Source organism: Cricetulus griseus, chromosome 4 (assembly GCF_003668045.3).
Source record: "Cricetulus griseus strain 17A/GY chromosome 4, alternate assembly CriGri-PICRH-1.0, whole genome shotgun sequence".
Lineage (NCBI taxonomy): Eukaryota > Metazoa > Chordata > Mammalia > Rodentia > Cricetidae > Cricetulus > Cricetulus griseus.
In genome coordinates, this window is record NC_048597.1 from 128,931,897 (window position 1) to 129,053,398 (window position 121,502).

Genomic DNA, 121,502 nt, shown 5'->3' on the forward strand with positions numbered 1-121,502 from the left:
CACCATGAGAATAGCATATAATTCTGACTTTTGGACAGAATTTATAAGGACTTAGATCCACTTTACTTAAATTTTCTGATTTGTAACCTGCCTTTCCTGACTTATTTGCATCAGTATAGAATATAGGGGCTCCAGTTATTGGTGTTTCCCTTACAATGCAAGGAAGTATCCAGTTAGTTCTATTTATAAGTTTAATCCTTTTGCTTTTGGGATAATTATTGACCTCTCCAAAAAAATTACTACAAGTACTTTGTCAGGGTTCACTTTCTACCCATATTTTTTCAATTTCATCATTAGTAAAAGATGCTATAATTTCTGCTGGGTCTATTCCTGTTAATTGATGCAGTATCAATTTTCCTTTTAAAATCAACTTAGATCTTTTCCACATAAATTTTTAATTTCTTACTTGGTTTCTGTGGTAAAAAGATCTATTCTAAGATAATATCTTCCCTGTGCACGAAAACTCCTGTAGGGGATGCTTAGAGGGTAATATGACTAGAATGTACTTAAGCTTTGGATCCACATGATCCACATTTGCAATCTGTAATTCCTTTTCCACCAATGCCAATTCTTTCTCAGCTTCAGCTGTTAATTTCCTGGGACTATTTAAGTCCTTGCCCTCATCTAAGATTTTGTTGAAATGAATGTTAATCAGGTTTTATCCCAATAATGTGCCATAGATGGGAAATGTCTCCTAGAAATCCCTGAAAGTCATTAAGAGTATGCAATGGATCTCTCCTAAGTAGACCTTTTGGGGTCTAATTTTTTGTTTTTTTTTTTTTCAATTTTTTTATTAGTTCAAATTAGGAACAAGATTGTTTCACATGTCAATCCCTTCTCCCTCTCCCTCCCCTCCTCCCACCCCTCTCCTCTGCCCCCGACCTACTCCCCACCCCATCCACCCTCCACTCCCCAAGCAGGGTACGGCCCTCCACAGGGGCTACCCAAAGTCCACCACATTATCCTGGGCTGGGCCTAGGCCCTCCCCCATGTGTCCAGGCCAAGAGTGTATCCCTTCACGTGGGATGGGCTCTCAAAGTCCCTTCTTACACCAGGGAAAAATACTAATCCATTACCAGGGGCCCCCTAGAGTGCGGAGGCCTCCTCATTGACATCCATGTTCAGGGGTCTGGATCAGTCCTGTACCCATGTGCTCCCCCTTGCTTAGGCCAGCTGTTTCTGTGGTTTTCACCAGCCTGTTACCGACCCCTTTGATCTTACTCCCTCTCTGCAACTAAGTGCCAGAGTTCAGTTCAGTGTGTATCTGTGGGTGTCTGCCTCTGCTTCCATCAGCCACTAGTTGAGGGCTCTAGGATGACATAAAAAGTAGTCATCAGTCTCATTATAGGGGAAGGGCATTTAGGTTATCCTCTCCACTATTGCCTAGATTGTCAGTTCGTGTCATCCTTGTAGGTCTCTGGAAATCTCCCTAGTGCCAGGTCTCTTCTCGGACCTGTAATGGCTCCCTCTAATATGGTATCTCTCATCCTGCTCTCTCTCCTCTATTCTTCCCCCAACTCAATATTTCTGCTCCTCCATTTCTTCCTCTCCTCTCCTCTCCTCTCCTCTCCTCTCCTCTCCTCTCCTCTCCTCTCCTCTCCTCTCCTCTCCTCTCCTCTCCTCTCCTCTCTTCTCCTCTTCTCGCCTCTCCTCGCCTCTCCTCGCCTCTCCTTGCCTCTCCTTGCCTCTCCTTGCCTCTCCTTGCCTCTCCTCTTCTCCTCCTCTCATTCTGGCAGCTCCCCTAACCTCATGCTCCCAATTAGCTCAGGAGTTCTTGCCCCTTCCCATTCCTGGGTTCATGCACTTTTCCCTTAGAGGACTTCTTGTTTCCTAGTTTCTTTGGTGAAGAGGATTGTAGGCTGGTAATCCTTTGCTCTATGTCTAAAATTCATATATGAGTGAGTACATACCATGTTTGTCTTTTTGTGACTGGGTTACCTCACTCAGGATGGTTTCTTCTAGTTCCATCCATTTGCCTGTGAATTTCAAGATTTCATTGCTTTTTTCTGCTGAGTAGTACTCCATTGTATAAATGTACCACATTTTCTCTATCCATTCTTCAGTTGAGGGGCATCTAGGTTGCTTCCAGGTTCTGGCTATTACAAACAATGCTGCTATGAACATGGTTGAACATATGTCCTTGTTGTATGGATGTGCATTATTTGGGTATATGCCCAAGAGAGGAATTGCTGGATCTTGAGGTAGACTGATTCCCATTTTTCTGAGCAACCGCCATACTGATTTCCAAAGTGGTCTTACAAGTTTGCACTCCCACCAGCAATGGAGGAGTATTCCTTTTTCTCCACATCCTCTCCAGCATAGATTGTCATTGTGTTTTTGATTTTAGCCATCCTGACAGGTGTGAGGTAGTATCTCAGAGTTATTTTGAGTTGCATTTCTCTGATGGCCAAGGATTTTGAGCACTTTCTTAAGTGTCTTTCAGCCATTTCAGATTCCTCTGTTGAGAATTCTCTATTTAGTTCTGCACCCCACTTTTTAATTTCATTGTTTGGTGTTTTGGTGGCTAGCTTCTTGAGTTCATTTTATATTTTGGAAATCAGCCCTCTGTCAGACGGGTTGGTGAAGATCTTTTCCCATTCTGTGGGCTGTTGTTTTATCTTACTGTGTCCTTTGCCTTACAGAAGCTTCTCAGGGTCTAATTTTTTGTAAACCTGTTTTATAGCCTACATAATTCATAGAATCTCCTCCTTGTATTTTTCTCAGGAGTAACTTGTAATCCCAAACAAAGCAAAATTTTCTTTACTTCCTCAGATATTCTTTCTAACTTATTTATCTTTGAACCAGATAATAAAATGCCATCCATATAAGGGTAAATTATAGATAGAGGAAATTGCTTGCATATTATTTCCAATGGCTGCTTTACAAAATATTGACACAGGGTGAGGCTTTAACATTCCCTGTGGGAGAACCTTCCACTGATATCTTTTAGCAGGTTGAGAATTATTGTAAGTAGGCACCATGAAGTCAATTTTTTCTATATTTTTCTTGTAAATGTATAGTGAAGAAACAATCTTTTAAGTCAATAAGTGTAATAGGCCAATCTTTAGGTAATAAAGAAGCCAAAAGCATTCCAGGCTGTAGATAACCCATTGGCTGAATTACTTTATTAATGGCTCTCAGAACTGTAAGCATTGCCCATTTTCCTGATTTCTTTTTTAATAACAAATACAGGAGAATTCCAAAGGTTGGTGGATTCTTCAATATGTCCTGCATTTAGTTGTTCCTGAAACAGTTGTTCTAGAGACTCTAGCTTCTCTAAAGTCATAAGCCATTGCCCTACCCAGACAGGATTATCAGTTAACCATTTTAAGGGTAGGGATTTTAGTCCCTCTATGAGTTCAGCACTGTTTTATTCTGTTTTTGTACAGCCTGTATGGTCAGTGTCTATTTTATATAGTGCTTTGTAACATTTTTCCCACAAACATGAGTTGATTTGTGGGTCGTTTTTGATACTGGAGGAATCTTTTTTAAAATGAGTATTTGAATAAAACATTTATTAATACAGTGATGCAGATACAGCTTAGTTGATAGAGTGCTTATCTAGCATGTATCAAGCCCTGGGTTTGAGATACTGAAGGAATCTTAATCTGGGTATTCCATTGCTACAACAGATCATAAATTAATAAATAAATTAATTAATAAATAATAAATTAATGCTATATTAACCACATATGTTCTCAGTCTTCCTCTTTGTCCTTCTGGCCCTATACATTAAACCCATCTCATGCTTTGTTTTGTTTTACCTGAGATAGGGTTCCAATCTCTAAGAACTGAACATCTACCTCCTGAAGAGGCCAAGTAGGATGCCAAGATTCTGAAGTGATAATGGTGATGTCCAAACCTGTGTCCAGTAATCCTTCAAGTATAACATTATTGATTTGTACTCTTACTTTTGGTCTTTGGTCATTTATAGAAATCTGCCAAAATATACATTTTCTGTTTCCTGCTTGAATTTTTGATTTATCCTCCAAAGCTATTCTACCATCCAGAACAGTAGATTTTTTTTTTTACAATAGGCACTGGATTTCCTAATTGTTCTGGGGAGGATTGTCCCCCATAATGACTGGGAATTACTGGATCAATTTAGATATGGGGGCCTTCAAGAGGCTCCCCAAGGAGTTTCCCAATGGTAAAGAGTTGCCTTGTTTGTCTCTTGTTGGTCTACATTTGTTGGTCCATTGTTGGCCTTTGCCACATCTTCTATATAATCCAGAAGGTTGGGGCCTTCTACTTGGGTTATTCCCAGAAGAAACATTATTTATAGTAATGCCTTGTCTATAATTTCTTCTCAGATGGTCTATTCTACCACAAGTAAAGCATTTTTGTTGTTGTTGTTGTTGTATGTTTTTTTTTTTCAAGACAGAGTTTCTTTGTGTAGCTTTGCAGACCAGGCTGGCCTCGAAGTCACAGAGATCTCCTGCTGCTGCCTCCTGAGTGCTGGGATTAAAGGCATGTGCCACCACTGCCTGGTTGCATTTGGTATTTTGATGCCAATTCATACCTTTGGAGATCACTTTTCCCGGCCAAGCCTCCATGTTACAGTCAAAGGACTCAACACTGGCTATGTGCAGAATCTATTCATCCATTGGTGCTGATCTGATCTTTAAGGGCCCAAGCAACTTTTTGCATTCTAAATTAGCATTTCAAAAGCTAGAGGTTCAATGAGTACTTGCCTAGCTTCTCAATCTGCTACCCTTATTTGTACAGCTTTAGTCAATCTTTGCAAAAAGTCATTAAAGGGTTCTTTTGGGGCTTGTATAACCTTAGTATATGACTCAATTCTTTTCCCTGGTTTTTGAATCTTGTACCAAGCATTCAAGGCTGTTGTATGGCATAGGGACAAGATGTATTCATTGTATGTAGCTTGAGTATCTATATCAGCATAATGACCCTCACCAAGAATTTTATCTTGGGAAGCCTCATAACCTTTGATTCTGACTTGATGTTCAAGAGCCTTGGCCTCCTCCCTTCAATATGTCTTCCACTGCAGCTGTGGACCAAGTTCTAGAACAGCTGAGACTAATTGAAGCCAGTCATTTGGAGTTATTTTATTTCTTGTAGCCCATGCCTTTTTCTAAGTGCCTCACATATGGTGAATGCCTGCCATATTAAACTACATCTTCCTTAATATCTTTTAAATCTTTTATATGTATAGGCTCCCATTTGCATTCTGTATATCCTCTGGGTGTTCATCATTTGCTTGCTTTTGAGTATTAGTAACAGGATTGACCATAGCAGGGGATGATGATATGATTTTTGGTAAATCATCTCTGACTCTGAAAGGTACTGGTAGTGTTAAATCTTTTTTATTCTCTTTTGTTTGTGCCTTAGCTCCTGTTGTATCAGTTTTAAGGTTTTCTATGGCCTCTAATCTATTCACCATTGTTTCTAGGAGCGTTTGAACTTCTTGGACAGTAAAAACATCCAACAATTTCATAGAATCAGTCAGTTTTTTGTTGTCATCACTTACATATGATTCCAGAGGTTTAATATTCTCATCCTTAGGGATCATTTGTGCGACATGCATATTGCCTTCCAAAAACAATGTTCTATCTGCAAGCTTGTCATTACTCTTAGACATGGAATCAATTTTTTCTGATAAGAGTTCATTACCATGTTCCATTTTGTGAATTCTGTTTGTCAAATTATGATTGTCATTTTCAATTGGATGAATCCTTTTTGCTAAGATCTCATTGCCGATCTGTAAAGTCTGTATTGTTTCCATAAGTTCCTCATTCTTAGCACTAATTTCTGTAAGTTCCTCATTCTTAGCTCTATTATCCAACCATTTCTTTAAGGATATTATATGGATTAATAAGCTAATAGCAACAATGGCTAAGAGTGAATGTGTCCCTGGTAGGTCATATACCTCTTCTAAAATTCCATCCATAGTAGAAGCAAAAAGATTTTTAAATTCCTGGATAGTAATATTTTCTGTCATTGTAGCAATAGTTAACAAATTGTTAAAAAATTAATTAATTTTTTAAATTGTTAAAATCCAAAATATCCAGTAATTTACCTCAAATTAAATCCTCAGAAAGTCTTCTGTGCCTCTTATGATTTTTGCTTTAAGTTGCAATGATGATGTTTGGTCAGAGGTGTTGTAGGTGTACTGTCAAAGCAAGTCCAAGGATATTGAAGCTCCCATCTGACTTGTTCCAATGATCTCCAACCTTTGGATACTAAGCAAAAACTCAAACAAACCAAACCTAAGGGATTTTTGTTAAAGAGAAAGGGAAAAAAGGAGCAACCTGCATGTGCTGGTTTCCAGTCACCATTCAGAACTGGGGTGGGCTGGAACTGTGTCCAGTGGGTGTGCAGCAGCTGCTCCAGCTGGCTGTGCTGGCTCTGGGAGGTCTCCAGGTCTGGGAGTGTGTCCCTTAGTTTAAATAAAATCTGGGTCAAACCACCGAATTCAAAGAAAAAGGTTCTAGTTATGGTGTAAGCTGCTGGCGTTGGTGGAGGGGAGGAGCAGGGAGTCAAGGGCAGCCCCCTTGCCTGAGCAAGTCCATGGCAGCTGGCAGCTTTCTCAGGGCCAGACTGGGACCCTCGTGGGGTGATTTGCCTCTGTCCTGACATTAATGTTCTGTCCACATGTGTGTCAAAATGTAAATGGGGTTCTTAATTGGTCTAGATAATAAAAACCCAGAGTCAGATACAGAGGAAAATGCTGAGATCAGAGAGAAGGAGCAAGTCATAGCACATCTTACCTCTTTAGTGTCCCAGCATAGAAGAGAGAGAGTTCCTGTTTCTCCCTGCTTATATCCTGTTTCCACCCAGCTATTCACTTCCTGTCTGACTATACAGACCTCCAGACCTCTATGGTTAGCTAGTGGCAAGCTCCTTTCCCTAGCCTTCAGACAGGCTTTATTTGTTTTTTTGCATATTTTTTATTTGAATTAGAAACAAGATTGTTTTACATGACAATCCCAGTTCCCTCTTCCTTGCCTCCTCCCCTACCCCCCCAACTAAAACCCTACCTATCACATATCCTTTCTGCTCCCCCTGGAGGGTGAGGCCTTCCATAGGGTGTCATCAGAGTCTATCCTATCCTTTGAGATAGGGCCTAGGTCCACCCCCATGTGTCTTGGCTCAGGGAGTATTCCTCTATGTGGAATGGGTTCCCAAAGTCCACACCTATGCTAGAGATAAGTACTGAACTACTACAGGAGGTCCCATAGATTTCCAAGGTTTCCTCACTGAAACCCATGTTCCTGGGGTCTGGATCAGTCCCATGCTGGTATCCCAGCTATCAGTCTGGGGAGCAAGAGTTCCCCCAATGTTCAGGTCAGCTGTTTCTGTGGGTTTCTCCAGCCTGATCTGGACCCCTTTGCTCTTCATTCGTCCTTCTCTGAATCTGGATTCCAGTTCAGTTCAGTGATTAGTTGTGGATGTCTGCTTCTACTTCCACCAGCTGCTGGATGAGACAGGCTTTATTTGTACAAGCAAGATATCACCACAATAATCCTTAAAAGGACCATTAAAGACAAATCATGTCACTTTGGACTGGAACAGTAGAAAAAAATACACTGAGTGCAAGACTCCAATATTAAAGGCTCTAGGGTGCTGGGCTTTGGTGACCCACAACTTTAATCCCAGCACTTGGGAGGCAGAGGCAGGTGGATCTCTGTGAGTTTGAGGCCAGCCTGGTCTCCAGAGTGAGTGCCAGGATAGGCTCCAAAGCTACACAGAGAAACCCTGTCTTGAAAAAAATAAAGGCTCTAGGGTGTAAAACAAAAGAGCTTTGGGGATTGTGCTCCTATAGGTGTGCCCTGTTTGAACATGGCCACCCAGGGGGTTATTTTTCAGCAATATACACAACCCAGAAGCAACTATATTTGTGGTCCATCTGCACCCAGCTACATCTCAAGTTGCCAGCATTGTTCATGGAGTATTGGTTTGTAGATGCGAAGAATACAAGTCTACCAAGTCATAGAGGCTTATACCATGTTTCCAGAAGAAAATGCCTGTTAGTTCAGATAATCTGTAGCAAAAAGCTTACTGTATGGAGCTCCTGAATTAACTATGCAGGGAGTGGTGAAGTTACAATGAGATCCCAGAATGTTGTATAGAATGGGAACTTGGATGGTCTATAAGGAAAGCTTCAGGAATTGAGTGGAACCAACTAAGAGAGAGGACATGTGTGTGGCAGATGGCATGGTTGTAGGGATGGATTGGGCTGCCCAAGTGCTTCAGATCACAAATGATGTCACCATTTGTTCCAAGGGCTGAACAAAGAGCTATAGGCTGTGGTGTTGGCTCCTCTGAGATTTAGTCTTGCTTTGGTGGAGTATTTCCTTGCTGCCTTAAGCAGTGTTTTATTGATGTGAAAAGATACAATGACTAGGAAAACTCTTATAAGAGAAACTATTTAATTGGGGCTTTCTTACAGTTCAGAGATTTAGTCCATTATCATAAAGGTAGAAAGCATGGTGGCATACAAGAAGACATGGTGCTGGAGACGTGGCTGAGTTCTACATCCAGATCTGCAGGCAGCAGGAAGAGAGAGACTTGGGCTTGGCTTGGGATTATGAAACCTCAAATTCTACCCTCAGTGACACACTTCCTTCAACATGGCCACACCTCCTAAGCCTTCTCAAGTAGTGCCACTCTCTGCTGACTAAGAAGATGGGGGTCATTCTTACTTAAATCACCATACTTGCTAAACCCATTTTGCACATTTAGAATAAGAAGGTGAGAATGTTTGTGGGGTACCATTGTATATTGGAAATACATAACTTTCTCTTTGATTTTTCAGGGACTCACAACTGGGAGTTTACTGTCAGTCTCCGAGAGACTTTGGAGGTTGGTATTTTTCAATGTTGGAACTATTGAATTATGTAAACTCATGTCGTTTTTTCCTGGATGCATTTTGCAGTGCAAGATGACCAAGCAGAAACATGTACTGGTTTAAATATGAAATGCTCCCCACAGGCTGTGTGACTGAGTACTGTTCCCAGAGGTGATGCTGTTACAGGAGGCTGTGAAATCTCTAATGGTGGGTGTGGAAGGGCATATCTGCCTTTGGTTCCAGCCTAGCTCTCTCTGCTTCCTGACTGGCCATGACAAATGAGCTTCTGCCGGTGCTGCTATTGCCATGAAGGATTGAAATATCTGAAACCATGTGAGAGGCAAAAGAAGCCTTTTCTTCTCATTTTTTCTGTCATAGAGATGCAAACCAACTAACACCAACTTGACTGTGGGCATCTTCATGGAACCTAGCATCCTGCTAGCCAGCTTTTCCAGTGAAAGAGAAGTGTGGTATTGGGGGTATCTTCCTGCCTGGAGAGGGTACCTTTACAAGCCGGGTTCAAAAGGGGAAGCTGTAGGACTGCATGACAAGTGAGCCTGGAGCATGGCACAGAAGAGCTCTTGGCTATCCCTGGCTAGGTGGATTTTCCTTGATTATCTCTTGGTAGGTAGAGTTTGGGTATTGAATGACCTGTCTACTGCAAGGGCTCTAACTTCCCACAAGAAGCCTCTGAGGTGTGCTGTATGTTGCTCACTACTGGGGCCAGAGGAAATCTGGCCCAACAGAACAAAGTGATGCTGAAGACAAAATGGCTCAATCAAACAAAAGTGATTCCAGGCCTGCCGCCAGTCTAGTATCACTCACCGGGCTCTCATTATCTGCTTTTGAACCTCAGTAGGACTTGCCTACCTTTGATAGGGTATGCATAGAGCTTCAGCTAGAAGATTAAAGCAGTTTTCTGGATTGTTAGAAAGAAACCACAGCCAGAGATGGTAGCTCAGAAAGAAGCAACTCTGAGACCAGATTATTTCCCTGAACCAGGAATATAAAAATGCAGCTGATTAATTCTTTCCATTAGAACCAACATTTCCTGCACCTCTGGGTTTATGATTGAAACAATATATTCTGATTACCATTGTGTCCTGTGTAATTTAGATGCAAGGGGAAATGCGAAATGTAGCTTGGTTTTTTGCTTTTTTAAAAAATCTTGTCACTGCAGATGAGAATATATTTTAGAAGTAGAATTAAAAACAATGCAACAGTAATTAAAGGCCCATGTCTTTCCTGGCACTAAAACATCTCACGGTGCCAAGGATTTGATTGGCAGTACGCAATTAAAAGGTATTTCAAATGGTTATTAAACAGAACCAGCAAGGAAAACAAAACACAGAGGAACACTTTAAATACAGGGAAAAAATTTTAAAATTTACTCATTGTGAATATGTGTAGAACATTTGATTAAACATTTAAAATTAAATACTGAGGGTACACCTAAAGTGTTTTATGCCAAAGTTGTTTTTTTCCTTTTTGTTTATATTAAGCAGTAATTGAATGTATACTATATTTACAAAAAAGAAATACAGGCAAATGTACAAATCATTAGGAAGAGGGGGACATTTTGAGATCATAAAATATTGGTATTTTAGAGTTTAAATCCCAAATGTGCCTGGATTTGTCCCTCTTGCTATTGTATTCACTTAATACAATTGAAATAGTTTAAAAGCTCTCAGAGTGACAAAGGGGAAAATAGGAGATGGGGAATATAGTCAATGTACAACATACACTTGTATGAATGTGTCTGAAAGTTTTCCATTGTTGGTTTTATTTTGCATAAATTATACTTCATTCATAAATTTTAATGCCTAGCCAATTTGGTATGTGCTCTGTGTGTTGGGGGGTGTCAGTGAGGGAAGGGTGAGAGAGGAGGCCCCTCCTGCTGCAGAAGCAGCTCTCACTAAGACACATGTAAAGAAGTGCCCTCTTACAGTGTCTGTAGGTAGTTACCAAGAGGAAGAGAAAACATGTCTTAAAGGCTGGAAAAATAGTACGTGGACTTTATGCTGTATAGTAGGATGTGGTGGACACGCATCTGTAGTCTTGGCTACTCAGGAAATTGAGGAAGAATTGTTTGAGCCTAATAGTTTGAGGGCAGCCTGGGGAACATAACAAGACCCTGTCTCCTTCTTTTTAAATATGTAAAAATGTATCCATGTTTATGTTTTACAGTAGTTGACAAGTTTATAGTGTGAGTTTTGTTTTTGCTGGAAACACTACCCTCAGTGCTTGATCTAGAGGCTTAAAGATTGTCCGTCTCCTGGAGCTGATGGAAAGAGAGGCCTGTATTGAACTTGTGGTGCCCCACTCCTCATCCCCCACAATGTGGTGTTTGAGGCTTCTCTCACAACTGGGTGTTCAGTGCAGCCCCAGACTTTCTTCTTTGGTTCTTTTAAAACTTAAGGTATGGGGTTTGGCTTACACAAATCAAAGGACTACTGATCAGCATTATTAATTCTTCCCAAAGAGAGGTGCAGCTAGTTCTTTACAATTTCCAGGTTTCGAGCATTTGACAAATCTGAGCGGCCACAGTGAAATGACACAGGGTTTATGACTGGCTCTCCACATCACTCCCCTAGTGTCAACTGCTTCCATCACTAGCAAAAGGAGAGATCTTTTCCCACCCCACCAACATGGGCTCTCCAGAAGGCTTGGTTGCATTCTGACTTCAAGAATAACTATGACAGTTCAGGTTATTGTCCCCAAGGGTCCCACTGTCTCCTTCGGCATTAGCAAGGAGTTGTCTCATTCAGCAACCCATCCACCTTGGAGGAAGGTGCCTAGGGGCAAAAAAGGGGTAAAGCTCTGGGAGTGCTGGGTCCTCCTGGGGAGATTTGATTTAAACACAGAGATTGCCTGTCACAGGAGGAAAGGAGAGACTAGAGGCTTAGATGGAGGAAGGGAAGCAGAGAAGGTCAAAGAAGAATGTGAGGGAGGTGTTTCATCCCAGACCCTCCAGCTGTCTCTTTTGCAGAATTCAGACCATCTCAACCCTGCTACCACCCCTTCAGCTCTCTGTGGACAGTGCTGACAAGGAAGCCTCCATGGCCTCAGAACTCCTCCATTTTGTAGATGCAAGGTCAGCTCTCACCTGACACCCAGGCTCATGACAACCTTGAATTATAACTACTTTTATCTAGTTCCTTCCCAATTTGTGACTATTGGCACATAGCCAAGGTGACACCCCTTCCCCCACCAAAACTTTTAAGAGAAAGAAAGCCCTTTTGTCCTTTGGAGTTGAAGATTCTCTTCCTCTAACATCCCATCATGCTGCAACTCTGGGAACATTCCAGACCTCAGGAGAATTGAAGGCTTTTGCCCTTCAGGAGCCCCACCCTGCTATCCAAGATGGCTCTCTCTGATGTGAAGAGTATGATGAAGCTCTTCTGTTTAATTCCACTAATAAAGTTTGTCTGAGAGACAATTAGTTTCGACAACCTTTCCAAAACCTGCATTCTTATAAGTTACAACAGGAGATAAGGGAGGGAGGGAGGAAAAGAAGAAGGGAGGGAACAAGGGATAATTTTAAAAAACCCTTTAAAAATCATTTTATTTTATGGTTGTTTTGCCTGCATGTATGTCTGCACACCATGTGCATGCCTGGTGACCTAGGAGATTAAAAGAGGTCATTGGATCTGACCCTTGAGTTACAGCTGGTTGTAAAGCTGCCATGTGGCTGCTGGGAACTGAACCTGGGTCCTCTGAAAGAGCAAGTGCTCCTAGCGGCTGACTCATCTCTATAGCTCCCATTGTTTTAAAAATGAATTGATTAAGAATTTATTAGAGGTTCAATGTTATATTTTAAACCATGGAAATAGTAACACTTAAATGATATTTCATAACGGAAGTAACCACCAATGCCATAATACCTAAGTCTGATAATGAAACAAAAATCAGCCAGAAAGTGAAAACTCTGATTTTAATTGGTTTACATCATTTTTTTTTAACCACCATGGAAGTGAAGTAACATCCGAGTTCCAGAGGAGAGAAATGAAAAGGACAGGTTGCCCAAGACCCACAGGGTGGATCAGCAGTTAGCCAAGATGACACTAAGTTCTCAGTGTCCTGGAGGGTCCTCACTCACTTCTTCCCTGTTTTGCCTTTGACCTTTCTCTAGTTTATGGAATGTGAATGGGGCTGGGCTCTTTGCTGAAAAGCAGGAGCCGAGGGCTGTCTTAAACTTGATTAAACTAGAACTCCTTAATATTTCAAAAAAAAAAAAAAAGACTCCCAGGCTCCTTTATTCCCCAACCCTGATTCTCTGATATGGTATTAACATTTGGCCATTTGCCTTTCTTCCTGCTTCGTGGGTATGTACACTGATGAGAATGCACACACCTTTGGAATAAGCTGCAGATATGATGTCCTAAGAACTTTTATCCTGCATAACCACAGCTGTCTTCAGAATTGGAAATGTGGAGCTGAGAAGGTGGCTCAGAGGGTGAATTATTTGCCGCACAAGTGTGAGGACCAGAGCTGAGCTCCCAAGTAAATATTGGGTTGATGTAATTCTTTGTAATCCCAGCACTAGCAAGTTGGCTAGCTAAACTAGTCCAGAAGGTGAGTTCAGGGTTCAATTGTGAGACCCTGTCCCAATGAATGAGGTAGAGAGTGATCAAGGAAGACTCCTGATGTCAGTCTTGGGGCTCTACATGCATGTGCACATACATGCTTATATACTCCCACATACATGTGAGCCCACATACATGCAAACACACATACCACACACAGACTCATGCAAAAAATTTTTTTAAGTTGGAAAAGTAACACTGGTATATCTTATGATTTTGGTGTGTGTGTGTGTGTGTGTGTGTGTGTGTGTGTGTGTGTGTGTGTGTGTGTACAGGTTCAGTTTCCTCTGCAGGTGTGTGTAAATCTTTCTTAAATGATTTTCCACTTTTTTCCCCAAGACAAAGGTCTCTTACTGAATATGTTACTCTCCATTTTGGCTAGATTGGCTGGTCTGGAGTCCCTTGGGATCTACCTGCTTCTGACTCACCCCTGCACTGGGGTTGCAGGCATGCATCACCATTGCTAGCTTTTACATAGAGATCCAATCCCAGGTCCTCGTGTGCAAGCGAGCTCTGTACTTGCTGTCCCAAGGTTTCAGTCCCCTTTGGTTTCCAATACTGTATGTCATCTTCACTGCTCATCCAATATCTCTGATGAGCCCAGCAATGTCATTTATGGTTCAGCATCCAACACAGGTTCCTGGACCACTTGCTGCTGTATTGGCTTGGCTTCCTTCAGCTGGGACCTGCTGCTCCAACATAAGCTGCTACACTGCACAGTAGTGGGGGTGTGTGACTCAGAGGGCACCCCTGGCTTTATGGGGGTAGATATTCACACACTGACTGATTTAATTCATTGATTTTTTACATGTATTCATTCATTCATTCATTCATTCATTCATTCTACATGTAAGTGTATGTGCACAAGAGAGGAGGCCAGAGGATAACTCCTAGGAGTCAGTGCTCTTCCTGTACTGTGTGGGTTCCAGGGACTAAACTCAGGTTGTCAGGCTTGGCTGCAAACACTTTGCCCATTGAGCCATCTCATCAGCTCTCTGGCTGGCTTCTGCTTGCATTTTCATTTTACTGAGCTGCAGATCTGTGAAGCAGAGCACACCACTGATGTCCTTGAGTGAGGCCGCCTCTACCATACCAGGGCTGTCCTTCTGTCTGTCCTTGTATTTCATGGTTGTGGGGAGTAGGGTTGCTTTCGGAATGCCCTCCTGTTTGGGATATCTAATGTCCCCACCTGTTTGGGTTTAGCATGTGCCCTTTGTGTCAGGAATACCACAAAATGATGCTGTGGTTTCCTTGGTGTCTGGTGTAGAAAGGCACAGGCTGCTGATGGCCCTTTCACTGGGGATGGCAAATTTGATTACATGGTAAGATGCTGCCTCATGGAGCTTCCCTCCTGGAAAGGTAGCCACCTGTCTTTTTAAATAGGTAATCATTCTGTGAGGAGACAGTTTGAGGATATTGAGTCCCTCTGCTCTTCCTTGACATCTTATCGACTAGTTGTTGTGTCCAGTGATGATTCACCACAGTTACCAATGCTTTTTTTTTTTTCTGTTGTTGCTAAGTTTCACCAACCCTCTGTAATCATTGGCATCCTAAGATAATTTAGTCACCACCTCCAATTCTGTATGGTAGTGTGGCCTCGCACAGTTTATATAGTGAGCTATAACTCACTGGAACCAGTATTCCTTTATACTCAGATACCCAGAAGTCAGATAGTTGGCTGGATTGGAAAGACCCTCAAGGTGGCTCCAGCTCTGTTGTGTTATTTCTCATCAGGCTTGGATTAGTTCCTCACTTTTAAGCATGAAATCTATCTTCCTTCTCTGTGTGAATGCTGGAATTCCCTTGTTCCCCAGGGCCTTGGCTCCTCTACGTGGAAATCTAAGATCTGACCTCTAGAAATGCTTACTCTCCTGAGGTTTCATTTTTATTGGCCTTTATTGGAACTAGGAAGAGTGTGTGTGGTGTGTGTATGCGTGTGGTGTGTGTGCATGAGTTGTGCATGTATTGTGCATGTGTATGGTGTGTGTGTGTGGTGTGTGTATGGTGTGTGTGCATGTGTGGTGTGTGTGTATGTGTGTGGTGTGTGTGTGTGGTGTGTGTGGGGGGGTATGTGTGGTGTGTGGTGTGTGGTGTGTGTGTGTGGGCATGTGTGGTGTATGGTGTGTGTGTGGTGTGTGTGTGGGCATGTGTGGTGTGTGTTGTGTGGTGTGTGTGTGGGTATGTGTGGTGTGTGGGGTGCGTGTGTGGGCATGTGTGGTGTGTGTGGTGTGGTGTGGTGTGTGCGTGCGTGCATGCGTGTGTGTTGTGTGTATGCGTATGATGTGGTGTGTGTGTGGTGTGTGTGTGTGTGTATGGTATGTGTGTGTGATGCACATGTGTGTGGTGTGTGTTGTGTGGTGTGTGCGTGTGTGCATGTGTGTGTGTGTGTGTGTGTGTGTTGTGGTTGTGTGTGTGCGTATGATGTGGTGTGTATGTGTGTGGTGTATGTGTGGTACGTGTGTGGTGTGTGTGTGTGCGTGTGTGTATGCTTGTGTGTGTTGTGTGTGTTGTGTGCATGTGTGTTGTGTGTGTGTGTTGTGTGTGTGTGTGTGTTTGGTGTGTGTGTGTGCATGTGTGGTGGTGTGTGTGTGTGTGTGTGTGTGTATGTGTGTGTGTGTGAGTGTGTGTGTGTGTGTGTGTGTGTGTGTGTGTGTGTGTGTGTGTGTGTCCAAGTGCACATAAGGCTTGGTCATCATCATCCGGGCTGTGTTAGCTGATCAGGGGGAAGCAGATAGGCGAGTCCATTCATTTTATAGGATAGAGAGCTGTATAAGTTTATATTAAAATATATTTTATTTGATTTGAAAATACATTTTAACAACATATTTTCTCTTTTCCTTTCTTATTGGTGACTAAAGCCTGTTATGAATTAAATCCTGCTCTGTCCCACTTTATCCTGCATCAAAAGAGAAAGCATTCTACAAAGGAATACTCTGGCACATACACCAGACTAGACACACCAGGAAGAGGCTTTGGTTATATTAGAAAGCTCCTCAGGAAAGACTGTGACCATTGTAGCTGAGATAGGTCAGTCTGCAGAAGGGGGGTGTATATGAAGTGGCTTCTCATGGAGGAATTGGTTTTGAGTGACTGAACAGAAGCTGATCAGAGGAGAAAGATGAGTCAGGAGTAAGTACCATGAATGTATTAATTACTTTTCTCACTGCTGTGATGAAACTGACAAAAGCAACCTAACGAAGCAAAAGTTTATTTTGGCTCACAGTCTGAGAATCGAGTACATTATGGTGGAAGTCTGTGTATAGTACTTGGCTCCCATGAATGAAGCCCTAGGTTCGCCTCCAGCACTGCAAATAAAAAAATAACAAAGAATAAAATTCTGAAAGGGCCTGGAATAGGCAGAACCAGAGCTCCAGGGAAGGAGTGGTTAGGCCCAAGTGTTCTCTTCACAGGTATGTTCTGCCTCTGTACCCAGCACAACAGACCCTGATGCAGAAGTCCCGCCCATCATTCTCTGACCACAGACGTCAACATGCAGCAGTACTGCACATCCATTGTGCATTCAGATGCACAAGCCTTTTGCCTTTTTTTTTTTTTTTTAACACGGTCTTTGCTAACTAGCTGTACTAGAGAAATGAAAGAGAACTACCTTACAACTCACTGGCAAAGGCTGAGCCACAGATGCCAGGCAGGGATTTAGTATTTTATTCTTATATTAAATTTTACGAATTGGGGCTTGTTAAGCTGGCTTTTTATTTAGGGATTTGTGGCATTAGCATATTCTGAATGTCTTTGGCAAGACGATTTAGGCAAGAAAGTCTGGATATCTTTCGGCACAGGTGACAACATTCCAGTGAAGTATTTCACAGAGTGCAAGATGCAGCCGTTAACAAGGCAACATACTCAGCAGTCATACGTATTTCCCTTTTATAACAAGCATCTTGTTCGGTGACGGCAGGATGGCAGTGCAGAGAGCCTGTCACACTGAAATTCAAGAAGTACAATCTGTTCTATGAAACATAGGTCTAAAGGCTTTCTCACTCCTCTTCCTACGTCTCGGTGTCTATCCATAGGACTTGGGGATTTAGGAATGACTCACCGGATGCTGATCCTTTAAAATGCTTCTTCCTGCATTATACCCATTATGTTGATTGAACCACGTAAGAACATCTTAAAATACAGCCTGGTTTCTCTACCCACTTATAATTGTGTGAAGGAGACCATGCTTAAAACAGTGTAGGGCAAGGAGTTATGGCTGCACTGGGCATCACCCTGGGTCTTGGCAACTTTGCAGGAGAAGTTGGGAGCACGGGCTGCCAAAATACATTGGGCAAATCAAAAGATTTGAATTCTCCTTTTGTAATATGGAAGGGCGAATGAATGACAGGCTCTCATCCTTGGCATAGCCCTGGTTCAATTCCTTTCTATAAGTTGCTTGTGCCTGACCTTGACTCTTGAGGCTAACTGGGGAGAAAAAAAAAAGTGTCTGAATTATGGAATGTTTTCAAGGAAATGCAATTTAATTCACCTAGAAACAAATGTTTTCTCAGACCAGGTCCAAATGTTGTTGGGTATAAGCTATGTCAGCATGCAGAAGGTCTGTGGTTATTACACTTACTGTGCCTTCTGCTCTGAGTCTCTGAAGGGTCAGGTTCTGAAGCACTGGGAATTTGGGTGTGTGTTCTGTTTTAGATTACCTGATAGGGATGCTCAGCCTATAAAGTCTAGGCATATATCCCAGGATCTCCCAAACACCAAAAATACTTCTTTTCTAAGAAATTTGGGTAAGGGACACTTAGCCTACACTTCTAAATTGCCATCTTTGGCATTTGATTTGTTTTTTTTTTTAACTTTTCAGTCTTCAATGATCTTTTTTTACAGTTTAATTTACCTTAGTAACCATCTAGAGCTAAATTTGAATTGCATCCCATACTAGCCAGTGTTCTCTGGAGGAACAGTACTGGGGCATGCATTTTAACAGTCCCAATCTGGGTGTCAAAAGCCTGGGGAATTACTGGAAAGCCACTGGTCCTCAGTCCACATTGGAAGGCTGAAGACTGTAAGATCTGATGGCAGTAAAGGACATTACCAGTAGTAGCTGGTGGCAACAGCAACAGGGTAGATAAACAAGCCAGGGAGATGCCAACACAAACAGGCAAAAGGCAAGAACTTGTCATATGGACCTTCTTATATTTGGTATATTTGACCTTCTTATATTTGGACAGTTACAGGAAGGTGCCACCCCATGTTAGGGTGGATTTTTCCCACTTCAGTTACTGTGATCAAGAAAATCCTCCCAGTCATGCCCAGACCCCTGCCGTGTGTGTGTGTGTGTGTGTGTGTGTGTGTGTGTGTGTGTGTGTGTGTGTGTGTCGAGTGCTCACGCTCAATTTACTGGCTTAATTAAAACTGGAAGAGAAGGGTCTGCCAGGCCACCATACACTCTGTATCTGCCTTCCAGCTTCTTGGGAACTGCTGTGCAGACTGGCAGGCCTGGGAATACATAGAGGGGGGCTTTGAGAAGCTGCTTCCTGCCAGTGTCATTCTTCAGTGCCACCTGCCTTAATTAAAGTGTGTCCTTAGCCTGCACCAAGGGATCCCTGCCTGCACTGCCACACCATGCAGGCGTCCAGTGGGAGCCAACAGAGAACTGCTGACTGTGAGGCAGGCAGTGCCAGGAACCAAGCACCAGAGTATGTGTGGGGGAGAGCAGAAAATGAACCTGTGCTGGCTGCCAGCTAGATAGAGAATACAGTCCCCAGCTCTGGAGACTCAGATTGCCTCCCAAACCCACCCCTGCCATTCAAATAGCTAGTGGGCCTCAGGAAAGGAAGGTCCTGTCCTCTTACCTTCCCAGCTTGTCTTCCCCGCCTAAGGAGCTTGGTAACAGCTCCCCAGAGCTGCTATGAGTTACTGAGCTGAATAAATGTCAGGTATTTAGGAAAGTGCCAGCATTATTCCAGAAGTGCTTGATGAATACCATTATTACTGAAAGCTACACGCATAAACACTTGCCACAGAGATGTTTAAAGTAGATGGTTTTAATCCTATTTTAGTTTTGTTTGCCCCCCACCCTGAAACCATACATCCCAGGCTGCACTTTCACTCAAAGCAATCCTCCTGTCTTAGCCTCCTGAGTTCTGGGATTACAGGCATGAGCCATCAGTTTGGTTGAGTTTAATAGATGCATAGATGGAATATACCTGTCACACTATGAGGCTGAATAAATGTCCCATAAGTTAGACAAACAGAACTGAATCCATACGTATAAGACTGAGCTTTGCAAGAGTTTCTAGTACAGGTAAACATTAGCGTGGGACACAGTCCTGGATGGCCTCATAAGAGTGGAAGAATGTATCCTGAGCCTAGAGGTAGATAGGGTAAGCCCCCATCTTTCTCTAGAGACCTCGTGGCTTGCTTTGATCTGCTTCCTTCCTTTTCTCTCTTTTTTCTCCCTGTTCCCATTTCCTATTCTTCTTTTCCCTCTATAACCTTGCCTGTACAGTTTTCCCATTTCCACTCACAGGCTGGATGAATGTCAAGTTACATCCCTTCATTTACAATTACACTCTCCTCACAGGAGTCCCCTCAGCAGCTAATTTCTCCCGAATGCCTCATGGTCTTTCACTCTCATTTCTTGAGCGCCGAGTCCCCCTGGGTTGCCCTCTCATCCTATGTATGTGACTTAAGACCCACTTAAAATCTGCCATCTGAAACAGTAGTAGCTCCCGAGTGACTGGCTGTAGTGATCCTTCAGTCTTATGAAACATAATATTGCTAAAAATAATGAATCCGCACTCAGTTGAAGCACACCTGACAGGACTGTGAGTAGAGTCTGGGATTCTTGAGCTGGGGCAGCATGTGAAGAAGAGGACAGCTGTGGTTGACAGCAGTTAATTATGTATTTCCAAGGCTCTCATGGAGAGCATGGTGAACTGTCCCAGCATTAAGAACTGATAAATGTTTGGATGGATAAGTCAGTTACCTCGATCATTTATGCTGCACACAGGTATTGAAATGTCACACAGTACGCCATAAATGCATAAAATTATTAAGTGTTGATTAAAAATAAAAATATAGCTCTTTGTTCTCTTGGCAGACCCAATCGCAGGTTTGTCCCTAGCACTGCAACAGAACATCAGCTGCAGCCTCCAGTTTACTACTGTGTAGGCTGGGCCAGTCACTGACCTTACATATTTCTTCCCAGACAAGACCAAAGGGCTGGTGAATGAGGGGATGAAATATATGTAGTGCTCCTTGGTAAGCACTTGACTGCTTCGGTCACTAAAGTGATCGCTATACTGTCCTAGGGAAAGGTCAACCTACTGCAAGGGAAACACCTACAGACTTGTTAGGCCACTGACAGGAACATACCTGATGGACTGTCACCAAGTCGTTGAGGCCAGGCATTCAGATAGATGTTTCACTTGAGTAGCATTAAGCTTGGACCTACGCAAATGTCCCTTCACAGGTATTTTCCCCTTCTGGAAGTGTCCACTGCCCATGAGGAAGTGTTTCCAGTAGTAGGGCTAGGAACAGAACACCATATGTGGAATGCTTGCATAGCATGGGTGTAGTAGTTTGAATGTATTTGGTCCCCATAAGATCATTGGGAGTGTCACTATTAGGAGGTGTGACCTTTCTGAAGGAAGTGTGGTCTTGCTAGCAGGAGGAGGCTGGATGGCACACACCTTTAATCCAGACCTTGAGGCTGAAGGGCACACTTGTAATCTGGGCCACACCTTCTGTTGGAAGTGTGTCACTGTGGGGGTGGTCTTTGAGGTCTTTTTCTCAAGCTCACTTCTGTGTGACTGTCAGTTGACTTCCTGATGCCTTCTGGTCAAGATATAGCCAGTACCTTGTTTGCTTGCATGCTGCCATGATCCCTGTAATGAACACCTGAAACTATAAACCATCACCTCAATTAAATGTTTTCTTTGTAAGAGTAGTTGCAGTCATGGTGTCTCTTCACAGTAATAAAAACCCTAAGACAGTGGGCAAGGCCACGGGCTTGAACTCTAATACAGAAAGGAGGGAAAGAGGGGGCACAATAGAAGGAAAGGAGAAAGGGAGAAAGCAGAAAGGAAGGAGGACAGGGAGGTAGAAAGGAAGAAAGGGGAGGGGAGAGAGGAAGGAAAAGAAGGAAAGAAGAAGAAAGAAAGAAGAAAGAAAAGCGAGGCAGGAAGGGAGTAAAAAAGAGAGAGGGAGGGGAAAGGGAAGGGAAAAGGGAAGAGAAAGACAGGGAAAGAAATGAGAGAAAGAAACAAAGAAACAAAGCAACTGTCTGGAAAACCTGCTCTCCTCCTCCAACCTCCTTCCATTCTCCTAATTAACTCCTACTATGTGTGTGTTAAATATTAACATTAACATTAAATTAAGTTGCATGCAAGACTCATGTTTTGCCATCATACATGTAAACATGTAAAGCACACATACATCTATGCACACACATGTGAGCAGGAGACAGGAGGGGCCCAGACACGTTTAGGTAGCTTATTAAACAAGGTCGGCCTGACCTCCCTGGTGTGGGCTATTTACACAGCTATTTTAGTGTGTTTCAGCTCTACTCATGCGAGAGTGTACTGAATCACAGGACTGAACTTTCCCAAGACAACTTATTATCTAAAAGGGGAAAAAAAACCTCATAATAAAAAGGATGAAAACAAGATTGAGGTATAAGGTGAGGTGGTGGGGACACAGAAAGTGGACAAGCCATAGAAACGAACACACTACAGGGACACCGAGGTGGAGCTCTGCAGTCAGCACAGTTAACAGGGGCCCAATGCCGTGCTGTTCTCATACAACTAGGGAGGACAGAGGGGAGTAAATGCACGGATTCTTTGTCTTCTCTTATGGATAATGATAAATGAACTACAGAAACTCATGACTAAGAAGGGGAGAAGAAAAAAGAGGAGGCTCATTTTTTCATTTGATCATATACTTAGTCATTATTCAATTTTATCATGACCAGTTGACATCCCATAAGGTAGAAGGTATTCTCACCCCCATCCCCATCCTCACCCTCACCCCTACCCCCATGGGGTGTACCAGAGATTGAAATATGGCCTTTTACATGCTAGGCAAAGTGTTCTAGACCAAGTGGCATCTGCAGCCCTTCTTTTTTTCTTTGTATTTTGAAATAGGCTCTCATTATATTGCCCAGGCTGGCCTGAAACTTGCACTCCTCTGCCTCAGCTGTTTGGGTAGCTGTGATAATAGCCCTGAGCCACCCAGCCCAGAAGGTGGGAGACGTTTTGAAAACTATAAAAGCACTTCTATTGATAAAAAGGTCAAGAAATGGACTTTGATAAAGGGTAGAAGAAAGTTGGTTTTTGCTCAAGGAATAAACTGAAAATTTACCAAGTGATACTTTAAGTTATCAGAGACACTACTATAAACAACAGCAGTCAGTTATTTTTCTTTGCCAGGCAGAGAAAATACAAAGAAACAAACTCGAGTCACAGCCAGAGTTTAGAGGCTATAGTGCAACATCATTGGAGAATCATCGAGAGTCCACTTCATCCACAAAGGGCAGGGTCTGTCTGCAGTGAGGACCACTCTGCCTTCTGCAGAACTTCACACCCACCACACCCACTAGCTCTCCTCAGCACCAGTGGAGCTTCTGCTACCAGGAGCCTGGTCCCATTGCCTGAGTGGGACCTCACTCACTCACAGGGGCAAGTTCCCAGCCTCTGCAGCCTGGTGGGAAGTGCAGCAGGCATTGGGTTAGGGGTCCTGCTGTGCACGAAGCTTTCTTTCTTTGGACTCTGGAAGTGAAGTGAACAGAGTTGTTCTTCGTGCTAGTCACTCTCAGACTGCAATGTTTATGAGAAGCTTTTCAGTACTCTGAAGGGTGTACATTTAAAATCTGACTCCGTATTTCTTCCCACATACTTCCTGACTTCAGGAGGGGCATGGGACCCAAGGTTCAGGGTTAGAATTTGATTTGGGTGGTCTCAGGCTAGCGTTTCCTATGCTGGGGCTGCTTAAAAATAACCTTAACAGGTGTATACAACACAGATTAACTTCATTATGGTTTGGAGTCCAGAAGTCCAAGAGGAGGGTTTCTTCAAGTGCCATTCCTTCTGAAGCCTGGCTCTTTGGCTTGCAGATTAGCTTGGTGTGTCCTTCCATAGTCAGCTCTGTGCTGGGCACTCCGGGCGCCTCTCTCTGTCCCATATTCTCGTAACCAGTCAGCTTCCTTTTAAAGAATTTAGGGGATCCAATACTGACACCACAAAATCTCTAAAATTCTGACTAGTCAAGGCAAAACAAATGCTGTGCAGACTCAGGCTTTGTTCTGAGTCTCTTGAAGAACTCTTGTAGGGCAGCTGGGACCCTGTTCTGTTGTGCTTTCTCTCTTCTGGCCAAAGTCCCCAGTTCTAATCTGGCAACACTTGGCTTCAACCTGTCTTAATTAGGATCACCACCCTATCCAAAGTGCTTGCTTTGGAGGGGAGCCTTCACCTCACCCTGCCCTGACCTCAGTTCTCTCATGGTTTTAACTGCTAACTAGCTTCTTATCTGTGTCTTCTTTTAGACTATAAATTCACCCAACCCAGACAGAACAATTCGTTTCCAGCCGGGTAAACAGCAGGTGCTCTTTAACTATCAGTGTCTGGATGAACAATGAAGTGCATTGAGATGACCCCAGAATTCAATTTTTCTCCTCCTCCACTTCCTCCTCTCCTTCACCCCGGCTTCTTCCTTTTGTAGTGCTGGGTGCTGAACCCAGGGCCTCCCATGTGCTACCACTGAGCTGCAGCTTCCTCACACCTCTTCCTTACTGGCCTGTGTTTAAGGTGAATGTGAGCACCGTGTCATTATACACATATGTGGAAATGCCACAAAGAAAGCTGGTTTTTTTTTGTGTGTGTGTGTCAGTTTCTAAAGAAATGAAGGAAAGGCCTCTCTTCAGCCAGATGGGGCACCCTGAGTAAGAGCCATGTCTGCCTATGGTTCTGGGAAAAGAGAGGCCACTCCCACTGGTGACTTATGAGACAAATGCTACTAGGGAGTCCTGGACCTGGAGTGCCTGCACTGTGTCACTCAGAGGTCAGGGGACAGAGGGAAACAAGTAATCATCCACAAATATATGCTGCACACCACATGATGCTCACGGCTCTTCAGTGACTTCTGCCTCAGCCATAGCTGAGGCCAGCTGTGGCCATCATCTTGCTGTACCCCCAAAGCTCTTGTGTACAGACATTGGGTCTGAGGTTTTTTCTACACCCACAGAAGATGTTATACTTTCCAACTCATGTAATTCTTCCAGGGCAATGGAAAGATGCTGGAATGTGTCAATAAATAAAGAAAAATGGCAATGCAATAAAATAGTCATAATGAATAAAAAACAAAAAGTCGATATTTCATCCAGAGAAACTCTGAGGTGACTGGAGACAGATGAATGATGGTATTTGTGTTGAATCAGTGAGTAAAACATCTTCAGGCCACAGAAGACAATAATTTTAGGTAGCTGTCATGCACTCTTTCATCGAATGCCTCGATTCAGGCTGAGGTGACTGCTTTTTTCTTTACATTTATTCAATTTGAGGACAAATACATATTTCTATGTCCTCCTCCTCTGCTTTTTCAGTGTCTCCCTGGGAGTGATGAAATGCCTTGTTTATTTCTGTGTTTTCTGCACCTGCTACATGGGCTCAAAATTTGTTTGTTGGATGAATACCAAGCAAGGAGATTTAAATATTATTGACTAGCAAACAGTGCCCAAGTGCTTTACTGCTTGTTAGGTATAGTCATGCTAATATTTTCTTCCTCTAAATTATTTTCAGTCATCCAGGGATTATTTTTTTTTACAAGTGTGTGTGTGTGTGTGTGTGTGTGTGTGTGTGTGCCATGTGTGCCATGTGTGCCATGTGTGCATGTGTGTGCATGTGGAGGTCAAAGGTTGACATCAGATATCTTCCTTAATCACTCTCCATCCTACATATTGAGGCAGGGCCCCTCACTTGAACCCAGAGCTCACCATTCAACTTAGGTTGCTTGCCCCATGGATCTCCTGTTTTTGCTCCCAAAGTTCGAGAATTACAGGCTGGCCTCTGCACCCACACAGCATTTACCTGGGCACTGGGAATTGACCTCAGGTCTTCACAGTTATTTGCAAACACTTTACCAACTGAACCACTTCCACAATCCCAATTAGGGAATAAAAAAAAATAGTTCAGTAAAGCTGGGATCTTGCCTGTAATTCCAGCACCCAGAGACTGAGGATCACATGAGTTCAAGTCCAGCCCATTCGACATAGTGAGTTCCAGACATTGAAACCTTGTAGTAAGACTTGTATAGAAAAACCAACAAACTAACCAACCAACTAAACTAAGTTAACAGGTGGTGAATATAAGGTCGACTTTCATCAGACTGGGGGAATTGAAATGCTCTAAGAGAAGGCTGCATGCTTAGCTCACCTTTGAGAAGGTAAAGCAACTTTTAAATAATCCCAGGTCAGACATAATCAAGGAACTAAATGCATGGTAGGGGATCAAAAGCAGAGGAAACATTTATAAAATCACCCTGTGCTTCAGAATGTACACACTGCTGCTCCACTCGGTACCATAGTTAGTAGTAAATTGGCTCTAATTATTAATACCAATAACACCATTCATTCACTGTGAAATCAGTTTATAATAAAGAATTATTTAGCTCCCAAGTTCCTGGGGCCAAGCCAAATACTTGTTGGAGAGGGAGCAGGAGGGAGTATTATTATTAATTATCTGTTCAATTATCCCTGTTCTGCTAGGAACACTAACAATATGCATATCCCATCTGAGGAGGGGGGAGATGGCTGCCTGAGCCTTCTTATGGCTTAGGCTTATTCCAACAGTCTGGAGGCCCTTCAGCAGGTGGCCTAGTCCTGAAAAAGCTTTCAGAGCCTCTGAGAATGTGTGCCCCTGGGTGTGTGTGCGTGCATGTGCGCGTTCATGGCTATACATCCTGTGTATGGAGGGCACTCTTCCAGTCACTCCCTTCCATCTCCTTCCCTACAAAGCATGCCCATCTTGGACCATTCTCAGGAGTGTCTTCCCTCAGCTTTCTCACTTCTTGGGTCAATCTTTCTCATTCTACTCCCAAACTCTGCTTCTTTCTCTCCCCCCCCACCCCCGGCCTGTCTCTTCCCCTGTCTTAATTATCTGACAAAATCCATTTAAAGATGGAAGAATTTGTTTTGCCTCACAGTTGGAGGAACATACCATGGAGGAAGTCATGGCAGCAAAAGCTCAAGGCAGCTGGTCACATCTGCAGCCGGGAAGCAGAGAGAGACGAATGCCTGTGCTCAGTTAGCTTTCCTTTTTATTCACCAGGGTTTCAGCCATGGGGAGGGTGCCATGCACAATTCAAAGAGGGTAGGGAGAGTCTTCCCACTGCAGTTAACTTAAGCAAGATCATCCCTCACTGGAATGCTCAGAGGTTACCTTCTAGCTGATTTTAGATTCTGTCAAGTTGGCAATAATAACCATCACCTTCAGCCTTTCTCTCCTCTCCAGCTGTTAAAGGAAAGACCATAAACAATCTTAAAGTTGAATAGAGCTTTTGAAAAAAATCATAGTAAAATACACATAAAGTCTACCATTTAAAACCCTCAAAAACATAGGACTTAACATTTTCAAGGCACTCATAATGCCATGTGATCTTCACTACCATCTAGTTTCAGTATGTTTTTAATCACTGAGAAGCTGTTTCTCAGAGTTGGAAATCCTATCCCAACCCCATCCTTGGAAGTCAGTCTTACTGGGGGCCCAGTGGGCTTCCTCTTCTGAGTATTTCCTACTCAGCACAAACTCCTTTGTGGCTAGTTGCCTTTACTTGGGTTGGTCCATTCATTTTTATGGCATATATCAGTTCTCCATTCTTTTTAATGATCCAATTAAATTCCATTATATGGAGAGATCACTCTTTATCAATTAATGGGTTGCTTCTACAAACCAAGCTTTTTAAGGGGAGCACCTCATATCATGTCTGTTTTCTCAGTTAAGTGGGAGATGCTTTTTGTTCTGGGAAAAGTAATAAGCAGAAATGCAGCCAACCGGTGAGAACCTGAACTCAACACCACATAAAATATTTTCCAAGCAGAGTTTCCCTTAATCATCTGTTCATCTTCATTGTCAACTTGATGGGGTGTTGAATTATCACCAAAACAAGCTTCTGGATACATTTTCAGGGTCTCTAGTCAGGTTTAATAGAACCGGGGAAGGGGGCATCTTGAAGGTGGGTGGCACAATCTCATATTCTAGGTCCTGGCTGGATAAAAAGGAGAAAGTGATGTGGGCACCAGCATCCATTCCTCAGCATCCACCTTGAAGATGGAATGTGTCCTAGTTAGGTTTCTATCAGTGTGATAAAACAGCATGATCAAAATCAACTTGGAGATAAAGTTTATTTGGCTTTTTCTTTTTCACCAGGGAAGCCAAGGCAGGAACTCAAGTCAGGAACCTGAAGGCAGGAACTGAAGAGAGACCATGGACAAACACCAGCTTGTTCACCATACCTTGCTCAGTCTGCTTTCTTATATAAACTAGGACCATCTGCCCAGGGGTGGCCTTATAGTAGGCTGGAACCTCCCACATCAATCATCAATTAAAAAAAAGTACCACCAGACTTGCCTACAAGCCTATCTTATGAAGGCATTTTCTCAACTAAGGCTCCTTCTTCCAAGATGACCCTAGCTTGTGTCATGTTGACAAAAATGAAGCAGCACACAATGAGACCAGCTCCTCATGTTCTTGTCTCCATGTCTTCCCCAACGTGATAGGCTACACTCTCAACTGTGAGCCTGTCTCCCTTCCTTAAACTCTTCCTTCCAGAAGTTGCTTTTTCCCCTGCCATTTTGCCACTGTGGTGAGAGAAGTGGCTGATACATTTCCTTGTATGAAGCTAGTAGCTTTGATCATCATCTGGCTGCCCAATAGAGGAGCTGGGGTAGAATTCTAGCCCAGGCCCACCAGCTTAGCCAAGAGCCTTGCAAGGGTTGTTTCTGTCCTAAGAGACACACTGGGCCCTTGCACAGAAGCAGCCCTGTGCACAACCCTCTGCCCTAAATGCTGTCCCTGTGCCCAATCTACTCTTATGGGAAGGAAAAGTCAGCATCTCACGCAACTTTCTCAAGACCAAACAGCTAGTGAAGAGAAGCAGCCAGGAATGGAAGCCAGCTCCAACTGAGCCAGAATCCTTAGTAACTTACCTCTCCAGGTGACACTGTGAGTAGCCTTCTTTCTTCTTCCAATATTTCCTTGTACCAGAATTCAAGAAGAGATATACCCTCATGACCAGTATGGCATTTATATATACAACAAGAATCTTCATGGATATGTATTTAATCTTAGCACCTGAAATACAGCTTTCCATTCTATTATGTGGGTAAGTTTTAGTCTGCAGCCACTAAATTAATTTCTAACAGGTTGTTCACAGTTTAAAACTCACTACTTTTCATGACATTTAATACTTAGCTTGGCCTCCATGATGTATCTGAAGACACTCTCTCCGGCCCAGGGAACACCCACTGTCCTCAATCTGGCTGACAGCAGCCATTCAAGGCTTACTGTTTCTGCCTCCCTCCCTATGTACCATACAAACATCTCTGCTGCTTCCTATTTTAGTTAAATTCCTGCTTTGCCTCCCAATTTCTCAAGAGACATAAAGAACTCTTGAAACTCCCGAAAACAACCAAGGAAAAGAGTCTTGCTGTCATCAGTCATCAGATAAGTAAAGCCAAGAGCCTCAGTGAAATGTTATTATTACACAGTGCAATGGTGTCTAGAGTTATAACCCCAACAATACAAGTGTTGGCAAGAATATGGAGCAATTGAAAGGAGTAGAAAGAACTTCAGTCCTTGGAGAACAGTTTCTTGTTGTTGCTTAGCATGGGTTCCCAAAATTCCACTCCTATAATTTTTTTTTGTGCCCAGAAATCAAAACACATATGCACAAGGATCCTTGGACACAAATGCTCTTCACAGTTTTATTTCTTGTCCCAAACAGAAAGCAATTCAAACATCTACCAACTAAGAACGGAGTGAGAAGGGGAATAACTAGAGGGTAGGAAAGGGAGGTGGTATTCTCCTTTCATTTCTGTTGCTGGGACAAAACACTCGGACAACATGGGACTTAGGGGAGAAAGGGTCCTTTCAACTACTTCTGCCAGCTTGCAATCCACTATGATGGGGAAGGCACAGCAGCTGGATCTTTTATTTGTTTATTTATTTATTCTATGTGGCTTTTACATCACATGTCTTGATCCCATTCATTTCCCCATCCCTTGCATCAGCCCCCAGCCCATGCACCCCTCCCCCAAATAAAACAAAATTTAAGAGGAAAAAGGAAAGAAATTAGAAAGGGAAAAAATTAAAAATTTCGTTATGGAAGCTGCAGTGTGACAGTGTAAACCTCTTTGTTCATATATGTTTACTTCCAAGTGTTTATTGAAAGGAGTCATTGGTTTGGTTTGAGGTTTCTGGTTTCCACTACTCTATCAATGCTGGGCCCTCACTATGAATCTTCTTATGCTGTTGCCCAGTGTTGTGGAGATCCTGCAGCTTTGGGTCTGCAGGTCAGGTCCCTTCACATGCTCCAGCAGATCACAGATGGGATGGATGTTGGGACCGACCAAGCCATGAACTTGGGTCTGGGCCTCAGCAATTGCAGGATTCGTTTGCCAGATGAGAAATCGGGACAGCTCTCCCATGTTATAGCTTTGGGGCTGGCTTGTCCACACCTGCTCTGACAGGGTTGATTCTCCTGCTCTTATAACCACAGGGTCAGCTCTCCCATCTGCCCCAGGCATTGATTGGTGTGTGGTGGGGAGGGCAACTCTCCCTTGCCCATTCTGCCACAAGACTGTTGGGTAATGGGGACCACTCTCCCAGGGGCTGACTCACCCACACCTGCACTAACAGGGATGGCTCTATTTGCAGCAGCTGGATCTTCAGACAGCTGGTCACAACTGTGGTCAAGAGCAGAGAGAAACTAATGCATGCACAGTCATTTCTTGTTTGTTTGTGCTTATCTTGGTTTCTCCAGTCTTAAACTCTCTGCCTAGGAAGTGGTACTACCCACAATGGGCTGGGTCTTCCCACATGAATGCATATAAATAAGACATCCCCCCACTGACATGCCCACATTCCTATGCAACATACACAATCCCTCATTGAGACTCTCCTCTCAGGTGAATCTAGCCTGAGGTAACCAACACTGTAAGTGCTGATGGTCAAATGTATATGGAGACACTAGGGTGAAAGCTTTATAAAACCCAGCACTTAATTCAATAAATGTATAGCAATTAATATAGAGAAGATAGGCTGTGTATATACGGGAAATATGTTTTTGAGGTAATTTTCTATGAAACTAAGATACTTAAGAATTTTAGAAGTATATAAATAAAAATTAAGTATGGTATACATTCATGCAATGGAACACTGCTTTACTATATAAATGCATGAGCTGCTGATTTTGTTAACACAAATGGATGAATTGCAAATACATTACATTGAATTAATTCTAGGAAAGGAAAAACTGTAATGACAGAAAGCATATCTGTGGTTATCTGAGTTGGGCTGGGTAGGGGTGTTGTTTACTAACCAGAGAGGTCACAAGGTAACTTTCCAGATGAAGCAGAGATTCTGTTTTAGTTGTGGTTTCATGGGTGCATATAAAACTGTCAACATTTATCAAACTGTGTACTTAAATAGATCCATTTTAATTTATGTAAGGTGTATCTTTCTAAAAGTTGATTTAATAGGCCAGCTGAGGTTTAAAAGTACTTCTTCCACTTTCCCCACCTAGCAAAATCAATTATTAAATTCTGCTAACTTAACTTCAAACATTTACTTCACACGAGTCTCTCCACTTACACTCCACTGCACAGTTTAGAGCCTCACTTCCCCACTGTGTGTCTTCCTCCTCAGAGCTGCTCAATTCACCTACCATTCTCCACATTGCTCATCGTACCATGTCACCCCCATGAACTACCTGTTGCCATTAGCTGCCTTTGTCATAGCTCGTAGTGCAGAGTAGTCCTTCCCTCCCTTCCTTCTCCTTACTTTATACACCTCAACAAGTGGTTTTTGGGGGCATTTAGCACCCCATACAGAGCCACTTCATAAACCATTCCTTACCTTGATGTAGCTGTACCTGTTACCCTAATGTTCTCCTTTCTATTTGTTCAAGGTCTAGCTTGGACAATTCCACCATTGTAAACATATTTTTTTTCTGATTACCCAATACTCTTCCCACCAAATGTCTCAGAACCTTTCATTTAACTGACTGACTATATACATATGCATATACATGTAACAACAATAATCCCCAAAGAAAACAGGTGGCTGGAGAGACAGCTCAGCAGTTAGGAGCACTTATTGCTCCTGCAAAGGGCCGTTGCTCAGTTCTCAGCACCTACAAGGTGGCTCAAAACTCTAACTCCAATTCCACAGGATCTGACTCCCTCTTCTGACCTCCTCTGGTACTGAACACACATGGTGAACATGCATACATGCAGACAAAACACTTGCACATGAAATAAATACATCTGGATTTTTTTCTTTAAGATCGTGAATTTGAGGAGTCACGAGAGAAATTGGAGGCAGGGAGGGGTGAGAGTGGTATAGATGCAGTCCTTATATATAAAGTTAATAAAATAATAAAAGAAAAGAAATATAACACAGGTTTGTGATGGGGAATGTACTGTGTATGTTCATCTTATTGATTGTTGAATAAAGTACTGTTTGGCCAATGAGACAGCAAGTTAGATGGGACTAGGAGACAAAAAGGATTCTGGGAAATGTAGTAGAGAAGTGGTGATCCAGGCAGGAAGTGACATAGCAAGGAGACTAATATTTAAGCAAGGACAAACAGGAAGTGCCCTCTTTTCCCCTTGCATTCTCCAGCAGCACCATGTGATCCATCAGCAAGGGAGGACACCAATGGAAGGTGTCCAATAAGATAAGTCTTATAAAATATATAGATTTATGATAATTAAGACTGAGCTAACAGATGAGAAATCCTAGTCATTGGCCAAGCAGCATTTGTACCTAATATAAGTCTCTGTGTTATTTTGTCCTTCCACATGGCAGGCAGAACTCAGGCGGCTGGCCGAGACCACCCATGTGGCGGTAGGACTCGGGCAGCTTTTGGCAGAAAGATTTATTATAACAGGTTTGTGTTTGAAGCAAAGAGAAAGGCACTGGGATTTCCCACACACTCAACTACTCCTACCGTGCTCATGTTATTAGCAACCCCATCTGAGTCATGAATCAGCTTGTTCATCATGACCCCTGAGCAGGCTTACCTTAGGACTCACTCAATCTTAGTGCTGCCCATTCTGTGTTTTAAACAGTGGCTACTACCACAATTGTGTACTGCAGAGTCTCTCTGCTCTTAGGCCTCCTTTCTCCTCGTTTATCCCTGCTGACCCCATTCCTGCCAGCCTCTAGTGTTTTTACTGTCTTCAAATTTTCCCCATTTTAGGATGTCATGTAGTTCAGACCTCCTTTGTGATGGTTGGTATTGTCTGCTTGACACTTAGGAGGCGCCCTCCAGACACACCTTAATTGTGATCAGGATGATTTTCTGAGCAGGGGATTTTGGACTGTGTCACATGGAGGAGGCAAACCGAGCACTAGTGTGTGTGCATTAGGAAGTCACAGGTCTTCCAAGGTTTGGGAATTATAAACAGGAGGTTTATACATTCTTGCCTAGGCTTTCAGCTTCTTTAAATAAATACCAAGGAGCGTAATTGTTGGAGTGCATGGCAAGTCTGTGAAGTCTTTTTTAAGAAATTGCCAAACTGGTTTTCTAAGTGACCTCATGATTTTATATGCCCATCAGCAATGAATGATGCTATGTTCTTCCACACCATGGTGTGTGTGGTCAGTCCCCACAGCCTCCAACTCATTTGGTCTTCCTACACCTTCTCTAACTGCCTCATCCATACTTTATGCTCTCAGTGCTGCCATAGGCCATCCTTTTAAGGATGTTCCTGGTCACATTGTCCCTGGCTTAGAATATTCCAAAGGTACCTAGCATTTAGTTGTGGATTGAATCTTCAGTTAGGTTTACCTGCCCTAGCTGGGTGGCCCTGTTCTCTTTCAGCACCTTCTCTCGACACCACATCATCTCAGTACCTGCTGCAGCCCCTTTTACTCCTGGCCTGTCTAGTATAGGTGCCTTTGATTTTTGCTCTTAAGGGATCGTATTTCCTTCCTGTGTTTGTTTTATCCCCTACAGTGGTTTTTGTAAGAATGGACTCTATGGCTCTTGTATCTGAATGCTTAGTCACCAGGGAGTGGAGCTATTTGAAAGGATTAGAAGGAAAGAGGTGTGGCCTTGTTGAAGGAAGTGTGTCACTGAGAGTGGGCTCTGAGGTTTCAAAAGCCCACATCAGACCCAGTCTTTCTCTCTCTCTCTCTGCCTGGTGCCTACTAATCAGGATGTAGCTCTCAGCTACTGTTCCAGCATGATATGTACAGTTGTGCCCCATTATGATAATAGATTAAGCCTCTGAAAATGTAAGCAATCCTTCCCAATTAAATTCTTTCTTTTATAAGAGTTGTCTTGCTCATAGTCTCTTCACAGCAACAGAATGGTGAATATCTCTGTTCAATATTCTTCATTCACTTGTGAAATTGTGTTGTTGGATTGGTGTCTGTTTCTCATCTCAACTCTATTCTTTACCAACTCAGCTCTGCTTGTTTGTGGTTGATTTTCCATGTGTCTGAACCATACTGGAGCAAGTCCTCATAAACATTTGTTAAAGAGTTACTAGACCCCTAAGAAATGGATTAAGGAAAGCAATAGCCCCACAGTTTGATCCATGCCTGGTTTCTAAGCCAGGGATGAAGAATCATTTACTCTGAATGAACAAGAGTCAAGGACACTGTAAATTATAGGAACATGTGCCCTGCAAGGCCAGGAAACATTGCCCATCCCAAAGATCAGAACTTGGCAGTTGCTGACACCTTGTTGGAAGCCAGCTGGCTGACTGCATTTTGGAAAACACAGGATACATTAATTCTCAAAGGCAAAGTCCAAGGGCACAGCTCTGCTGAAGGGCTGTGTGCCTGACAGCAGCCAAAGAGCCCAATCTCCAAATGTGTCCCTTTGCCAGTGCCAGTCTCTTGTGCTGTGTGTGGCTGATTCAGGGCCACACTGCCATTAAGATAGAAGGATCTGGCCTGAAGACAGTGTACCTGCTGCCTGCTTGGGCACTGATCTGAAAATGTGACCTTTCTAGGGTTTTGTGTTACCTTTAAAAAATACTTTTGTATAATTTAACTTTACTAAATGTGTAATTTTTGCTGTTTTATTATTTATAAATTATTGAGCAAATATCTAAAATGCAGAGCTGAGGTTAGAGAATTGTACAGGAACAAGAACTTCTTAATTTGCTGTGCAAGAATCAAAAAAGGAGCAGTTAAAGATAGAAGAGAGTTTGCCATTTCAGGGCGTAACAGAGGCCACAAGACAGAAAGTGTTCTATTTGTGGCTACAAAAGATCATTTCAACTTTAAAAGCTAAAAAAAAAATGCCTCAAGATCCCACAAAATCCCAAATTCAATAATTAAAGAATGCAACTGCACCTTTAACATGTGGGCCTTGTGGGACAGTCACTGACCAGCGCAGCCTGAATGGGACATAAAAGTGTGGGGTTGGGTGTGGAAGTGACTTGGTTGGTGAAGTGCTTGCACCTGAGTTCAGATCCCTAGTGCTGATGTCAGCTGGGTGTGAAGGCAGTTCAGGTCTATAACCCCAGAACTGGAGAATGAGACAGGTAGATCCCTTGAGCTTGTTGGCCTGCCAGCCTTGCTGAATTAATGAGCTCTGGGTTCAGTGAGAGATCCTGTCCCAGAAAGGAATGTGGAGGTACACACAGGACCTCAACCTCTGGTCTCCATGTGCATGTACACAATAGCACAGACACATGAACATGTGTACACATACACAAAAGGTAGAAGGAGGGAACACACACACACACACACACACACACACACACACACACACACACACACACACACACGCCTTGGCCGAGACATAACACTTTGTTCCTGTCCTGTCCTAGGCATCAGCATTTCTGGTTCTTGGGGCTTTAAGCTGAAACTTGCATCTGAGTTTGAGCTGAGGCCTCTGAACTAAGTTACCCTGCTGGCTTTTGGGTGGCAGACCTCCTTAATTACATGAGCCAATTCCTGTACTACGTTTCCTCTTACTGTGCCTATGTCTTTACTGGTTCTCTTTCCCAGGGGAGCTCAGATTAATACAATAACCATCAATGAAAACACTTAAGCTTAACTGATGAGTGGAGGAAAGGCCTGCTGTGTTTGTGCTGTTGTGTAGCTGTTATCTGTGGCTGTGGTATCAGGGATGCTGCATAACTAGTGGGAGACCTACAAGACTCTGAGCCCCTCCTGTAGGCTTTAGAAGCAGTAATCAGTTGCTGGGAGAAGGAGACTCTGACCTGTCCAGCTGCCTGCAAGTCTGCAAGCCCTGTAGGCAGCTCCAGGGACACAGCTTGTCTGAGTCATCACCCAGTCTGCATGGACTTTTCACTGATGGACACCCGTGAGTATAACACTTCATGTGCATGATCTCATTAGCATGTCATAAAAGCATCCCTGACCCCACTCTTAGAGAGAAGGCAACTGAGGCACTGAGGAGTGACTTGCTCCAGACCACAGGTCAGTAAGTTGAGGCCAGTATTCCTACCAGGCCAACTCTATCATAGGCTTTAGTGTCTTTGGTTGCTGGAATCCCTATTGTAATGAAAACAAGGATAGTAGATTATAATTGAAATGTGTATATTCTGTAACTAGAGGGACAGAATCAACAATTAACTGAAGAGCAATAGCCCATGCCACTGAGCTAGGTTCTAGGCAGTGCAGGATGTGCTGGCCATCCCTGCTTTCCATTCACTTGTCAGGCTCTGGAACTGCCTCTGAGACCATTCAAGTGCAGCCAGAGTCTGATGTGTCTGAGGCTGCACCCTTTGCCTTATTTTCTGCTGGGCTTCTCAGTTGGGTTTTCTTGAATGTGACATGCCTTCGATAGTTTGGAATGGACCAGAGATCAAAATGAGGGAAAAGTAGGGCTTGTCTCCATTTAAGTGTCTTAAATCTGTGGTATTCCAAAGAGAAAGAGGCATGAGGGCACCGAGTTCCATGGGAATGGAAGTGAGAGGCTGGGTCACTCTGCCTGCTGTTGTATATCCTGGGCAGAGCCCAGGTTAGGGGGTCTGATTCCCACCAAGCAGGCATGGCTTTATTCATTGCTCTCTGAGGCCAAACGCCAGCTTTGGAGATGTCAATGGAGAACATACAATGCGAGGCCATGCTTTGCGGAGGCGGGCTGCCAACACGTGGCCAGTAACCAGCAGAAATTGGCAGCGGAAGCCACTCACTCATTCCTCCTCCAGCCAAAAACAGAATAACTGGCATCTTGGAGGAGGTTCAGCCACCACTATGGGTTGGATTGCTCCCAAATTGACTCTGTAACAGGGACCCACGGAACACCTAATATGAGTTGCTCTCTTGAAGACCAGAAACCTCTCTGCTGGAGTGAGTCTAAGCCTCAGAAGTTTGCAGGATGCCAGATCAGCCAGGCTTTCCATCTTCCTATTATTAATCTTGTCTCTTATTAACCCAGATAAATGCTTTATTCTTGACACCAGTACTACTCTACTACTCCGGGCAAAAGTTACTTTCTCTTCCGGGATTCAAATTGCCAGCATTTTCTTTGTTCCAGGCACCACTCTAAGCCCCTGGGTGGACTTCCTATCTGTCTCAATGGCCCTTTACAGAAAAGGAAAGCAGAGAGAAGAGAGTAACTCTTCAAAGGACACACAGAAGTGTGTCACCTAGGTCACCTCTGAAGTCTAAGAGCATTGGGCACATGCAGAACTTCTCTCTCAGGAGGGATTTGGGGAGGAATTGTTTGAGTATTTGTGTCTCTGTTTTCTTTCAAAATGCATTACAAATTTCTCAAGGGTGGGGTCATATCTAACCACAGGGTTTCTGTAGTACTCATTCAAGCATTTGGAGAATGCATATTGAACAGTTATGTGTGCTGGGGATCAGACTAAACATTTACCAATGTGAAGTCCAAAGTCATTGGCCTGCCCTGAGGAAGTGCTTAATCCCAGGGAGGTCAGTGGCTTATCACAGAATTACAAGGGCTGCCCCACATGACCTGTGGCATTCTTATCCTAACAGTTAATCACAGACAAGGAACATATGTTATATGTTCATATATCTGATTCTAAATGTAATTAACAAGCATGCTCTTCTCTGGGAAAAAAACCAAACTTAAATTAGTCCAGTCAAGGGTATGGTATGCCCTGTGCACAGAACATCTGTCCCTGGATCTTGGAGCAAAGTTCCTAAATACCTTGGGATTCTTAGAGTGATCAGAACATCTTTTATTGTAGAGGAAACTCTGGCAGGCCTCGAGATGGTGGTCATAGAATAAATATGGTGAGTCAGTAGAAAGTGCAAACCCTGCTTTGAAGCCCGAAACTATCAGCCTCTATCCATAACTCTGTGAAGGTGTGGGGACTGGAGATGGAGGGGTTAGGACTGGCTGATCCTATCATTCTATGATGTCATCATTCCATGGACACCCCTAGACATGGGGTCTGCAGAGCTCCAGGGTTAGTGAGTACACGGTGGTGTTGGGAGACCCATGTTGGCAGTGGGGCAGAGGACACAGGGGTATGAGTCAGGAGGCCTCTGTAATAGTCCAGGCAGAAACTCCTAATAGAAACCTTAAACATGCACCTCTTTGTTCTTAACAGTTTTCAAAAATGAAGTTGTAAAGAGCACCCCATGTCCTTACCATGAGCCTCTCTCATTTGCTGCTCTGGAGGTGCCTTCTCTTCTACAAGCAGATTGTTGTAAGTGGTGTCTTCCTGGGTTCTGTGTGTTGTTCTAGTTGATCATCAACTCCACTGGAGATATCATGGGAACCTGTGACTTAATAGCCAGTCAGTCAGAAGCATGGGGATCTTGGGACCTGTGACTGATGCCTGGCATGGGGCAGCTTTGTGGAGCTGAGTCTGAATTTCTTGGAGCTGATACTAACTGTATAACCTGTTTTGGGGACATGCAAGTACCATCTGGAGACTCGGAGAATTGGTCACGGATGTTGGACTCCTGACATATTACATCAGAAGGCATATAAACATATTCTGTCAAAAATGTACAGCAAACTGAAAAATACATACAACTTCATTTTTGAAAATTGTTAAGAACAAAGAGGTGCATGTTTAAGGTTTCTATTAGGAGTTTCTGCCTGGACTTTTACAGAGGCCTCCTGACTCATACTCCTGTGTCCTCTGCCCCATTGCCAATCTCTCAGTGCTAACTTTCTTTTATATATATATATATATATATATATATATATATATATATATATATGCGTGTGTGTGTGTGTGTGTGTGTGTGTGTGTGTGTGTGTGTTTTGCCTGTATGCATGCCTCTGTCCCATGTGTGTGCAGTGCCCAAAATGGACAGCCAGATCCTCTGGGACAGTTTCAAGCCACCATGTGGGTGCTGGGAATCAAACCCAGGTTCTCTGGGATAGCAACCTGTGCTTTTAACCACTGAGCCATCTCTCCAGCCCCAGCACTAAATTTCTTAACACAACAAAAGGGATAAAGCTGGCCAATGGCTTGCAATTGCTTTCCCACGAAGTCCTGAGTTTTTCAGCCGTCCTGTGATGATTGACAGGACCTGTCTCTGAGCTTACTGAACTGGTATGACAGTGGTGATGACGATAACGATGGAAATGATGGACAGGTGGCCTTTATTGGGCTTCCATGAGGCATGTCACATGTTTCCTGTCATTTAATCTTCATAACAGGCTGTGTCACCTCCTTTCTAGTTGACATAGTAGCACATGGAGCCCTTTCTCCACAGTGAGCTGGTTACAGATCCTTATGTTTAATCCCTCTGACAGCCAGACCCTACTCATCTCTCGGTAACAATGTCGTCACCTTTTTGGGTGTCTGTCCTTGACAGTCAATTATGAAATCCCTCACTGGGTTGACTTTCTGCCTCTGAGGCCTTTCATGACCAGGTTACACGGCCTTTCCCCTGATGCTTGTCTCTCTCCATCTAGAACATGTTGCAGGCTCTGTGACAGCAGCTCTCTTGACTTGCTTACTGTGATATCACCACCAGTCCTTTGTATACAGCATGAGTGCTCAATATGCAGCTGGTGAGACACATCCTAGGAATGTGTATGTTAACGTATACTATGTCTTTTAAAAGCTTTGACATTTAAATGATATCACCTCCATGAGCCAACATCTGTCACTTAACAGGTCTGAGTTCCAGGGGTTCACTAAGATGTGTGCAGCAGTGATAAAAGCAGGCCACAGACCTGTGTTCTGAAGAAGCTTGGTGTCATTGCTTACATATGGACAAACGGTGGGTACTTCCAGGAAACATTAGGACCATAGGGTTAACAGGAGGTGACCTTGGGCCTTATTCCTTACTGTTAACTTTGATGACCTCACTCTTCTGCCTGGCAGTTTCGAGGTTCCTGACTCTGGGATAGATGTTTGCTTCTCCTTCCTCCTATCCCTACCAGATGAAATTATTCTTATGCTCTTGTCTGAGATAGGACTCCCATTTGATGTTCCCCGTGACTTTGTTCAGATAAATTAGTGGTTCTAGCTCCTGAGTCCCAAGGTGTAGTATGTGAAGACATATGGAAATACAGTCTTGTGGTGTTAGTGGCATAGACTCTACAGGAAGCTGCGTAGGTCTGCTTATGACCAGCCATGTGTATTAATTATGTTTCTCATCTGCATCAAAATCCTGATGAGGGCAACTTCCTGGAGGAGGGATTTATGCTGGCTAGGTGATGGAGGGGACACTGTCACAGCAGCTAGTAGGACTAGACTCTGAACAGCAGGGATCTAGATGCCTGTTGTACTACAACAGCAGGTAACTGGAGTTGCTGGACACTTTGAGGTTTAGCATCTTCGTCTGTGAGTGAAGACAGTTGTGTTGCCTGTGACAATTCTGTTGGAGTCATATCTAGCTGCTCCAGTCAAATGCTATGCACAGAGTGGCTTCCAGCAGAAGTGGCTGTTTCTGTAGCATAGGAAAGCCCTCTCTCAGTTATGTGGGCTGATGGGAAGTTCAAGCTCAGGGCAGATTCTATGAATGCTGAGGACCTGCCTCTTCCTGGATGGCCATCTTCTCACTATAACCTGACAAGGCAGAAGGTAAAAGACACTCTGAAGTTTAGTCTTTTTTCTCTATTCTTGAAAATGTTTTTTTTTATTTCTGTCTATATTCACTTTTAATCAATTAATTAAAATTATTATTATTATTATTATTATTATTATTATTATTATTATTATTATCTTGGTTTTTTGAGACAGGGTTTCTCTGTGGCTTTGGAGGTTGTCCTGGAACTAGCTCTTGCAGACCAGGCTGGTCTCAAACTCACAGAGATCTACCTGCCTCTGCCTCCTGAGTGCTGGGAATTAAGACATGTGCCACCACGTCCTGGCTAAGTAGTGGTTCTCAACCTGCGGGTTTCAATCCCTTTGGCAAATCTCTATTTCCAAAAATATTTACATTATGATTTAGAACAGTAGCAAAATTACAGTTATGAAGTAGCAACAAAAATAATTTTATGGTTGGGGGTCACCACAACATGAGGAACTAAAGGATCAAAGCATTAGGAACCACTGCTCTAGAGAGTCCTGACTAATACTTGGCCAGCCCTTATCACCTTTCCAAAGCTCCACTTTCTTATGTCATCATCTGTGGATTAGGATTTAAACATGGATTTAGGAGAGCCACTAGTCTAGACTGTGTGCACTGGGTTTCCATGAAGGGTTGTTGGAAGGGTCTGATGAGCTGGTGCATGGTTCGGGATCAGTCTCTGGCATGCTGAGGAGTAAGTGTGCTGCTACTTTCTTGACACTCCATGTGCTTCTGACAGTGCAAGGTTCAGGTTCTATCATAACCCAGAGCCCTGTAGTGTTGTGCCAAAATTCTGAACCCCCAAATCGCCAAGAGACCGGATCCGATGCAAAAGCAAAGAGTCTTTTTTTGTTTAACGAGTTAACTGTATTTAACTTGGTTCCTCTGTCTGTCTCACACAGCAGATGGGGTGAGAAGGACCTGGAGGGACTGAGGGGCAGGGAATTTAGAGCGAGGGGACTGGCTGGGGTCTGCAACAGTCTCAGGATTGGTGCACTTTGTACTGAGTTGATTGGCCAGCTGCAGCAGGTAGGTTGCTATGGTCTAGAGGCCCTCCCAGGGTGGTTGCTATGCTCTGCATTCCACTGTTATCATAAAGCACATCCAGAGCCTGCCAGCTAACTTCCAATTGGCCACTTGCCACATGGAGGGTATCTGGCTTCCTAGTGAGGGGCAAGGTTGGAAGTTCAGCACATGTTGCTGAGTCAGGGGCCTTTGTCTCGCTGGGTCTGTTTTGCAGCTTGTCATGGCTGCCAAAGCAGGGGGCTGTGTGAGGGTCCCTTCAGTAGTGCCCATCCACCTTGGCTCACAGTGAATGCTGCTTGAAAGAAGGGATGTCACAGCTGAGGAAATCGAGGCTCAAAGAAGTTAGGGAGCATGGTTGCTGGAGTGTGCCATAAGTCCCTTGTGAGTGAGCCCTGGGGCCAGTATTCCTGGATTAGCTGTTGAATTATGGCATGAGCTGCTGTGCCCTTGTGTTTTTAGCAAGGAATTCAAATTGCTTTCCATGTAGCCTTTCATGGTACCTTAAAAAGGGACATTTTCAGCTACACAACATTAAAAATGTACATTTAAGAGCAAACTTTTGATGTTGTCAAGATTCAGGAGTGACAGGTGTTATTTTTTCACAAGTTTTGTATAATTTGAGTGTATGCCATGAAATAATTGGGACAAAATGGTAAATAAACTGGAAAAATCTTTATTTTTAAGATGGATCTTGAGGGTAAGGTATGCCTGTCTTTCCAGCATTTGCAGAATGTGTTGCATTTGTTTTCACATGAAATAACCCCTTAGTATTTATTGACCTAGTGAGAAACAGAGGTGAAGTTTCTTGTGAAGTAGGGAGAGTCCCAGCAAGACTGATAGGAAGAAGGATGAGGAGGGCGAGCTCATGTGTGCCTAAGCACTCTGGTTAGGGCTGTGTACCTCAAGGGATGAGTTCCAGGGTGTGGAGTGAGTTCCTGAGTGGGAAGGAAGACTTGCAGTGATCTCCCAGGCCCTATTTGAGGAAGCAAGACAAGATAGTGCTTCAGATCTCTTCCTAAAAAAGTCCTCCATGGCCATCACGTAGTAGGGCTTACAACCCAAATATTCAAACAGCTGTCTGGTGTCATACTTAGCCATAGGCAGGATGAAGAAAGAGCATCCAAAAGCCACAGTCTGGCCTGAAATGGGGATGAGTGACAAACACCACAGTTCTCTATCTTGGAATGACTCTCTACTCCAGCCTTCCCAAGGACAGAATAAAGGAGAGGTCTTGAAAGAAAGCTAAGGACTAAGGGACTTAACAATGTCTCCACTCCTGCAAGCTCCACTCCCTCCAGCTCACCACCCCTAGACACTAAACAGCAGGAGTGGACAGAAGTGAGAGACGCCTCCTGTTTCCTCATCAGTCTCCATGGCTGGCTCTTTTTCAATCCAGGAGAAATTTAGCAGGTGCATTAAAAATGCATCCTGGCACAATATAGCCTAGTTTGAAGATTAAAATATAGCTTGTCAGGTGAGTATTTAGTGGTGTGTTTTAATATGCTTAAGTGCAAACCAGAATTTAATGTGGAGGCTGAAGTACACATTAGCAATTTCATAAACAATCTGAAATGTCAGTAGGCACTAATGAGTTGGGGGAGGGTGGGCAGAGGGAAAAGAGAGACAAATGCCACTAAACCTTGAGTATTTTCCCTGTTTTTTTTCTAAGTGGGACCTCAAATAACTCACAATAGGTTTGGTTATGGAGTTTTCTTTTGTTTGTCTTATTATTGCATTTTATATCTTACTTGAATAGATAGAATTCTCACATTAAAACGAACTCTTTACATGGTACAATTGGGTGACATTTAGAATACATGCAGTGCTGTGTCATGATCACTTCTCACTAGTTGTGAAATAATCACCATCCCAAAGGAAGCCCGGTGCCCCAAAGAGATTAATCTCTCCATGTCTTCTCCCTCCAGCCATACTTATAACCACCAATCTGCTCTCTGTGGATATATTCACCCCATCTTTCCCTCCCTCCCTCCCTTCCTCCCTCCTTCCTCTCTGGCCCACTTTCTTCCTTCCTTTTTCCCTTCTCATTTTGTTTCTGTCCCATGGTTCATAGAAGTTCCTTACTTTGGACCCTAGTCAATGTGTGCTCTTTGGCTGAATTCAGAAGCTGAAATGCTGGGAGTCCAGTTGTTCAGCTGTTGTAGAATCAAGATGGGTAGGGGAAGGAGACTCTTATTGGGGATTTTTCCTAAAGAATCTTTTGACCTCTGTGTGCTGTGGGTGGAGCTCTTAGACCTCTTTTCAGGATAATAGGTTCAATAAAATAAAGCACATAGATTGCAAAGAAAGTCAATAATATTAAGATACAATTATAAAATGTTGATGACCAAGTAATACATATACTTCATTAACATGTTGAATAGCAACATCTACTATGGATTTAATAATGGTATAATTTTAAGGGTAGTGAGAGACATAAATTGTATTTCCAGATATCTGTAACACTATGATGTAAATATATCTGATTTCTATAGTGGCAAAGTCACATGGATAGCTCATGACACCATGGAGTATTGCCTACTTTCATATGGAAAGGAGCATGGTGAAAGTCAGCGCAAACAAAAACATTTCTAGGTTTCTAAGATGGGCTGAGGTGGGAAAGTCCACTGTAACTGTGGGCAGCAGTAATAGTAACTCTATATCAGTTTTGAACGTTAGTGTTTTTTCAGGTTAGCTTTGTAAGTCATAGAATGCTGCTAGGCTGTGTTGTGGCAGTGACTGTGACTTCCAGGAAGCTGCACAGTCAGGCTGACAGACTGTGCAGTAGACTCTGTGGCACATAGCAATATTGGGCAGTCTAGGTGTAGGCAATGCATTCTGACTTACAGTGTTTCCACTGACAACAGGTTTAAAGGGATGTATGTCAGAAGGCATCTTTTGTGTAGACACAGTGGCATCTTAAGTTACTGTGGTCTTAAATAAATCAAAGCCCTGTTTGCTGGGCTCCTTGGTTTCAAGGGAAGTTCTACATAGGTGTCCTTCCTGCCATTTCCTCATCATCTTTGCAGTTCTAAAGCACACCTGCTGTCTCTGACTTAGGTCTTACTCCACATCATATCAGACACAGGACACCAGCATGTGCTGAGATAAAATCCACCTTCATTAAACAAACAGGTGGTTACAACTCAAGCTGGCAAGGGCCTTGAGCATGAAAAGGGACTCTGAGGCAGCTGCTCCCTCTCCAGGAGCCAAAAGATTAGATGTGGAGGCTACAGGGTCACAAGAAGTAGAGCTGCAGTCTAGGCCATACCTGGTGCTGACACAGTGACACTGACCTGGGTGGGTGACACACCTGACACTCACCTGGGTGGTGACACACCTGACACTCACCTGGGTGCTGACACAGTGACACTCACCAGGGTGCTGACACAGTGACACTCACCAGGGTGCTAACCCATGTGCTGCTGCCTTGTAGAGTCAAGAGTTTCTGGAGTCCATTGTGGGTTGAACGGAGAAAGGGGTTGCTGTTGAGAGGTGTTTTAGAGGATGATGTTCCTGTGCTGCAACTGTCTGTGGGAAGGCAGGGCTAACTCCAGGTCTCTACTCTGATGCACTGGGAAGATGCCTTTCTTGTCCCATTCTTGTCTAAGATTTGTAGCGTTGAGTGAGGACCACATAGGAGCGGTTTCTTTACAGGGCCATTGCTTGTTCACTAGATAGCCACCCCCAGAGTTTCATGATCTGTCAGTTCCAACCCACTTTCTTTATTAAACTATGTCACAGAACTAGTTCTTTTCCTTGACAATGTATTTGTAAATTCATTTACTTAGCTTCCTCATTGGTGTATGAGCTTCTCCTAGGAGGAAAAGGACTACATAAATTAGGCTTACCCGAGTATCCACAAAACTCAATATCTTGTATGTGTTCTCTCAAAGGGCATGGAGAAATTAAGGAGGTAAGCATAGACTAGAAACTTTGTCACTGTTTTTGGATAAGAAAATTTACTTGGGGATAAGGACAGAAGTGACAGGAAACAGGTTTTGATGTTGGAATTTAGAGACCAAAAGGCACAGCTGGTAGATGAGTCACCGATGAAGCTCTTGAGGGTCATGGTAAATAAAGACAAATCAGAAGTGTTCTTTTTCTGTCTGGAATTTCAAAACCATAGTGGACTATTTTCAGCTTTTGGGAAACTCTACCCTCAGCACACTGACAGCTCCACTTTAAATGGGCTCTGGGAAGTAGTGGATTTAGTGTGGTCCTACTTTCCCAAAAGACCCCTGTGAAATCCTGAAAGGAGTAGAAAGAGCACAAAGACAGGGAAATTAATGAGGCCCTAGGAAGAAATTCAGTTTTGAGCTGGGCTTGGTTGGCACAGGCCTGTAATCCCAGCACTGAGGAGGTTAAGTCAGCAGACTGCAAACCAGGGGCAAGCCTGGGCCACCACACTTGGCTGTTAGTAGACAAGGGGTAGGGATTGCTTCTGTCTCAGTCGGTGATGTCAACTCCAGGAGGTTAGGGCCAGTGAGCTTGAAGGTATGTGTTGAACTCTTCATTTGGGCTCTAGTCCTTTGTACACACAAAAGCAGGGATCTTAAATTGTTTCCTTATAAGGGGTTCAACAGCTCTGTGAGAACAGCCAAGTGCACCCGTTGCTGTGAATAGAGTAGGTATAATTTTGTTCAAAGTCTTTGTGAAAAAAATATATATTACTGTGAGAAAAAAGAGGTTTTTATTACACTACATGATAGATATATTAGTTTTCTTTGTGGAACTCAGGTTCCAGGAAAATTCATGGAGGGAACAGACTAGCTCCTGGTAGAAAAGCAGACACATAGGGGTTTAAAGCATTATGACTTTTCCTTCTAACTGGTGCTTATCATTGTACACAGGCTGAGGTTCATAAAGACATTTTGATTAAGTATATGATGGACTTTTTGACCAAATTAAGTGGTCCCTTTCCTTTTCCCAGTCAGTCTCGTGCCTACATTCATACTATATCCACATCTAAATAGTTTTAGGTATACACATAAAACTTCAGAGCCACACAAGAGAAAGCACACACCACTTGTCTTTCTGAGTCTGGCTTAACTTGCTTACTGTGCCCCCCCACTTTTTCTAATATAGGAAGCTGGACCTTCCCCCCTTAGCTCAGGGAAGATACATCTCTATAAGAGCCTTTATTGGCTGAGGGAGGGCTCTTGAACATGTGAGGCCAAGCTGTTTTTCTTCTAGGGCTTGTGATGTAAAAGGCACAGAAGAAAACCAGTGGCTGTTTTAGTAGTTGAGCCTTGGTGAGGCCTCTGTTTGTCCCTAACAATACCTATGTGTCCTCAGCTCTTGGCCCATCTGAAATGTGGATGAAGAGGCTGCAGGCCACCTACCTGTCCACCACTGTGTGTGAGTGTGTGTGAGTATGATGCTGTCTACCCTCTCCCTTAGACTAACCAAAATATTGCCCAAGATCATTGGGTTTAAAGATTTATTTTGTTTTTAATTGTGTGTGTCTCTCTATGAATATGTGCTATATATATGTGGGTGCCCTAGGAGGCCAGAAAGGGGTCCAATCTGCATTTGGAATTACAAGTAGTTGTGAGTCACCTGATGTGGTTTCTGGGAACTGATCTTGGACCCTCTGCAAGAGCAGCAAGAACTGCTGAGCCACCTCTCCAGTCTCAGGAAGAATGTTTTACATGGCAACAGAACAGTTCAGAGAGCATAAAAGAGTCTGTGTTGAGACAGATCCCTGGGGATCCATTGGCTTCTTCCCAGCTCAGGTGTTTCTTCATGGCATAATGATCCTGCTTGTTCTTCTCTCCTCAGTGTTTCTGATCAGGTCTCATCATGACTTATGGGGTAAAGCACTTGCTGCACAAGCCATACCACCTGAGTTCTAGCCCTAGAACTCACATGAAGAGCCAGATGCAATAGTGCATGCATCTGCAATCCCAGCATGCCCCTCTTGGGAGATGGGAGGCAAAGGGAGAACCACTAGAAGTTTACAGGTTGGCTAGCCTGGTGTATGCAGCAGTGAACAAGAGGCTCCTCCTCACACTAGGCTGAAGGCACCCACCACCATTATTTGACCTTTAAATGCACCCTCCAACACATACACACACACACACACACACACACACACACACACACACACACAGAGACATATATATATATATATATATATATATATATATATATAGTCATTAAGGAGCTTACAATATAAAGGGAAGAAATAAACACACCCAACCTCCATGACACCTACTGTTGGCATTCCAGTCAGTTAGGCTTAAAGCTTGATAGCTTACAAGCTGACCTTGCCAGCCCCTTGTCATACTGGCAGCAAGAAGAATTTTAAACTGCCAGGCTTAGTGATGAACCAATTCAATGAAGAACTCTGGGAGAGGCATTTACATAAAATGTGATGCATGGCTAAGCTCAGACACAGGCTTCAACTGAATACTTCATGACCGAAAACACTACTAGCTGAAGACTGATTCTTGGGTGAATTTCACCAAGACCTTGTAAGTGTAGAAAGGCCTACCAGGAAGGCTGGGTGTCTCTATTATCTACTACTGTGTAAAAATCACTCTAGATGCCTAATGAATTAAACCAGGACCATTTTACGTTTTGAAATCCTGGGTTCCTTGTGGCTGGCTTTGCCCAAGTCTCACTCGGGTGAGGATGAGGCTGTGCTGCACAGTTCTTCTGTCCTTGGGGTCTTTCATATTTGTAGAGGTTAGACTAGGTTTCTTTGTGGCAATCTTAGGAGGACAGCACCTCAAAGAGAAGCAGTAAGGATCAAGCAATCAGCTGATAAGATCAGTGGGTCACATGGTCAGCACGGGAGGGGACCATGTCAGGATGAGCATGCTTCCTTCAAGTCAGGGGAGTGCTGGGTGAGCAGTGGCAACTCTAACACCTCAGTGAGAGCCCTTTCACTAGATGCAAAACAGGTGCTTACCAAACAAAGGGACTCTGGAGTATTCTCCTTAAGAGCAGTGGCCTCAGGAAGTTATATTCATCACATTTAGAGGAAAAAGTGCTTCAGACTGGACCTTGAAGCTTACTGACTTCATATAGAACTGCATGTCATTCCTTCTGTCCTAGATGGAGGCCTGCCAGAACCAAACTTGAGGACAAGAATTTTTTACCTCATACGATTGTTTCTCTGACCCACAACACTAAATAGATGCATCCAATATGCTTGTAGGGAAAAAGGGCCATCCAAAGAAACACACCTGAGCAGAGCCAAAAGAAACACACTTTGGCCCTACAACCAGAGCCAAAGAAATGCACCCTGACCCTGAAATTAGAGCCAACAGGTTAAAAAGACCCAGTGAAAGAAACACACTTTGGCCCTGAAACCAGAGCCAAATCTTACCCTGAATCTGAGCAGAAAACCAACCAGTCCTTGACACAAGGGACTCAGGGACTGAAATCTGACCAATCCCCACCCTGGAAATCTTCTCCCCAGAAAACTCTGCCCCTAAGAAGCCCTATAAAAGCTCTGTGCCTGTTTGGCGCTCTTTCCACCCTGGCAGAGTCAGCCACTCTCCTGGACTCTTTTCTCCCAATAGATCTCTCTGGAGCAGGGAGGGAGCCTGGGAGGAGCAGAGCAGGGCTGTAACACTTTTGGGGGTAAACCTTCCCCTAGCAAAGTGGCGCTTTTATGTTTCACTCCACACCTCACAGGACCTGCGCTGAACTGTAACAACTTCTACAGGGAAGCCCTCCCCTGCTGGAGCAGAGCTGTTACACTGGGGAAGCCTTTCCCTGGAGCAGGGCTGTAAGCTGCTATGCTTACTGTTTCCCGTCTCAGCTGTAACACCCAGTATTCTGTGGCTCCTGAGTGCCAGAATCCCTTCCTATCCTACCTGCTGTAATGCTTACAATGCTTGGTAACTACACTGATAACGTTTTTTATGAAACACCTGTGTGCTCTAGAGATTGACTTATAGACTGGTCATTCCTTCTTTTTTGTTTTTGTTTTTCAAGACAGGGTTTTTCTGTCATTCCTTCTTAAAGGACTGGTCATGGAAGCTCTGGAGAAATCTTGTGCAAGAGCCACAGCTCTTAATAAACTAATAAATGTGTTACCACATAAGAGTGGCCTTGCTCCCAGGGTTGTCTTTGCTAGTCAGGTGACAGAGCCACCGCCCTGGGCTTTAAGGAAGTCCTTAAAGTGGTGGTGACACACCTTTAATTCCAGCACCAAGGAGGCAGAGATAGTGACCCGCCTGGTCTACAGTGAGAGTCCCAGGACAGCTAAGGCTGCACAGAGAAACCCTGTTTTGGAAAAAAAAGAAAAAACAAACAAACAAACAAATAAACCAACAAAACAAAACAAACAACAATAACAAAACAATGCAAAGATGTTCTCAAAAGAAAAAAATATAGTCTTTTTAGGGGCTAAAGAGATAGCACAAAAGTTAAGAGCACTTGCTGTTCTCCAGGGGACTCAAGTTTTAGTTCCAGCACCTTCAAAATGGCTCAGAACCTCCTGTAACTGAAACTCCAGGGGATGATCTGGTGCCCTCTTCTGGCCTCCTCGGAGAACACATACATACATGTAAATAAAAATTAACCATAAAATGGCCTTTATTTTCTGCCTGTGTCCCTGTGTGTCTGCAAGTACATGTGGAGGTCAAAGGTCAACACCAGTGGTCTTTCCTCTATGGTTGAGACTTGCTTTTTGTGAAAGGGTCTCTCATGGAACCTAAGAGCTCAGCCTTTTAGGGGGAGAGAGAGAAAGAGAGAGAGAGAGAGAGAGAGAGAGAGAGGAGGGAGGGAGGGGGGAGGGAGGAGGGAGGGAGAGAGAGAGAGAGAGAGAGAGAGAGAGAGAGAGAGAGAGAGAGGAGAGAACACACACACACAGAGAGACAGAAAGAGAGGAGAGAACATTATCCCCAGCATTTATGGGGTGCAAGGACCAGAACTTGACCCTAATGCTTGGGTGGCTGGTACTTCACTGAATCACCTTAGACCCCAAAGTAGCTTTCTTATTCCTATGTGTGTCCATCCTTTGATAGACCAGTAATAGAACAAATAAGCACCACGGCTATACTAAGCGGGAGGCATGATCTCTGTGGATCTTCAAACCACAACACTAGAAAGTAGGTTTCATGATATAGATAAGTTCTTTTTTGGGAAAAGGAGATTAGCTTTCCTGAGATGGTTCAACTTTTAAGTGGTTGATTTAAACCACTGTGTGTTTGTCCACACGTCCTTAGTAACATTTAGCTTAGGGCCTTGTGGGGCTTTAATACTGATGAGATAAGGAGCAAGAAATCCCATTTTGTTTATAAGCTGAACATGTGGGCACATGTATAATTTACAAGAAACAAACGCTCATCGGAGCATCCCCTTGTGAAAATCTACTTGGATGGCAGGGGAAGATCTGTGTTTTTATTTTGCTTCCTCATAAACCCCAGGCACAAACACAGGACAAACTTCCGCCATCAGGCACTGACCTGCACCAGATATAAAACTGTGCAGCTTCTTGAATGTACCCAAGGACCACCTGAACACAGTTCCGCAAGGGTGGCCACGCGAGGAATCCAGCGCCTCTGTTCACAGACCGCTTGGCAGGACAAGCTCAACTCTCCATGTAGAACATACTCCCAACCCCCTAAACCTTCCCTTCTTCCTCAACAATGGCGGAGGTGCGTCTGGGTGTACCTGGCCTGTTGGCAGTTGACCATGCAATAAAGCACTTCGCTTTTGCAAGACAGACCCCCGCCTCCCCTTCACTGGTTCCTAGACTCAGGGTGCGTCAGGCTTGGCCGCCTCCGCTGGGCCTGCCAGCCAGCCACGCGTGCGTCTGCATCTGGCGGCGGGCCAGGCATTCAGGCCTGCGGGGCGCCCGCGGGGTGCAGGGTGCCGCGTGGCCCGGCCCGCGTTAGGGTTAGGGCGCAGGATTCGGCTTCCCGGCGGCAGAGGGCGCCTGGCGCCGCGGTCCCGCGCCCTGGAGCCGCCCGCGAGGCGCGAGCAGAGGCGAGGCGGGCGAGCGGCGGCCCCTGCCACGTACCCGGCCGTGCGCGGCGGCGGCAGGTGGGCGCGGGGGCTGCGGGGACCGCGCGGCTCCGAGCGGGGCTTCGGTGCGCGGTGCGGGAGGCCGGGGCGCCGCGGGTGGCGCGCGCTGGCGGGCGGGACGGCTCTGCGCTCCCCGCCGCGCCTTCCAGGCCGGGCCGGGAAAAAGTTGGGGCGGCTCGCTGGCCTCGGGGACCGGGCGGGAAGTGCGGCACGGGCGGCCGAGGCCCCCCGCGGACACACGCGCGGCCCGCAGAGGGGCGCGTGTTTGCAGGTGGCGGCGGGCGGCCGGGGAACCCAGGAAGGCGGCGGGGACGAACTGGCCTCTATCCCCGCTGCGGCCCAGGGGGCCCGGCCCAGAGTTGGGGGCCCCTCGTGGCGTCCGGGGCCCCCGTGGGGCAGGAACTGAGCGTGGTTTCCTGCGTCGCGGGCTCCAGAACCGCCCCTCCCGGTGCCTCATTCACCTCACACTGCGGTGCGTTTGTCTTGGGGAAGTTGAGCGGGCCGCGGAGTGAACGGTATGTGTAGGGTGTTCTGAGGAGACTGGGATGGGACCGCATGAAGCACGCACACCCACCCACCCTCTCATTCCCTGCTCAATGCTGCGAAAGTCTGGGCCCCCTAGCGTTTAAGAGATTCCCGGGGCTGGGCCAGCAGCTGCCCAAAAAGCCACACAGCACATCCAGGCATAGTGTGTGGACATGGCTTCTGCTTTTCGGTCGTTGGATACTTCCCAAATAAGGTTTCAGCGGATGCCCATGAGTTATTAGAACAACCTTTGTGGTGCCCTTTGATGAACCAGATGACCCCCACCCCCACCCCCAAATAAACTTAGTATTCAAGACACCTCTATGCCCAGTCCAGTGCAGCAGCACACAGCTGTGGGCCCAGGCCAGGGGCCTCTTGAGTCCTTGGGAGAATCTCAGTGTGTCAGTAGGACATGACCTTGGGTGAGCCCTCTGGACCTCAATGTTGTTACCTGTGCAATAGGAGTAAAAAGCCAGATAATTTCTAAGAGGCAGAAATAGGTTTCTGAGGGACACTGAAGCCTTGTCTGACTTGCAGGTTCCTGTGTGCACATATGTTTGTTTCTACTTGCTCTCAGGAAGAAATTAGGATACTGTTAAAGGGAAGCAGAAGCTAAAAAGATTGACCACACAAAGCAAAAAAGTAATTATTGATAGTAGTTGTACATTGTGAGTGCTGTGCTCATGCAGGCAGTGGCTGCTCTGGGCTGCCCATTTGTTTTTGCTGTAAAACTGCTCCTAAAGCTGATAACATGCTGAACATATTACCCATGGGCATGAATGGTTTCTTTTCTTAGCTTCAAGTCTGGGGTGGTCGCTCAGTTGGCTTGATGGAGCCCTCCCTCAAGGACATGTCCGGATCTCATTATCCTGTTTGACTGAGCCTTGAGCAACTGCAACCCTGCTGTATCTTCTATTCCAGCTTAGAAGTGGTGGGGCTGATGTCCTATTGCATGTGGTGTTTCTGAACTAAGCTGATTTCTTTCAAGTGAAAGTAGTAAATAAATAGGCATGCGGTATGCCTGGGTGCAGCTGTTAAAAATAGCTTCCAGTAGCAGTGTATGCTGTGTCTACACCATTTCATTTCCCAGTCAAACCTAGGGCAACCCCTCTCCTGAACTTGGGGAAAACAATTTTTGGGTGCTGAGGGCAGTCACAGAATCCCGGTAACCAGGACTAACCAGCTTATTAATGTTCTCCTGTCCACTTGCACTCCCAGCTTCCAAATCCACATGTTTGGCTAGTTTCTTGGGAGTGGCAGTAACTATTAAGATAGTGTAAAATGGTATCTTAAACACATAAGGGCTTGACTAATTCCACCCAGCCCTTAAGATATGAGCAGTGTGTGCATGTGTGAATATGACTTTAACAGAGACGCTAAATTAACAAAAATCATGTTTTCAGCATAGTTACCATTTGGCCCCTGATGCTTTTTAGGCTTGGTTCACGGGTGAGAAAGCAAAGCCTTTGGTAGTGATGGGAAAGCAATTATAGGTATAAAAGGTTGCCATCTCTAAGTGATATCACACACCTGAAAATCAACATGCTGTCTTACTCAGGATGTTGGACCATGAGCACTGGAGGACACTGGGAGCCGCCTGTGAAGTGGATCTTGGGAGTATAGTATAAGTCCTGACTGAGCCCTTGGCCTCACCTCTGGCCTGAGATCTGCTGGTGTGAAAGGAGCCATGCTGCCTTCCCTCACCTGTAGGGAAGGCTGGCCCCTCCTCTCTCCTCGCTCAGGCACTCCAGATAATGGGATTGATTAAGTCTTCCAGTAGGAATTGTCCTCAGGGGAGAAAGGCTTTTTAAAGTACATTTTTGTCCTTATGAATAATTCCTCCAGCTCCTGCCTCCCACACCAGTCCCAGCACACACAGAGCACATCCCAGGGCCTTGGGCTATGCATGGGTTCAAGAAGGAACTGAACAAAATCAGAAGCCAGAAAGGGTTGGTCCTGTGTTGGGAGATGGAGGTGGTTTGCTTAGTTTCTGGATTTGTGTTCTTTTTTTGGTCAAGGAAAAGATAACTGAATTTGGGAGCTTCTGGGGGCCCTGAAAGTGGTTGAATATATGAGAAGGCATGGGCAAGAGGCCATGGAGGACCTGAATCTGGCTGACAGTAGGTGTGGAAGCACTTTCCACCCAGTCCTCCAGCCCCTCTGCTGGGGCCTTGATGTTTTGCACTCCAGGCAGATTGTGACTGGCCTTAGTGGCAGCATCAGTGAATTTCTGTAGTTAGTTGTGTGCCGAAAAGGAAATTAAATTCCAAGAGGGTGTTTGTTGTGATGGATGCCAGGATTTTTATTAGGATATAGTCAGTCTATAAAAGTACCTCCTAATTCCCTGAAGATATTTATTAAAAAATAGTTTTTAAACCATCGAAATGTCTCTATTGTGAGTCTTTGAAATGTCACCCTTCTAAATTTTTGAAACAAATGAGATCCAAAGCATCCCAGGAATTTATATTTTAACCTGTTCTTTCCCCATTCTTACGTTGTTTTAGTAATGAGTTCATTTTGGTTTCTTGTACATTTAATAGCCCAGTTTTTACATCTTAGAGTTTGCCTCTGCCCTCTCTCTGTTCTTGTGGGTTAATTCTTGCTCACTGATTGTGCAGGAGTGGTGAGGAAATAAAGAGGATGGTATACGATACTAGGCTGCGGACAGCCATGGAGTTGGTCACTCTTGGAGAGCTAAGATGTCATGACGTGATCTGGACAACATACCGAGAGGCCCATCTCATAATCCACAAAGCATGTGTACTGATGACTTACAGACACATGTATGTTGCAGATATGAAAGTCTGGTCATGCTGTCACAGATATGGTGATGGTTCTGAGACACGTGTCCACCAAATAGTCAGCCTTGGACCATGGCCTGTGCTTACATCAATTCTGGGAAGGTGGGGCTGTGCTCACTCTGCTGAGGACAGGATAGGGTCGATGTCTTTGTAGATTGGGAGATTCATCATTAGAAAGGGGCAAGTCTTTACATGCAGTGTTAAGCACAGCAAATGGAAATTAGCAGAGAAAAGAGTCCATTAATATAGTGGGCTCAAAACACAGCCCACCTGAAAAACATGGTGCCGTGGCCCTGTGATGGGGGAAAGGTGCACAGTGAATGGGGAGATCTTGGTCTCTGGATGATGGGATTCAGAGGAACCATTCCTTCCTGCTGCTCATCCTTCTCACACCTTTCATTTCTGAGCCTGGTGATGCTGAGAGGAAATCTGCAGTAGAGTAGCAGGCATAGTTTCTGTTGGTGTCTCAGAGTGACCAGAAAGGCCTTCTCGGTGGCTACCCTCTGACCTTATTTTTTCCAGAAGCTTTTCAGGATTGAAGTTGATCTCCTTAGACCCCACTTAGGAAGATACTGTTTGAGCATTTAAATGAAAGTGCTAGAGGCAGTCTAGTTTCAAGTGGTTTGCATCCCCGAAATTGGTGGTCACCAAGCAGACATGCTAGGGTTAGTTAGTCCTCAGTTCTTTGTGCTTGCCTGTGTGTAATTGTTGGGAAAAGTGGTGATGATACATTTACTGTGGTCAGTGGCCAACTCCAAAGAATGGAGGTTATTTTTCCCTAGAGCAGCAAGTGGTTCTCAACCTTCCTAATACTGTCACCCCTTAATACAGTTCATGTTGTGATGACCCTTAGCCATAAAATTCTTTCATTGCTACTTCATAACTGTAATTTTGCTACTGTTATGAATTGTAATGTAAATATCTGATATGTAGGATAGCTGCTGTGTGACTCCCGAAAGGGTCAAGACCCACAGGTTGAGAACTGCTGCCCCAATGCTGTAGCCTGTGCAGCAGAGTCTGGCAAACTCAGGTGGAACAGTTTATGAGCCTTGGGATTTAGGTGAATGGAATTCTCAAATGGAACACACTGTTCACACATCTTGGATCATCTCCCTTCATCTGTGCTGAAGATGGTAGTTAACTTGCTTATGGCCCTCTGTTGTCTGGATTGCATCTCTGTTTGTCCTGGTTCCGGTCAGGCTGGGGATCGGTTACCCAAGTTCTGGCTCTGTCTGGGCTGTGTTCTTTATGAAGAAGTAGCTGACTTACCTGTTGGAACTCTGCACAGCTTCACAGCACGTGTCACAATCTCTGCTGGGAGACGCTGTGAGTAGATCCACTTCAGCACTTACTGCTTGCCGCTTACTTTTTCTTTTGAAGGGGTGACCCTTGCATCATTGTTCTAAGGTGCCTCTTTTTGGTTCCCCCCAACTGTCGACTGCAGTAGCATCCTTGTCTGGGTGATAGGGCCCATGCTGTAGAAGAGTTATCCTACTGAAGGTAGTAGCTGTCTTGCCTACCTCGAGTGTTATGTCCAGTCTTTGCTGGCTTTCTTTTTTGAGGGGTGTGTGTGTGTGTGTGTGTGTTGTGGTCTGTTTGTTTTAATTATTACTAAGAATCAGAAGAGATATTTATCAAATGTTTAAATCTACAGCAGTGCTGTGGCTCTGGCAAGCAGAAAGAATAAATATACATTTAGCCAGGATACCGCTGATTTATCTCTTTCTGTGCTAACGCTGCTCTGTTGGCAGACTTGTCTGATTTGTATACTCATGCAGTTTGGGTTTCAGGAGTGAGGGAAAGATTCCTGGGCTGCTTGCCGGTGTGGAGGAACTCAACTGAGCAGGCTTCTCTGCCAGTCTTGGCTCTCCCAATAACATAGGCACTGGCACATGGTGCTCCATTGGGAAGGTGGAGTTTGGCCAGACCCTTTGGTTGGCTTGCCTGGGAGGTGCTCAATGGGTGATGGTGGAGGACCTCCTCTCTGCTTCAGGAAGGGGAGTTCTCCTTTGACATTGTGTGCATATGTGTGAGGAAGAGCCCAGAACTGGTGCATTTGGGGATGGCAAGTTGAGGGTAGGAAAGACCTGTGCATTCTCAGTAACTCATAGCTCTCCTTGCTTCATGTCAATCCCAATTTGGCCTGTTGTCAGAGGCTCAGAAATTAGGCTTGAATCTTCTCATTTCCCCTGGAGTATAGCATGAAAACATATATTGATGTGTGGTGTAGTTTTGCTAGCAGGAGAATCTGTTTCGGTGGTGTTTACGGTCAGGCCAGTTGTTTTCTTCTTTGATCATACAGGTGGTATGTGAGTACCTGCTCCCCCGCCCCCACCCTCCTATGCAGAGTGTTCAAGAAAGAGCAGCTGTGTCAACACCCAACAACCTTCTTCCAGATACCTCCTTCTTGCCAAGCCCTTAGCAGTAACTAGTTTTAGCAGTTGGATGAGTATCTTGAAGCCATTTGTCAGCTTATTTAGACACATGCACATAGGCTGTTTTTTATTTTGCAAGCCTAGATCTTATTGTATGTACCATTCCACTACTTTTGTTGTTCTTGTTATGTATTGTGAAGTTGTTTACATGCATGTATCTTCTCTCTGTTTTGTCTATAATGTTGTAGGTGTATCAGTTTATAAACAGGTTTCATGTTGATGGACAGATGAGCTAGCTTTTACCCACTGTATATACATTAGTATGCCTGTGTTTCTCTAGAACTGGAGTTGATTTGTCGGATATTTAGAGTCATTCAGCACATCACAGCAGACCCCACATGGTGCTCTTAGATAGCCTGATTTCCACTACAGTTTAGAAGTTTGCCCACTTCCTTGCTGGCTGACATGATACTGAGTGGAAGAAATAGAGTGTGTTTTGTAAGCATTATGTCAACTACCAGTAAAGTTGTGTGTGGCGCTCGTTGCTCAGCCTCCAGATCTTAGTGGCGAGATCTTACTTTCTGAGTGGGCAGGACTATAGCAATCACTGAGTAAGGCCCACAAAGACCTTGCTTGGCTCTGCATAGGGTGGCATAAACGCTTTGTCACCAGGGGTGCTGGTGTAGCACCTGGGAGCCAGACCTGGTTTCACATTCTTTCCACTTCTGCCAGAGGCCAGGTATGGCAACAGGATCCTTGGGATTTGGGGTAGGGTCCCTGAGTAGGTTTTGAAGTGTTTCCCTGAGGAACTGGGTATGTTTAAGTAGTAACTGAGACTGGTCTGCTGAGGAGGCCTCCGACTTGGTGAATAACATGTAGAGACCATGCACCTGCAAATCAGATGGTGTGGCTATCACAAAGCCCATTGGAGAGCATGTGGGGAAGGCTTTCCTTCCAGCTGTGTGGCCATCACCACTGCTCCTGGCTTGCTGTGGGATACTGTGACAGTTTGCCAGGTACCAGGGTCTTTAAGAGACACTGGAGTCTTACAGCCAATAGACTGGTAGACAGATGGTACCTGCAGACTGACTCTTCTGGGCTGTTCCCACAGCCTGGAACATGGACTTTGGGAAGCTTTGGCTTACTGGACCATTTCATTCTTTGCTTCTGAGGGAGTCCAGGAGTGGGGATGGTGGGGCAGAGGGGTGACGAAGGGATTGGGAGCCCAGCTCTTTGGGAACTCAGTTCCCGCTCAGTCCCCATCAAGGGGAGGGCCAAGCCCATTGTGTCCTGGCACTAGAGCAGAATTAGTTCTCTTTCCAGCCTCAGTTTCCTCCCTGGGGATCCAGGCACATCTAGGACTTCACTCCCAGGATGATTGTGAGGCTTCAGAGTGCTCTTACAGAATTTTGACATCAGTGATTGAAGTAATTTCTTCTGTTTACAGACTCCTCTCCTTAGTAAATGGTTTTAAATTTTAACTGATTGTGTGTGTGTGTGTGTGTGTGTGTGTGTGCGCGCGCGCGCGCGCGCGCGCGCGCGTGCACGCACTCGAGCATGCATATATGGAGGTAAGAGTTTCCATCTTTATATTGATTGCAGGGATCAAACTCAGGTTGTCAGGCTAGTGTGGCAAGAACTTTCACCTTCTGGGCCATCTCCAGGAATGCCCAGGAAATGCTTTTAAGTGAATGATTGGTTTTGATTGGCTAAATATAAAAAGTATATAGCCTTCTAACACTGAAAGGGGCTGGGTCTGGAGATGAGTAGCTGTCTAGAGACAGATGGAAATAGAGAGGGGCACAGGTGGAGGAGTGTCAGAGAGCCCTGGCAGGAGAGGAACTCGGGCATCTCATCTCCTCCCATGCTTTCCCAGTGAACAACTCCTATGTGTACATCAGTGCCCCATGTGCAAAGGCCTTTTCAGTTTTATTTAGGGAGACTGAGTGCTGGAGGACCTAGAATGAGCTCTTCTGAGGCCTTGAAAGGTGACATGTCTATTTCAAGTCATACAGCTGGCAGGACTGAGAGGAAGTCCAGGTGTGAGGCTTTAGGGAGGGAGTAGATGCTCTTCCCATCTTCTGCACACTGCTGGATGTTACCTATTTCCAGATGTGGACAGTATTGGCTGTGTGTCATCTACTGTCCAGAGGCTGTCATGCTCAGGGTCAGCTTATGCCTGAGGTCACTGAAGTACAGAGAGCAAAAGGAGGTGATTGTCTGTAGTATTGGGACTCCCACTCATGTCTACCTGACCACCAAGTTCACTTCTGTGCTCCTAACAGCACTATCCAGGCTGATGTGCTTGCAATTTTTTCTCCCCAGTCACCAGTGGCACCACTGTGTGTGTGACACTCACACACACACACATACACACACACACACACACACACACACACACACACACACACACACACGCTGACAAGTTGGCTCTCAGCCCCTAATTTATTTGAGGCCTGCAGGGTGAATATGGAGAAGGCCTGCAGACACACCCAGGGTATTAGTATCCACCTAGGAAGAACACAGCACTGCTGCTGCAAGCTGTGCTTGCTAAATGAGCACGTGGTCCGGGACCTGTGGGGTCCTAGAGCACCCTGCACAGATGCAGGAGGTTCTGGGGAGTGGTCAGAATTTCAGTCACAGAAGCTGTGACATTTGTCTGGACACTGTGTGTGACAGTTAATGGTACAAATGGAATAATAGTGGCCCGAGGCACAAGAGAGACTTGAGAGCAGTGTACAGCAGGTGCCAAAGATCTGCCTTGAATAGAAGTCAGCAGAATCAAGGCCTCACCTTGGGGCTGGAGGTCTTGCACGGCTTCTTAGAACCAGCACAAATTATAATGAGCCACGGTTAGCCTGTAGAGAGCAGTTTTACTGGGCTTTTATTACACTGCATTTGACAGATAAAGACACTGAGACCCCAGGGGCAAGGTGCCTATTCAAGGTCACAGTCTGATGAGGAGAAGAGCCAAGCTGGATCCTGCCCTGTGGCCCTTGGCAGTCATTACTGTGGCTGCTCTCCTGGAGGTAGGAGGTCAGCACCTGTGGGAAGTTAGTGTTGTGAATCGAATGAGTTCCCAATCCAGTTCTTGACCTGGCTGTCTTATCTGAGTGGTGTTAGAACATTAGTCTGTCTGCATGGGTGTGTCTAGGCTGAAGGTAGGTAGCACTCCTCCTGTTGCTGTGACTGTCTCCACTGTGCTTGCTGTCAAAGATCTTATAGTGAAGGAAAGAAGCCAAGGTCCTGGTCCTGTTGGGGACTTGCTGACTATAGGACCTTGCACGTGTGCTGATTTCCTATGGTTGCTGTGACAAAGCACCTGAGGCAGTGTCTCAAGCAACGGAAGTTTATTCTATCCCAGTAGTTCTCAGACTCCTTGTTCCCATCCTAGCTCCAGTGAACTCCTTAGTGCTCTTGGCTCTGCAGTCATCCGCATCATCTGGGGCTTTCCTTACCTTTCTGTGCTAGGTTCTCCAGAGGCACAGAACAAGCAGTTCTTTTCATTGTATTAGGGCTCTTCCTGAGACCCCGAGTGTGTGTGTGTGTGTGTGTGTGTGTGTGTGTGTGTGATTGCACCCAGGTATTTTGTCTGTGGGTTTTAAAAGGAAGAAGTTAGTTTTCTATTCATCACATCACAGATCCTCTGCTCTCTCCTGACTCTTCACCTCCCCACCTCCCCTCACATATGCCACATTTGTGAGCATGAGGCTTGGGTGGCATGTGCACATGGAAAGAGCGTGCAAAGCCACTTGCTGCGAGTCGCATGGCCTTCGACTCTCTGATCCTGTGGTGTGTATCCTCTGTCCTAGAGTGGTGGACACTGTGCTTATAGTCAGGTGGTCATTGCTTCAGGCAGATGTTGGAAATCTGAGGTCAGTGTGCAAGTTCTGTTCAGCACCCAGATCCTTGCAAATTGTAAAGACAGTATGCAGTGAGCAGTCCAGTTTGCTCCCTCTGTTAGTGGGTCATGGTTAGCCTTGAAAATGTCTGCAGAGACCTGTGGAAAGAGCTGATCTGCCCTGTGTTCTTGGTACCTCTGAGCCCAGGCCCTTCTCACTTTGTAACTCACAAGGTCTTCATAAAGACACCAAGTTTCAGTCATTAAAATGAAGAGGCTCTGATGGAAGCTTGCCTTCACCTGCTTGGCCTGCGTGAGGCCTGTGGGATCAGTTTGCATGACTGTTGAGGAAATAGCTCAGAGCTGAATCAGAAGCTGCCTTGTCTAACTGACAAGGAATTTCCTCTTGGAGCCTCAGAAGGAAACAGCCTGGTACTGTGTGAGGAGACTCCTGAGATGTGGGCCATGGGGTGTGCTTGCTTCCTTTACCCAGAGGTCATGCATGTTTAGAGGTTAACTGGATGTTGCTGCTGCCAAGGCCCCTGTGGAGAGCACAGTTTTAGATGACAATTATGTATAAGTGGAGATGGGAATAGAATTGCCTGTGTCAGGGGGAGCTGCCTTTGGGGAGATACACGCTTTTTCCCCAGCTCCCTCCTGAACAAAGCACTCTACAGAGTGAAAGTTGTAGACCACCCATGCATTTTGTGAGATTGTAATTCCTTCCCCAGGGTTATTTTTCTGGTGTTTCTTCTAGCACATCAAAACAACTCCCATAGAAGAAGTGCTTTTTAAAATGCCATCTTTCTGCTGGAGCCACTCAGGAAGCTGGTCTCGGTGGTGTCCTATAGATGTTGCAGAGCCAGTGTTGTTTTTGTGTATATATATATATATATTATATATATATATATATATATATATAGTGAGAACCCTTGTTTCATAGCCAGATGACAGTCCAGGTGTACCTATGAAACAGCTTGGTCCTGAGCCTGGGGATGGCTTTTGTCTCTGTCACTGTGTCCTGAGCACTTAGTAAGTAACTTTTGATAGTATTGAGTGTGGACTTTGACATGTTTTGGGGGCTCCAGGCTTATGGCATGCTATGAGGTCTGAGCTTAGTGTCCCCATATTGTGACTGTAATACTCAATTCTGTTCTCATTCCTGCTGCTTTGGGAAAGTCACTTGCTACTCTGGGCCTCAGTTGGAGACATTATTGGAGCTATTTGCCAGAGCACGGATGACTCAAAAGCAGCTGCATTACTGGAAGCCCCACCCCATCATGGGCAAGGGCACGGAAGTCCCATCCTGGAGCTCCCTGAACAATTTTCAGGCAGCTCTACTAGAAAGCCTCTGCCGAGCTTACTGCTTTTGTACTCACCTCGCCTTTAACCTGTAGGACGGATGAAATCACTAGAGTGATCCTATCTCTTCCCTGTGCCCCTCTTTCCCACTTGGGTACTCCCTTGGCCTCATCTCCTTAAGTGGGAACCCATGGGTAGGGCTATTCTATTTATTGGGAGATTGACATATTCAGACTCCCGGGAAGTCATGGCCAACACCTACTCCATGGCAGCCCTCCTGCTGTCCAGCCTCCAGGGCTCTTGCTTCCTAGGCAGTGGTACTTGGAAGGGAGAAGCAGGAGGGCAGCATTTGACTGAGCCTGCACACAGCTTCTGGAGGAAGGTGGCTCCAGTTGCTCAGTGAATCTGTGTTCTCTCAAGTTTCACACAACTTTCTGTACTTGACTTGAACAAAGGCCCTTTATTTTGGGGGGTTGTTTTCATAACTCAAGTAAGGAAAGAAATGGGTCATGACTACAAGACTGTACATATATTACACTGTAAATTTGTTGAGAAATACATTTGCATAGGAGAAATACTAAAAAGTTATTTCCCTGGTTGTCTCTATAGTTTCTATTCTTGGAAATATGCATCTATACTTCCATTTTGAGACAGGGTCCTGTGTATGTCAGGCTAATCTCACATCTGCTGTGAAGCTGAAGGTGACCTTGATCTTCTGATTTCCCTCTGTCTCCTCCCTGCACCAGCAGGGATTACAGGTGTGCCCCGTCACACCTGTGGTGCTTGGACTGGCAGGGCTTCATGCATGTTGGACAGCATTCTACCAACCGACACTTCTAGGCCAGATACGGTTTCTTCTATGTTGTACATGGTAAAAACATCAGTATTAATAATAAATTGCTACTTATTAGAATTTAGTAGGCACCAGACATTGTAAGACATCCCTACTACTAAAATTATTTACAAAAATATAAATAATAGCCTACTTTTATTGTTGTGACAAAGTATAAACAGCATGAAACTTACTCTTTTAATATTTTTTTTTTTTTGTAAACAGTCCAAGCTGATCGTGAACTTGTGATCTTCTTGCCCCGAGTACTTGGATTATAGGTGGGTACCACCACTCCTAGCCTCTTATTTATTTTTATCTATGTGTATGTACACAGCTGTCAGATTCCCTGGAGCTGGAGTTGTAGGTGGTTGGAAGCTTCCCAGTGGGAATGTTGGGAACTGAACTCAAGTCCTCAGGAAGAGCAGGAAGTGCTCCCTACCCCTAAGTCATCTCTCTGGACCCCTACTCCTCATCTTTTAAACTGTTTTCATATACCTTTTAGGGCTGTATCTCTGCTGTTAGATCCTTTCCTGAACTTACCATTTTATATTTGAGGAAGCTAAGGCTTGAACAAAGTTATTGGTGAAGATCACAGAATAAGTTCCAGAGGCCACACTTGAATAAGTTATAGCACTGATAGCTACTTACTGGGTACTCTGGCTTGTGGCTGTGAGGTTATCCTAAGCTTGCCCCACACTGGCTGTATGAGGCTGTTTACTTGTGTGTATCTCTAGAGACTTTACGCAGTGGGGTTGTGTATTGGTTAGGGCTGTGTTTGTGAGCCTGGCTTTGTGGTATTTCTGTGGTTGCTGAGAAGGTGAAAGGATATAGGCTGCCCGCTGGGATTCTGTCTGCAGAATGATAGAGTGGCCTGGGGCAGAAGAATGGGCTGCCACTTAGGTATGTAAGCTCAGTGAGTCTGGGTGGTTTCAGAGAAAAAGTGTTGAACTTGGAGTTTGAAGGTCTGTGCCTCAGTCTTCATGCTTGTTCTCATTCCCTCCCACCCTCCCTCCCTCCCTCCCTCCCTCCCTCCCTTCCTCCCTCCTTCCCTCCCCTCCCTCTCTCCCTTCCTTCCTCCATTCCTCTCTCTCTCCCTCTCTTATTTTATTTTGAGATAGATCTCCTGTATCCCTGCTGGCCTCAAACACACTATATGGCTTAGGTTCCACCTTGAACCTCAAATCTTCTGGCCTCTACATAGAACTGGCCACTGTCACCAGCTCTGTGATACGATACTGGAAATGGAACCCAGGGCCTTATGCTTGTTTGGCAGGCATTCTGAACCAAGTAATATCTCCACCCAATTTCTGCTCTCAAGTCATTTCTGTGGTGGGAATTTGGGCACATAGAGTTTAGGCAGTGTTGTGGCCTAAGCCCAGAGATTAGGATGTTGGATGGGAAGGGGGTTGAACCCAGAGATGGAGGAGGAAGTTAGATCTGAAGGGTTGGGTAAGGTGATGGCCTTGCTTGGTTTTGCGCTGCTCTGCTGTTCTGCCATTAGTGGACTCCCTCTACCCTTGCTTAGGTGGTAAGGGGGAATATTCTTCTGTGTACCTAGTATTGTATACCTGGTGCTAAATGCTCTGAGTTTCCCTGATGAGTTCCTTAGATCCACTCTGCAAGACTCACCTTCCCCTGCTGAAGCAAATTGTCATTTAGATCACCTTGCAGTCCTGTCTGACTATCTGTCTTGTTTGAAGCCAGCCTTGCTTTGTTCTCTTACCCTTTGAGGGAATGGCTGGGAGTTGTGCTATGTTGCTCTCTCTCTCTCTCTCTCTCTCTCTCTCTCTCTCTCTCTCTCTGTGTGTGTGTGTGTGTGTGTGTGTGTTCATCTTGGTGGACCCACTGTGTGTGAACACTGAAGAACATCAGGGGAAGACAGTGTAGCTCTCATAGAAGCCCGGGTTTCATGTGGGAAGTCACAGGAGGGTGAAGGCTTCGGTAGCATGAACAGGCACTGGCAGAATGAGGATAACCCTTGGTTTGCATAGGCAGAAGTGCTTTGCTGGAGAATCAGAGGTCATGAGCTGTTAGCATGCCTCTGTCACTCTGCTTTTCAGCAACTGTTTGCATCAGCGGTTTGTAGCTGGGCATCTGACTGTCTCAGCACCTTGAGTCATCTCTGCCACATGCTTTATGTGACACAGAGGATGGTCTATGCAAAGCTCTGCTGATGTCAGCGACCCTGTCTCACTATCCACTTGGTTTCTGCTTTGAGACTGGCTTGGTACTGGCAGACTAAGTAGGTCATGGATACGTGTTTTGAACAGAGTTTGGCTACGTTCCACGGATGTTTAATTTCCAGAGCAAATCTGGCTGGCCTCATTTGCCCAGGAGACTGGCCACAAGCACTCCGGTGTTTCAGGGTATATTTATAGAGTGTGAAGATGCTGGAGTAGGAGACACTGTGACTCTCCAGGCCTTCTAGGGAGCAATAGCAGAGAGGATGTGGAACATTTTGGAAGAAGGGGAGGTCTTCCTACCCCACTCTCCTAGGGTTCCTGAAAATCCTTGATCCTCACTAACTGCATGGAATCTCCTGAGAAATCAAGTTTATTTCTATAGCGATTTACATTGTTTCTGTTTTAAGTCAGTAGCTGTTTATTGTTGATTTGCTGGGTGCTGAGCTTTTTCCTCAGCTCCCCTCACAAAACCCTCACAGCCACATTGGGAAGTGAGCTTTGAAGGAATGGCTGGAGATCAGAGTGGAGTAGTCATTTACTCTCACTCTTGTGTGGAAACAGTGGGACCAAAGACACCCACTCAGGGCTGCTAGCCAGTGTCTAGCCTGTTTTTTTTTTTTTTTTCATTGACTGTTTTGATATCCTATGTGGGATGAGTGCTTAGTTGAGGCTTTGTGGCCTGTTCTGGCCTTTTTTGAAGGAAGGATGGCTCTGGGTATTGGGGACCTGCCCACAGGGAGGAGGAGGTAGGTACTCTATCTGGAGTATGAGGCCGTGGTTTTTTCACCCTTCAGTGACTTTTCTCTTGCTTTGCTGCTTTTCTTCTGGTTTCCTCACTGACTGAGGGCAGTGTGGGTTAAGACCCCTGCACTGTTCAGATGGTAGCATCATTGCTTCACACTAGTCCAGTGTGTATACTAGCTGTTGACCAGACTGTTCAGTTTGCCCTCCATCCCTCCCTCTCTCCTCTCCCTCCTCTCCCTCCTCTCCCTCCTCCTCTCTGCCCCTCCCACTTTTCTGCCTTCCTGAAGGTTTGAGGAGCAAGTCTATGTTTGGAGGTGGTTGTGTGCTTAATCTTGCTCTCTGGCTTTGTCTTCAAAGCTGGTTGCAAAGTCCTGAAGGGAACATTGCTTTTCCAGGTTGATTGTGTTCCAGGTTGATTGTCTTATTAGAACCTGGAGGCAGTCTGCGTAGGGATTGACTTGGATAACATTCCTCAGAACCATCATGGTCTGTCTCCATTTACAGATGCATTTTGTGGTAGCCAAGCACTTAGATAGTATGCTTTCTTTATTCTGTGGTTTCTTCTAGAATATTTTTTTCTGCAGATTTTTTATTTGAATTAGAAACAAGATTGTTTTACATGACAATCCCAGTTCCCTCTCCCTCCCCTCCTTCCCTACCACCCCCCCCCAACTAAAACCCTACCTATCACATATCCTTTCTGCTCCCCCTGGATGGTGAGTCCTTCCATAGCATGTCATCAGAGTCTATCGTATCCTTTGGGATAGGGCCTAGGCCCACCCCCCGTGTGTCTTGGCTCAGGGAGTATTCCTCTATGTGGAATGGGCTCCCAAAGTCCACACCTATGCTAGGGATAAATACTGAACTACTACAGGAGGTCCCGTAGATTTCTGAGGTTTCCTCACTGAAACCCATATTCCTGGGGTCTGGATCAGTCCCATGCTGCTATCCCAGCTATCAGTCTGGGGACCAAGAGCTCCCCGTTGTTCAGGTCAGCTGTTTCTGTGGGTTTCACCAGCCTGATCTGAACCCCTTTGCTCTTCACTCATCCTTCTCTGCAACTGGATTCCAGTTCTAGAATATTTTTTAATTTCAGCTCACAGCAAGTCAGCCATGAACAGCTCCTATTGACTTGAAACAGAAGCAAAGTAACAGTCATTAAAAAGGTTTCTCCTAGAAAAAAATCTGAAGAGGTGTCTGTTTAAAACCGACTTGTATTGTCCATGGGTACGCCTCCTCAGAAGCTGCCTGGGGTTTGCTGGAACCAGCAAGCATCTCCATCAGGAGCAACCATAGCCTCCCAGAATTTCCTGGCCTTGTGAGTAGGGCTGGCTACATGCCCTTTCTGTGCCCATAGCCTGTAAACTTCCAGTAGTGACATGTATGTATAAGAAGCTATGGTGAGATACAAATGAGACTGTGCATGTGAGTCACAAGACCAACTCATGGCTTGCCATTTGTCTTTAGTTTTCTACCAGCTTAACTTAGAAAAATCACCGATTTTACTCTACTAGCTGAGACCCAAACCCTCTCCTTTCCCAGAGGAGAGTAGGAGTGATCTATTCTGCAGACTTTTGCAAGGAGACATCTGCAGAGAACCCTTATTTGGGGGGCTGCTTGTCCTGTTTGTCATGGATAATCTTGGTTGTCAACTTGACATATCTGGGAAGAAGGAACCGCAACTGAAGAACTCCCTCCATCTGGTTAGCCTGTAACACCAGGCAAGATGGCCTGGCCTGTTCCTCCATAGCTTCTGCTTGAAGCCCCTGCCTTGAGTTTCTGCCTTGGGTTCCCTGGATGGCAGACTATACTCTATAAGGGGAAGTAAATCTTAAACCGCCTAAAGCTGCTTTTGGCCATGGTGTTATCACCACAATAGAGTGCAGACTAGAATACCCATTCCTTTTGGTTTGGGGTCTTGATTTCAGCTTTGAACCTAAGTTCAAAGAAACCATGGTAGCCACATGACCTTAGAAATGCCCAGGCCAGGACTTAAATGAAGTGACAAGGGAGAAATTGACTACTTTTTTTTTTTTTTTTTTTTTTGTTTTGTTTTTTGAGACAGAGGGTTTCTCTGTGGCTTTGGAGGCTGTCCTGGAATTAGCTCTTGTAGACCAGGCTGGCCTTGAACTCACAGAGATCCACCTGCCTCTGCCTCCCGAGTGCTGGGATTAAAGGCTTGTGCCACCAACGCCCGACTGAAATTGACTACTTTTTATTTTATTTATTTTTTTTTTATTTTATGAGTGTTTTGCCTGCATATATGTCTGTGTATCACATGTGTGCTGTGTGTGCAGAAGCCAGGAGAGGGCATCAGATCCCTTGGGCCTGGAGTTACAGATAGTTGTAAGCTGCCATTTAGATGCTGGGACTCCAGCCCTGGTCCTTCAGAAGAGCATCCAGTGCTCCTGACTGATAAGCCAGCTTGCTGGCCTCAGTTTATTTTTTTGACACAGGTTCTTACTCTGTAGCCCAGGCTGGCCTTGAACTCGTAGTGATCCTTCTGCCTCACTTTCTTGAGTGCTAGGTTCACAGATAATGAGCCAACATGCCAGGCAAAACAGCATTTAGAAATAGTCTTTAAAACATGCACATTGGTCACCTGCACTTTGAACCCTGTCACTTACTACGTAATCACCGTGATCTCACTTTAAAAGTCCTTTGGCCTCCTCTCAAAACACCTAACTGGTAGATTTGCTCTTACATTGTCTACTATCTAGTGAGAACTTACCCTGCCCAGTCACCCTCCTTGCTTCTTTAGTGTTCATACATTTGGGTGTAGACAAGTACGGGGGAGTCAGGTTTAGTCTTCGGGGCCCCAGTGCTATATATATTAGCCATGTTGTTTCTCTTAATTCAAGGAACCCACAGTCCTTTAGGGCAGACAGGCCTCAAGTGCTGATCATGTTAACAGGCCGAGAGTCACGTGGAGATTCTTTCCATTAGAGGTTGGGTCTTGGTGAGATAGATGGTGGTGGAGGTGGTGACTTTTGAGTCTTAATTCATTGAAAATGAGACGATTTGCAAGTTTAGTCTTCTACTGATAGGATTGCAGTGGGATGAAGGAATGAGTGTCTCAGTAGAAGACAGACCCTCCTCTGACTCCCTGAACCTCTCTCCTGTGTCCATCAGCTCCCTCTTACCTGTGTGCCTGCGCAGCTGATTGGTGGATCTGTCTGGGAACACTCCTTATGTTTTCCCCTTACAGCTGGAAGAACAGCCAGAGAAATGTGCAGGTCAGTTTGCTGAATGGTGTTTCCACAAGGGATCAGAAAGGGGGTCTTGCCTTAGCTTTATGAATAAAGGAAACAGGAAGAGTAGGGATCAGGAAAGTACCACTCACTTTGGACTTCAAATAGGGCACAGCCCATGCAGGAAGGTGTGTTATCTGAACTCCCCTTGTCTACCTGAAGATACAGCCAGGGATGACTGTATGGATGTCACAGAGGAGGCGGGAATTACACCACATTCACTTTGCCACAGGAGAGACCTGTTTTTGTGAGGGCCTATTCATCTTCCTAGAATTTTGTTCTTCTCTAGATCGCCTGCATTTCCCTCCCTCCCTGAGGCATTTTGCTTCCTGGTCCCCTGCACTCTGGTCCTTCAACATGATGCCCCATGTGGGGGCATCTGTCTACTGCCGTTTATTTTGTGAGCAAAGGGTGGTGTTTTCTCTCTGCTTTAGTGAAGAGGATGTGACAGTTAGAAGCTTGGGCTGTGAATCTTGAGAAACATGGGTATGAATTCTTATGTGACTTTGGAATACCCCTCCATCTTAAAGCTGGGTATGAAAACATGCCTGCCTCAGAGATGTCAGCTAAAAGCCTTGGTTCAGAACCTAGCATCCATAAGCCCTACCTGCTACTCTTGGTTTTGTGTTTAGTATTAAGTAAGTTGATGACTCACTTTGGGTTTCATGGTACAGATGGAGCCATGCTCCCTGGTAGGAGGCCCCTTCCAGAACTCTGGAACTGAACAATCAACAGTTGTTTGATTGTGGCCGTGACTGGAAATGCTGTTCCAGTAGAGCAGGTGTGTGGTGAACAAATTTCCTGGTTTTATACTTCCCTAGATGTGGAAGTGGAGCTGTGCTGGCCTGATGAAGCTGCTTGGGACAACAGGCACTTTTTGTTTTCTAAAACAATGTAGCAGTTTAAGGGAACCTGGGGGCTTTGTATCCAGCCAGGAGATGGTTTTAGTGGACTCTTTAGGGTCTGGCACAGAAGGTTCTGAGGTTATTCTCTGGTCTTAACAGCCCTGCAGTGAACCAAGGCCATGGCTGACCAACACGTATACTTACACAGGGTTTGTCGAACGCATATGTGCTTGAGTTTTAGTATTCAACACTTGTTTTCAAGTCTGAATCTGCTCAGTTCTGCACTTTAGGCTTGAGTGTCATGAATTTATCCTCCCAAAGTTAAAATAGATCTGTGCTTTATCTCTATAAGCACTGTTCCCTTTTTCTGTGCTCGAGGAAGCAACAGTGGTACATGCTGAGAATTAACCAGTGATAGGCAGTTTCTACCTTGTGCTTTTGTTGAAATAGAATCTCTTCCCCATGCTGGGAAGCAACATAGTGTCCCCACAGTCAAGCTTAATGGTTAAGCCTACAGACTTTCAGCCAGCCTAAGACTCTGGCTCCAGTTCTATGATTTGGGTAAGTACCTTAGTGTCTTTTCTTTTTCCACTGGCATGTGTATGTGTAGTATGTATGAGTGTTGGTACATGTGTGTGTGTGAGTGAGTATACATATGAGGGTCCGTGAATATGGAAGCTAAAGCTTGATGTTGGGAGTCATCCCTGATCAATCTTCAACCTTATTGAGGCAGGCTCTGATATGGCTAGTCTTGCTGGCCAGCTTGTGGACCATCACACACATCTGGCATTCTCATGGGCTCTGGGGATCTGAATTCTGGTCACACCTGGTGCCAGTGTTTTAACCAGCCCCTTTCAGGTCCAATGGAAACTCCATGTCCTCAGATTTGGCGGGTAGATGAAAGCCAGCATTCCTGGGAACTTGTGAAGATGGTTCCCTTCTACCAAAGGAGTCATTTCCCTTGTCACTGGCAGAAGGGACAAATGACTATTAACATACCAAATGTATGCTGGTCTCCAGGCTCCGGCCGCATCATATTACATATTTTACCTATTACATATTTTAGAGTCCATGCTGGCATTCTGGTTCTTCACAGCTCCTTTCCAGCTCATGGGCTTCCCTTCCCCAACTTCTCATTCTGCTTGTAACCCCGATATTTTGGCTGTGCACTCTCTTGGTCCTTTCTCTGTCTTTGTCTCTCTGCTACTTTGTCTCTCCTGGCCAGGCCCAGTCTGCTGGCCATGTTCAGTCTACTGCTTTTTCTTTCTGATGTGGGTTCTCTCAGAAGTCTCTTACTGATCTTCCTCATATCTACCATAAAAATCACTCCTTGACCATATCATGGAGTGGTCATGTCATCAGTTCATAACGCTCTTTAGTATCTTCGCTATAAAAAAAAGGATGTTGTCTGTCTATCTGTCAAAGGGCTGCCTCAGACACTTTGCTTTTGCACTGCTAGTGTCTTGCTTCCTTTTAGGCAGAGTGGTATGGTGCTGGCCAAAGCATTGTGGGGATCCCCCTCTCTGATACAGGCATGTTGGCCCGGATCACCCTAGTTTTTCCTTAACCTCAGTTTGAGTTCACGGTGTTTTTCCCCTTTCCAGCAGCGCCTCTCGCATCTGCTTTTTGCTAGTGTGTTCTGACTCTTGGTTTGCCTGCTGGGTATGTGTCAAGTCTCAGCTTGGCTGAGTCTCACACCTAGGGAGGTTACAAATAAGGCTGATCCCATTGCCTTGGCTTTTACGTCTCTCCTCTCTCCTTGTGGTTCCACATCCACCGGCTGTGTGTGTGTGTGTGGGGGATGCTCCCCTTCCCCCGGAAGAGCCCCTGATTGGAAAGCGGTGGCTTTTGTGACCCACAGTCCCCTGCTTTCTTCTTTGTTTGCTCCTAGGTGGTTGGGAAGAGGCTGGCAGAGTCAGTCTTGTGTAATTTTTATATTTTACATGTGCTTCTTCGTCAGCTCCAACATTTGCAGAGTGCATCTCTGGCCCTCCATTGGTGTTTCAGGCTTACCTCCCGGCTCTGCTGTACAGGAATGCACAACGAATTAATTGAGTTGTTTTCATCCCACATCCTGCCTCACTGAACACCTGTGTGCTAAATGCTGCCAGCTCCCCTACCTCTTACCTGATTGGCCAGCTGTCCCTGCCACCTTAGTTTCTTGCTGATATCAGAAATGTCAGTTTTGTCTTTTGAAGTTACCCAGCTGTGTTGTTCTTAATTTGAAGGTGCACCACATGCTCCTTTGGTACGGTCGCTGTGTTCCCACCTTGCTGTCACTATGATCACTGGTGACCACAAACCTTGTGAGAGCTGCTGAGAGACCTAGAATGAGGGCGTAAGTACGCTCCACTTGGGTTCCCATGCTTGCTTGTCTTCCCCATGACCTCGCTTTGACCCAGTCTTTCCTAAGCTGCTGCTGCTGCTTCAGGCCTGACCTCTGAAGAGATGCGGCAAAGATAGGCTTTAGAAACTGCAGATAGGTCTTGGGTTCATACCATTCCAAAGGCAAACGTGGTTTAACCAAGAACAAGAATGTGGGCAGAGAATGAATACAACCCAACCACGAGCTGTCCTTGTCTGCAGCCTGTGCTTGTCCCTTGCTAGTTTTCCTTGGTTGAAATGTCCCAGAGCCAGCTTTGTGGTTCCTGGTGAAGCTGTGGCTTAGGTGACGTTTTGCTGCTTAGAAATCCAGGTGAACTCTTTGAGTATATGCCCAGGAGTGGTATTGTTGGGCTGTGTAATCGTTCTATTTTTAATGTTTTGAGAAACATCCTGCCATGGTTTGAATGAGAATGGCTCTCATGTCCTAATTTGTTTGAATACTTGGTCCTCTGTTAGTGGAACTCTTGAGGAAGGAGTGTGGCCTTGTTGGGGTGAGTTTGGCCTTTTTGGAGGAGGTGTGTCACTGAGGGTGGGCTTTGATATTTCCAAAGCCCATGCCAGCCTCAATCTCATTCTCTCTCTTCCTGAAGGTCAAGATGTAGGTTCTCAGCTGCTGCTCCTGCACCATGCCTGGCTGCTGCCATGCTTCCCATCCTGATGGTGATGGACTAACCCTCTGAAAGTGTAAACCCCCACTTAAATGCTTCATTGTATGTTGCCTTGGTCATGGTGTCTCTTCACAGCAATAGAAGAGTAACTAAGACCTCTCCATATTTATTCCCGGAATGACTGTCCTGGGTTATACTCCCAGTAGCAGTGAACAGTGTTCTTGCCCCACTGCAGGTGAAAAAAGTTAGATAGGCAGTTATACCTGTCTCCATGAAGGCGAGATTCTACAGTGACCTCACACAAGGATTGCTCATGGGTGCGGCTCTTCAGTGAGGGTCCAAAAGAAAGTGTGGAGTTGGTTGGAAAGGCTGGGATCCTGGTTTGTCATTCTGTGCCATGGACGAATTAGTCTTTGCCCTCTCAGCATGTTTAAAGAAGGCCTAACATCAGAGTGTCCCATTAGGATTGTCAGGAGGGAGAATGGATGGGGAACACCGGGCATGCTGCAGGTGCTTAACGGATGTCAGTCTTTCTATCAGTCATGATCAGAGAGCAGCTGTACCTGGAGAGAAGCAAATGCTAGAGACCCAAGGTGGATGTTAGATACCCACCAAGGTTAGACCTTGGTGACAAGGTAAAGACTGCCCTGCTTTCTCTAGACTTCTTCTAGAAGTCACCGTAATTAGTCATGTGGCATGTGTGAGAGGGACTATCTGTAAGACACCCAGCACCTGGTGTACTGAGATTTCTAGAAGTGATTAAGTCAAACAGAAAAGCCAGACACAAGGCAATTAAGGGATCAGGGAACTAGGCATGGAGGCAGTTATCCGTTTTCCTGGCATTTGAGAGACTGAGGCAGGAGGATCCAGAGACCAAGGACAGCTTGTTTATATAGGTAAAAGAGGAGGGGGAAACCCACAAAAGGGAAAGAAGAGGGCAAGCACCTTTTTCTCTCTTCTGAAGGGGCTCTCAGCTTTTATACATACATACATGCATATGTACACACACACTCCACTCCCCTTTCTCTTACACACCCAACAAGATAGACACCCTCCCACCCTTTCTTTTTCTCTGTTACACACACACACACACACACACACACACACACACACACACAGAGGATACATTTACTCATATTCATCCTCCACCTCTACTCCTACCACCTGGCCCTGGTGGACTCTACAGTTTAGTAAGGCCTGAGGAAGGTCCACTTGGTCCTTGGTGGAGGAGAGGAGCTGAGGCTACTTTCATGGGTAAAGAAATAGTTTTGCTTTCTTCATGTTCTGTTCACACAGTGGAGTGGGCTGTCTAGTTTTAGTATACATTTGTAGATATGTCCCTGAGCCTCTTTTCTCATCCTGTTTTCTCCCAATACCCCGGCTGCACAGTTAGCACCATCTTGTGGAATGCTAGCTGCTCACCGTCAGTGCTTGATGGTCTAGTGTCTGGGTTAGGTCTGGTGTAGAGATGAGTTCAATGAGGAGCAAGGTTATCAGGAGTGTACAGACTTTACTGATTCATCTCCCTCAGCTAGATCCTTTCCTTTGTCCCAGATAAACAGAACTTTTTTTCTTCTGTGACTTACACACTCAAGAGTTGTAGGCAGTGAACACTGTGACCTTTGGTGACTCCCTGGGATTGCTTTTTTCATAGGGACTGTAACAAGAGATGAGGGGACATTTCAACTTCCATGATTGTTTTATTAACTGCCTGGCACTAATGAATCCTGTCCTGAATATCATTAATTTTCTAAACAAAATGTGCTGTGAGCACAATTAATCTTTCAAGTTGTAATCCCAGAGTTGCTTGACCTGACCCCCGTGTATCTGTAGGAAACGAATGATTGGCTCTTGATAAATAAATTATGGCCTTTTCTGAGCCTAAAGAAGGCTTTTTCTGAGTTAATTATGTCCTGGGGAGCAGAGAGTGCTGTCTCCAAGGCAGACAGGGTGTTCTCCGTGTCTCTGTGACAAGGATAATGGTACTAAGATTTCAGAATAATTGCACATGGCTTTGGAGTTAAATAGCTTCAGTTTGAGTGCTGGCATGACTCTTACTCAACTGAATTGTTCTGAGTGTCATTGTGTCACCTGCACAGTGGGAATGGCTGAGGATGACAGGAGGTGACATAAGTCCTTAACTGTGCAGTCATGCTTAACAGATGTAACTGTTATTGTAAAATGGTGGCTTCAGGAACAACGTAAGGGAGAGTCTAGAAACTGTGAATCTGAATGTGATATTTGCGAACTAATCAATTAGTCCTTGTAAAAGCTAGCCTCTTGCTGCTGGGTGCCACTCTGTGCAGGGTGACAGTGGTGTGGGGAGAAAGCTCAGTCTTCCTCTGATTCCACAGGCTGAATTGCTCCTTCTGAGATTCCCGACCAAATGGCACCACCACCACTCCAGACACTTCAGAGGGTCTTTGCCCTTTCCTGTCCTTCACTAGTGACTGAGTGCTCACCAGGTCCTGTGGGCTCTGCTGCCCTCACTTATCCCAAGCCAGCATTTCTAAGATTAGGTCATTACCCTTGTTATTAAGTTCTGAAGTCAGCTTTTCAAAGATGGAAGAAGAGAAAGGTGGAATGGAAAGCATTGGAGGTTCTGCATGTAGTGAGATGGATTTAGTTGGTGTAACTCACGTGTAACATGTGGTTTCATAAACCACAGCTGACACTGGCAAGGGCTTTGCATGCACTGACTTATCTATCCCCAACAACAGCCTAGAGGCTGCTGCCATTATTGTGCTCATTGTTTTACAGTTGGTGAAATAGTCTCGGGATCACAGTAATATCAGCATTCCACTGCAGGCTGAGTGTGTTTGTGAGCATCTTCATGTTTCTGGGTATAAAGTATCCTACTTGAATTTGCCACTGAATAAAGGTTGGAATGGTTCTGTAAGACACAGCCCTGTCCATCAATCACACTTTCTGAAAATGCAGACTGAACAGTGCCTTCCTTCAGGGGAACCCCTAAAGAGCCTCTGGTCTCTGCCTGCATCCCCGCTCATCTCTCATGACTGCCTTTCTTGCTCACTGGTCTTTCCACACCTAGATAAACCAGGCTTTGAAAGCCTTGGTGCCTTTGCATCTGTACCAGTCACCTCAGACTTAGGCCTCTTAATGACCTGCTACCATTACAAGTTGACTGTGCTTAAAACAGTCATCAAGAAAGTTAATGTCTGTGCAAGGGGACTGAGGGCAAAGGCTACCTCATATACCCTCCCTGAGGACAGCACCTGACATGCCAAGGAGATACTTACTGGCTGCTCCATTATCTGGGGGAGGTAAGAAAAAGGAAGAGTCAAAATGATCATTTCTGTCAAGACCGTCTTTAATCTTTTTTCTTACCTGATTTTTCCAGGATGCATTTAGTTGGCTATATTTATTATATAGAGTAGGTCAAAATCTTTTGAATTTTATCTGTTTATTTACTGGACTCCCAACATCTACCCTAACTGGATGTTGAGCTGCTGACTCACACCCATTGGGTAGGCTTTCCATTCTGATGGGGTCTGGGGGATGTCCTAGACCTTAGATCAAAAGAGCAGCTCAAGTCTGGGCGAGGATGGCCCATTTGGTGAAGTGCTTGCCCTGCAATCACAAAGTTTTCAGTTTTAATTCCAGTGCCCACATAAAAATGCAAATCTATGTGGTGAACTCTGGGTGGAAAATAAGAGGTCATTATCAAAAAACAAGGTAGACACTGAGGAAGACACTGGCCTCTGCACACACATGCACACACATGCACACACATGCACACACACACACACACACACACACACACACACACATCCAAAATAGAGTGAGTGAACAGCACAGCAGCCTCATGCCCCATAAGCCAGGGGTGGTGATAGTTGTCAACTTACCTCTAGGTGAGCTTGACCGGGGAGGGAACTGGGTATGAATGGTGACTGGTATTAGCCATTCTGTTGTATAGGAAGCCAGCTGTTTGTTTAACCTTTTGTGTCTTGGGTCTCCTGCTGGGCAGAGTGCATTTGTGATGCAGGCTGCCTGACACCAGAGTGGCCACATAGACTCAGGCCTTGGTCAAGGACAGCTCTCATCAGCTGGACATGTGTGAACCTGGCCAAACCCGTTCAAATGCCTTCTCCTCATCTGAGATTTTAGTGAATTTTGAAACCTTGGTAGCTGGCCTGCAGTGGGTGTTGACTGGAAAACCCTTGGTTCTGTTTTAGCTCTCAAGAAGAAGCTGCACTGATCATCTCAGGCTTGCTTGTGGAGTGCCTGCTCTGCACCAGACCCAGGCTCATAGTGCTACCATGTTGTGGCATCACTGCCCACCATCCTTCAAGAAGTGATGGACCCCCCCCCATTGTGCAGGAGAGGAAACTGAGGCCCAGTGAGCTTGAACAGTTTGTCATTGTTTTCCATGGATAGCTTTTGTGTCTTAGCAGATAGCTGGGTAAGCTGACTGAGAGTGAATTTGCTGCGTTTGCTCTAGGTTGGAGTAAGCAGTTGTTTCCCAGGGGGTGTTCTTGCTCAGGAGGTCAGCTGGGCCTGACTCTGCAGGACTTGTTCTCCTTCACTCTGAAAATGCCAGCAGAGGCCAGTGTCCTCACTGCCTTTCTTCCTATTTGTCTTCTGTGGCTAGGTTCTGACTGTCTGTCCATGCACCTACTGATATGCCCACTTATTACCTGTCTGTTATTTTGAAACAGGGTCTCACTCTGTAGCCCAGATTAGCCTCTAGCTCTCTGCGATGCCCTGATCAGCCTCTTGAGAATTGGGATTGCAGCTGTGAGCTTTCTTTTTCCTCTTTACTGTTCAGTTTACTGCTCTTTGCTGGCTCTTGTAATTTTATTTTCCAGATATGCCTGAAATGCATCTTGATTTTGGCATCTTAAGAGATTTAAAGCCCTGTACTTTGTTGCCATGATTTCCTTCACTTTGCAGGATTTTATTTGGATACAAGTCTGCTTTATAAGGCCTGGCTTTTCTTCTTTCTTCCATCATTAAATTTTAATATCTCCCCATTTCTGCTCTTTTATAGAAATTTGTATTTCATTTTTTAGGATGTAATAATTGGTCTTCAGTGCCCTGCAGTTTGACTTCCCATCATATTTGTTCTTAGATCATATGTTTGTGGAACAGAGTGCTTTTGTTTTCCTTGCTGGAAGGCAAGTCTGCCAGTGGCAGTTGTGATGGTCAGCTCTCCTCTCACTCTGGCCTTTGGAAGATCAGCTCTGAGTGCTCACCACAGTGTTAGCCTCCATTCCTCCATTCCTCCATTCCCTGACCCCCATGGCACCAGACTAGTGTTTGGTTTTAGGACTCTTATTAAGTCTAAAAATAGTGAGATTTTCTTGAACAGTGTGTGTGTGTGTGTGTGTGTGTGTGTGAGGTTTTTTTTTTTTTTTTTTTTGTGTGTGTGTGTGTGTGTGTGTGTGTGTGTGAGAGAGAGAGAGAGAGAGAGAGAGAGAGAGAGAGAGAGAGAGAGAGAAGAGAGACTGTATGTATGAATATACATGGCAGAGGGCTGTGTGGTCTGAGGATCTGAGGATGACTTTGGCTTTTGGTCTTCAGGTACCTGTTAGCCTTCTGTTTAAGATAGTCTGTCATTGCTTGGAACTTTGCCATGTAGGTCAGGCCAGCTGGCCCACATGCTTCCAAGGATCTACTTATCTATGCTGCTCATATTGTCACTGTACCCAGCTTTGTACTTGAGTTTTGAGGATCCAAGCTCTGTCCTTATGTTTTCAAGGCCTTTCGCCAACTAAGGCATCTGAACACCTTTCATTTAGACAGACCATGTCTGCAAACTTTTAGAATCTGAAATGACTTAAAAATATTGTTAAATATAACAATAATAAGCTTATTTCATAATATCTAGACATTCTTTGTGGATGCAGTGTTTACATGGTGTGTATGCATATTTGCACACTTGTGTGTGTACATGTTAGTGTGTGTGTGTGTGTGTGTGTGTGTGTGTGTGTGTGTGTGTGTGCATGCATGCATACGTGCTGTGAATGTGTGAATGTGGATGCTTGAAGTTGTTGCTGGATATTTTCCTTGTCACTCTCCACTCTTTTTCCGTAGGCAGAGTCTCTTACTGAGCCCAGAGCTCACCAGTTCCAGGTAATCTCGCTAATGAGCTTGTCCTGGAGCCTTTCCTTCCTTAGCACTGGGATCACGGGTGGGCTTTTGGGATGGGAATTCCTATTCTTGTGCTTGTGTGGCAAGTGTTTTATCCACCAAGGTGTTGCTCCAGCCCAGCTCCACATTCCTAATGGAAATCACTGTTTCCAGCACAGGACATTTAGTAAGAAGAGTAGCATTGTTTACTTGACTGCAATCTACTGTGGTCTCAAGGCTTTGGCCTTTGTCCTGTTTCAGGATCACCTGGTGGTCATTGTCCTGTGATGGCTCATCTTGGTTGCCAACTTGACACACCTGGAGAGGGAGAGCCTCAGCTGAGGAATTACCCCTGTATGATTGCCTGTGGGAAATTGTCTTGATTGTAGGAGGGCCCGGAGGGCCCACCCTGCTCTGAGCAGCTGTACCATCCCTAGGCAAGTGGGCCTGGGCTGTCTGAGAAAGTAAGAGTCTTCCTCCTCCATCTTTGTGGTAAGGCCTGAATAGATGGTTTAGGATGGTAGCCCAGGGTTCCCTTAGCATTTTTGGTGTGTGTGTGTGCAGTAGGTGTTAAGCATGGAAGGATTTGGGAACACTCAAAGTAGTTTTTAGTTCAAGAACATGTGTCTTTATGTTAGTAACTTAGTGGAGTGAGAAAGCTGTGGAATGGAGCATATCCCAGGCTGCATAGGTAACCTGTGAAGCTTGTTTTGATAGCATGGCTCATAGGATTAGGGTCTTTAGAATGTTCTTCAGACAATAATCATGTACCCTGGCTTTTCCATTTTTAAAGGCAATTATTTTATTTATGTGTGTATGAGCATGTAGACAAGAAGAGGACAATGGATACCTTGGAGCTGGAGTCACAGATAGTTGTGAACTCCTGATATGGGTGCCAGGAACTGAACTCCTGTCCTGGAAGAACAGTCTCTCCAGCCCCACCCTTTCTGTTTTAACAGATGATAAAACTGACTGCCAGTGTTTGTTCTTGCCTGACCTTGTAGGTTTAGGCACCACTAGGTATTGGTACACTGTGAAGTGGGGGGCAGAGTGGGAGACATCAACACACATTGGCTAGTCACTGAAATTGCAGGTGGTGGGGGAATGCTTTGTAAGGAGGGTTGCCATACGGAATCTTTTGTTCTCAGCTACCGTGTTTTTAGAGCTCTGCCTTGCCTATAGGTCTTTCTCTGGTTACTACTGCTGGCATCCTTGTGATCCAGATAATAATGTCAGTTGTATGCCAGGCTGAGTCAGCCTCCAGGACAGTATGTTGAATTTGCCTTTTTGGCATGTGAGACATTATAGGTGATGTACCCACTGACAGCCAATCAAACAACTCATAAAAGTACTTAGGAAAACCTGGACTGTCGGATGCTCCCTACCCCCTCTGCTCTTATCGGTGTCTTCTCTCCCTGTTGTGTCTCCATGGTCTGAAATCATGTAACATGCACACATGGTGTGTTCTGTCAACTGGGTGTGGTTCCCTCAGCTTAAAGGGAACCAACCAGCTGCTCTTGGTTTCCACCTTCTTGTGAGAAAATGCAGATCAGAAAGACACATCCTGCTGTCTATTTTGGTCCAGCACTGCCCACACATTGGGAAAAACGATAATATGTCATGCCAGTCTATCTGATCAAAGCACAGATGTAGGGATGGTGAAGCTGGCCTTGGCTGTTGTGACTGCACAGCTGATAGAGTAGCCGTGGAGTCAGGATGTGGGTGAGGAGACTAGGGTGCTGTTTAATGTTCCCTTCTAGGATGTTATCTACAAAGAAATTAAACATTTACCTTTTCCTGGTGCTCTCTGTTCTTGGCACTTAGCCACAGAGTTTGGACTGACCTGACTCTTCCTGGCACCACTAGTCTGGATAGATGGAGGAAAACATGTCATCCTCTGCTCCCTTTGTTGTCCAACTGAAGCTTCTTTGGTTACGTTTTGTTCCCACTGGAGTCTGAAAAATTAGGTTTTGAGAAACTGAGGGCTGTGTGGTGTGCCTCAGTTGCTGGTTTTCTTCAGGTGGTCTCTTGAGATTGAATTAAGATGATTATCAGGGAATTTTGAACCTCTTGATTTTTAGTCTGTGTTTGAGTTAGATTTGCAGAAATACCATGAATTGCTAATTAAAAAACCTTTCTTTTCTTTGTGAAAATAATTCATGCTAATTATAGAAATTGGAAAAATATAAAAAAGCATAATGCTGAACATGTTCCTATTCAGGGATAATCACTAAAAACATTTTGTTGTATTTGTCTGTATTTTGTATGCATAATTAAGATCATTGTGTATAAATTTTTATTTCTGTTTTTATTGCTTAATGCATGAGTGTTCTCTCTTGCATTGGTTGCAGCACAGTATAGGTGTTTGCATGGGTTTCTTGTAATTGCTGTAATGACTTCCTATGTATGGAGTGGCTTTAAACGGCATGTGTTTATTCTCTTGAGTTGCTAGAGACAAGAGGCCCAAATCAAGGTGCAGGCAGTACTGATCCCTCAACTCACCATAGTGGGTTTATTCCTTGTTCCTTTGTTTCTGTTAGCTGTGGCATTCAGGTCTTATTCAGGTAATTGATTTTTTTTTTTTTTTAATTTGCAGTAATAGGATTTGAATCCACACCCAGGGCTTCAGGCATGCTAGGCAAGCACTGTGTTTCTGAGCTGTATCCCAGACTGCTTTTTAAAGTAAACAAAACTTCAGAAAAACTGTTTCCAATTTTGAGATATGCTGTCACTAAATTACTCAAACTGGGTTTACACTCACTCTGTAGCTGCTATTGGCCTCGAGTCCATCTTGGCTTGAACTCAAGGTTGCTGATATCTTCAGAGCACTTGCTCGTTTAAGGTTACATTGATGGCTTTCAGGATAGGGCCTGCCATCTCTAGGGCTCTTGTTCATTTGCAGTGCTTAAGATGGGCTCTTCGCTAGACTGTGTGTGCTCAAATCCCAGAGCCCTCTCAAGCCAAATGACCTTGAGCAAGTATCTTGCTTCTCAGCCACTCATTTTCTGATCATGAAGTTGAAATGAAACACCTGTATTCCTGAGTAGGTATAACCCCGATGGTGTGTGTGTGTGTGATAGAGAGGGGGGGGGGAATTAGGGAGAGGGAGAGAATGTACACAGTACACTTAGGGAAGTGCCTTAAGAATTGCAGTAGTTTTTATTAAAAATTCTGCATGACATGATTTTTTTTCGAGACAGGGTTTCTCTGACATGATTTTTTTTTATTTGAATGGCTTGATACTACCACATTTATTTGTCTAGTATTTTCCTTTTGTTGGCAAGAGGTCTTTTTGTTTTTTTAACCTCACACATAGGCTACCATGGATATCTTTGACTGTCTAGTTTTGTTCTGTTTCAGACCAGTTCCCTACTATAGACTTTGGGAAATGCAACTGTGGCTTCAAAGGGTGATGTGATTTTTCAGCTTCTTGATCAGAGTGTGGCAAGCAGCCTTCCAGAAGGCTCTCACCTGCTGTGTTCCTGCCAGCAGCTGAAATATGAGAGGGCCTGTGAACACTATCACTTTAGAGCCCAAAGTTTAGACACTCCCGGGGCTTCTGATGTTGTCTGCAGTTGTGTGAGTTTGCAAAGGCTTCTGTTTTGAAATGTTGTCCTGTTCTGCTGTGTCTCCAAGTCCTTTTCTGTTCATTTCAAAGGCTGAAAGCTTCCTGGGAGTTTCTGAGGTCATCGAGGATGAGTGTTTGCGGGGAGCGCATGCTAACGGTAGAGTGATTCTGGGTTTCTGTGTGTAGTTTGTTCCTGTTTTCAAACCCAGACATTTAAAGACTCTGCTTAGTGGTACCTGAACAGAAAACTAATGGAATTAGGTTTGCAGCTAAAGCCATGTGAAGCCCAGAGGGATAGGTGAGAGGGCGCCTGTGCAAGCCAACTACCAGCTGGAAGGGTACCACTCGCCTACCTCCTTCCTTTCCTGCAGTGACTGCTATGGCCTGGCTCCTGGGTCATACAGGAGGAGCAGGGCTCTGGTCAGGGCTCTGTGTTGCAAGGACCACATCAGAAACCCATTTGTTCCAGTGCTGCTCAGGCTATCAGGAAATTGCGCTGGGGCTCATTCTCCCCAGTTGTGAACTGATATGAATGTACAGTAAATGCAATAACGCACCGGAAAGGGATTCAGTAATAACCAAGCCAGCTGAGGGCTGAATGGAAAAGAGTCTTTGCCAATGTGAGGACCTTGAGGTAGAATCATCATAGCTTAGTCAGGAGGCCCCAAATGCCAACTCATGGACTCTTACAATGTAGTCAAGAGACAGCAGTGAGAAGATGGGGCCAGAGATGGGGATGATACCATGGCAAGCCAAGGAATGCTGGTGCCCACCAGAGCTGTGCAGGGAGGAAGAGCTTCTGGAGGGATGTGTGTGTGTGCTGCCTGCTTGGTCTCAGACTTCTGGCCTCAGCACTGAGAGTGAATGTCTGCTATTTTACACCCCTTGCTCGGTGGCAGTTGGGTTTGAAGCTCATGCATGTACCAGTCTGTGTTCTACACAAGAGAGTGACCTCTCTGATTGAGTGCCAGCCTAGTGGCAAGAAAGCTTCTAATTACTTTGAATTTCTGTGCTTTCCTTGCCACCACTGGAACGTGTAGTTGGTGCCAGGTGGCACTGGTTTGAGCCTTGTTTTGTTCTGTAAGTCTCATCTTCCTCTTTGTTTTGTGGATGGGGAAACGGGGGCCTGGACAGGAGCAGTGGTAGGGCTGAGTCTTTGCTGCCTAGACTTGGTAGGCAAGGGTGGGTGATGGCAGAGCTGCCACAAGGCTTACTCTTGCAGGCCAGCTCCTGTCTATGTCACATTCTCCACCAGTACCCTCTCATAGACGCCAAAGTATCCCAGTTCTTTAGGCCATTAGCTGTTCCCTAGGCACAGAAGCCAAGGCATGTGGTAGCCAGTAAGCCACCTTCAGTAGACAGTGGATCCTGTTGAGGCTGGAGGCCATTCAGGGCTCTTTGTTTGTAGATTTCCAGTCTGCTGCTTCTGTCTTTGCAGTTCTAGCCATGTCTTCTCTTCGGGAGCCTGTGTAAACTATGTGTCTTAACAGTGAGGTCACTTCAGCTCTTACACATTTCCAGTGAAGTCAGGTGCCTTAACCTGACACATGTGGCCTTCTCCCTTCTAGCCCTGCTTTCTAATCCTGTCTTCAATGTCTTGTTCTCAGAGTCTTACCAGTCAGTTCCCCACAACACTGGGGCTAAGAATTTGGGTTCTTGAAGCATATGTGACTCCTCATTCACCAGGGCTACAACTAATGTAGAACTATGGCAAGTGATAGACATTGGTCATAAGTCTGAGATGTGCTTATTACCTGTGTACTTGTGTGTGTGTGTGTGTGTGTGTGTGTGTGTGTGTGTGTGTGTGGATGTATGTATATGTATATTATATGTGTATGCATGCTTATGTGTATGTGTGTTTTCATTCAATAAAATGAAAAATACATAGAGTAGTGTTGTTCACCATCAGGTTGGTGAATTCACTTTAGGCTCTCTAGCCTGGCTGAGCTGCCAGGTGATTGGAGCCACATCGGTAAGCCAGGCTAGACCAGAAACAGAATCAGCCATAGCCAAACCACAAAACTGGTAGCAAATCAAACTTCATTACTTAAGGCAGAACATTGATATGGTAGAAAGGGCAGTGCATTAAGCCAAGGTTTAGCCCTGAGTTGTTTGTTCTGTTTTGGTGATGGGCATTGCTCCATTGCTGAGTTACTTTTTGCTGTACTGTACTCAGTACTCTTTCACTTTCCTTAGTGAAACTCTTATGTTGGTGTTTTACAGTCCCTCTTCCCTGCAGTCTGGGCCTCCAGCCTAATGGCTTATGGTTCTGGGTTTTAGGAATTGTTTTTTGGCTTTGCATTCTGGGTTCCCAGATATCTGTTTCCTTGAATACTTTTGGGACAGTGGTATGAGACTCATACCATTTCCTCCTCTTTTCTTTTTCCCATGTCTTTATTTTAGAAGCCACTATTTCTTCACTGTCCTCTTCTACTCCCTTTCCTGGACCCAGCCCTGGGTCTCTCATTTTACAATAGTGACGGTTGGTCCAGGAAACAGGAATGCTCTCACACCATTTTAAGTTGGCAGATGATTGCCGAGGAGTCTCAGGAACAAACTCAGCGGTGTGCTGGGAGTGCTAGTAGGAGGTGCTCCAACTTGGATTGTCTCTCTGGGCTAGGGCAGCTGACTGTTCGTTCTTCACCTGGCAGTTGGAGAAGTGAGCATGCATCTACCTTCTCAGCATAGTGGGAGTCAGGATGGGGAGTCTATCTCCACACATTTCTTACTCTTAAACTTCTGATTTCTCAACAGGAATCACTCAGATCACATTGACTGGAAGTCGGCTGACTGACATCACTGAATTTGAAGTAAAGGTAAAAACTACTCATCTTTGGGGAGAGATGGCAGCATGGCTTCTCTCTGCCTAGCCTCTTGTTCATCAAAGACCTTCCTCAAATGTCTGCCCAGGGGCTGGTTTTGAATTGGGGTTGCACAGGAAGCAGCTTGTGATGACGTGTTAATCTCACTGTGGTTGTGCCTGGTAGACCTCACCCTTGTCCATGTGAGCCTCAAGGTGGCTTAGGAAACAGTTGCATGGAGTCATCTCCCTACAAGAACATCGTAGTTTAAACTAATCAGTGGCTTCCTTTTCTCAAACTGCTTATATACCTGCAATTATTCCAAGGAAGTCTTTGGCTTATCCTATCTTTGCTGTCCTCAGGTAGACAAGTCCCAGCCCTTCCTCAGTGACCATAGCCACTGCCTTCCTTGGGTCTAGAGTGCCTTCCCAATTGCTGGTACTTCTCATAAGTGTGCAGTTTTATTCTCCCAGCAGTCTTGGGAGACAGACGGGCAGATGGTAGCCTTTCATTCCAAGTCAGCAAACAAGCTTAGAAGTTCAAGTCTTGCTCTAAGGGCACAAGCCAATGTGGATATAGTCTGTTTTCTTTCTGTCTTGTAGCATCTTGGTCTTCTCTGTGGAAACCATGGCAGGCTGCTTGTGTCAAGAAGCCTAGAGCCCCACTCTTCCCAACCTCAGGTTCCTTTCAAGGAATTTTGCTCTTCTGTTATCACCAGTTTTTCTCTACAGCCAATATCCTCACCCTGATACCTTCCAGTCAGCTTTCCAAGTGCCCTCTCCCACTTCGGGCTTATTTAAATGCTAGGAGTATAGTTGTTTTCTATGAATGCTGCATGGTCAGACTTCATAAATCAACTGGAAGTCAGTGTCCAGTCAACTTGATCCTGCTGCATCTGATGATGTTTTCTTTTTCTATTTTAAAATAATTGCAAATGGTTCTGTCAGTCAAGGTGGCACAGCACACTGAATTGCCATGTGGAATTGTTTAGTTAAATGCAGTTTCTAAAAAAAGAAAAGAATCAACTTTTAATTAGAGAGCAGATTGTCAGCTGACATTTGATTTGTCCTTTGATGAGGAAGTTGGAAAACAGATGCCACAGAGTGAGGCCAGGTTGTAGTCCAGAAGGAGGCAGATTTGCTTGAGAGCAGGATGCGGTTTCAATGAACCATTGTTTCCTGAAATAGGCTGACCTTTCCGGTCTCTTCTGTTGGAAGTCCTTCCTCTGTATTTGATGCCAGTTGCCCATGGGACTGAACAGGAGTCCTTTAAACAGGACCATTCTCTCAAGCTGTAAGTTGCAGGACCCATGACCAACACCAGAACTCTGTTACCAGGAATACTTGAGTTGAGAAATATGCAGACCTCCATGGTGCTGTAGCTGAAGAATGTATCAGGCTGTGCACTTCCAGCTGTAGATAAAGCAATTTTTAAAGAAGGTTTTGTTGTGTGTTTCCATTCTATATTATACTCTTATATAGAAGCATTTTCATATAAGTATTATACTTGGAGTATATAACCTCCCCCCCTCCCCCCCGACATGTCTCTCTACTGTCCCCTTCTACCCATTAGTTCCTTTCTTCCCATGGACAGTTTTGTTTCTTGTCATCTGTACATACATCATTTAAAATATCTCCATGAAATCTAGGAAGCACAAATGAGAGAAAACTGAACTTTGTCTTTCTAAGACAGATTAATTTGCTTAATATGATTATCTCTGGTGGCATCTATTTTCTTGCAAATGACATAATTTTGTCCTTTATGGCTAAAAAAATTTCCATATAAACCAAATTCTCTCTATCCATCCCTCCTGTTGTTAGATACCTAGGGGTTTTTGTTTTCTTAACTTAATGCTTGGGTTCTGTGATGCTGGGGCTGTGGCAGAGGCAGCCTGTGCATCTCCTAGTTGAACTTGGTCTCATTGGTTGCACTCCATTTGTCCCTGGCACGGTGGCAGGGACACTCAGTCACTGTGAGTGGAGAGGATGACAGGAAGGGTTAAGCAATGAGGCCACCTCCAGGTGCCCATCATTCCCCATGTTTGTGCTCCATAGCCTTTTCTGTGTCTTGTTCAACAGTTAGTAAATGTGGGATGGCATGAATACCTCAAACTCAATGTGGTCATGTTTTAGCTCTTTGTAAATCTCTGCTCTCCCCTCCATCTCATCAGTCATGTAGTAGTTCACTTGCTTTTCTTTTTAAGCCAAGACTTGGAGAGTCATCTGGTCGTGGTCACCTTTTCTCCTTCAAATCCCGAAGACCTCATTGCTTCTCTCAAAGTCTCAATCTCATCTATACTTTCCCATATCCAAACAGCCTCCTGTTTCCTAGTTGCCTGCCGAGACCTGTCAGATGGCTGCCTGGCACCCCTGTCTCTGTTCTGACACTCCCTCTGGGCTGAGAATTATCTTTAACAGTACAATCATTGTCCTTTTTCTTGCACTTGGATGGAGCCTGTAGACTTGAGAGGACTGTGTGGGCTGAAGATTGCAATGACTCTGATTTTCCAAATGCAATAAAATACCTGTCAGACTTTCAGAGGTGTAAGTGGATGGCTGTTGTGTTATGGCACATGGAACCAGGGGTGTTTTTGTTCTCAAGAACCCTGGAACTTCAATTCCTAGAACTCAGGTAAATCATTACTTCATTTGGGACCTTGATAAGTTCACAACCACTGATACGTAGTGAAAAAACATTTAACACCTCCTTCCCTCTCAAGTGGTCCTCTTCCCCCCAAATATTCTTGGCCTAATAATGTTGAGTAGCAGTGTAACTCAGGAACTCATGAATACTTCTAGGCTATGGTAGAAAAGACGAGCATCCTATAGAGGAGGAAGAAAACCCAAGCTAGCAGTATAGCCCTCCTGTTAAGCACATTCTTTCCTGAAGCTTTGCTGTTCTTAACTGACCTTGAACTTGATCTGGTGTATGTTTACACATGCCAGCACATCTCTTGATATAACATCCCATACTCACAGGCTTCCTAGTCAAGGTAATGACCAGGAATAGAGAAATTACAGCTGGAGTTTTGGTGCAGTGTGGCCTCTAAGGAACACAGCTGTTCTGTGAACTTAAATTTGAAATATGACTGATGAATCATAGCAAGAAAAAAAAATGACCATGAGGTACCTTATAAGGAGATCTGTAGGCATCACAGGGACTGTAGTTGCGTTTATGACTAGTAACCCAGAGGCTCAGAGATGGGCCCCTTCCTTACCTTTAGAATAGAAAGTAATGAGATCTTTCTGGTGGATCTTAAGGGGAATTGCCAACCACTGCAGACAGTAGGAGGTACATAGGACTGTCCTGGTGTCAAAGTAGGTATCGGGGTGGGGCCTGAGCTCTGGCAAGTGGGTAGGAGCTAGATGACGGAGGGCCTTACTTGGGGACAGGATTAAACAAGGACTTCGGTTTATTTAACTCTGTCACTAGAGGAACATTGTTAGAGAATTTACTCTAGGGAGTTCTGGGTCAGATGCCTCTTTGGAATATGACTGCCTTCCTTAAGACCCTCCCACCCCCCCAAAAAAATACAGCAGTCTGATTCCCATCCTGTGTCTTTTACTCTATTCTTAAAAAACAAAACAAAACAACAACAACAAAAAAACAGGTATTTACTTTATTGTGTTTGTGTTTGGGGTGGAGGTGACTATGGCATGTGTGCAAATCAGAGTAGGACTTGAGGGAGTTCGTTCTCTTCCACCACATGGTTCTCAGGGGTCAAAGGCAGGTTGTAAGACTTGGTGGAAAGCACCCCTACCTGTTGAGCTATCTCTCTAGCTCTTTTCATCTGTTGTTGTGGGTGTGAGACTTCCCGTTGTGGGGCCTGGCTCCAGGTTAGTGACTTAGCCATGAAGATGATGTGCCTCTAGACTGCAATGGTGCAGTGAGTGCCTCTCTAGAGTATGAGGAGCTGCTGCACTATCAACACTGCCAGCCAGGGCCCTGCTGTGCTTGGACATCCTGGCTTCCAGTTTCCTCAGGTCTTAGAAATAGCACTTGGCTTTCTTGTTATTAGTCTGACAGGTTGGTTTTTAACCCTGCATATCGAGTAATGCTTATTTATGCCAGTAATATTTTTGTGCTAAAAAAGTTTCCAATGACTATGCTTTCAAGCAGGCATGAGGTTTAGATGAGTCATCTGTACCCCTCTGATGAAGATGTTCGAATCGCTCAGATCTGCTGCTACAGTGATTTTGAAGTTTGCTGTATGTTTTTGTTGGTAACAGGAAGTAAGGGAGATGGGCAGGTATCGAAAGCTTTACCTGCCCATGGGGTTAGATATGTTTTCATATCTAGGGCTTGGGAGAGTAGTGAGTTTAGGAGAAAACACAGGTTCCACAACTATTTTGGCAACCTTCAGGAACAAAGATCAAGCCTGGATTCAAGACTATGGAGATAGAGAAAAGAAGGGGGCATAGGAGACAGTATTAGGAGGGGGGAGTTAAGAGGGACAGGAATAGAATTTCTGTGTCAGGAGTGACAAAGGAGGAGAGGTTGGGGAAGTCCTGCTTTGGCTTCAGCAGCGTTAACAAGAGGAACAGGCTGACACCAGTCAGATGGGAATGCTTGAAATGGTGGTGTTCTCCCACCCTGCAGACAGATCCACACTCAGCACACAGAGGACTTGAAGGCCAAACCACATTAGCACCATGTGGCACTGCACTGGGAGTCACGGAGACAGGTTGGTTGAGTGCTAAGATGGCCCTTTGCTCCATTGAGACCCTGACATTTGGGAGTTGAGGGACTGGGAGGTAGGTCAGATAGGCACTGAAAGTCAGGGAGAATGCAGCTTTGCCTTATCTGGGGTGTAGTGAGTTCTGATTCTAGGTTTAGTGTTGTAGGAGATGGATTAGCACCCTCATGAGCAAGTCAGCAGTGTTGAGTGTGGTGGCGTTGGCAAGACCAGCGACTACTCACGCTCTCCCTGACTTAGGCCATCCAAATGGCCTTATTGACAATGACTCCACAGAGGTCTGAGTGGACAGAAGCCATGGCTAACGTGGAATATTGGGAAGTCTGAGATAAGCCCACCTTCCATGCCTCCAGTTCACTCAGACTACCCACACTGATGTCCACTTTAGAAAGTAAGCTTAAAGTTCAACCCAAAAGAGCCGGGCGTTGGTGGCGCATGCCTTTAATCCCAGCATTCAGGAGGCAGAGGCAGGTGCATCTCTGTGAGTTCGAGGCCAGCCTGGTCTCCAGAGTGAGTGCCAGGATAGGCTCCAAAGCTATACAGAGAAATCCTGTCTTGAAAAACAAACAAGCAAACAAAAAAACAAACAAACAAAAAGTTCAACCCAAAAGATGATGTCTAAATTCAAGGCTAAATATTTATCAACTAGTTAGTGACAAGTGAACTTTAGTAGCCCAAGGTCATTGTCTAATGGGGCCATTTTCCTTCTCCCATCCCACGATCCACTCTTAGGGATCCTTCATGCACACACACTATTTGGTCAACATTACAGCACCCAGTTCACTGCCTGCCTTTTGCAGAATGTTTTAACTTTTCAGGAGTCTGGGGCTACAGTGAAGCCAGACAAGAGGCTTCAAGATGTCACCACTCGGCTTCCAGTCTTTTGAACCCATCTCTCCAGTCCTGCTGCTTTCGGAGCCACTGACCACTTCAGCCCTTATGCCCTGGCTGCTGTGGCCATCTTTCTGAACTTGACACATTTCAGACTACTCCTGCCTCAGGTCCTTTACCTCCTGTTTCTTCCTGACATCCCCTTCCCCCTCCTTTTCTCCTCCTCTGCAATCAGAGTCAGCCCGGCATCACTGCCTGCACTAGCCTGCTCCTGCTCCACCTGTTCACGGCTTGTTGCTCTCACACAGCACACAATTGTTTATTATTGCCTTCCTCAGTTAGAATTGGGAAGTCTGAGATAAGCCCACCTTCCATGCCTCCAGTTCACTCAGACTACCCACACTGATGTCCACTTTAGAAAGTAAGAGACCACAGAGTTCTTATGATATGTTAGCAGATGGCTCATGGGGCCTCATCTTGCCCTTGGCCTGCTCCCACTTTCTGGTCTTTCAGCATGATACTCTCTTGCCTTCTGCAGCCTCATTGGCCTCTGTGTCATGCTGAGGTGTGCCAGACATGCCCACCAGAGAGACCAACTTTGCTCTGCTGCCCACCTGGAAAGTCATCCCTTGGCAGGCCATTCCTTACCTTCTTCTAGGCTCTGGTCCAGGGTCACTGCTGCCATTTACCAGAAAGTTGGCAGTTTCCTGGAGGCTGGTTGTCTGTCTTCTCACATTCCCTGTGAATGAAGACAGCTTCCTTACCTAGGGCAACAGTTTTGCCCGTGTGGTTCATAGCTGGCTCCTTGCCATTGTTCCAACTCAAGAAATATTTGAATGAGAGGTATTTTTAATCCCTGATTTACAATGCAGTAATTGAAGGTCTAAGAGGCTAAATGGTTGGCCAGGCTCACTGTCCTGGAATTACTGGGCTAGGGCTGAGACCCTGCTGGGCAAGTCTTAATTGCTCTGTGTGTGCTGTCTTTTCTTGTTACAAGTGCCACATAGGGTAGCCATGAGGATGGGAGGAATAATATATGGGAAAGCACTTTGAAAATCCAAGTTGCTGAGAAATGCTGCCTACCTAAGTTATTGAGAACCCTGGATTTCTGTGGTTCTGTGCCACAGCCCACAGGTTCTGTTGTGTTCTGGGATTTCTTTTCAGGCATGACTGATCCTGGTGTTGTCAAATATTATGTGTTCTTGATCCTTCTACCCTTACTGTGAGGTGTGTTTCTGTCTGTAGTTCTGATCTCCTACACCGCGCGCGCGCGCGCACACACACACACACACACACACACACACACACACACCAGTCTGGTTGTGCTTGGCAGACCTCTGGCCTGTCAGCAGTAGGGGACGAGGAGCAAGCACCTGCATGGCTGTCATTGTTTATTCTTGTGTCTGTTCCTGGGAAAGCACTTATGTTAACAGCAGGTGCTCAGTGGGAGGCTGGTGCCCTATCTTTTTCAGTCTCCCTCATGTAGTCTGCCTGCCTCTTGCCCCTACTCTGGCAGAGTGGAGTGGTGGAGTGAAGTGATCACAGTGGGAGAAAAAGGCTTCCCTAGTCTTAGGCTGTTCCATAAACTATCTTCTTAGGTGCTTGAGAAGTGAACTGCCTGGTTACTGAACTCTCCATGTGTTAAGTGGTCATATATAATTGCCATAGTCCTCAGCATCTTAGCATGGACCCCAGGCCAGGTCAAGCTGTGCTTGGTGGGCATGACTCCAACTCTTGGCTGTCTCCAGGATGTTGGCCCTTGTCAGTATAGTAATGGAAAGAGAATGCTACACTGACCTACAGGGGTTTGGAACCGCCTAGCCCTCACACTCATTCTGACAAGATGCAGCCCAGCTTTTTACTGGCACAACTGTGTGGCAGCCTAGGCACCAACATGAAAACCTACGACTCTTGATTAATTAAGTGGCATCTTTTTAGTAATTGAAGTTTGCAAAGAGTCTTCTGGCACTATATTCTAGACATCAGGACAAGCCTGAGGAGCTGGACTCTGTAGCAAGTAAGACAGCCTGCAGGTCTGCCACTTTTCCCATGGTCATAGATTGTAAAGCTGATGAGCAGGACTGTGGTCCACAGTCTTATGGAGATGATGCTTCTCACCTTCTGAGGGAAGCTTCATGGAGCAGCACCTGAGCCACAAGGAGCTGGGTTCGAAACACATCTGTGCTTGTTTGGGCCCTGGGGCCTGCAGCTCCTAGCCTCAGTTTCCCTGCCTGCATGGTACAGTTGCATGTTTGTAGAGTGTTAGTCCAGGGCGTACCTGGGAAACAGTAGCTACTATTCGGTTACTGGTGGTTTGGTGGCCCCATTGAGTAATAGAGAAGGCTGGCTACTTTGAATCAGTTCTGAGCTCAAATCCCCTGTCAGTTATTGCTCAATAAATATTTCATACATATTTATTGTGGGTTTTCGCTGGACTTGACATTGTGCTTGTTCCCTCATTGTCTTTGAACTTGGAAAATTCATTGTACTGATCTGAATTTCTTCCATCATGTAAAATAGTAGAAGTGGCAGTCCTGCGGGACAGTGGGAAGTCTGAAGCAGGTGCATACATGTGGTTCATAGTCCATTCCTGCAGCTCTTCCCATTCTGATGGTTTGCTGAAGAACCCTTCAGTTCGGCACATGTCTGCTAAATGCCCGTTACACTCAGGGCTTCCTGACAGCCCAGGTGGAGTTATCATTGCCAGTAAGATTCATTTGCAGTCCCTGAGTAGTTGAGGGTGAGTGACAGAGGCTCAGCCATTTCGGCAGTGGCTATCAGCTAGTGCCGTTGTGAAGACATAAACTGAGTCCCGAGCTGTCACAGACATAGAGCCATTTTTTCTCTGCTTGGAGAGTGTTGGGAAAGTCATGAGCAAGAGTTAGCCAAGGGTGGAGGGGCTGCAGCAACTACAGTGCCTGGAAGATGGTGCTCAAGGGAAAGTACTCCATTAATTATGAGTTTAGATGCTGTAGTGTGTTGATGGCCATGGGCCATGCTACTAGGAGAGGCCTGGGAGAGCCAATGACACTGAGCTGTGAAAACCCTGGGGAGTTGTCACTGTTGTGGGTGAATCTTGTGTTGCTGACACTTCCAGCAGGGCAGAGCTTGGGACTCCTTATAAGGTCCATGCTATAGCACCATTCAAGCACAGCAGTGTCTATGACAAGTGTTGTACAAGCTACTGAGGAAATTAAAATGCTCATAGAGCCTGATTATGATAGGAAGCAGGTGAACTTAACTTTATCTAAGCCTGAGTATCCAAAATATTATCATTTCAACATGTAATTACATTCCTCATTTTGGTACTAATCTACCAAAATGTGGTCTGTATTAAGCAGCACAGCTCATTTTGGAGACCTGCCACATTTAAGGTTTATAAATTATGTGTATGTGTCTCTATGTGGGTAGGTGCAAGTGGGCACAGGTGTCTTTGGAGGCCAGAAGAGGGCATCCCTGGAGAAGAAGTTGCAGGCAATTGGAGCTGCCCTATGTGAGTGCTGTCAACACAACTCGTTCTTTGCAAGAGTATTGCACTCTTAACTGTAGGGCTATCCTCCAGTCCTGTGGCAGCATTTTAAATGCTCAGGCTTCAGTGTTAGGCAGAGACAGTTTAGTAGGTCTGGGATGGAGGGAGTTGGGAGTAACCTTTGTTCTCTAGAGCCTGCTCTTGATAGCAAGAACCAGCCTTGAAATAAATATATCTGCCCAGAACCTGATTTCTCACTAAGGGGGAAATTTCTCCCATAGGTCATATGGTCAATTAAAAACAAAACACAGCAGCAATCTGTCCAGAGTGTCCAGCCTTGGGTACAAAGACAGCTCTCTTGGGAGTAAACTTCCCAGTGTCCAGCCTCGGGTACGAGGACAGCCCTCTGAGGAATAAGCTTCCAAGTGCTGCTCACTGCTCTCTTCTTTGGCCTGTTGAGTGCACTGGATGCTTCTGTTAGTAGGTTCGTTCTGGTGTTTCAGGGACTCTACAAAACAGCCTTCATACCCAGTGTACAGAGGATAGTCAGGTTGTGAAAATTCTAGTGCCTTACCCAGTCTTGTAACTACATGAGGCAGAACTGAAGCCCAGTCCTGATCTCAACCAGGCTCTTATTTCCGGCTGTTTCCCTACTAGGATTCAGTGCTATATACATTATGATCTCTGAAGTAGGGGAAAAAGAGGTAATTTTAGAACATACAACATACATCGATGTGCACACATATGGGAGACTGCATAGTTATAATTAGAGAAAAACCATAACCCTAGCAGTCTCCCTCCCACTGGCCATTAGAAGGTTCCAGGGTTGGCCGGTTGCCATGGGCTTCCATTAGTGGGGGTGGGACATAGCCTATGAAGTCCCATTAGAATCAGGTAGAACTCAGTGTTTGTGATGTTTCTGTTTCCCTGGTTAGGGGAGCTAGAGGCTGTGGATGACCAACTGGTAGCATCAGCTTCTGTCTTACTGAGTGAGCACATCAGGTATGTGTATTGTGATCTCCACAGTGGAAAAAAAAAAAGTTGATTAAAGGATGTAAATGCATGTGTGTAGGGAATCCTTTTGGGAAAACAGTAAGAGCATGGTTTGAGGGCAAGCCTGAGCTGCTGCTAGGGAAGCCTCCTGAAATGGCAAGCTTAGCCTCTTTTTTCTTCTCCACAAGGGGCTGGTGAACTTATCAGATTTGTCCCTAAAGAGAGCTGAGGTCAGGTAGGTGTGTGGGGTGTGCCCAGAGGGTGGTGGCTGTGCAGGCCTGGCTTGACAGTGGATTGTGCTACTCCCTCCTTGGGTAAGCTGGGGCTCCAGAGGGATATTTAAATCAGGGCTCCATTCCATGTTCAGTGCAGAGAACGTTAGAGCTAGATCAAGGAGAAAGGCATTTATTACCACAGAAACAGACACCAGTAACCTCAGAACAGATGCCTTGGGAGAGTTGGTCTCCCAGAGGTGAAAGCTGCCTCTCTGTTCCTGATGCCACCAGGCCCTGGCTCCCCTGCTCTTGTCACACAGGGCACTAAGTAGCCTCTGTAGTTTCCTCTTCTCTGTGTCTCAAGGGAAGAGCTACTCCTTTCATATGCAGAAGCTTGTCCAATGGTGGCTCCTCACGCTTCTTAGATTCTAGCACTGCAGGCTCAGCTTCTTTATGAAGAAAACTACCCTTTCTGATGTCCTGTGTTGTCTACAAGGTACAGCCTTGGCCCGGGAGAACACCTAATTCAGTCACTCAGGCTAGCACTTGGGGTCCTCAAGAACAGGAAGTAAATGGTTAGAATGCTAGCCATGTGGACTATTTCTCCCCGTTTCTATTTTTCTTTTTATTATAATTATTTGAAGCCTCCTTTCCTTAGACCTACCTCCTAACTGCACCTAACTTCTCCAGTTTACTTCCAAAACAAAACAAGCAAACTCCAGTAGCCTTTGTTTCTTTCCAGTGTGGTCTTAACCCTCCAGGCATGCAGAACCATCCCTCCAGTGTCTCCTCCAGTGTGGACCCACCCTCCTGTGTCTCCCCCTGGCTGACCACTCTTCCTGGGTCTCCTCCAGTGTGGACCCACCCTCCTGTGTCTCCCCCTGGCTGACCACTCTTCCTGTGTCTCCTCCAGTGCAAACCCACCTCTCTTATATCTCTTCCAATACAGACACAACCCTCCAGTGTAAACCTACCCCTCCTATGTCTCCTCCAATGTAAACTTGCCCCTCTTGTGACTCCTGTGTAGTCCTGGCCCTCCTATGTTCCCAGGGCAGACTCATGCTCCTGTTCTTCTTCCTCTTCATCAGCTTCTTCCCTGTGCTTGTTACTCTGCTGTTTCCTCTCCCCCTTGCAAGTGTGTTCTCACTTCTGCTCCTTCCCATTCCTGTCTTGAGCAAGAGGATTCTCTTCCATTCTGCAAACACCCTCTGGTTACCCTCGATATTAAAATAAAACCAGAAAATGTTTTTTTGACCACACAGAGTCTTCTAGCAGAATTCAAACCAGCTGTCTGCACTTTACTTTTCTAAATGTGTGCTGCCTCTATTTACAGTTTAGAGAAATATGAAGGTGTTCATGCCCACATGGACATCAGCTGTACATTGAGTATGTTTAGCCAATTTAGCCTTCCTCTTGTCAATTCTCTTATGATAGTGTCACTAGCCAGCTAGTGCCCAGACCTTGGAGTCCTCTTCATTGTCCCTGCCATGTCCTCACTGGCCACATCTGATCTGCCAGTAAGGCTTAGACGTTGAACTTCTGGCAAGTAACTTCCAACCTCTTCCTCGAATTGACTACCTCACATCTAAGACTCCACCACTCCTTTGTCTCCCCTAGGACACATTGCACACCATGCCTCTCTATGTGTGCTGAGTTATTTTATTTTATTTTATTTTGCTAGCTTGACACAATTAGGGTCAATCTGGGAAATTGTGAAAATGTTGCCATCAGATTGGTCTGTAACCAAGTGGGGCAGTTTTTTTGATCAGTGGTTGATATGGGATGCCCATCCCACTGGCACAGATAGTCCTGAGTTGCATAAAAAAAAAAAAAGCAAGCTGGGATCTGGAGAGATGGCCCAGTGGTTAAGAGCAGTGACTGTTCTTCTAGAGGGCCCAGGTTCAATTCCCAGAACACATGGCAGCTTGCTGCTGATGGAAACTACAGTTCCAGGAGACCCAGGCTTGGGAAAGTTCAACTGCTTTGCCTGAGCCAAGTGCAGGTGTGTGGAGATGTCTCATCCAGCCAGTGCCATCCCTGACCCGGGAGCAGGCAGAGCCTTCCCTGGCTAGACATGCATTGTACCTTCCAGGTTCCCTGGTTTTCATTGTTCAGATGGTGTCAGGACCTGGGGAAGGGACCTGACTACTGTGCTTCTGAGCTTTAGCATGGTGTCACAAAGCCCTTTGGAGGGTTTGGAAAAGCAAGTCTCCATTGCCTGGGCTTCCTGTACAGTCAGGCCTTCCTTCAGAGCAGCAGTGCTGGGCAGTGCCACAGCAGAGGCATCCTGTAATGGATGCCTCACATAGTTATTCCACGAAGAGAAGGGACTTATGAGTCACAGTGGAAAGGTTTCAGTTAGACCTCCCCTGACAGGTCTAACTGACATGGCATGGCATGGTAGGAGGCTGCGGTAGTAATACTGGTCACCTTTTGATGGACAGCTACAAAACAGGAGGGAGGTGGGGCATGCCTGTCAGTGACCAAGGCCTCGCCTCTCGAGGCACCTCTCAACAGCAGGCTTGTAACACCTGGACCACTGGGGAAGCACCTAGTGGCTATTGTTAGTGGCTATTGTTAGTACCTACTGTTCATAGTTTGTGATTATGGAGTTGTTGAAAACTTTATGACTTGGCTGGGGGCTGGTGTTATGTAATCTTTGCCCAGCAATTCTAGTCATGTCACACTGCAAGAAGTTGCCCGATGGATGAAGTACACTTTCAGCTGTCCTATGAGAAGAGAGCAGTAAGAGATTAGGTTCCCTTACAATGAAAAGGGAAGACATCAAGACCTGACTCAGAACTTACCCTCTGCCACCTAAAGGGGTCACTGGGGTATGAATGTCTTTTTCCTCATTAAGACATTGACAGGCCACCCACAGCCCTAGACAATACTGAGTTCATGGTCTCTGGCATAAAAGTCCTCGTCATAGGAGCCCTGGGGTATAGCTTTTTCTAACCTCATATGGGTTCCTTGGATGCTGCCATGGCCGTCATCTTGGTTATTACATCCCTGCCCAGTATCTAATCCTGACTCTATCACTGTGTCTGGAGATTGCTCTGCCTGCTGTGAGAGTGGGAATGTGAACTGTGAACATATTGAACCTGAGCATGGTCTGGGTGGTGTAGAGTTGGGCCTGGCAATGATGCCAGCACTCCATCTATTTCTAGCATGGCAGTGCCATGAAGACAGGGGTATTATGGCTGGTAGAGAATACATAGGCTGTGGTACCTGTGTATTGGGAACTGGACCTGGGCTAGGATTATCGAATCATGGTACCCCTTACACTGCCCATTTTCTGAACTGGCTCTCTTACTTTTTAAGGAATCTATGAGGTGCCAAAAGTTTTGAGTGAATTGAATCAGCCAAAGTATACTTCTGTTGCTTAAAACTAAGAAGCAGAGTTCTATAGAGAGACTGTGCTATAGTTATTTGAGGATCTTATTCATTTTCCAATTACCTGAGTATCTCCATGAGTCTCAGAATCTAACACAAAACAGACACTGGTTGAGGGATGGTGAGACCTGGACTCAGCAAGTCTCTCTAAACTGTGGCTCTGACCAGACTGCACTCTGTCTGCAGTACACCCTGCAGCAAGCAGCGTGGTCTCTGGAAGATGGAACCAGCCTTCACTTCTGGCCTCTTGCCCAGCATTTGCAGGTGCTCGGGAGGGTTTGGATGAAGTTACATTTGCCCAGAGCTTGCCATGATCACTGCTGTTCTTGCCCCCAATTACAAGTTGTAAATATGCACACTGTTTGCCTTAACTATTCGTGTGAGTGTGTGTGTGTGTGTGTGTGTGTGTGTGTGTGTGTGTGTGTGCATGTGTGTGTGTGTGTGTGTGTGCACATGCGCACCTTATGTTGTGTTTGTGGTGCATACATGTGAGTGCATGGTTATATATTACCCATATAGGCAAGATGGACAGGTTGCATAGGTTGGGAACTATTCCTGGGTAGACATGTATCTATTTCACCTGAGGGAGCCAATGATTGATGAAAGTGTTGATACCATCAAAGTCCACCTTAGTGAATTAAGTTCAGGGTAACTCACAGGAGCAGGGATGATGCAAAGGAAGCTGCTTTACCAAAATACCATCCAGCATGGATTATGACTCATGAAAAGTGCCCAACTTGCAGGCAGATCTGCAGGTTAGAGTCTCTCCAGGCAGCTCAGCTCATCTGGGCTTCCTCAGAAGTCCTTAGTGCATAGAGAGCCCTGGGAGAGGGCAGCCTTGTGCATCTGGTCAGTTTCAGGAATTCCTAACAAAATCTTAATGAATCTCCCTTAGAATTTCCTTAGGGTGCTTCCCTCCAGGATGGAATGTTTTCTACACAAAAGGAGACCAGAGCAAGAGAAGGGGATCTTCATCTATTGCTCTCTTACTGTCTTAAGGCAGTGTCGCTCACTGTTTGGACTATGCTGCCTGTCTCTATTCCAGAATGTGCAGCCATTCCTGGCCTAACATGTTAATATGTGGGTATTAGGGATCTGAACACAAGTCCTCATGTGTATCATGTTGTCACTTACCTACTTACCCTTAGAGCTGGGGACCGCTCTAAGATTTCTTTTATTTCCTTTGTTCCATTCCTCCCTGACTACAGTTGTTCTCCTTGCAGAGGCCCCCTGCCTGGACAGAGGATTGTGGTCCTTCCTCCAAGACCTCTCTGGGCACATCTTCCCATCATCATCTAGCAAAGATGCGTCAGCTCAAGGGAAAGCCAAAGAAGGAGACATCCAAGGACAAGAAGGAGCGGAAGCAGGCCATGCAGGAGGCCCGGCAGCAGATCACTACGGTGGTGCTGCCCACCCTGGCCGTGGTGGTGCTCCTGATCGTAGTGTTTGTGTATGTGGCCACGCGCCCCACAGTCACCGAGTGAGCACCTCCATTCCAGCTTTCCTCTGCAGAGACGCCTACAATGCCCAGCCCTGAGGAGGAGTGCCCATCTTCTCTGGTCTTTGACTTGACAAAAATTTCTCTACTTGTTTGGGGGAGGGAATTGGGAACATTTTATCAGTGAATGTGCCATACACCTGATGGTCCACTTCATGTGCCTTTCAGACTTCAAAACAGTGTGTGTGTGTGTGTGTGTGTGTGTGTGTGTGTGTGTGTGTGTGTGTGTGTGTGTGTGTGTGTGTGTGTCTTTTCCTCCTGAAATGATGCTGAGCTGCACCCGGGGAGCAGAGGCCTCTCTGGGTGAGGCTGTTGGAATCAGTCCCACCCTCCCTCCATTCCTGCAACATACTTTTCCTGCTCCCGTTCGCTCACAACTTTCTAAGAGGACAGCATTTCTTCTCTGTGCTTGATGGGATTTGTTGACTCAAAGTGAAATATTTATTTTTTGAATAAAGGAGATAATAGTCTTAAACTGGACATTTATCTTGTTTTTGTGTCCCTTGCTCAGGCCTTGCCTCTGTCTCTGCTTCCCTTCTCCTGGGGCTGTTTCCACCTCCCTTTCACTTGCTGCTATTCTACTTTGGAGGAAAAGGATGTATTTTGACTGGATGTTTATAAGGCTAAGAAGGAAGTCTAGAGAGGGACAAAGTGAGTGCTAACTGACCTCTTTTAGCTAAGAGAGTTCTCACTGGAGTATGACCACACATGCTTTCTGGCTGGTTAGCATTTCCTGTTGGATGCTATATTTGCAAATGGCAACACACCCTAATTCCTAGTGGTAAAAGGTCAGGCTAGCTTTTGTTCTTAGCTGATGGATGCAGGCTTTTGGCATTCCAGCTGAGTTTTAAATGCAAATTGGCTGAGCCTCATTGTATTGCAGCAGCAGACTTCCCAGGTTCTGGTGCCTGATGGAGCTGCCTCTTTGGAAGTCAGATCCCTGGTAACTGTGTCTCTTGGCTCCATCACTGCTGATTACAGAGAGATTTGCAAGGAGTAAAGGGCTTGCCTGTTATCAGTGGTGGCTGACAGCACAGATGTTACTGGATATTTGGAGACTATTGGAGAAAGAAAGCCTTTCTGGGAAAGAAAATGAAAGACTCCAACTGAAGTCTGGAGATGTGGACATGGGTGAGTGGCTTGGTACTACCTCCCACCCCAAGTGTCAGTGACCCTGTATAGAGATTTACTAAAACAATTGTCAAGTGTGGGGTTGACAAAGTGTGTGACAAAAGTTCTCAAGTGTGGGGGACTCAGAGTTCTGTTTTGAGTCTCAGTGCCTGGTGGTGTGAGAGAGATGGAAGGACACAGCCCCAAGGCCCCACTCAGGAGTGGGAGGGAAGGCTCTGTAGCCATTCCCGGTTTTCCACAGTGGCACTAGGCTGCTGGCTGTCCCTCCTCCCACAGGAGATGTCTTGAAGTCATGGCAAGAGCAGCCTTCCCACCAAAAGAACAAGACCTGCCTATGTCCTATGACCTGGTCTGTAGTTAATCCTTTGCCCATATACAGGGGTTGTGTAGCCACACTGGGCCTTGGTTTCTCTGGGAGCAATTTCTAGAACACTTTAGGGAGATGAAACATCTAGTGGAAAATGAGGTTTTATAGTAAGCCTGAGTTCAGACCAATTGTGCTGCTAGAACCTGAGTTCATGTCCTGTGGCAACAGTGACAATGGTTGTTATCCTCTCTCAGGGTAGTTGTGAGGATTGAATTACAATAGTGCAAAGGGGCACAACCTCATAAATGTCAGTACCCACTTCACTTGTACTAACACATTTTCTTTTCATGCAGCTATCTGATATAGGTGTTCATCTTTATCAAAGAAGAGGCCAGGAAGTCCAGGCCACACTGTGTCACACTGCAGTGGCAGGGAGGGGCAGTCCAGGAAACCATGTCACACTGCAGTGGCAGAGCCTGGCAGTCCAGGAAACTGTCACACTGCAGTGTCAGGGCCTGGCAGTCCAGGAAACCAGGTCACACTGCAGTGGCAGAGCCAGGCAGTCCAGGAAACCATGTCACACTGCAGTGGCAGTGCCCAGGTCTGTTGTTTTCTTGTGTTTTGTTATGGGAGATTTTAGACACAAGTAGGAAGAATGTATGAGCCTCCTCATGGCTGAGGAGTGTGCAGTCATTGACAGGCTTCCAAAGACACCAGCACACAGTGGTGGCGTAAAACCCACAGCTCTCACCTTGAAGGGGGGGGGTAGGATATTTTTTTTTTTCTGGAGCCAAATATGAATGACCATGGTCCCAGAATAGAGATTTAATTTACCCCAAATTTTATGTTCCAACATAAGAGTTTTGTGAGGCTTTTATAGTAAGAGAGCAAAGAAAGTCATCAATCAAGATATTTTCTAAATACACTGGTAGGAACATCAGGTAGGCAGGTTATAGCAAAGCCTGGTATAAGCCTTAGATATACCTGATGACATTTTTAGCCTTTGGTTTGTGGAAGCTAGCGACCTCTTTAGACATCTTAAAAAGATGGGTCTAACACCGTGTTAGATCATGTATAGAGGAGGGCAATAAATGCTCTTCAAGGGTGCCAAGATAGCCCAAGATACTTGTCTCAGAGCCAGCAACATTGTAATATCTTCACAAATGTTGAAGTCCTAGTCAGTCCAGTTTGTAGAATGTTCCAGATAGTTCTCTTTCTGGAAACTTTAGTTCTTATCTTCAGTAACTTAGCTGTTGTCTCCGTCAAAAGAATTCACACAAGACCCACAGTGTACTGAAGAGGATGGGAAATGTTTGCTATAAAAGGGACCCTTTCTAGAAGGGTTGGTGGGCAATGGCCTATGCACCATTGTGCTAACCTTCACGTTTAGGTAGGCTTTCCTGAGGGTTGTTTTCCTGTCTGGGTGATTGACAAGCTTACTTGAATCAACTCTGGGCCAGTGGTATGTATGTCTTTGTTCTTCACAGTATGCCTTCTCTTCAACAGTAACTGATCCCATTCTTCTGGCCAGCAGTCAGGGTCCTGAAGTTTGAGGTCCCAGTTTATCAAGCTGGGATTCTGAGGAAGGGGTCCATGCTAATGAGCCTCAAGCTACTATCTGACTAGCTACCTACCAGAGGAGGCAAACCTTGGAGGACCAGCTCCAGAGGCCATAATCTCCATTATAATCTCAATGTATTCCCTCAAATCTACATCGCCTCATGTGGTGATAGAGACTGTGCAGTGTCTTAGATGCTGTTAGAGGATGAGTTCAGTGTTCCTACAGGGCACTTAATAGGGCATGCTCATAAGCCATCATCCAGGTGAATAGGAGCCTTGCCCAGGAGACATCAAGAGAGTCTGTCTGTTCAGTGGGCTCCCATTTGTGGTTTCTTTGACATACAAGATTGTGAGTTATCTTAAAAGCATGCGTTTTGGACAGCAAAGGTATTTGTGGATCAAACCCACTCCTTGGCTTTCCAGCTGAGCAGCCCACAGCTGAGCTCTGGGGCTCCACATTTGCTAATTTTGCCACTGAGATGATAGGAGGATAAATTGAAATACAAAACCAACACAGCATCCTACCCAGTACATCATAGCAGACCCTTGTTGGTGTGTTCAGAACCTCATGCAGTCCTCCTCCCAGGCTTTCCTAGCAACTCAGATCCCAGAATACACATGTGATGAGCCCATCACATGCTTTTGAGTCTTGCTTGCCTCCATGTTTTCCTCTTGTTCGATGGAAGGACATGTGGACTTGAACTGGATCTGCAGAGTCAATGACTAGACAGGCTCAGTGAAGGTGGGCTGAAAGTGGACTTCTGAGGTTAATACAATCTTGCTGTGGGCCACCTCCTAGCTGGCATAAGATGTTTGTTTACTGTGGTTCTGTTGGGTAGAAGCTTACCCGTTTCAGGGTAGATGGTGCTCTCTCATGTGCGTGAGTTGGTAATGAATTGAAGCACTGGCTTCTAAGTTAACCCAGGTACTCAGTGGCTTTGTGACGAAATGGAATGATTTGTTAGGCATGTCAGAGAGTGGTACTGGGATTTCTGCAGTGGGATATGGGACTCTTGGTGTTCAGTCCTCATTTCTGACCATGTTCCAGAATAGAAATCAGGTTGAAACCAGGAATAGGAACCATCGTGGTGGGTATAAATGGTGTCATTTGTTGTGTTTGTTTTAAGTCAATATTACTCTGTGTTTGCTTACCCATTCTTTGGCTAAGCAAAATCTCAGTGACCCATCAGTGCAGTTGTTGGGGTGTGAAGCTAAGAATTCAGACCCAGTCTTCTCTCAGGGTGACACTGGCCAGTGTCTGTGTAGGTATGTCTGACTGTAGATTCTCATATAACCTCTGGTACCCTAGAGATTCTGGATGTAGCATCAATAAAGTTCCTGCATGAGTAAAAAGTCATGCAGAACTCAGGAAACCAGCAGCCCTGAAAATGGAAGCTTCCAGGGAGCCTGCAAAGCCTCTCCACCTGCTCCGTGCTGTGTGGCTGCACCAGCTACTAATGAGTCTACACTGGGGAGAGCAAGGCTCAGTGTGATGGGTTCGGAGGTTGCCTCATCTAATCCTCCCCCCCTTTGCTAGTTCAAAGAGTGATAGGCATGCACTCCTCCCTGCTTCCTGCCAGCAGCCAGGCTCATCTGAGCATTGGAGATGCTGACACTTGCCTTGGGTTGTTGGCAACATTAAACAGATGGTTCTTATCCCTGCACCCCTGTCCCCCAGAGGATCTTAAACCATCATTTACTTGGTAGAGGAGAGAAGAAGGAAGTGTCTTGGTTATGTCCACCATCATGTGTGTCTGCATCCTCTGCAGCTGTTTGTTGACGCTGTCCCATGTGGTGTGTCTCCTGCCCTCACCAGGAATGTGGTTTCTCTCTGTAGGAGCCATGCTGATTCTGTGTTCTCCATGGTATTTTCCACAGACTGCAAATAGCAGATATGAGATAAAATATCTTCATATTAAGAGACTTTGTGAGAGCTACCTTCTAAGTCCCTCCCAAATGTCTTCAGGAAGAATGGAGATGCTTAGGGCTTGGAGGTGACTGTCTCTGTCCTCACATTTCTGATGTTTGGAAGAGCAAGTGTGCTTGTCTGACTAACTTGCCATGCCTATTCTGATGAGCCCTGTTTTCTTCTGATGAGTTTCTTGTGTAGTATCTTGCCTTCCACAGCAAACTTCTTTGACATTAGTATATATCAGGCGCTGCCCTGTGTTATTTCTCTGCCTGCCAGTTCTTTATTTAGGAAAGAACAGCCTTTTCAAAAAGCTTTTAATCCCTTCTAAGTCATAAGCACTGTGGATTCCAGAGAGCTCCTGAATGCTTGGTAAAACTGGTAAGACTCTGGCTAAGCCTCTCATCTTCCCTTGGCATTTTCCTCCCCGCTGTTTCATAAAAGTTGGGTCTTTGAACTCTCCCAGCAGAACATTTTTTCCAACTTCTGAATATTCCTTTTCCAGTATTGGTCACTTGGCTGTTTCAGAAGGCCTGTTACATTTCTGGGATTAGACCTGGTTCTCAAGTTACCAGCGGCTGGTTCAGAATGGAATAAATTAAGAAAGCCTGCTATGAGATCTGTAGCACAATAATTAAAAACCCAAAGACTGATATTGAGATTCAAGTTTCAAGCTGAAGATCACAAAAGCAAAGCAGCCAAGCCACTAGCTTTTACTTTTATCTCAGACTGAAAGGGGCTGATTGTCTCCATGAGCTCTCACACCAAACCTCAGACTGCTGCCTCTCCTCAGTGTGGCTGGAGAGTAAATCTCCACATGAGACCCTTTGCTTTTTATCCCTCCCTAGTGCTGAGATCAAAGGCATGAGTTCTGTTACTCTTGTGTAGGTCCGGGTGGCCTTGAACTAACAGAGTTTGCCTGCCTCCTGAGTCCTGGAATTAAAGGTGTGCACCACCACTGTCTGGCTCTATGGCTAACTAGTGTGGCTGCTGGCATTAAAGATGTGTATCACCACTGCCTGACCTCTATAGCTTGTGGCTGACTTTGCTTTCTGAATCCTCAGGCAAGCTTTAATAAATCATAATAATATGTGACCACAGAGATCCTTTTGCAAGTTCCCCTACTTTGAAACACTTCTGCTTCCAAGGCTGTCTCGGGCTGCTTGAAATCCCAGCTTTCCCATTTCATTTTCTGCACTTGGACTCTGAAGACATTAAAATGCCCACTGTAGTGGCATCTTGCTTTGCCAGAGAACTTTCGATGGTGGTCACACCCTGTGGGTGTGGCTTCAGGTGTGAAGATGTGACTCCTTATAATGTAGAGGAGGGGCTGGCTTGCTATTTTGGGTTTTGGTGAGAGCATCTGAAGACCAAAGATCTTCTGTAGCAGGGAAACCACATCAGTTATTTACTCTTATTTGTGTAAGTGCCTCCCTAATAAATACCTATTTATCATTTTTCTTTGGTCTGGTGGACTCATTTAAACCCTGTCTTCAATTGGCACCCAACATGGGGCTTGAACCAATGACCCTGAGGTTAACAGTCTCATGCTCTATCAACTGGGAGAGACAGGAGGTGGTGGTGCATGCACTTGGAAGGCAGAGGCAGTCAATCTCTGTGAGTTCAAGGCCAGCCTGGTCTACAGAGCGTTCCAGGACAGGCTCCAAAACTATAGAGAAACCCTGTTTCAAAAACAAACAAACAAAAAAACAAAACAAAACAAACAAAAAAAAAGTGAGCCAGTTGTGATGGCTCACACTGCCCATAGGATTTGCTGAAGGAGTAGGAGGCAGGAGAATCAAGAGAGCGAGCCAGCCCCTCCTCTACCTTATAAGGGGTTTGTCTGCACACTTGAAGCCACACCTATAGGGTGTGACCACCACTGCAATTTACTGGCAAAGCCCACCTCACACAGTCCTCCCAGATTGGATTTTCAAAGACTTAGTTATGTCTACAAAGACATACATAAATCAGAAATGTACAAAAAGATGAGAAGATGGGGAAAGACGAGGCAAGCATACATGAACAGAAACCATGGTAACAGTTGTAACATCAATGAAACAAATAAGAGCTGGATGTGCCACAAGGGGTAAAAGATGGTGGACACTCGTCAGGCAATAAAAAGCATCATGTGACTGTAGATGTGTGGGTTGATAACCTGGCCTCAAATGTACATGAAGCGAATGACTGCTAGGGGACTGCAAAAAAGATATATTCATTTTGATTTTTTTATGATTCATCTTTCAAGTAACTGAACATCAGAATAATGAAATTAGTAAGCTTGATCTGGTAGATAAATAGATATAAGCAATATGTTCCCTCAACAGGAAATGTACATATTTCCTGTTTGGGTGAAAAATATAAATCTATAATTCAAAAGTTTCAACAAGCACTAAGCAAGATCACAGGAAATCACCTTGATCAATTCACTGAAAACCCAAATTAACTTGTGGTGGGTGTTGGAAACAGATGGGCATGGAGCAAGAGTTCCTTGGCCCTTTCCTGGCTGAGCTCTGTTCTCAGGTGCTCACAGTGCTATAGCCGTGTGTTGGCTACTATTTGTGGCACTGGTTACCTAGCAATGAGAAAACACTTTTTTTTTGTTCCTGTTTTTATGGGATGTTCATTCTGGTGAGTGACAGCTAACATATAATAGTAGTACAGAAGCCTTTATGAATGTGGAAAAGTTGAAGACTGTTTTTGTATAAACATTTATGGGGAAATTATGAATACGAAGTTCAAACATTCAAGAGAGAAATCTAGAAAATACAGCAAGAGAATTTACACTGGGATTTAGAATTGCCCCTTCCATCGTCATGTTTCTGAGATTATGGCTTAAGAAAAGCTGGCAGAAGTTGAAATGGGAAGAGAAAGTAAGAGGGCTCATATGAAGTCTTTCTTTTATGCTTTCATTAGGATTTTACATAATAAAGCTTACAGATATGATAAAGGGTAACCTGAAAGACAAGTAGAAATGTAAGCAGCTGATTTGGCCTGGGGTGGGTGTATAAGGAAGTGAAAGGGCCCTGTTAGCCTCTGCATCTTTTCAGAATCAGTAGATAGAGAGAGAGCATGATGGGTTTGGACAGGAGGGTTTGGTTTTTTGTTTTTCTTAGAGTAAGGACCTCAAAGTAACAATAGGCAAATTGAGGTTGTAAAACTCCCTTGCATAACCAAGGAAACAGCGAATAGTCTAAAAAACAGAATAAGAGAATAGATTTACAAACTACATCTCATAATGGGTTAACATCCCAAATATGTAGGGAACTCAAGTGTAAGAAACCAGATGAGTCAATCGCAAAGCAGAAAAAGGATCTGAGTAGAGAGGCCACCCCCACCACCACTACCACCGAAATGGTCAAGGAATGTGTTTAAAATGCTAGACATCACCAATCTGAGGAATGTAACGATGAGCTAGCACTGCACACCTGCTAGAGCGGGATAGTGTCCAAAGGTTGTTGGGCAGGAGGCTATGCAACCATTTTGCTGAGAATGTAAATGAGCTAGGCTGGTGGCAGCAAGCCCAAGCAATTTTGCTGCCTCCTCCCTCCACAGTGTTGTGTTCTAGGCATGTATGGCCGTGCTTAGCTTTTCGTGTGAGTGCTGAACTTCCAACTTCTGTCCTCATGCTTGTACAGCAAGCACTGTCAGCCACTGAGTTATCTCTCGGGTGTCTTAAATACAGATATTTTAAACGATTTAAAGCTTGAATTATCATCAAATTGACCATTATCATCAATTATCATCAATTATCACCACATCTAGCATGCCACCTGCTTGAACGGATGGGAACTAAGAATAGTTGTTTTTTAAAGTAAACTTTTACTTTGATATAGCTATAGATCCATCTAAAATTATCATCAATTATCATCAAAATGACCAATGAATTCATAGTACAAATATTAAACCACAGTGTGATTACAAGGACCCAGAAGACTCCAAATCTTGCTTACAGGAGCTCAGTTGAAAAGTTATTTGCAGGAGTTTGGGCAACTTATCAATGGTTACACCACTGAAGAATTGTCTCTTTTCCATTTACCGGTTTGTATCTTCAAGAAGGGGAGAGGCTCCATGAGTCCCTCACTGTCCATGAGGGAACGTCCAGGTGTCTAATCTTGAGTGGGTCTTGTGCAGGTAATCACAGTTGCTGAGCAGTCAAGAGGACAATGGCACATCATACCCAGGGGACAGCTTTCTCCAGCATCACCATTTAATGAATATCGCCTTTCTTGTTTGCACTCAGCTCTGCAGGGAAAACCACAGTCTGTGCACCACATCTAGCATGCCACCTACTTGAACGGATGGGAACTAAGAATAGTTGTTTTTTAAAGTAAACTTTTACTTTGATATAGCTATAGATCCATCTAAAACTGTAGGAAATCAAACAGATTGTGTGTACCCCTTACCTAGTCCCCCAAGATTAACTTCCTCACACCTATCTTGAGTGTCGGAAGGTAGTCTGACATTGGTGCTACTGAGATGAATTACAGATTGTCTGTCTCTGATCTTGCCAGCTGTTGCCAGTAAATATTAAAATTTACTTTATTATTTCATGTATATGAACATTTTGCATGTATGTATGTATGTATGTATGTATGTATGTATGTATGTATGCCACATGCATACCTTGTGCCTGTGGAGGGTGTAGGATTCCCTGGACTGCAGTTACAGTTATGGGCTTCCATGTGGGTGCTGGGAATTGAACCCTGGCACTGCCACAAGAGCCCCAAGTGCTCTAAGCTTCTGAGTTGCCTTTCTAGCCTTTGAGCATTTTCATCTTTTGCTTTTTCATCTTTTTCTGATGCCAGTGTCTTGGTTCTTACTATAGTATAATTTGCATTTCCTGAATGGCTAATGCACAGCCTTCCCCCATGGGCTTATTTGCCACCCCTGGATTCTCCTCAGTGAAGTGGGGTGAAATGGGTCTCCATGTCTCTCAACTGTGTTCTAATTGGATTGTTGGCAGTTTTGCTGTTGAGTTTTCAGAGAATTTTATACATTCTAGACACTAGTTCTTGTCAGCTATGTGATTTGCAAATACTTCCCAGTAGGTTTCCTTTTCATCCTCCTAACAGGGCCTTTAGCTGAGCAAATGTTTTTGGTTTTGGTAGCTCCCCACTTACCAATTTGCCTTTTTATGCATTTTGATTTTCCTGTCACATCTCAGAACCCTGCCTAGCTGTGAATCCCAAAGTTTTTATCCTAGGCTTTTTTCTTGAAAGATTTATGGCTTCACATTTATATCCATGATTGTGTGTTTGTGTGTGGTGTATGCATGTATATTTGCGTGCTCATGTCTAGAGGCCAAAGGTCAATGCTGAATGTCTTCCTCTATCTCTCTTTGCCTAATTCACTGAACCTAGAGCTTGCTGACTGCCTAAGCTGGCTGGCCAGATGCTCTAGGCTTTTGCCTCTCTCCATGCAGATATCAGGACATGCCACCATGCCTGATTTTTACATGGATATTTGAGCTCTGAAAGCAGATCTCCACACTTAACATTGACAAATACCCTACTAACAGACATCCTCCTAACCCCATGTTTTTTTTTTTCTTTTTTTTTTTTTTTGACAGTCTTACAAGGTGGCTCAGGCTGACTTTGATCAACTTCTCAGATCTTTCTGTCTCAAAGTCTCAAGTTCTAGGATTACATGCTTATGCCATCACACGATCTATTTTGTACGATTATTAATTGTATTGTTTACTAATTATAAAATGTTAATTTAAAGCAGGGCCGTGGTGCACACCTTTAGTCCCAGCACTTGGGAAGCAGAGGAAGGTTGATCTCTGTGACTTTGAGACCAGCCTGGTCTACAAGAGATAGTTCCAGGACAGCAAAGCCACAGAGAAACCCTGTCTCAGAAAAAAAAAAAAAGTTAATTTGAGCATAAGATACACATTTTCCCTTTTGATGTTCCATTCTTCTAGCATTTGTTGAAAGGTTGTCATCCCTCCTCTGAATAGTGTGAGCATTTTCGTGAAGAGTCTGTTGGGCATGTTTCTGTGGGAACATCCCTAAGGTCCTTATCAGTACCTGTGATGGTCAGTCTCAACTGTGAACTTGAGATCTAGAATTGCAGGACAAGGACCTCTGGGCATAACTGCCAGATCATCTTAATTAGATGGATTGTGGCAGATCAACCTGCCCATTGTGGGTGGGATCATTCCCCGGGCTGAGATCCTAGACTATATAAAAAAGGAGAAAGAAAGCTGAACACAAGCATCCATCACTCTGCATGATCCAAAGCTGAAGGATCTCCATGACACTAGGCAACAACAGGATATCTAAGAGGAGTCCCAGTGAGGTCCCAGTATCAAGGGTATAGAAGAAGGCAGAGGCCTTGAACCAGACCAATGACTCATTACAATAAACAGAAGTAAAGATGTATGCACGAGAGGGTGTGACTGTGTGACTCTCTGTGTCTCACCACACTGTCCATGCCAAGTGTTCTCCTTCTTCTCTTCCTCCTCCTCTTTCTCCTCCTCCTCCTCCTCTTCTTCCTCTTCTGTTAGTTTTGTCTTTGTTTTTGGTGTTTATTTCACTGAACCTGGAGCTGCTGACAGTCTAGACTGTCACCCAAATGCAGCATGCAGCAAGGAGTGAGCCCAGTTCTCCTGCTCTTATGCTCTTGGGGCCAGCTTACCCACACCTAAAACATCAGGGCCAGCTCTACTCTTTTGCCTAGGCAAGATGCAGGGTCCACTCTCCCATGTTCTGTGGCCAGTGAACAGCAGGGCCAGCGTTCCCACTCTCATGACCCTGGGGCCAGCTCTCCCATCTGCTGCATGCAGTAAGGGGTGAGCAGTTAGGTCTTCTTTCCCTCACCCATGCCACCACATGGCAGACGAAAAGGGTGGGGTCATCTCTCCTGCCCTCAGGGCTGGCTTATCTGCACCCCCACAAACAGGGTCAGCTCTACTGTGCTGTCTTGGGGAGGTGCAGGGCTCATTCGTTCTTTGCTCCTGCATGCTGTAACCAGGATCAGCTCCCCCACTTGCCACAGGCAGCAAGGGGGTGGGTGGTGGAATCAGATAAGGGGTGGTGCCAGATCGCTCAAGACCAGATGACCTGTGCCCCTGTCAAAGGGGTCAGCTCTATTGTGCTGCCCAGGTGAGGTGCAGGGCTGCTTGCCCTTGTGCTACAGCTGGTAAGGGGCAGGATCAACCCTCCCACTCTTGAGAACCCACACCACCTCCTGACAGAAAGATAGTGGGACTAGCTCTCCCACTCTCAAGCCTTCAGGGAGGCTCGCCCACACCCCATCAATGGGGTAAGCTTTACTGTGCTGCAGTACAGGTGAGGTACAGAGCTAGCTCTCCAGTGTGCTGCAGCTGGTGGGGGAACAGGGCCAGTTCTCACCAGTGCCGCAGCCATTTTGGGGTGGGACAAACTCTGCAGCTCCATGCTCAGTGTCATTGGTGGTAACAAGGGACGCAGACATCAACACAGACTGGGGTTGCAGCAGGTCCACACACCTAGACATGGCCCTTGGCAGCAGCCTAGGCCCAGATGATACCGTTGCCTGAGCAGGGGCAGCACAGGCCACTCAGATTTGTATGGCACTGACAGTGGACTGACCCTCAGACACTAACATGGCCCTAAGTGGTAGCCCTGACCCCAGATGTCAAAATGGCCCTTGGTGGCAACACAGGCCATGGATATCAACACAGATCCCATCTGCAGATGGACCACGGACACAGACCTGGTCTTTGTCAGCAGCCTGGAACAGGATGTTACCATGGTTCTGGTTGGCAATGAAGGTTCACTCAGATCAGCATGCCCCAGCAGCTGCAAGGCTCTCAAACACCAATATGGCCTCGGGTGGTGGTCTAGATTCTGGGTATCCATATAGCCCCCAATGGCAACAGGAGACTCAGACATCAACACAGAGCCTGGATGCAGCTGGGTCACTGATCCAAACATGGCATCATGGCCCCAATTGGCAGCACTTGTCACTCTGGTCTGTATGGCACTGGCAGTTAATACAGCCCTTGGACTGTCACATTTTCTTTACACATTCTTCTGTTGATGGATATCTAGGTTGTTTCCAGTTCCTGGTTATTTTGAATAAAGCTGCTATGAACATAGTTGAGCAAGTGTCCTTGTGATATGGTAGAGTGTCCTTTGGGTATATGCCCAGGACTGATATAGCTGCGTCTTTCCCCAGATTGATGAATTCACAATTTTCTGAGAAACCACCACATTGATTTCCAAAGTGGCTGTACAAGTTTGCACTCCCATCAGCAATGGAGGAGTGTTCCCCTTGCTCCACATTCTCAACAGCATGAGTTGTCACTTGTGTTTTTTGTTTTTGTTTATTTTTTAATCTTAGCCATTCTGATAGGTGTAAGATGGAATTTCAGAGTTGTTTTGATTTGCATTTCCATGATGGCTAAGGATGATTTCTTTAAGTTTTTCTCTGCCATTTGAGATTCCTCTGTTGAGAATTCTATTTAGATCTATACCCCATTTTAAAATTGGATTATTTGGTTTTTTGATGTCTAGTTTCTTGAGTTCTTTATATATTTTTGCAAATCAGACATCTGTCAAATGTGGGGTTGGTGAAGATCTTTTCCCATTCTGTAGGCTGACGTTCTGTCCTTTTGACAGTGTCCTTTGCCTTACAGAAACTTTTCAGTTTCATGAGGTCCCATTTCTTAGTTGTTGATCTTCATGCATGTAAGATTTTCTGTCCAGAAAGTTGTCTCCTGTGTCAATGTATTCAAGGCTATTCCCCCACTTTCTCTTCTGTCAGGTTCAGTGTATCTGGTTATATGTTGAGGCATTTGATCCACTTGGGCTTGAGTTTTATGCAGGGTGATAGATAAGGATCTATTTCCATTCTTCTGCATGCTGACATTCAGTTAGACCAGCACCATTTATTGAAGATGCTTTCTTTTTTCTATTGTTTATTTCTGGCTTCTTGATCAAAAATCAGGTGTTCATAGATGTGTGGATTTATGTCTGGGTCTTCAGTTTGGTTTGATTTATCAACCTGTCTGTTTTCATACCAATTCCATGTGATTTTTATTACTAAAGTTCTGTAGTGTACCCCTTGAAATTAGGGATGGTGACACCTCCAGAAGTTCTTTTATTGTATGGCATTGTGTTAGCTATCCTAGGTTTTTTGTCTTTCCATATGAAGCTGAGACTTGTCCTTTCAAAATCTGTAAAGAGTTGTGCTGGAATTTTGATGGGGTGTTTGTTGAATCTGTATATTGCTTTTGGTAAGATGGCCATTTTTTTTTTTTTACTATGTTAACCATATTGACCTATGAGCATGAGAGATCTTCCCATTTTCTGATATTTTCTTCAATTTTTTTCTTCAAAAAGTTGAAGTTCTTGCCATACAGGTCTTTCATTTGCTTTGTTAGAGTTACACTGAGATATTTTCTAATATTTGTGACTATTGTAAAGGGTGTTATTTCCCTCATTTCTTTCACAGCCTAATTATCATTTGTATATAGGAGGACTACTGATTCTTTTTGAGATTATCTTTTATCCAGTCACTTTTCTGAAGGTGTTTATCAGCTATAGGGATTCCTATAATATCATCTTCAAATAATGATACTTAGACTTTTTTCTTTCCAAATTGTATCCCCTTGACATCCTTCAGTTGTCATAATGCTCTAGCTAAAATTTCAAGTACTATATTGAATAGATATGGAGATAGTGGACAACCTCCTCTTGTTCCTAATTTTAGTGGAACTGCTTTGAGTAGCAGAGTAGCTCTCTGTTTAATATGATGTTGGCTGTTGGCTTGTTGTATGTTGCCTTTATTATGTTTAAGTGTGTTCCTTGTATCCGTGATTAATCAAAGACTTTTATTATAAAGGTGTGTTGAATATTTGTCAAAGGCTTTTTCAGTATCTAGTGAGATGATCATGTGTTTCTTTTTCTTTCAGTTTGTTTATATGGTGGATTACATTGACAGATTTTCATATGTGGAACCATTCCTGCATCTTTGGGATGAAGCTTACTTGACCATGGTACATGATGATCTTTATGATGTGTTCTTGGACAGGTTTGGGAGTATTTTTTTGAGTATTTTTGCATCAATGTTCATGACAGAAATTGGTCTGTAATTCTCTTTCTTTGTTATCAGGGTACCTGTGGCCTCATAAAATGAATTTGGCAATGTTCCTTCAATTTCTATTTTGTAGAATAATTTGAGGAGCATTGACATTAGCTCTTCTTTGAAAGTCTGGTAGAATTTTGCTCTAAAGTCATCTGACCCTGTCTTTTTTTGTTATTGTTGGTGTGAGACTTTCAATGATTGCTTCTATTTCCTTAGGTGTTATAGGTCTATTTAAGTTGTTTATCTGATCTTGATTTAACTTTGATAAGTGGTATCTATGTAGAAAATTGTCAATTTCTTTTAAATTTTCCAATTTTATGGAGTTGAATATGTTGTTAATTTGAATATTCCCTCTCTGCCTTTTAGTTAGTTTGGATAAGGGTTTGTCTATCTTGATTTTCTCAAAGAACCAATTCTTCATTTCATTGATTCTTTGTATTGTTCTCTTTGTTTCTATTTTATCAATTTCAACCCTCAGTTTGATTATTTCTTGCCTTCTACTCCTCTTGGGTGTGTTTTCTTCTTTTTTGTTTTAGAGCTTTCAGGTGTGCTGTTAAGTCACTGGTATGAGATCTCTCTAGTTTCTTTATGAAGGCACTTAGTACAATGGTCTTTCCTCTTAACACTGCTTTCATTGTGTCCCTTAAGTTTGGGTATGTTGTGCATTCATTTTCATTGAATTCTAGGAAGTCTTTAATTTATTTCTTTATTTCTTCCTTGACCCAGTGGTAATTCAGTGAAAAGCTGTTCAGTTTCCATGAATTTGTAGGCCCTCTGCTGTTTCTGTTGTTTTTGAAATCCAGCTTTAATCCATGGTGGTTTGATAGGATGCGGGGAGTTATTTCAAATTTTCTTGTACATGTTGAAAGTTGTTCTAAGTATATAGTCAATTTTGGAGAATGTTCCATGAGGTGCTGAGAAGAAGGTATATTCTTTTGTGTCTGGGTGAAATGTTCTGTAGATATTTGTTAGGTCCATTTGATTTATAACATCTGCAAGCTCCGTTATTTCTGTTTAGTTTTTGTCTGGATGACCTGTCCATTGGTGAGACTGGGGTATTGAAGTCTCCCACAGTTAATGTGTGAGGTTCAATGTGTGATTTAAGCTTTAGTAATGTTTCTTTCCTTTTTTCTTTTCTTTTGGTTTTTTGAGACAGGGTTTCTCTGTGGCCTTGGAGGCTGTCCTGGAAATAGCTCTTGTAGACCAGGCTAGTCTCTAACTCACAGAGATCCACCTGCCTCTGCCTCCTGAGTGTTGGGATTAAAGACGTGAGCCACCAACACCCGACTTAATGCTTCTTATGCAAATGTAGGTGCTCTTGCATTTGGGCACACATACTAAAAATTGCAATCTCCCCTTGGTAGATTTTTCCTCTGATGAGCATGAAATGTCCTTCTCCATCTCTTTTGATTAATTTTTTTGAAGTTTATTTACTAGGTATTAGAATGACTATTCCAGCTTTCCTTTTAGATTTTAGTTATACTTACTTAGAAGATCTTTTCCCAACCCTTTACTCTAAGGTAAAGTCTATCTTTGATGTTGAGGTATATTTCTTGTATGCAGCACAAGGATGGATCCTGTTTTTATAACCATTCTGTTATTCTGTGTCTTTTTATTGGGGAAGTTTTATTGGGGAGTTCATTGATATCAAGAGATATCACTAATGACTAATGACTGTTAATTCCTGTTATTTTGTTGTTGTTGTTGTTGTTGGTGGTGGTGGTGGTGGTGGTGGTGGTGGTGGTGGTAGTGTGTAAGGAGATATCCCAGGTACCTGTAGCATTGGCCACACCCACCTGGGACGTGGTCACAGGTATGTAGTAGGTGGGTGGAATAAAAGGTTGGGGACAGGGACATACGCTCTCTTTCAGGTTCCGGTCAGGTCTTGGGAGGCTGCAGAGGCTAACCTGGGTTACCAGCTTCTCTTGTGAGTAATTTCCCATAATAAATAACTAACTATACCTCTTATCCAGTGTGCAGTTCAATTTCTTTTTCAGTAGTGTGTGTGTATTTTCCCTCTTTGGGTTTTGCTGGTATGAGGTTATTTATTGCCTGTGTTTTTGTGGTTATAATTAACCTGTTTGGGTTGGTGTTTTCCTTCCAGTACCTTTTGTAGGGATTAATTTGTGGATAAATATAGTTTAAATTTGATTTTATCATGAAATATCTTATTTTTTCCATTTATAGTGATTGAAAATTTTGCTTGGTATAGTAGTCTGGGCTGGCATCCATGGTCTCTTAGAGTCTGCAGGACATCTGTCCAGGCCCTTCTGGCTTTTAGAGTCTCTGTTGAGAAATCAGGTGTAATTTTTATAGGTCTGCCTTTATATGTTACTTTGCCTTTTCTTCCCTTGCAGCTTTTAATATTCTTTCTTTGTTCTGTGTGGTTAGTGTTTTTCTTATTTATGTGGCAGGGGACTTTTCTTCTGGTCTGATTAATCTATTTGGTGTTCTGTAAGCTTCCTGTGCCTTTATAGACATGTCCTTCTTTAGGTTAGGAAATTTTTCTTTTATGATTTTTGTTAAATATATTCTCTGGGTTTTGAGCTGGTATTCTCTTTCTTCTATTCCTATCCATAGTGTCACAGATTTCCTGGATATTTTGTGTTAGGGTTTTTTCTGATTTAACATTTTATTTGACAAATGAATCTATTTCTTCTATCATATCTTCAATGCCTGAGATCTTTCTTCCATCTCTTGTATTCTGTTAGTGATACTTGCATCTGTAGTTCCTGCTCGCTTACCCACATTTTTCCATTTCCAGAATTACCTCAGTTTGTGTTTTCTTTATTTCTTCTATTTCCATTTTCAGGTATTAAACAGTTGACTTCACCTGTTTGTTTCTTCTTGGCTTTCTTGTTATTCTTTAAGGGATTGATTTCCTCCAGTTATTTTTTCTTTTCTTCAATTTATTTAAGGTTTTTTTTTTCATTTCCTCTTTAAAAATACCTATCATCTTCATAAAGTTGGTTTTAAGGTCACTTCCTTGTGCTTTGGCTGAGTTGGATTGTTCAGGTCTTGCTGTCATAGGCTAGGTGTGCTCTGGTGGTGCCTTATTGCCCTTTCTGTTGTCGATTGTGTTTTTACACTGGCATTTAGGGATCTGGGATTGAGATGATTTTAGGTATAGGTGTTGATTCCTGCATTGGTCTTTGTTGGATGGGTGTTTTGTTGCTTGCTTTCTCTTGTCTTCTGGTTTAAGTGGCCAGAGGTTCTGGTGACTAGCGAGTCTTCGGGTCCAGTAGATTGTCTTCAGTGGGGGTTTTTGTGGCCTGTAAGACCTCTGGGGTTTTGGGGTGCCAAAGTTGTCTCTGTGGCTCCAAGTACCTGTGTGGCCTCTGAGGATCTGCTCCGTCTTTGGGATTCCTGGTATAGCAGAAGCTTTTGCGAGGCTGAGATATGGAGTTCAGGGGAAGAGAGTACAGTCTGGGGTTGTTGGATCATTTTTAAGGGGTGTTAGTGGGTAGTAGATGATGTCTTACCCGTGGTCCCTAGGACTACCCTGGCCTCTGGTAAAGGAGCCAGAAGTATGGGCTGAGATATGGAACCCAGGGGAGGAGTTTTTTAAAATTACATTTTTAATTAGCTTTAAAAATATCTGGGTTTCTGTAAGGTCTTTCATACTGATTTATGATTTTTGTTTTAAGGAGTTGGTACATTTAAGTTGGTTTTCTGATAACCATTTGTGTTTGTATCTATACTGGCCTCATTTTGGTAATTTATACCCATCTTCCTTTTTTAAATTTGTCAGTCTTTCTATAGATTAGTCAATTTTATTGACTTAGTTTTCAGAGACAGCTCTTAGATTTTTCTTTACTTTCTCTGCTTTGATGCTATTGCTTTCTATGCTTGTTTCCTATTTCTTTTGTGGCTTTCTCTCCTCTTTTGGACTTTATTCTCCTAGATTCAGCAGATTTGAGTCTTATCCTGTTTGTTAATCTATGCATTTAGTGACTAAATTTCCCTGTTAGCACTGCTTAAGCCTGCTTGTGAGGAGACTCTCAAGGTGGAAAGATAGCCTATCAAAGCCTCTGCTGTCTAGTGGATGGCCTATCAAAGCCTCTGCTGTCTAGTGGATAGCCTATCAGAGCCTCAGCTGTCTAGTGGATAGCCTATCAGAGCCTCAGCTGTCTAGTGGATGGACTATCAGAGCCTCAGCTGTCTAGTGGATAGCCTATCAGAGCCTCAGCTGTCTAGTGGATAGCCTATCAGAGCCTCAGCTGTCTAGTGGATAGCCTTCAAAGCCTCAGCTGTCTAGTGGATAAGCCTATCAAGCCTCAGCTTTCTCAATGGATGGCCAAGCAGAGCCTCAGCTGTCTAGTGGATAGCCTATCAAAGCCTCTGCTGTCTAGTAGATAGCCTATCAGAGCCCCAGCTGTCTAGTGAATAGCCTATCAGAGCTTCAGCTGTCTAGTGGATAGCCTATCAGAGCCTCAGCTGTCTAGTAGATAGCCTATCAAAGCCTCTGCTGTCTAGTGGATAGCCTATCAGAGCCTCAGCTGTCTAGTGAATAGCCTATCAGAGCCTCAGCTGTCTAGTGGATAGCCTATCAGAGCCTCAGCTGTCTAGTGGATAGCCTATCAAGCCTCAGCTTTCTCAGTGGATGGCCTATCAGAGCCTCAGCTGTCTAGTGAGTAGCCTATCAAAGCCTCAGCTGTCTGTGGTCTCTAACTGGATTAGTCTTCTTGTCTTTTCCTACAGAGAGGGGGATTTTGCTAATGCTATTTGGTTTGATACATTGCAAGCTTTTCCCTCTGTAGTTCAGGGATATGAGAGGATGTTGGTTTGCTGGGGCTGCCCCAACAGTGTGCCATAGACTTGTGGTTCAAACAGCTGGAATTCATTGTCTCTGGGGCCTGAGGGTGGAACATCTAAAATCAGGGTATTGACTGGATGGGTTACCTCAGAGTGCTGTGAGGAGGAATACAGGTTCAGGCCCCCTTCCTGGTTGTCCATGGCTTGCTGTCAATCTTTGGCATTCCTTGGCTGATAGGAGCATGACCTTGGTTTCTGCCTTCATCTTCACGTAACAGTCCCCAGTGTGCACCTGTGCCTCTGGAGCTGTGAACAGTGAACTTCTGTTGTTTACCAGTCATCTGGTCTAAGGTATTTTGCTACAGAAGCCTAAACAGACTAATACAGCAGGCCATCACACTTGAAGAAACACTAATTGATGGGTAAGTGAGACACTTAATTGTCTTAAATCATCTATTATTTGTGGTGTGTGTGCAGGCTTGCACATGCCACAGCTTGCCTGTGGTGGTCAGAGGACACCTTCCTGCAGTCTGACCTCTCCTTCCACCTTTATGAGCTTCTGGAAATTAGACTTTGGTTGTCAGGCTCCTGTAGCAAGTGCTTCAACTGCTGAGCTATCTTGACAGACCATTAATTATCTTATGTGAAGCAAAGTAAATTTACTCTCGTGTTAAGAAAACCAACAAACAAGCCATGAAAACCATGGTTTAAATAAAGCTGATATTAAGCCGAGTGTTGAAGTGGTGATTTAATGCAAGTCTGCTCCCAAATTGATGCACCATGCATGGAGGCAGCTGGTCCTTAGGACTCACTGTCCCACTCTCCTCACTGCTGAGATCTAAGAATGCTGTATCCTAGATCTTGATTTCAGCAGACAAGGCTCATCTATGAGGTTACCCTGAGGAGACTCAAGTGGTCCAG

The 121,502-nt window shown here is 44.8% G+C and overlaps 1 protein-coding gene across 9 annotated transcripts; it reads left to right on the forward strand.

Moving 5' to 3' along the window:
- The first annotated feature begins 51,474 nt into the window (after positions 1 to 51,474).
- Smco4 (single-pass membrane protein with coiled-coil domains 4) lies at positions 51,475 to 101,322 on the forward strand. Of its 9 annotated transcripts, XM_035443471.1 has the most exons (5): positions 51,968 to 52,105; positions 63,492 to 63,544; positions 72,518 to 72,627; positions 85,698 to 85,759; positions 100,568 to 101,322. In XM_035443471.1, exon 5 carries the CDS (start codon positions 100,649 to 100,651, stop codon positions 100,826 to 100,828), a length of 180 nt encoding a protein of 59 aa, XP_035299362.1. In that variant the 5' UTR covers positions 51,968 to 52,105; positions 63,492 to 63,544; positions 72,518 to 72,627; positions 85,698 to 85,759; positions 100,568 to 100,648; the 3' UTR covers positions 100,829 to 101,322. The 9 variants fall into 9 exon arrangements, with proteins under 9 accessions (XP_027266674.1, XP_035299362.1, XP_027266672.1 ...); XM_027410871.2 differs by lacking the exon at positions 72,518 to 72,627; XM_035443470.1 differs by lacking the exons at positions 51,968 to 52,105; positions 72,518 to 72,627 and adding an exon at positions 63,278 to 63,305.
- Positions 101,323 to 121,502: the final 20,180 nt, after the last annotated feature.

Excerpts from the sequence above, each read along its gene's own strand:
- Smco4 (XM_027410868.1), top strand. The coding sequence starts at position 85,473 with ATGATTGCCGAGGAGTCTCAGGAACAAACTCAGCGGTGTGCTGGGAGT. Across the intron at positions 85,603-85,697 it reads TTCACCTGGCAGTTGGAGAA|GAATCACTCAGATCACATTG; the intron begins GTGAGCATGCAT and ends ATTTCTCAACAG. Across the intron at positions 85,760-100,567 it reads TCACTGAATTTGAAGTAAAG|AGGCCCCCTGCCTGGACAGA; the intron begins GTAAAAACTACT and ends TTCTCCTTGCAG.